The sequence below is a fragment of the Salvelinus alpinus genome, chromosome 9, assembly GCF_045679555.1.
Source record: "Salvelinus alpinus chromosome 9, SLU_Salpinus.1, whole genome shotgun sequence".
NCBI classification, from domain to species: domain Eukaryota; kingdom Metazoa; phylum Chordata; class Actinopteri; order Salmoniformes; family Salmonidae; genus Salvelinus; species Salvelinus alpinus.
The window spans coordinates 50,640,094-50,761,989 of NC_092094.1; the positions used below are offsets into that span (position 1 = coordinate 50,640,094).

At 43.5% G+C, this 121,896-nt stretch overlaps 2 protein-coding genes and 1 non-coding gene across 16 annotated transcripts; 1 reads left to right on the plus strand and 2 right to left on the minus strand.

The window, feature by feature from the left end:
- Window positions 1-5,242: 5,242 nt before the first annotated feature.
- LOC139530302 (la-related protein 1-like) lies at window positions 5,243-93,054 on the minus strand. Of its 14 annotated transcripts, none has more exons than XR_011666000.1 (21): window positions 92,347-93,054; window positions 73,223-73,293; window positions 70,202-70,267; window positions 68,245-68,325; window positions 65,754-65,928; window positions 59,305-59,439; window positions 46,331-46,465; window positions 42,444-42,606; window positions 41,755-41,899; window positions 33,146-33,323; window positions 27,270-27,466; window positions 22,922-23,329; window positions 21,150-21,273; window positions 20,656-20,861; window positions 20,277-20,383; window positions 19,668-19,825; window positions 19,095-19,239; window positions 15,764-15,873; window positions 15,394-15,521; window positions 12,025-12,152; window positions 5,243-8,578 (listed from the first exon to the last, which is right to left on the minus strand). XR_011666000.1 is itself a non-coding variant. In XM_071326577.1 (21 exons), the coding sequence occupies exons 1-20, from the start codon at window positions 92,741-92,743 to the stop codon at window positions 12,031-12,033; spliced, it is 3,255 nt and encodes a 1,084-aa protein (XP_071182678.1). In that variant the 5' UTR covers window positions 92,744-93,054; the 3' UTR covers window positions 5,243-8,578; window positions 12,025-12,030. The 14 variants fall into 14 exon arrangements, 13 of the variants coding, with proteins under 13 accessions (XP_071182678.1, XP_071182674.1, XP_071182671.1 ...); XM_071326577.1 differs by having other exon boundaries at window positions 15,390-15,521; XM_071326580.1 differs by having other exon boundaries at window positions 8,440-8,578; window positions 12,025-12,091; window positions 15,390-15,521.
- On the minus strand, window positions 27,148-27,238 carry LOC139531196 (small nucleolar RNA SNORA49). The gene has a single exon (XR_011666298.1). It is a non-coding gene; the product is annotated as a small nucleolar RNA SNORA49 (small nucleolar RNA).
- A 21,640-nt stretch (window positions 93,055-114,694) lies between the features above and the next one.
- Window positions 114,695-119,007, plus strand: LOC139530304 (15-hydroxyprostaglandin dehydrogenase [NAD(+)]). The gene is made up of 7 exons (XM_071326583.1): window positions 114,695-115,158; window positions 115,353-115,476; window positions 116,261-116,367; window positions 116,818-116,914; window positions 117,190-117,266; window positions 118,021-118,184; window positions 118,619-119,007. The coding sequence occupies exons 1-7, from the start codon at window positions 115,066-115,068 to the stop codon at window positions 118,767-118,769; spliced, it is 813 nt and encodes a 270-aa protein (XP_071182684.1). The 5' UTR covers window positions 114,695-115,065; the 3' UTR covers window positions 118,770-119,007.
- Window positions 119,008-121,896: the final 2,889 nt, after the last annotated feature.

The following is a 121,896-nucleotide window of genomic DNA, read 5'->3' on the forward strand; positions in this document are numbered from 1 at the left end:
ATAAGGGCTATTTGACCAAGAAGCAGAGTGATGGAGTGCTGCATCAGATGACCTGGCATCCACAATCACCCGACCTCAGCCCAATTGAGATGGTTTAGGACGAGTTGGACCGCAGAATGAATGAAAAGCAGCCAACAAGTGCTCAGCATTTGTGGGAACTCCTTCAAGACTTTTGGAAAAGCATTACTCATGAAGCTGGTTGAGAGAATGCCAAGAGTGTGCAAAGCTGTCATCAAGACCAATGGTGGCAAAATTAATTACTTAAAAATCATACAATGTGATTTTCTGGATTTTTGTTTTAGATTCCGTCTCTCACAGTTGAAGTGTACCTATGATAAAAATCACAGACCTCTACATGCTTTGTAAGTAGGAAATTATCCTGCGTGCCCTAAACAAGCACCTCAGGTCCTACAAATTCAGAATGCTCACGAACATCTGGGATGATTGGCTGGTGGTAGCGGAGTCAAGGAAGCAGGTGGTGTTACACACACCCATACTGAATTAAGAGAAGAGCTATTCAACTCCATCTCAACGCATTCCATTTCTTGAGTTAGGGAGGCCGGTTTCCAGCTTTGCTTGGCCAAATTTAGGCTGTGTCACATTTTTTCGCCAATGCCTGCACATACAGTGGGGCAAAAAAGTATTTAGTCAGCCACCAATTGTGCAAGTTCTCCCACTTAAAACAATGAGAGAGGCCTGTAATTTTCATCATAGGTACACTTCAACTATGACAGACAAAATTAGAATTATTTTTCCAGAAAATCACATTGTAGGATTTTTAATGAATTTATTTGCAAATTATGGTGGAAAATAAGTATTTGGTCACCTACAAACAAGCAAGATTTCTGGCTCTCACAGACCTGTAACTTCTTCTTTAAGAGGCTCCTCTGTCCTCCACTCGTTACCTGTATTAATGGCACCTGTTTGAACTTGTTATCAGTATAAAAGACACCTGTCCACAACCTCAAACAGTCACACTCCAAACTCCACTATGGCCAAGACCAAAGAGCTGTCAAAGGACACCAGAAACAAAATTGTAGACCTGCACCAGGCTGGGAAGACTGAATCTGCAATAGGTAAGCAGCTTGGTTTGAAGAAATCAACTGTGGGAGCAATTATTAGGAAATGGAAGACATACAAGACCACTGATAATCTCCCTCGATCTGGGGCTCCACGCAAGATCTCACCCCGTGGGGTCAAAATGATCACAAGAACGGTGAGCAAAAATCCCAGAACCACACGGGGGAACCTAGTGAATGACCTGCAGAGAGCTGGGACCAAAGTAACAAAGCCTACCATCAGTAACACACTACGCCGCCAGGGACTCAAATCCTGCAGTGCCAGACGTGTCCCCCTGCTTAAGCCAGTACATGTCCAGGCCCGTCTGAAGTTTGCTAGAGAGCATTTGGATGATCCAGAAGAAGATTGGGAGAATGTCATATGGTCAGATGAAACCAAAATATAACTTTTTGGTAAAAACTCAACTCGCCGTGTTTGGAGGACAAAGAATGCTGAGTTGCATCCAAAGAACACCATACCTACTGTGAAGCATGGGGGTGGAAACATCATGCTTTGGGGCTATTTTTCTGCAAAGGGACCAGGACGACTGATCCGTGTAAAGGAAAGAATGAATGGGGCCATGTATCGTGAGATTTTGAGTGAAAACCTCCTTCCATCAGCAAGGGCATTGAAGATGAAACGTGGCTGGGTCTTTCAGCATGACAATGATCCCAAACACACCGCCCGGGCAACGAAGGAGTGGCTTCGTAAGAAGCATTTCAAGGTCCTGGAGTGGCCTAGCCAGTCTCCAGATCTCAACCCCATAGAAAATCTTTGGAGGGAGTTGAAAGTCCGTGTTGCCCAGCAACAGCCCCAAAACATCACTGCTCTAGAGATCTGCATGGAGGAATGGGCCAAAATACCAGCAACAGTGTTTGAAAACCTTGTGAAGACTTACAGAAAATGTTTGACCTTTGTCATTGCCAACAAAGGGTATATAACAAAGTATTGAGATTTTGTTATTGACCAAATACTTATTTTCCACCATAATTTGCAAATTAATTCATAAAAAATCCTACAATGTGATTTTCTGGATTTGTTTTTCTCATTTTGTCTGTCATAGTTGAAGTGTACCTATGATGAAAATTACAGGCCTCTCTCATCTTTTTAAGTGGGAGAACTTGCACAATTGGTGGCTGACTAAATACTTTTTTGCCCCACTGTATTGGGGATGATGACTTCTATGATCGCCATGGTTCCCCTCGGGCTGTTGCGACCTTTGGTGGGTGATAGACACTCGCTTGGACGCATTGCGGCACCTAAACTGGTCACTCCGGGTGTTCCTGTCTTGCCTACAGGCTCTGGCTCGGTGGAGGGACCAGCAGCATGGGTCAAGTTATATCCTGCAAGGTGATCACGACAGACGCATCCCCCCGAGGGTGGTGTATGCTATGCGAGGGCAGCACAATTTGGGGTTTGGGTGCAGCTCAATGCTGGGAAGGGAGCGTCATTGATCCTTTGTGGCTCGTGGAAATCATTCACCTTTTGTCCCAGGCGCAAGGGCAAGACGGAGATTTGGAATCTGGCCCCTGAAAGGTCCATTCTGATGGCAAGGGGTTTACCTCTGAACATTATTGCTACTATACAGTCCACAAGGGCACCCTCCATAAGAGAGTTGTATTGATATACAGTTGAAGTCTGAAGTTTACATACACCTTAGCCAAATACATTTAAACTCAGTTTTTCACAATTCCTGACATTTAATCCTAGTAAAAAGTCCCTGTCTTAGGTCAGTTAGTATCACCACTTTATTTTAAGAATGTGAAATGTCAGAATAATAGTAGAGAGAATTATTTCTTTCAGATTTTATTTCTTTCATCACATTCCCAGTGGGTCAGAAGTTTACATACACTCAATTAGTATTTGGTAGCATTGCATTTAAATTGTTTAACTTGGGTCAAACGTTTCGGGTAGCCTTCCACAAGACTGATGTCTTGAGATGTTGCTTCAATACATCCACATAATTCTTCTCCCTCATGCATGCCATCTATTTTGTGAAGTGCACCAGTCCCTCCTGCAGCAAAGCACCCCCACAACATGATGCTGCCACCCCAGTGCTTCACGGTTGGGATGGTATTCTTCGGCTTGCAAGCCTCCCCCTTTTTCCTCCAAACATAACGATGGTCATTATGACCAAATAGTTATATTTTTGTTTCATCAGACCAGAGGACATTTCTCCAAAAAGTACGATCTTTGTCCCCATGTGCAGTTGCAAACCGTAGTCTGGCTTTTTTTTAATGGCGGTTTTGGAGCCGTGGCTTCTTCCTTGCTGAGTGGCCTTTCAGGTTATGTCGATATAGGACTCGTTTTACTGTGGATATATACTTTTGTACCTGTTTCCTCCAGCATCTTCACAAGGTGCTTTGCTGTTGTTCTGGGATTGATTTGCACTTTTCGCACCAAAGTACATTCATCTCTAGGAGACAGAACGCGTCTCCTTCCTAAGCGGTATGACGGCTGCGTGGTCCCATGGTGTTTATACTTATGTACTATTGTTTGTACAGATGAACGTGGTACCTTCAGGCGTTTGGAAATTGCTCCCAAGGATGAACCAGACTTGTGGAGGTCTACAATTCTTTTTCTGAAGTCTTGGCTGATTTCTTTTGATTTTCCCATGATGTCAAGCAAAGAGGCACTGAGTTTGAAGGTAGGCCTTGAAATACATCCACAGGTACACCTCCAATTGACTCAAATTATGTCAATTAGCCTATCAGAAGCTTCTAAAGCTATGACATCATTTTCTGGAATTTTCCAAACTGTTTAAAGGCAGTCAACTTAATGTATGTAAACTTCTGACCCACTGGAATTGTGATACAGTGAATTATAAGTGAAATAATCTGTATGTATACAATTGTTGGAAAAATTACTTGTGTCATGCACAAAGTAGCTGTCCTAACCGACTTGCCAAAACTATAGTTTGTTAACAAGAAATTTGTGGAGTAGTTGAAAAATAAGTTATGATTCCAACCTAAGTGTATGTAAACTTCCGACTTCAACTGTAAATAGCGGGTGTTTACAGCGTGTCATTTGGGGGAAGTATTAGTGCCACTCCAGGGTTTTTAAAAGGGTGTGCGCCGTCTCAGGCCAGTTTCTAAACCTATTGCACCCACTTGAGATTTGACTTTGGAAGTGCTGTGTGAGGCCCCATTTGAATCAACAGACACTGCAACAGACACTGTGGATCCTCTCCTACAAGATTGCACTGCTCGTGGCTTTGGTCTTGACTAAACGTGTTGGAGATCTCCACGCGTTACCCGTTCACCCCTCTTGTAGAAAGTTGGGTTGTAACATCACTCTAAGGTGACGTTGTGTCCTAATGCAGCCTTAGTCATGACTATGTCCTACAGGTCTCTAGCTCTACCCTTTTCGCCTCAGTTTGCATCTGAGGAATAGTGGAGGTTACATGCCTTGTGTCTGGTATGAGTGTTATGCATGTACATTGAGTGGACCAGGGGTTGCGCAATACCCAGATACCACAGGTTGGCTTGGAACTCTGGGGGGGTCTGCCGTGGGCCATTTCATTTGACGTTGGCTTGGGGCTATCCCCATAGTGTTGTACAAAGTTGACAAAGGGAACGTACAGTTATGACTACAACTACTTTTCCCTGAAGGAGGGAAACGAGGTACACCTCTTCGGCCACGTGCCGCCCAGTTCTGGGCTTGGTGAAGAGCGGTACTGGATTGAAGGAATGAATCCGTGACTCTGGTTTATCGCCTGTGGAAGGTGGGGCCGACAGTTAGGCACGGTGTTCATTGGCCTTGTCAGGCGTGATTCTAATGTTCTTCAGTAGAGGACGCTAGCTCCCGGTAGCTGTATTGTACCTAGTTTCCCTCCTTCAGGGAACAGTAGTTATAGTCATAACTGTACATTTGTAAATGTGTGGTATGGGGGTTGGAGCCTTGATGTAGGTAAACCACAACAGTGTCCAACTTTCAGCTGTTGCAGATGCACCTCCCCCCGACATCACTCGTAGACTTTCTTCTGCAGTCGGTTGTGTTAGCATTACTGCTCGAACATACCCAGTGAGTTGACAACCACCAATATACAAATGTAGCTTTCTTAATCAGACAGAAAAACAGTGGCAGTTTATCAAAATTAGCTGGTTAACTTAATAATCCTGCTTTCTGGAATACCCTACAGGGAAATAGACAAGAAAATAACAGAACGATGACAGAGTTGGTGTTGAAGTTTTTTTTGTCAATTTAATTTTTTATTTTTTTATATATATATAAGGAAAAGCACAATTACTACAAATAACACTAATAGCGAATCACAGCCTACAAAGCAGATATTATGGATATTAAATGCTATAATACAAGATCTCATTCAAGTATTTTACATTTGTTTTTATTCTTTTTCCCCCCCTCATGACAAGCCTAGGATATTGTAATGGTAATGAACTATTCCAAAAAAATGTGTAGTTCATATACAGCTATTTTTTATTTATATGGCTTTATGGAATTTTGTCCTTTTTTCAGTCCCCAGACAACACTGCCATTCATTACCTCTGATTATTGACAAAACCAAAGTGGGTTACGTCCTCCCTTCCCCTCTTTCTCTCCAGTGTCCGGCCCAGTCCATCTGACACTAGGGGGCGCCATGCCTGGTGTCCTGCTGAGTTCATTGGAGCAGTTCCACCCACAGGGTTTGATGCACTATGCTAACAATTAGACTGGACCCCAAAGGACAGGTCTTACCTGTCCTCTATCCTGGTCTAGGACGAGTGAGGGGGGGCACACAGAGGTGACATTCACTGGGGGTGCATTAGGAAAGTAATTTGTCTTTAATTCCTCGAATAAAAACATTCTTGAGCGATTCAATCAATCATATAAGCCCACTCAATTGACTCACAGCTCCCTTGAGTTAAACCCACAAGACAGGGAAAAAAAGCTACAAAGAAAGTTAATTCTTGTGAAACTCAACTTTTTCAACAATGACCGTTAATGAAAATGTCCAATTGTCTTCATGTTTGTTTTAAATTTTAACACAGCGGAAATCCTGGAATTGATATTTAACTAAAGAGGACCATTACACTTTACACTGATCAATAACTAGTTAGGGGAAATATTTTGACTTTGGCTCATGATATGATTTGTGGAAAGTTTGAATTGCCGTGGCGTGAACACACTAGTGCTTCACATCATGCAATTTGTAAATGGAAATCATAAAAAATATTTTAAATCCTGCAAATTAGCTCCGATTTGAAAATGAACTTGTTCTGGAAACGTGTGATTTGTTGTTGCATTGAATGTCAGTTGACGACCGAATGAAAATGTCCCTTTATTTGTACTATACTATGTTCCCATTTCTGAAAGTCCAGAGGTTTCAACAAATGCATAGCAATACAGAGACATACCCACAGCATAGCAATACAGAGACATACCCACAGCATAGCAATACTGAGACATACCCACAGCATAGCAATACAGAGACATACCCACAGCATAGCAATACTGAGACATACCCACAGCATAGCAATACTGAGACATACCCACAGCATAGCAATACTGAGACATACCCACAGCATAGCAATACTGAGACATACCCACAGCATAGCAATACAGAGACATACCCACAGCATAGCAATACAGAGACATACCCACAGCATAGCAATACAGAGACATACCCACAGCATAGCAATACTGAGACATACCCACAGCATAGCAATACAGAGACATACCCACAGCATAGCAATACAGAGACATACCCACAGCATAGCAATACAGAGACATACCCACAGCATAGCAATACAGAGACATACCCACAGCATAGCAATACAGAGACATACCCACAGCATAGCAATACAGAGACATACCCACAGCATAGCAATACTGAGACATACCCACAGCATAGCAATACTGAGACATACCCACAGCATAGCAATACTGAGACATACCCACAGCATAGCAATATACTGAGACATACCCACAGCATAGCAATACTGAGACATACCCACAGCATAGCAATACTGAGACATACCCACAGCATAGGTAGAAACACAGCAAATAAAAAAGCATTATAATTTCAGCCCATTTAAAATAAAAAATAAAAAGTATGTACACATGTAAGGCGAATATATAAACAATAAAACAAGTAGCCGGGAGGTGCAAGTTATCTTCTGTCCAATTCACATGAGTGAAGAAAAAAAAAAAATCACTCATCTGTTTGATATCATCAGTCCTCTGTCGGATAAAGATGTTATCCACACTAGATTACTATAGTTTATATCTGACCGCATGTAGCTGTTCATGGGAATAGAACAGGTGGGTTGGGTTCAGGGGTCAGAAGGGAGACTGTCTGTCCATTGGTCGTACTCCTCCAGATGGACAGAGTAGAGCCTCTGGGGAAAGACATACGAGGGTGTGTGTGTGGAAGCGGTGGTGGGTTGCAATGTTATAGGCCATGCTAAGCTGCAGACTGAAACCCTGCCTTGTTCAGCCCTGGGAAGCAGGCCATTACCCCCCAAACATAACCCACCGCACATCTCCCCAAAGCAACCACCGCAGCACACCAGATCTACTGATAAACCTTCCCGCTCTTTTTTTCTTCTTCAAGTAATCCGGATTGGTGATTCCAGAGCCACAAATTGCAAACACACTGAGGGGTGGGCAAAGGGGGAGGCTTTATGACACTTGGAAGACAGTGTAGCAGGTTGCGTTGAAAACGGTTTGGCAGGGAGGGAGTCACTGAGTGGCCACTACTGTAGGTGGTGACCAATGTTGCATATTTGCAATTATCAATGCTGTACAATCGACATTACGGTGGCGGGGCACAAGTAAAGCAGAAAAAACATTAAAATAAGGCAACTTTCAATGATCTTGTTCATTTTTCATCATTTGGTTTGGTGTTCTTTCATCTATTTTTTTCTCCCTCTATTTTCTCTCTCGCGCAAAACAAGTTAAATATGTATTTTTCAAAGCATCATTTTCTAATCCACCAACTAGATGGTGTCAAGTGGAAAAGGGGGTTGGTCCATCAATAGAAAGGAATCACAAGGTTCGCAGTTGCCATCAAACGTCCTCAGAAACCATGTCCATTCCCCACATTGTAACCACGGGAAAGAATATATGCCAAGGTTTGCAAAATAAAATACTTTGTCCACTCCTTCAATAGTCATTCAGTTTCGTCTCTAATAAGTCAAAACCCTGGGTGTTTCAAACTAAATAAATCAAAATGGAAGAGCCTCGATTTATTCAAATCACAAGCCGTTCGTCAGAAAGTCATTCTCTCATTCTTGCGGCGCAGAAAATATTTAATGACGTTGAGTTGATCCAAGTGGCTGAGGGTTGTCTGGGGTTACTTTGGTGGCTGGGCGTCTGATGCGGTTGCCGAGGCCTGGGCTGCGGGTCGCTGGCTCTGGCTGCTGATTTTGGCATCCTCCCTGGTGGGGCCCTGGGCGAACGGGGCTGGGCTGAAGCCACTTTGGCTGTGGGGGCGGCTGGGGCCCTGGGAGGGGTGGCGGTGGCGACCGTCTCCGCTGGATGAGTGTCTCTTGCGGCCTCCCTCCTCCATTGGGGGCTGCAATGAAGGAAAATGGTGAGGTGTGGGATTAACTGGGACTCTACAGACGTTCTAAAAGGGCAATTCAACGTTAACGGAATTACACCGAGTCAGATTTTTCACTTTAAAATCTATGCTAAACAAAAAACATTGATTTTAAAGTTTAACAAAGCAATAAACTCTATGCACAAGGACTACTTTGAACATTTCACAGAAACACATTTACTGGATGAACTGTGCAGATGCAGTGTGGTAACAGAATTGCGGTAAAATCTCCCTCAGTTTTCACGTGACCACATTTTTTCAAAACTTTGTTAAGTATCTGCTTCGAAATAAGATTCAAAAGATGTCTGCGGAAAGAATGGGGTGTCAGCTATGACATACAAATCAAAATGTACTTTTCACATGCTTCGTAAACAAGAGGTGTAGACTACCAGTGAAATCATTTCTTCCCAACAACGGAGAGAAAAATAATACCATGGCTATACACGGGGTACCAGTACCGACTCTGTGCAAGTGTACGAGGTAATTGACGTAGATACAGTGCATTCGGAAAGTATTCAGACCCGTTTGTTATGTTGCAGCATTATTCTTAAATGGATTAAATAAAAATCCTCAATCTACACAAAGTACCCTATAATGACATTTAAAAAAAAAAAAAAATTATTCAAAGTTAAAAAGCAGAAATACCTTCTTTACAAAAGTATTCAGGCCCTTTGCTCGAAATTGAGCTCAGGTGAATCCTGTTTCCATTCACAATCCTTGAGATGTTTCTCCTTGATTGGAGTCCACCTGTGGTAAATTCAATTGATTGGACATGATTTGGAAAGGCATACACCTGTCTATGTAAGGTCCCACAGTTGACAGTGCATGTCAGAGCAAAACCCAAGCCATGAGGTTGAAGGAATTGTCTGCAGAGTTCCGGGACAGGATTGTGTCGAGTCACAGATCTGGGGAAGGGCACACATTTTTTTGGGCAGCATTGAAGGTCCCCAAAAACACAGTAGCCTCCATCATTCTTAAATGTAAGAAGTTTAAAACCACCAAGCCTCTTCCTAGAGCTGGCTTCCTGGCCAAACTGAGCAATCGGGGGAGAAGGGCCTTGGTCAGGGAGGTGGCCAAGAACCCAATGGTCACTCTGACAGAGCTCCAGAGTTCCTCTGTGGAGACAGGAGAACTTTACAGAAGGACAACAATCTCTGCAGCACTCCACAAAATCAGGCCTTTCTGGTAGATTGGCCAGACAGAAGCCACTCCTCAGTAAAAAGGCACATGTCAGCCCGCTTGGAGTTTGCCAAAAGGTACCTAAAGGACTCTCAAAACATTAGAAAAAATATTCTGGTCTGATGAAATCAAGATTGAGCTCTTTGACCTGTATGCCAAGCATCACGACTGGAGGAAACCTGGCACCATCCAGCATGGTGGTGGCAGCATCATGCTGTGGGGATGTTTTTCAGCGACAGGGACTGGGATACTAGTCAGGATTGAGGCAAAGATGAACGGAGCAAATTACAGAGAGATCCTTGATGAAAACCTGCTCCAGAGCGCTCATGACCTCAGACCGGGGCGAAGGTTCACCTTCCAACAGGACAACGACCCTAAGTACACAGCCAAGACAATGCAGGAGAGAGGCTTCGGGACAAGTCTCTGAATGTTCTTGAGTGGCCCAGTCAGAGCCCGGACTTGAACCCAATTATACATCTCTGGTGAGACCTGAAAATAGCTGTGCAGCGACGCTCCCCATCCAACCTGACAGAGCTTGAGAGGATCTGCAGAGAAGAATGGGAGAAACTCCCCAAATACAAGTGTGCCAAGCTTGTAGTGTCATACCCAAGAATACTCGAGGCTGTAACCGCTGCCAAAGGTGCTTCAACAAAATACTAAGTAAAGGGTCTGAATACTTATGTAAATGTGAAGAAAAAAAAATTTGTGCAAAAATTTCTAAAACCCATTTTTTTCTTTGTCATTGAGGGGGGGGGGGAAATTTAATCAATTGAGGCTGTTTTAATGAATAAGGCTGTAACGTTAACAAAATGTGGAAAAAGTCAAGAGGTCTGAATACACTGTATGTACACTACTAGTCAAAAGTATTAGAACACCTACTCATTCAAGTTTTTGGGGGGTTCCATCCGCAGTGTCTGTGAGATGTGGTGTGGATGAACGGATGATCTCCGCAAGTATATTTCCCATCGTAAAGCATGGAGGAGGTGGTGTTATGGTGCTTTGCTGGTGACACTGTCAGTGATTTAATTAGAATTCAAAGCACACTTAACCAGCATGGCTAACACAGCATTCTGCACCGATATGCAATCCCATCTGGTTTGGGCTTAGTGGGACTATCATTTGTCTTTCAACAGGACAATGACCCAACACACCTCCAGGCTATGCAAGGGATATTTTACCAAGAAGGAGAGTGATGGAGTGCTGCATCAGATGACCTGGTCTCCACAATCCCCCGACCTCAACCAAATTGAGATGGTTTGGGATGAGTCGGACCGCAGAGTGAAGGAAAAGCAGCCAACAAGTGCTCAGCATATGTGGGAACTCCTTCAAGACTGTTGGAAAAGCATTCCAGGTGAAGCTGGTTGAGAGAATGCCAAGAGTGTGCAAAGCTGTCATCAAGGCAAAGGGTGGCTATTTGAAGAATCTCAAATATAAAATATATTTTGATTTGTGTAACACCTTTTTGGTTACTACATGATTCCATATGTGTTGTTTTGATGTTTTCACCATTATTCTACAATGTAGAATAAAATAAAACCCCTTGAATCAGTAGGTGTTCTAAAACCTTTGACTGGTAGTGTACATATGGGTAGGGGTAAAGTGACTAGGCAACAGGATAGATAATAAGCAGTAGCAGCAGCATATGTGATGAGTCAAGAGTTAGTGGAAAAGGGGGTCAATGCATATAGTTCGGGTAGCAATTTGGTCAACTATTTAGCAGTATTATGACACCTTGAATTTGAACATTTTTATTTTGGTTATTGAACTACAGTAGGTGAAGTGTATTTACATCCGGTAACAGAATTATGGTAACGGGTTTACATAACGGGTCCCTGATCTGTACTATACAAAAATGCAAATTATGGCAATGAATATCACTCTATTTGTGGTGATGTATCCTGAATAGGAACACAAAAAGGTAGAAATATGCAATATCCTTCTTTTGCATATTTGGTTATTCATCAATACACTGGCTGTTATTGTAATGAGCTCTGCCACTAAACAAGACCACATTTGGTTGGTCCGGACAAGGCCAAATCTTAAACAATCAGACATCTACGTTTCACAAATTTGGCCATATTAGTAAAGCACAGTAATGCACAGTAGATATATTCAGTACAAGACAGTACATTACTGTACTCTATGAACGTGTGCTGTACTTAACTCTACTTTTCTATACGGCTGTACTGCGCTCTACTGTACTGTCCAAACTTGTGAAACATCGATGTTTATGGACTGACCAAAATTCAACAACTTTTCAAAGTCAATGGACGTCCGGTGTCGGTGCTCAGTTGGTGAGGATGCTTGCTACAGTAAATGGAAACAGAGTAGGTGGTAGGTGTCATTGAGCCGCGAGAGCTGACATTAACTGGAGAGAGAGAAAGAGGAGAGAGAGGGAGGGGTTGTTCACAGTCTTGTTTTGACCAACACACGACAGAAAGAGAGAAACATAACAGTATGCGAGTAGAAGGGAGGACAATAGCAGGTGACCCAACTGTGGTTTGTGACTAGTAGGATTCCCAATTGTAGCTAATTCACTTGCAGTAATTCTGTTACAGATTTGGTAACAGAATAACGAGTTTTAATCACTTAATAATTCATACACTTGATGTCAGTAAAAACACTAACTAATTGTTAGGTCAACCTTTACTTGTTACTTCTGTGAACATTCATTATCCTCCCTCATGAGGGAGAGAAATGTGAAAATATCTTAAATATATATGTGGGTTTTTGGTAACGGAATTACAAGGCACAGGGCAATGTTTCCTAATCTTACAGAAGGCAAATCATTTATCCAAAACGAAATATAAGTGTTGAAATTACTTCAACATGATTGTGTCTTTGATCCCTTTTCCATTGGTTTGACCAGAATGCAAAGCCTTTGCTTATTCCACATTGTTAGGATGGAATATGGTTTAAAAAATGTATATATGCCTTCATTTCTCAATTATATAGACTCTTGGCTTTCATTTGACATGCTCCTATGAACTTCACATGTTGGTGCTCATGGGTCCTTTTACATGGAAATGCCCCTTACAGGTCGTTCTGTAACAAAGTCTGTCTCAAATGGCACCCTATTCCCTATATAGTGCACTACTTTGACCAGAGCCCTATGTGCCCTGCTCAAAAGTAGTGCACTATGTAAGGAACAGGGTGCCATTTGCGATGCAACCAAAGAGTACAGGGTGAACAGGGCAGGCCTGTTCTTTGTTAAAGGGATACTGAGAGAAGTGTGTATTTTTATTTCTCGGCGTGCAGTTTGGAGATTGAAGTTAGCATATTGTTAGCTTAGCTGAAAGTCGCCAGCTCCTCTCAAAAGCAGAGGTAAAAACCGTGTGGTTGGTCATTTACAGTCTTATAAAGCTGATGGTAATCAAATCAAATGTTATTTCGTCACATGCGCCGAATACAACAGGTATACAAATACAACCTTAGAGTGAAATGCTTACTTTACAAGCCCTTAACCAACAACGCAGTTCAAAGAAATAAGTGTTATATCGATGTTATAAAATTGTTAATTTCACTGATAATCATAACAAATGGAATTCTATCCACTTCCTCATTCTTTCCCCGTTATCGCATAAATATTTATAGAGGTCGCAACGTTTTCACCTGTCCCATTATGGCTTCTGAGCGCACGGGCAGCACCCTTGACAAATAACCCATGGGGGTGGCAGGTAGCCTGGCAGTTAGGATCGTTGGGCCAGTAACCGAAAGGTTGCTGGATCGAATCCCCGAGCCGACAAGGTGAAAATCTATTCTGCCCTTGAGCAAGGCAATTACACTTAATTGCTCCAGGGTCGCCCTCAATAATGGCTGAAATTCTCCAAAGGTGTCTCAGAGGGAGTGGGATTTGCCAAAAAATACGTTTCCATTTCACACCCAACACTTGTACAGTTTACCACCTTGTACATACATTGAAACAGGACTATATAAGCACCACCTAACTATTCTATTATTAAATACAACTTTGATATTAGGTATGTCTTAACGTTTAAACAGCAAAGAATACATCTAAAAATGACGTGAATTCACAATTCAGATATTTTCCTGCGTATGACCGCTAGGGGGCAATGCAGTTCAATCTACCGCTGACCTGGCTACCTACCAGACGGTCGTCACCATTTACTACAGCAACAAAGTCACGAAGCCTGCAAATTTCTACAATTGATCTTCTTAAAATGTGATTTTAAACCTAATGTTAACCTTACGCATAACCCTAAATGAAGACCAAAAACACATTTTTGTTTTCATGTGAATTTACGATATATCCAATTTGAACTTTGTGGCTGTGCTATCTAGTGGAAACACTACAACAATGGTAGTTAATGCCATTTTAGGTTCTCTGCTGTGTGCCTCGCCATGTTCTCAGTTGTCAGTAGTGACGGGACTTCATTGTAGGCCTACTTGCATAACAATCATTGTACTATTTCATGTCATCTTGTGGTCTGCTTCTAGACATGCCATTAGGGCAACATTGAAGCCGACATCCTCGACCATTGACAAATGGTGCATATCAACTGCAATCATTTCTATAAACAGCGCTGTGATTTTCCCACTCTATTCCTTATCGCAATGCTGCCAGCAACCGGTTGAGTCTCAAGGTGCCTCCCTTTCAGCATTGCACCTGTACTGTCACTGATGCTTATTTCCACCTCGCTAAGTTCACATTTCACAACCTTCTCATTTAACTTCTTAAAGTATTGGCGTACAGGACCTCGCTGCCGCCACTTCCCTGTCTCACTCTGCCATTTTTTGTCAACGGTAAATGAGGATGACGTGCGGAACGCTTTATATCCGTGGCAAATCATTTTAAAGATACCCATCTCCTCCTACTAACTTTGCAGCATCGTTGCATTAGGTGTTGGTTTAATTTAACATGTCCCCTTTATGATGATGATTGGGACCTGTTAGTGGTGGTTGTAATAACTGCACTGTGATTTTAGTTGTCAACAACAACAAAAAGTTAGGGATTTTTTTCTAAATCTTAATGGTCCCAATTTTGTTTAAACGTCACACCCCTACTCTAAACATCTCTATGCAACAGGGATTCTTTTAATGTTAACAAACCCACTTTCTCAGTACTTCCACCCTACAAAAGCTTGACGAAGCATGATAGCCCTCACGTAGCCAGCAGTGAAAAAGTTGTAGTAAAGGTGTCTAAACGTGTACTTTGACAGGTTTCACTAGTAGTAAAAAAATAGAAGAGAACATGTAACTGACAGGTTTCACGAGTAGTAAAAAGTAGAAGAGAACATGTAACTTTGACAGGTTTCACGAGTAGTAAAAAGTAGAAGAGAACATGTAACTGACAGGTTTCACTAGTAGTAAAAAGTAGAAGAGAACATGTAACTGACAGGTTTCACTAGTAGTAAAAAGTAGAAGAGAACATGTAACTTTGACAGGTTTCACTAGTAGTAAAAAGTAGAAGAGAACATGTAACTGACAGGTTTCACTAGTAGTAAAAAGTAGAAGAGAACATGTAACTTTGACAGGTTTCACTAGTAGTAAAAAGTAGAAGAGAACATGTAACTTTCTTTGACAGGTTTCACTAGTCGTAAAAAGTAGAAGAGAACATGTAACTTTCTTTGACAGGTTTCCCTACTTACATCGATTCTGAAATCCTCGAGACGCTTAAACTTGCTCAAGCACTCCTGCAGCTTGGGGTCGATCCCCATGTTCTTGTTTTTGGAGTATTTAAGAAATGCCCAAAACTTCTCAAGTCCATACAGCTGGCCTGTGGGAGATGGGGACACAGAGACAGGCAGGTGTTAGGGAGAAGTCTAAGCCTACGTCCCAAATAGCACCCTATTCCCTATCTAAGGCTCTGGTCAAAAGTAGTGCACTATATGGGGAATATGGTTCCATTTGGTACACAGAATGTACTCATTGTGGAGGAACAGTAGTAACCAAATCGAGAGTTACTGCGCTGTGTGAATGTGTATGGTTGAGGTTCCTTCCGTAGGTGATGCATCTCACCAGCTTCGTAGTCTTTCATGGTCTCCTCCTGGAAGTCCTTGAAAATGTTTGGCCTGAATTTCCTTTCCAGTCCGTAACTGTAGTACCTGAACAGGCACTCCAAACCGTACCTGCAATACAGACAACAGGTATTAATCAGCTGTGTGTGGTGATCGAGCAGACTAAACAAACACCCATTTACTAACACTGGTAGTGGTACTCGAATTTGGTACTGTAATTTTCTATTCACCCTGACTGTCTAGCTTTTATTTTGGTGATTGTTAGTTCTTAAAGATTATAAACTCAGCAAAAAAAAGATACATCCCTTTTCAGGACCATGTCTTTCAAAGATCATTCGTAAAAATCCAAATAACTTCACAGATTTTCATTGTAAATGGTTTGAACACTGTTTTCCATGCTTGTTGAATGAACCATAAACAATTAATGAACATGCACCTGTGGAACGGTCGTTAAGACACTAACAGCTTACAGACGGTAGGCAATTAAGGTCACAGTTATGAAAACTTAGGACACTAAAAAGGCCTGCTCATCTTCGTGAACATGCCTTAGGCATGCTGCAAGGAGGCATGAGGACTGCAGATGTGGCCGGGGCAATAAATTGCAATGTCCGTACTGTGAGACGCCTAAGACAGCGCTACAGAGAGACAGGACGGAAAGCTGATTGTCCTCGCAGTGGCAGACCACGTGTAACACCTGCACAGGATCGGTACATCCGAATATCACACCAGAGGGACAGGTACAGGATGGCAACAACAACTGCCCGAGTTACACCAGGAATGCACAATCCCTCCATCAGTGCTCAGACTGTCCGCAATAGGCTGAGAGAGGCTGGACTGAGGGCTTGTAGGCCTGTTGTAAGGCAGGTCCTCACCAGACAACACCGGCAACAATGTTGCCTATGGGCACAAACCCACCGTCGCTGGACCAGACAGGACTGGTAAAAAGTGCTCTTCACTGACGAGTCGCAGTTTTGTCTCACCAGAGGTGATGGTCGGATTCGCATTTATCGTTGAAGGAATGAGCGTTGCACCGAGGACTGTACTCTGGAGCGGGATCGATTTGGAGGTGGAGGGTCGTCATGGTCTGGGGCGGTGTGTCACAGCATCATCGGACTGAGCTTGTCGTCATTGCAGGTAATCTCAACGCTGTGCGTTACAGGGAAGACATCCTCCTTCCTCATGTGGTAACCTTCCTGCAGGCTCATCCTGACATGACCCTCCAGCATGACAATGCCACTAGCCATACTGCTCGTTCTGTGCGTGATTTCCTGCAAGACAGGAATGTCAGTGACCTGCCATGGCCAGCGAAGAGCCCGGATCTCAATCCCATTGAGCACGTCTGGGACCTGTTGAATCGGAGGGTGAGGGCTAGGGCCATCCCCCCTAAAATGTCTGAGAACTTGCAGGTGCCTTGGTGGAAGAGGGGGGGTAACATCTCACAGAAAGAACTGGAAATCTGGTGCAGTCCATGAGGAGCTGCACTGCAGTACTTAATGCAGCACACCAGATACTGACTGTTACTTTTTATTTTGACCCCCGCTTTGTTCAGGGACACAATATTCCATTTCTGTTAGCCACATGTCTGTGGAACTTGTTCAGTTGTTGAATCTTGTTATGTTCATACAAATATTTACATGTTAAGTTTACTGAAAATAAATGCAGTTGACAGTGAGAAGACTTTTCTTTTTTTGCTGAGTCTATTATGAAAAAAATACACTGAACAAAAATATAAATGCACCGATTTTACTGAGTTACAATTAAATAAGGAAATCAGTCAATTGAAATACATTCATTAGGCCCTGATCTATGGATTTCACATGACTGGGAATACAGATATGCACCTGTTGGTCACAGATACCTTAAAAAAAAAGATGGGGGCATGGATACATATTTATTTTTTATTTTTTTAAGTCAGTATCTGGTGTGACCACCATTTGCCTAATGCAGCACGACACATTTCCTTTGCATAGAGTTGATCAGGCTGTTAATTGTGGCCTGTGGAATGTTGTCCCACTCTTCAATGGCTGTGCATAGTTGCTGGATATTGTCGGGAACTGGAACATGCTGTCGTACATGTCGGTCCAGAGCATCCCAAACATGCTCAATGGGTGATCTTGTCACGGTATCTCTGTGCATTAAAATTATCAATAAAATGTCATTGTTTTCGTCTGCCCATACCATAACCCCACCACCACCATGGGGCACTCTGTTCACAACGTTGACATCAGGAAACTGCTCACCCACACGACACCATACACACTGCCTGCCGGTAGAGTTGAAACCGGGATTCATCCGGGAAGAGCACACTTCTCCAGCAAGCCAGTGGCCATCGAAGGTGAGCATTTTCCCACTGAAGTCGGTTATGATGCCCAACTGCAGTCTGGTCAAGACCCCGGTGAGTTTGACGAGCACGCAGATAAGCTTGGACAGAAATTCTTTGGTAGTGCAAACCCAAAGTTTCATCAGCTGTCCGAGTGGCAGGTCTCAGACGATCCCGCAGGTGAAGAAGCCAGCTGTGGTTGAGGCTGGTTGGACGTACTGCCAAATTCTCGAAAACATTGGAGGTGGCTTATAGTAGAGAAATGAACATTAAAGTCTCCGGCAACAGCTGTGGTGAACATTCCTGCAGTCAGCATGCCAATAGCACGCTCCCTCAAAACTTGAGACATCTATGGCAATGTGTTGTGTGACAAAACTGCACATTTTAGAGTGACCTTTTGTTTTATTGATCATGCTGTTTAAATCAGCTTTTCGATATGCCACACCTTTCAGATGGATGGATTATCTTGACAAAGGAGAAACGCTCACTAAACAGGGATGTACACAACATTTGAGAGAAATAATGTTTTGGGCATATGGAAAATGTCTGGGTTCTTTTATTTCAGCTCATGAAAAATGGGACCAACACTTTACATGTTGCCTTTATATTGTAGTTCAGTAGGTCCATTATCTTTTCTACATACTTTATATCTGGTTTTAGTTGTTTAAGCTTACACAAAAAGGTTTTTTCTTTTTTCAGAAAAATTATTTTGTACACCGTTTAGACGGCCCCCCAAAAAAAGCTTAGGCGGACCACCCAAGAATTTCATTTGCAGAAAAATCCCTGTGTTTGATTTAGTCAGGTGTGTTAGAGCAGGGCTTGAACAAGTGTCTGCCCCTGTTACCTCCCCTTCCCAAACACAATTTTAGGCCCAAATAATTTTAAGGGTCAAGAGCCTTCACATATTGCGCTCTCCTTGCCCAACACGCAATTTTAGGCTCTTTACAATCAAAGTTCTGTGTATAATTGGTAGATTGGTAAGTATTAAGCAAAGAATGAAATGAAGCATTACCTGTATCCCTCCTTGCCGTCCTCCACCACCAGCTGTCTGAACTCCTCGTACATCTTCCTGTTGAAGTGATCCCTCAGGAAGAACGACCAGAAACGGAACAGCGTGTTCATCTCCTGAGATTGGCCGATGCCCAACCGCTTGCGTTCTGTGATTAGTGGGGTGGAGGGGTGAAGGGTCAGACAGACACTGTGTCCCAAATGCCACCCTAGTCCCTATATTTTCAAAAGTAGTGCACTATGTAGGCAATTTGACCATTTGGGATGCACCCTGTGTGACAAAGCAAGCAACAGCTATTGTTTCTATACGCAGTGTTCCTAACTATTTACACACAAGTATAATGTGACGTGTGTGACTTCACTTTCTAGTCTCTGAATAGGAGAGAGTAAACAATGGAAGAGGTATAGGTATATGGCTCTCAAAGGCTCTATGGAATCTACTGTGTAAGCGCGTGAATGAGTGACCGCGCCTGCGCGTGAATGAGTGACCACAATTAATGAATATGTCTGTGTGAATGAATGAATATATCTGTGTGTGATCTTTGTTCAGGGAAAAATATATGGTATCTATGAGTACCGTTTAGGCAGCGTCGACGGTACTTGTGATAAACGTGTTGCGTGAAGCCGTTCTCCTTGAGCAACTCGTGGGAGGGGTGCTGGAAATTGGGGAGCGACTGGGGGGTGCAGCCAATTCCCCCCAACGCAGGTGTACCCTCTGAGGGGCTGGCATTGGAGCTGGAGAGAGAGGGAAGAGGAGTTATTAAACGCACATACAAACACCACTGACAAATTAAGCCTGTATGAAATGGGTGTAAGTCAGCATTTTTCAAACTCTGTCTTGGGGACCCCAAGGTGTGCACATTTTGGTTTTTGCCCCAGTACTACACAGCAGATTCAAATAACCAACTCATCATTGGGATGTGATTGTTTGAGTCAGCTGTGTAGTGCTGGGGGGGAGAAGATGAAAACATGTACCCCTTGGGGTCCCCAGGACCGAGTTTGGGAAACGCTGGTGTAAGTACAGCATTGGTAAGTACATGGACCAATGTGTAAGTGATAAACAATTCTGTACGACTTCAACAATTCTTATTGCACTGGAATGTTCTAAAGAAGACATAAAAATACTTTTGTAGTAATATGAACAAGTGCACACGTTAGCAACAGGAGATGAGGGGACTTGACTCACCTGACGGAGGCGGTGCGAGATCGGTGCTCCCGCGAGTCCATCACCCAGCCAACGTGGCACTCCATGGGGGGGTTGGAGCTGTGCCTGGTCTTCCTTTTCCTGGGGGTCTGGAGACAGAGGGGGATAGAGAGAGGACAGTTGACCAAACAGTACCCACAGCAGTCAAGACGCCCAGACCCAAATCCACCCCTAGTCGGAGGTTTCAGATGTAAATGAAAGACACTTCACAAATTAAATGTATTAGCATAAATAGAGGAGCAGTGTGGCGCCTGACAGATGTCAGATATGTCAAAATCAATAACCAATAGAGAACTGTACCCTGGTAGATCTACGGGATGTGGGTAAGTCTAAGCAAAAATGTCCGAAACAAAATTGTTACCTTGGCGTCGACGGGCCGGCTCTCCTTCACAACAGGGTAGAAACGGGGCGTCATGGCGGGGTCCTTCCGGTGCGGGGTGCGAGGCGTGCGGGGTGTCCGGGCACTGCGGTAGTTGGGCGAGTCAGGTACAGTAGTCGGGAGGGAGCGTGCTATTGTGGAAGGCTCAGGGGCACCGAACAGTTTGTTCGCCAAGGCGTCTACGGGAACTGAGAGATGAGTCACGTGTTCATATGGGTCATTTCTGTATCACAGCTTCAATATGCACATGAATAAGACTTACGTGGAGGTATTCCTATAGCTTGTCGGCGTTGTAAAGCCATAGAAACACCAATTTATTCAATGTATTATTCTGCTCTCTATATCTGGTGTTATTTCCCCAATGTTGGTTCAGTAGAGTGGTTGTGTTTGGCATGTGATTAAGCCATAGCTGTGTGACCCCACCCGTCTTAGTAAGAGGTCTGCGTCTCATCCGCTCATGTGTCTGTGGTACTCACTCTGCTGGGGCTTTGGGGGTCCAGGGGGCACCTCCTGGTTGGGGTCGACGGGGGGCTCTGGGGTCAGGCAGTCAAACTCCTCTCGGCTGATCAGGTGAACCTTTTTGAAGTTCTCCACCTCTTGCTGCAGAGACAACCACATGACAGGGAGGCTCAGTGAAACAGCGGTGGTAAACTCAATGGGCTGGTTCGTTTCAGGGAGGCAGATCTAGTCCTAGAATAAAAAAGCATGTACAATGGAGATTTTCCATGGAAAGTGCTTCTTAGTGAAAAGGTCTTCACGGGTCCTGGTTGACACGATATACCCGAGACCCAACCAAAATTCTAACTTGTCCCTCGGGACCGGGTCCTGTTTGATTGTCATCGGGTCTATGTAACTACAGCGGTTAGACCCGAATGGACCTGACCACAGCTCTGCATAGCTTAAAGCATATTTATTTTCGACTAATAAGGTGCATTTATTTACTTATAGATGGCCCAATCTAGACCCGGATCCGTTAGGGTTCAGGTCGGGTCTATGGTGTTGTCCTCTGGGCCATTCGGGTTTGGATCTGATTGTCCTCGGGTCCGTTCGGTCGCCATTTACATTTTTACGATCGGGTCAGGTCCAATTGTCCTTGGGTCCATTTAGATCCAGAGACCTCTACTTAGTCCAGGACTAGCCTTTATTTGTGTCCGATAAATCGTGCCAATATCAATCAGACCAGGTGATGAACATTCAAAAGCAAAACACTTGATCATGTGATCATTTACACCGCCTCATTGCATGTCCAAAAAACTGTTTTTATTCCAAGAGACAAACAAAAGATGGGGGGGGGGGGGGAGTAGGAAATAGGCTGTAATCAACAATGATCTGTGTAGCGTAATGTACCTTCATCAAAGTTTGGCAACGGTCAGACACGCACCAACATGGCATGGTGACCAAGAATACTACTAGGCTATATTAACTTGGAAGTTCGATGAAGGCTCTATTTCAAACTGGGGCTTTGTCAACAGTAACAACCTCCAAACACAACACAGAACCCTCTACTTTACTCAGACAAAACTGGTATAAAAATAACAAAATTATAGGAACTAAACTAGAACTTGACTTCTACACACTGAGCTTTTGTCGCAAATGGCACCCTATTGCCTATATAGTGCATTACTTTTGAACAGGGCCCATACATTTCTGGTAGTGCAGTAAATAGGGTACCATTTTGGATGCAACCTAGGAAACAAGACTTACTTTTCAAGCGCGAGCCATCTCTGACCTAGTTACCTCTGAAGACATCTGAAGAGCCATTTTCCCCCTTGAAACCCACTCCACAGAGCCCTTAGCTAGGCAGACGCAGCCCAGATAGGGTTTATTTATTAACACACCACTGGATGGGGGGGGGGGGGGGGGGGGCACGTAAACGGCACAAAGTGCCCTGCCACAATGGGAGCGGGGACAAAAACTGCCCACTTAAGTTATATCAGTGATACGCGGTTGTTCATAACCGATTGGTTTATTATTGTTCTCCATTTGTTGTTGTTTTTTTTAATCTCTGAATAGTGACTGTCACAACAAGAGTATTTTGTTTAAATGGTTTCCGGGCCTGGTGGAAACTAGGCACATGCCTCATTTAACTAGAGAATCTGGAATTACTTAGGCTGTCCCCAAATAGTTAGTTACTACCTATTGGAAATTCTGATATCCATCCTCACAGTCCTCAAATTAACGCACCAATTCTAGATAAGAGTGCTTGCTACCTGACTACAGAGTTAAATTCAAAGTGAAAGGGACTGACCTTGATGGTGGCGTACTCGGGTTCGTAGTTGTCATCCCACAGGCCCGCTTCGTAGTAGTACAGGCCGTCGTTGATCACCTTCACCAGCTCATTGGTCAGCTTGGAGCGCGACGTGTGGTGGCCCGTGCGGTCACCCCCTGGGTGCTTGCGCAGATAGGGCGGCGTCTGTGTCACAATGAGGATCTTGTTGACGTCGTTGTCGGCGATCTCGCAGTCCGAGTCCTCATCGGACCAGTCGGTAAATGTGTTCCTGCGGCCATCCATCTGCTCCATCTCCTCGTCAAACATGAAGTCCAGCTCCTCGGGCTCATCCTGCTCCTCCTTGGCTGAGGCGGCGGAGGGGACCAGGCTGAGGCCGGCCTTGGGCACCGGGGAGAGAGCGTCTTCGTTCTGCTGCAACGAAGGGGTCTACCGTCAGTCAACGTCCATGGGAGGAGGCGTGGAGAGATGGATGGGTGCCAAGGTGGAGAGGGAGACAAGGAAGTAGAGAAAGGGCAATGTAGAGGTATGGAGCAGGCAGACAGTCATACTGTATACAGGCAGGGACACCATGAAGATGGTGCTGGTGAGAGGATGAATAGATAACACCACGGGCAGGGGGAATGGACTGGTGATGAACAGCAACATATTGAACATACCCCAAATGGCAACCTATTCCCTATGTAGTGCACTACTTTGAACAAACGCTTTGGTCTATGCCTACTACCTGGCAAAATTAGATCATGATTACTTGCATCAATCCAGTGGCGCTTTGTTTAGCAAACTGCAATCGCATGTGCACTACAAAAACACCCTAATCAAACAAATCCCTGGCTGGTGAGCACTTGAATTAAAGGGTATCTACACCAAAAAATATAAATTTCTTAGATTTTTCCCAGACCTCAAAAGTGGTCACCTGATTTAGGTTTAGGCATTGCTGTGGACTTAAAGCTGCACTATTCAGAAATTGTTCTGCCATTTTCTGGTTGCAAAAGTTCTAATAAATTTCAGACTCTACAATTATTATATTGTAGAGATTCATAGTACCATCTAAACCACTGTGAAAGATATTTTCCAAAACCAAAAATATTGTATTTTCAGCTGTTTGAAGCTGGTGTACAAACCGAAACTTAAGAACAGGAAGCATAGAAATAGCGCACACAAAACTGCTTCTTAGACTTGTTTTCAATGAGAATGACAGATCTATAAACACACCTTTCCATGTGAATTTGATGTCATCAAAAAAGTTACATATTGCAGCTTTAAAACATTACATTTTGTTGTTTTTCTATTAAAAAAGGTGTAATTTTGAGAACAATCCCCCACACATAGGGGTGCAAAGGTTCCGAAACGTTCCGGTAAATTTCCAAAATTTTTCCATGCGAAGTTAAAGCCAGGGAATTTTGATTAAATTATTTTTAAAAGGTTAGCTTATAACAGTGAACCTTTTTTTGTGGGATACACAAGGCAATTCTAGGTCTTGTGGCATATTTTGGTTAAACTATCCCCAATTCAATGGAATTGCAACCATCTGCATGCACAGTGCATTCTTCCATCACATGTACAGCTGATTCTCAAGATCTTGCACACTAATGAGATGCTATTGAGCCCACACTACTACACCGTTTGGGCCAAGGACTACATGCTTTCTGGTAAGTTTTGGTTACAATACTGGGTGGGGTGAAAATATTTTATATGACATACATAATTTTTTGTTATCTAGTAAATAGTTGCCAACAGCAAAGTGTGTTAAAACAATTTCTGCTAGTTAGTTTTTGCTTGTTTGAGCCTGCTAACTGAGGAGTGTTAATTCACCTGTTTCTATACATGCTTCATTTTAAAACATCTATCTTACAAAGGAGTTGTTTAATCTAAATGCTTAACTATTTATCTGTACATGGAATTGTATTTGTTTGTTTTTTTTTACAATTTTTTTCCTAATCTTTACAGGAAAATGCCACGGGCACTATTTGATGTGTGGATACATTTCACTGCAGCAAATGTAGAAGGAAAAGCTGTGTACATTTGCAAATACAGTGCCAAATCATGTGAAGAATGCAACAGAGATGCAGAATCATCTTGGCCAAGTGCGTAAAGTTCCCTCAGCTCTCACAACAAGCAACCTCTGACAAAAGTCCCTCTAATTCTATTCGAGGTGAAAATGATGAATTAGACACCTTATCGATAGCAACAGCTCATGGTCCTCCTGGAATCAGACGCTTTTTTGACTCAATGGAGGAACGTAGTCAGAGAAATGCTGAATGAATGTCTTGCTCGAGCTGTGTATGCAACTGTGTATGCAACCTCTGATGCTCACAGGCAATGTGTATTGGAAGAGATTTCTGAATGTTCTTCGCCCAGCATACACCCCTCCAACCAGACATGCTTTATCTACTCATTTGCTGGATGCAGAGTTCAACAGAGTTCAAGTGAAGGTCAAGCAAATCAAAGAGAAAGACTATTGCAATCATCTCTGATGGGTGGTAGAATGTTCGTGGGCAAGGAATAATTCTCCACCCCTCAACCAGTATTCTACAAGAGGACAGACAACGTTCTCTACATTGCAGATGAGCTGAAGGAGGTCAATGACCTTGGACCACAGAAGGTATTTGCACTGGTGACAGACAATGTTGCGAACATGAAGGCTGCTTGGTCTAAAGTGGAGTCCTACCCTCACATCACACCCATTGGCTGTGCTGCTCATGCATTGAATCTGCTCCTCAAGGACATCATGGCACTGAAAACAATGGATACACTCTACAAGAGAGCCAAGGAAATGGTTAGGTACGTGAAGGGTCATCAAGTTATAGCAGCAAAGTGAGAAGAATAAGAGCACCACATTGAAGCTGCCCAGCAACACCCATTGGGGTGGTGTTGTCATCATGTTTGACAGTTTCCTGGAAGGGAAGGAGTCTCTCCAAGAAATGGCCATATCACAGTCTGCCGATATGGACAGCCCCATCAAGAGAATCCTCCTGGATGATGTATTTTGGGAGAGAGTGTTAAGCAGCCTGAAACTCCTGAAACCTATAGCAGTAGCCATTGCACGGATTGAGGGAGACAATAACATCCTGTCTGATTTTCAGACTGCTTGCAGATGTAAGAGAAGAAATCCATACTGCCCTGCCCACTTCACTGTTGCTCCAAGCAGAGGAAACTGCAGTTCTGAAATATATCAAAAAGCATGAGACTTCTGCCTGAAGCCCATACACGCCGCAGCATACATGTTGGACCCCAAGTATGCTGGCAAGAGCATCCTGTCTGGTGCAGAGATCAACAAGGCCTATGGTGTCATCACTACCGTGTCTCGCCACCTTGGGCTGGATGAAGGCAAGGTTCTTGGCAGTCTGGCGAAGTACACTTACAAGCAAGGGATTTGGGATGGAGATGCAATATGGCAGTCGTGCCAACATATCTCATCAGCCACCTGGTGGAAGAGACTTTGTGGATCTGAGGCTCTTTCCCCTGTTGCCTTCATCATCCTCCAAATCCCACCAACATCAGCCTCCTCAGAGCGCAATTGATCCTTGTTTGGGAACACACACACCAAAGCACGCAACAGGCTGACCAATACAAGGGTTGAAAAATTGGTGGCCATCTGGGCAAATTTGAGGCTTTTTGAGCCTGACAACGAGCCATCCTCAACAAGGTTGGAAAGTGATAGTGAAGATGAGGCCTCAGAGTCTGATGTTCAAGAGGTGGACATTGAGGAGGTCCAGGGAGAAGACATGGAAGCCTGAGAAGAAGACAACCAAAGCTTTAGTTTCTTGATGTATGTTGAAAACGTTTTTGGGAGATGCGATGGATCATGGGGGATCATTATATATTCCCTTTTGTTGTTCAGCAAAATCATCCCATGTGAAGAATCAACTAATTTAATTAAAGTTCAATTTGTAACTAAATTGTTTTATGTCGATTGGAAGGATTTAATTATTTGCAATTTGTCTACTTACGATAAGGTAAAAGGTTTCTGTTTCCATATGATAAATATATCCAATGCAAAAAAACTACATTTAAAATGGTATTAACATTAATTACCATATATTCCCGTTAATTCCAACGTAAAAAATACAAACGCTTGAAAAACAAAACAGAGAAAATGGAATTTGGGAAAAACATAAGTGAATTAGGCAACAACAACAAAAATGACAGATTTTATATGGCCCTAATCAAATAGAACCGACATTCATCTTTGTTATAGAGTTTTTTTTTTTTTTTTTTTTTTTTTACAGTTATCATGTAGGATAATGGTCTGAGGTGAAAGCCATTACGCTGTATCCTCTTTCATTGCCAGACCACTCAACTGGACATAGAGTGACTGGATTAAGGGAGAGGGAGGCCAATAGACAATCAGGTCAACTCCACTCACCTTGGTTCTGGCCGGGGAGGGCTTGGGTCTCTTCTTCACCTCGATCCAGGACTCGGAGTCCAGGTCGGGCAGGCTGGCCGACAGTCCCTTGGGCATGCTCTTCAGGTTGGACACGTCCTGCTCCACCTTGGGCTGCATGGAGGCCCTGGACATGCCCCTGGTGGGCGTGGAGGACCGGGGAGACCCTGGAGCAGACTCTGTCGATTAGATTGACTCTATAGGTGAGCACGAGACTAGACAAGCCTACAGAGTGGACTAGTGAGAGTAAGCTCACTCTATATCAGCTACCTTTCAATAGTTGTGTCTCAAATGGCACCCTATTTCGTTTATAGTGTGCGCTTGGGATGCAGTCATAGCTACCACTCATACCCCTTGAACTACCTACCAGTACTACCTGATTAAATAAGTGTTTTCGAATCATTGTCTATTAGACACAAAGCAGGAGAGCACTTGACTGAATCAGTGTACTCACAGAGAAGCAGTAAGAAATAAGCCCATTTAACCAATGGTTTTACACCTCACAGTTTTACACTGTATACCTCGGTCCTTAGGGAACAAGTGTCTGGGTTCTGCTCCAACTGAGCCAACGTACGGAAGCATTTAGCCTTCACCTGAGCGTTGTGATGATGTCAGTGGATAGCGAGAAACTAGCGCGTAGATGGTGACTGTGGCTGGCGGAGTACAGGGATCTTTCTGCGATTGAAATCATTCCTTGAGCATAAAAAAATTCACTGAATAACAGTAACGAGTAAAAACAACAAGGTTATGTGCAGGGCTACGAGGTAGTTGAGGTAGCTACAGTGCATTCGGAAAGTATTCAGACCCCTTCACTTTTTTCACGTTACAGCCTTATTCTAAAATTGATTAAATAGTTTCTCACCCCCCCCCTCTTCAATCTACACACAATACCCCATAATGACAAAGCAAAAACAGGTTTAGATTATTTTGCAAATGTATTCAAATAAAAAAAACTGAAATACCACATTAACCTAAGTATTCAAATCGTTTACTCTGTACTTTGTTGAAGCACCTTTGGCAGCGATTAGAGCATCGAGTCTTCTTGGGTATGACACTACAAGTGCGGCACACCTGTATTAGATAAGTTTCTCACATTCTTCTCTGCAGGTTTAGGTTCAAGTCCGACCTCTGGCTGGGCCACTCAAGGACATTCAGAGACTTGTCCCGAAGCCACTCCTGTGTTGTCTTGGCTGTATGCTTAGGGTTGTTGTCCTGTTGGAAGATGAACCATCACCCCAATCTGAAGTCATGAGCGCTCCGGAGCAGGTTTTCATCAAGGATTTGTCTGTACTTTGCTCTGTTCATCTTTCCCTCAATGTCGCCTAGTCTCTCCGTCCCTGCCACTGAAAAACATCCCCACAGCATGATGCTGCCACCACCATGCTTCACCGTAGGGATGGTGATGAGCGGTGCCTGGTTTCCACCAGACGTGGCACTTGGCATTCAGACCAAAGAGTTCAATCTTGGTTTCATCAAAACAGAGAATCTTGATTCTCATGGTCAGAGTCCTTTAGGTGCCTTTTGGCAAACTCCAAGCGGGCTGTCATGTGCCTTTTACTGAGTGGTGGCTTCCGTCTGGCCACTCCAACATAAAGGCCCAATTGGTGGAGTGCTACAGAGATGGTTGACCTTCTGGAAGCTTCTCCCATCTCCAAAGAGGAACTCTGGAGCTCTGTCACGAGTAACCATCAGGTTCACTATTTGTTCAACACTTTTTTGGTTACAACATGATTCCATATGTGTAATTTCATAGTTTATATTCTACTATTATTCTACAATGTAGAAAATAGTAAAAAATAATGAAAAATCCTTGAATGAGTAGGTGTTAAAACTTTGACCGGTAGTGTAGACAGGTGAGTGCCTTTCCAAATCATGTCCAATCAATTGAATTTACCACAGGTGGACTCCAATCAAGTTGTAGAAACATCAAGGATGATCAATGATAAGAGGATACACCTGAGCTCAATTTTGAGTCTCATGGCAAAGGGTCTGAATACTTATGCAAATAAGGTACCTGTTTTTTTATGTTTAAAACATTTGCACACAAAAAAAGAAAACATTTGTTCTCGCTTTGTCATTATGGGGTATTGTGTGTAGATTGATGAGAAAAATATATAACATTTTAGAATAAGGCTGTAACGTAACAAAAAGTGGAAAAAGTCAAGGGGTCAGAACACTTTCCCAAGATTTCCCTTTACTGTAACTAAGGGGCCTAGATCGAACCATGAAAACAGCCCCAGGCCATTATTCCTCCTCCACCAAACTTTACAGTTAGCATTATGCATTCAGGCAGGTAGCGTTCTCCTGGCATCCGCAAAACCCAGATTTGTTTTGTCGGACTGCTAGATGGTGAAGCGTGATTCATCACTCCAGAGAACGCATTTCCACTGCTAGAGTCCAATGACGGCAAGCTTAATGCCACTCCAGCCTACACTTGACATTGCACATGGTGATCTTAGGCTTGTGTGCGGCTGCTCGGCCATGAAAACCCATTTCATGAAGCTTCTGACGAACGGTTCTTGTGCGGACGTTGCTTCCAGAGACAGTTTGAAACTTGGTAGTGAGTGTTGCAACTGAGGACAGACGATCTTTACACCCTACAGCACTCAACGGTCCCGTTCTGTGAGCTTGTGTGGCCTACCACTTCGCGGCTGATCCGTTGTTGCTCCTAGACGTTTCCACTTCACAATAACAGCACTTACAGTTGACCGGGGCAGCTCTAGCAGGGCAGACATGTTACGAACTGACTTGATGGAAACTTGGCATCCTATGATGGTGCCACATTGAAAGTCAATGAGCTCTTCAGTGAGGCCATTCTACCGCCAACATTTGTCTATGGAGATTGCATGGCTGTGTACTCGATTTTGTACACCTGTCAGCAATGGGTGTGCCTGAAATGATGAATCCACTAATTTGAAGGGGTGTCCACATACTTTTGTATATATAGTGTGTGTGTGTGTGTTGGGGTGTCAGTGTAAGTATGTGTGTGTGGGTAGAGTTTAGAGGGTGTGGAAAGAGTCAGCGCAAGACAGTTAGTTAAAAGGGTAAATGCAGGTATTCCGGGTAGCAATTTGATTAGCTATTTAGCAGCCTTGTTTAGCAGTCTTATGGCTTGGGGGTAGAAGCTGTTCAGGGTCCTGTTGGTTCCAGACTGGTACTGCTTGCCGTGCGGTAGCATCGAGAAAAGTCCATGGCTTGGGTGGCTGGAGTCTGACAATATTTTGGGCCTTCCTCAGACACCCCCTGGTATAGATGTCCTGGATGGCAGGGTGCTCGACCCCAGTGATGTACTGGGCCATACTCACCACCCTCTGTAGCGCCTTGGGACGGGTGCCTTGCAGTTGCCGTACCAAGCGGTGATGCAGCCAGTCAAGACACTATCAAATGGTGTAGTTGAAGAACTTTGAGGATCTGAGAGCCCCCATGCCTAATCTTTCCAGCCTCCTGATCGTCCAAAAAGTTCACATTTTGACTAATTCTTCCAGGAGTCTTGATGATCATCCGGGTGCTTTTTGGCAAAACTTAAGTCAACTTTTTTGGACGACATGGGTCCCCGTTATGTCTGGTGAAAACCAAATACTGCATCCCACAGTAAGAACATCGTAACAACGGTCAAGCGTGGTGGTGGTAGTAGTGTGACGGATTGGGGATGCTTCGCTGCCTCAGGACAAGGATGACTTGCCGTCATTGAAGGAACCATGAATTCTGTTCTGTATTAGAACGTTTTAACGGAGAATGTCAGGCAATTCGTACGCGACTTGAAGCACAGCTGGGTCATGCTGCAAGACAAAGATCCAGAACGCACAAGCAAGTCTACATGAGAATGGCTGAAAACAAACAAATGTAAAGTTCTGGAATGGCTTAGTCAAAGTCGAGACCCGATTGAGATGTGGCAGGATCTGAAACGAGCAGTTCGTGCTCGAAAACCGACAAACGTTGCTGAGTTAAAGCAGTTCTGCATGGAAGAGTGGGATGTTAAGAGACTGATCAACAACTACAGGAAGCATTTGGTTGCAGTCATTGCAGCTAAAGGTGCCACAACCAGTTATTGAGTGTAAGGGGTAATTACTTTTTCACGCAGGGGCGTTGGGCGTTGCATACGTTTGTTAACTACAGTGCTTTCAGAAAGTATTCACTTTCTTTTTACACATTTTGCCGTGTTCCAGCCTGAATTTAAGAGCTGTCAAATTCATATTTTGTGTCACTGGACTACACACAACACCCCATAATGTCAGTGGAATTGTGTTTTTTTTTTTTTTTTTTTTTTACTAATGAATGAAAAATGAAAAGCTGAAATTTCTTAAAACGGGTTGAATACTTATTGACAAGGCCAGCCTGAATAAGTTCAGGAGTAAAAATGTGCTTAACAAGTTACATGGACTCTGTGAGCAATAATGGTGTATAACATTATTTTTGAATGACTACCTCATCTCTGTACCCCACACATACAGATAATTGTAAAGGTCCCTCAGTGGAGCAGTGAATTTCAAACACAGATTCAACCACAAAGACCAGGGATGTTTTCGAACGCCTCGCAAATAAGTGTACCTATTTGGTAGATGGGTACAAAAAAGCAGACATTGAATATCCCTTTGAGCAAGGTGAAGTTATTAATTACACTTTGGTGTATCATTTTGATGGTGTATGCAGTCACTACAAAGTTACAGGCGTCCTTCCTAACTCAGTTGCCGGAAAGGAAAGAAAGCGCCTCAGGGTTCTCACCCTGAGGTCAATGTTGACTTTAAAACAGTTAGAGTTTAATGGCTGTGATAGGAGAAAACTAAGGATGGATCAGCAACATTGTAGTTACTCCACAACACTAACCTAAATGACAGAGTGAAAAGAAGGACGCCTGTACATAATTATATTTCTTACAAAACATGCATACTGTTTTCAATAAGGCACTTAAGGTAAGCTGCAAAAAATGTGGGAAAGAAATTTACTTCATGCCCTGAACACCCCTTAGTGTTATGTTTGGGGCAAATCCAACACAGCACATCACTGAGTACCACTCTTCATATTTCCAAGCATGGTTGCGGCTGCATCATGTTGGGGGTATGCTTGTCATCGGCAAGGACTAGGGAGTGTTTTGGGGGAAAAAAGAAAAGCAATAAAGCGAAGCACAGGCCAAATCCTAGAGGAAAACCTGGTTTAGTCTGCTTTCCAAAAGACAAAGGGAAACAAATTTCACCTTTCAGCAGGAAAATAACCTAAAACACAAGGCCAAATATACATTGGAGTTGCTAATTGAGTTACAGTTTTGACTTAAATCAACTACCAATGATCAACTTGACAGAGCTGGAAGAATTAATAAAATGTGCAAATATTGTACAATCCAGGTTTGCAAAGCTCTTAGGGACTTACCTAGAAAGACTGACAGCTGAAATCGCTGCCATAGGTGAGTCTAACATGTATTGACTCAGGGGTGTGAATACTTATGTGAATGAGACATTTCTGTATATAATTTTCAATAAAACTTGTTCACTTTGTCATTATGGTGTATTGTGTGTAGATGGGTGAGAAAGAAAATGTATTTAATCATTATAGAATTCAAGCTGTAAAGGCACTATAAATAAATAAAATAAGTATCAACATTTTGTGTTATTTGCTCACTCGGTTTTACTTTACTAAATTTTAGGTTTTGGTTGAAGATCTGATTACATTCAGTGTCAGAAATATGCAAAAACAGAGAAAATTAGAAATAGGGCAACAACTTTCACGGCAGTGTACCGTTTTGATAGTGAGAGGCGAAATAGATGGTTGAATGTATAGCCACCTTTTTTTGATAGAGACTTAGCTATGCAGATTCACTATCAGTTGTATAGTGTGAGGCTGGCTAGGGGGTATAGCTACTATACCTGTCTGCTTAGTGGGCATCTGCCGGGGCACGAACTCGGGGCAGTGGATGAGCTGGGTCAGGTCCACCTGGTTGTGGTCCGGTCCCATGGACAGGCCAGGAAGTGGCCACTTCTCCGGCTCCACCTTCCGACGGATCTTCATGTCAATGATTTCCACCTCTTTGCTGTCCTTCAAAGACTACGGGTAGATTTTAAAAAGTGTTGAGGGTATGAAACACAATGAAATGGTATGCATCTACATGCAACTGTCAAAATAAAGAAAACACTTGTGTAAATGAGGTATATAAAGTATATTGAAAGCAGGTGGTTCCACACAGGTGTTGTTCCAGAGATCATTAAGCAATTAACATCCCATCATCAAATAAAGCTTTATTTACAGTGCCTTTGGAAAGTATTGAGACCCTTTGACTTTTTCCACATTTTGTTACGTTACAGCCTTATTATAAAATTGATCTAACACACAATACGCCATAATGACAAAGCAAAAATACGTCTGAATACATTTTTGCAAATGTATTACATAAACTGAAATGTCACATTTACATAAGTATTCAGACCCTTTACTCAGTACTTTGTGGAAGCAGTCTTCTTGGGTATATCTTCTTGGGTACGATGCTACAAGCTTGGCACATCTGTATTTGGGGAGTTTCTCCCATTCTTCTCCACACATCCTCTCAAGTTCTGTCATGTTGGATGGGGAGCGTTACTGCACAGCTATTTTCAGGTCTCTCCAGAGATGTTCGATCAGGTTCAAGTCTGGGATCTGGTTGGGCCACTCAAGGACATTCAGAGACTTGTCCTGAAGCCTCTCCTGCGTTGTCTTGGCTGTGTGATTAGGGTTGTTGTCCTGTTGGAAGGTGAACCTTTGCCCCAGTCTGAGGTCCTGAGCGCTCTGTACAGGTTTTCATCAAGGATCTCGCTGTGATTTGCTCCGTTCATCTTTCCTCTCGATCCTGACTAATCTCCCAGTCCCTGCCACTGAAAAACATCCCCACAGCATGATGCTGCCACCACCATGCTTCACCCTAGGGATGGTGCCAGGTTTCCTCCACACATGACGGTTGGAATTCAGGCCAAAGAGTTCAATCTTGGGTTCATCAGACCAGAGAATTTTGTTTCTCATGGTAGAGTCCTTTAGGTGCCTTTTGACAAACTCCAAGCAGGCTGTCTTGTGCCTTTTACTGAGTGGCTTCTGTCTGGCCACTCTACCAGAAAGGCCTGAACTCTGGAGCTCTGTCAAGAGTGACCATCGGGTTTGTGGCCACCTCTCTGGCCAAGGCCACTCTCCCCCAATTGCTCAGTTTGGCCGAGCAGCCAGCTCTAGGAAGAGCCTTGGTGGTTCAAAACTTTTTCCATTTAAGAGCGATGGAGGCCACTGTGTTCTTTGGGACCTTCAAGGCTGCAGATATTTTTTGGTACCTTTTCCCAGATCTGTGCTTCTCCACAATCCTGACTCGGAGCTTTACGTACAATTCCTTCGACATCTTGGCTTGGTTTTTGCTCTGACATGCACTGTCAACTTTGGGACCTTATTTAGACAGGTGAGTGCCTTTCCAAATCATCTCCAATCAATTGAATTTACCACAGACGGACTCCAATCAAGTATAAACATCAAGGATGATCAATGGAAACAGGATGCACCGGAGTTCAATTTCGAGTCTCAAAGCAAAAGGGTCTGAATACTTATGTAAATAAGGTAATTCTGTTAATAATTTTTAATAGATTTGCAACAAAAAAAAAAAACAAAAAAAAAGGGGTTCGCTTCATCATTATGGAGTATTGCGTGTAGATTGCTGAGGAAATGTTTTTATTTAATCCATGTTAGAATAAGGCAGTCACGTAAGAAAATGTGGATAAGGTCAAAGGGTCTGAATACTTTCCGAAGGCACTGTATACAGCACATTTCAGACATGGATGCAACAATGTGCTTCACAGGAAAAAACTAACAAAAATTTAAAAAACTGAAATATTTACTACAGAGGATATATATATTTTTAATCACCACAATAAAATCAGACTAAAAAGCACCCTAAGGAAAAGCAGTGCTAAAAAGGTGTGTTTTAAGATCTCTTAATTAAGTCCACCGTTTCAGCCCCCCTCAGGTTCTCGGGCAGGCTATTCCAGAGGCTGGGGGCATAGTAACTAAAGGCTGCCTCCATGCCTCTTGGTCCTAGGCTTTGGGATAGTAAAAAGGCGAGTGGCAGAGGACTTGAGGGACCTACTGGGTACATAAATAAATAGCATGTCTGACACAATTGTGGATTGATTTAAAAACCAATAGAATATTATTTAAATTAATTCTAAAACTCACAGGCAGCCAGTGCAGCCAGACTTTAAAACCGGTATAATGTGTGCTCTATGTCTGGTCTTGGTCAGTACTTGTGCTGCAGCATTCTGTATGTTTTGCAGTTGACCAATGGCTTTCTTGGGTAGACCAGACAGGAGAGCATTACAGAAGTCAAGCCTGCTTGTAATAAAAGCATGGATGAGTCTCTCGATCAGCTTGAGCGAGAAACGGCAGCACCCTGGCAATGTTCCTCGGGTGGTAAAAAGCTATGTTGGTCACATTCCTAACGTGTGATTCAAAACGGAATTCAGAATCTAAAATTACACCTACGTTTTTTTATCTTTATTACCCGTGAATTCAAATGTGAGGCCAGATTCTCTCTCTATGCTTTGGCTCCAACAGTAACTCGGTTTGTCTTGATTCAGCAAGAGGAAGTTGTGAGCCATCACAGTATTTAAATCACCAATACAGTCTAACAATTTATCCATTGAGCTAAAATCCTCTGGTGACACAGAAATGTAAAAAAGTTGTGTATCGCCTGTGTAGCAGTGAAAATTAAATTCTGTGCTGTCTGATAACGCTGCCAAGGGGTACTGTATATAAACTGAACAGTACCGGACCCAAAATCAAACCTTGTGGAACGCCACATGTGGTATGTATTTTCTGAGTTATGTTCACCTAGGGTGATGACAAACTCTTGACCGGTTAAGTGGGTCCTAAACCAATTTAGAACTGGACCGGAGAGGCTAACCCACCTCTCCAGTCTGTCCAGAAGGACATCATGGTCAACAGTGTCGAATGCAGCACTTAAATCCGAGAGTACAAGGACAGAGACCTGATTGGCATCTGTGTTGGCTCCAAGATCATTTATCAGGTTAACCAAGACTGTCTCTGTGCTGCTAAGATTACTGTTCTTCAGAAGGGGTTTCACCATAGCAGTTTTTAGTGCAGTGGGGAAAGTGCCTGTGAACAGGGAGTGATTAACAATAGCTTGCACTTCTTCAGATATGCAATTAAAAACTACTTTCAAGAAGGTGGTGGGGATAGGATCGAGAATGCTGGCTTACATTTGTGATATCAATTTCCTGAGAATGTCTGTGTCAACCAGGGAAAATATAAATCCATATGCCTTTGCATAGTAGGCTAGGGCACAAAATGCTCATCAGGTTTTGCTTGACTGATAGCCAGCCTAATGATTGTTATCTGCCGCAAAGACATCACATTTAGATAACGCAACATCAACAAGAGGATATGTCAATAGAAACCTCCTTTGTAATAACCAGGTCCAGAGTATGGCCGAGGTTATGGGTGGGCCCAGAAAACATGTTGGATAAAGTCCATAGAGCTCAAAAGATTCATAAATGCATTGGCCTCAGAGTCAGTCTGTCAACATTAATATATCTCAAGGACAAGAGACAAAAGTTCAGAGAAATGAGTAAAGAAAGTGGGGCAGTGCTTTGGTGGCCTATACAGGTTTATAGCCAGCACTGGTGGCTGATATTTTAAAAAGTATAGCATGATGCTCAAGAGATCTCAAGCCGACAAACAAATTGTCCTCACAGTTGAGAGCATTAGTAAAAATAGAGTATGAAAAGATGTTGTCGGGGCAGAGGCTTTAATAAGAGCAACACTATAATCTGGAAGACAGTCATGTTTCAGTGAGAAACATGAAAAACAAAAATGGGTCATTCACGAGAAATCACTAGTAAAACCTAACATTAAAAAAATCGCCATATTCAAATGAGTGTGGGCCACTCAGCCCGAGGCAACGAAAGGAATAACCAAATTATTAACGTTGAAAATCAGGTTCTCTGGCAGACGCCAATCTATCATAATGGTAGAAGACATTTTGTATAAACTCACTAGAAGACACAGTTAGCGGAAGGAACATCAATTCAGTTACTCACAATAACCATAGTGACATTTCTAAGTGAGTTGACATGCTTTCCAAGTCCTGTGTTGCTTATAGTGAGGACTGGAGAACTACCAGACTCTGTCCATTAGTCTCTAAAACAATGGAAATAATTCTGGAACCGCTGCGGTTAGGGTGAATCCCGTCTCTTTTAGAAAGTGCTGGTTGCACCCACAGCCAATCAAAGTTCACACAGAAGAGACATTCCTGTCTTTGCAAAGTTTCATCAGATTCTCGTTTAGGGCAACGAGTCGGCTGAAAACTTTCCGGACCCCTTCGATAGCACGGGAGGGGGCCAGAGATAATTATTCACTTCCCTGTGCTCGCGAGAACTTAGTCCTCCCTAAGTTCCTCAGATCGCCTAAAGCGGAGGTCATTAAAACATATTTGAGTGATGATGGTGTCAATATTGGAGTAGTTTGTCAGAACCTTGGGCAGGAGGGAGTTGATATCATGATACAGGCTCCTGGTCGTTCCACAGAATGTAGCAAAATCTCGCAATCGAGCTGCCCACAATGATGGTGCTCGTGATGGAATCTGATCGGGAAGGAAGCGGGGGAGTGGGATGGGACTGCCTCAGGCAGGGCGGATGGAGGCTTCAAGTCAGGCTAACTTCACTCTTAGCACCAGCAGATGGCATCGGAAACCCCAGAAAGGTGGAGGATGGCACGAGACCGTTCTGTCTTCAGTCAGCGACCTGCTGAACTGTGTGGGGGTGGGTGACACAGGGCGGCCACAGGTTTTTGGTATACACCCAGGATCCATGCTGACTCCCGTGGCTGTTAGGTCCGTCTCAAGTGGGGAGAAGCTGTTTGATAGCTGGATCAGATCTTCTCAGATAGATGAAGGGTGGCCAGACTGCCTTCCCGATCTCCTACGCCTTGTGAGTGTCCAGTCTCCCATGGGCCGCGGAGTTGAGCTGAACATCTGTCTGTTGGATTGGGACAGGTCAACGCCGCCCGACTCATCAACAGCTTTGCTATAGGAGGCATTTAAAACAGATCCGGTTTTCCTAGACCAAAGCAAGGTCGTGTACTTAGAAAGCAGGTCATCCTTTTCTCGCAGCCGAGCTTGCAGCCGGAGGTTCTCTTCCCTAAGCTGCTTGATGGTGGTGCATTAAGGGCAGAAGAATCCCTCTCCATTTCTCAGTTTAGGGTCATGTATAAAAATGCCCAGTTACCAATTATTTTGGCTACCATGGCTAAAAGAAGAAATCTCAGTGACTTTCAAAGAGGGGTGTCAAAGGAGCATATGGGGTTTAAAGTGTATGTGGCAGGTAGCCTTGCGGTTAAGAGCATTGCCTTTCGACAATACCCCACAATGACAAAGCGAAAACAGGTTTTAGTAAATTTCCAAATCTAGAAAAAATTTAAAAAGTATCTTATTTACATAAGTATTCAGAGAATTAGCTATGACACTCGAAATTGAGCTCAGATGCATCCTGTTTCCATTGATCATCCCTGAAATGTTTCTATAACTTGATTAGTCCGCCTGTGGTAAATTCCATGGATTGCACATGATTTGGATAAGCACGCACCTGTCTAAATAAGGTCCCACAGTTGACAGTGCACCCAAGAGCAAAAACCAAGCCATGAGGTTGAAGGAATTGTTTGTAGAGCTCTGAGACATGAATGTGTTGAGGCACAAATCTGGGAAGGGTACCAAAAAATGTCTGCAGTATTGAAGGTCCAAGAACACAGTGGTCTCCATCATTCTTAAATGGAGCAAGTTTAGAATCAACAAGACTCTTCCTAGAGCTGGCTGCCTGGCCAAACTGAGAAATCGGGGGAGACGGGCCTTGGTCTGGGAGGTGACCAAGAACCCAATGGTCACTGACATAGCTCCAGAGTTCCTCTGTGGAGATGGGAGAACTTTCCAGAAGGACAACCATCTCTGCAGCACTCCACCAATCAAGCCTTTCTGGGAGTGGCCAGACGGAAGCCACTCCTCAGTAAAAGGCACAAGACAGCCCGCTAAGAGTTGCCAAACGGCACCTAAAGGACTCTCAGACCATGAGAAACAAGATTCTCTGGTCTGATGAACCCAAGATTGAACTCTTTGGCCTGAATGCCAAGCGTCACATCTGGAGGAAACCTGGGACCATCCCTACGGTGAAGAATGGTAGCAGCATCATGCTGTGGAGATGTTTTTCAGCGGCAGGGACTGGGAGACTAGTCAGGATCAAGGGAAAGATGAACGGAGCAAAGTAGAGCGAGATCCTTGATGACCTGCTCCAGAGTGCTCAGGACCTCAGACTGGGGCAAAGGTTCACCTTCCAACAGGACAACGATTCTAAGCACACAGCCAGGACAATGCAGGAGTGGCTTTAGGACAAGTCTCAATGTCCTTGAGTGGACCAGCCAGAGCCCGGACTTGAACCCAATCGAACATCTCTGGAGAGACATGAAAATAGCTCCCCAAATACATGTGTGCCAAGCTTGTAGCATCATACACAAGACTCAAGTCTGTAATTGCTGCCAAAGGTGCTTCAAAAAAGCACTGAGTAAAGGGTCTGATTACTTATGTAAATGTGATATTTTTTGCATTATCATTATGGGGTATTGTGTGTAGATTGATGAGGAAAAAATACAATTGAATCAATTTAAGAATATGGCTGTAACATAGCAAAATGTAGAAAAGTCAAGGTCTGAACTTTCCTAATGCACTATACAGTACCAGTCAAAAGTTTGGACACCTACTCATTCCAGGGACTTATTTCCAGGGATAGACCTATTTGGTAAAAGACCAAGTCCATATTATGGCAAGAACAGCTCAAATAAGCAAAGAGAAATGACAGTCCATCATTACTTTAAGACATGAAGGTCAGTCAATACGGAACATTAAGAACTTTTAAAGTTTCTTCAAGTGCAGTCGCAAAAACCATCAAGCGCTATGATGAAACTGGCTCTCATGCGGGCCGCCACAGGAAAGGAAGACCCAGAGTTACCTCTGCTGCAGAAGTTCATTAGAGTTACCAGCCTCAGAAATCAAGGCTGGTGACTGTTGGTGATTTATTTAGAATTCAAGGCACACTTAACCAGCATGGCTACCACAGCATTCTGCAGCGATATCCCATCAAAGGTTTGTGCTTAGTGAGCACAGCAGCGCCTCTTCAACCTCAGGAGGCTGAAGAAATTCGGCTTGTCACCAAAAGCACTCACAAACTTCTACAGATGCACAATCGAGAGCATCCTGTCGGGCTGTATCACCGCCTGGTACGGCAACTGCTCCGCCCACAACCGTAAGGCTCTCCAGAGGGTAGTGAGGTCTGCACAACGCATCACCGGGGGCAAACTACCTGCCCTCCAGGACACCTACACCACCCGATGTCACAGGAAGGCCATAAAGATCATCAAGGACAACAACCACCCGAGCCACTGCCTGTTCACCCCGCTATCATCCAGAAGGCGAGGTCAGTACAGGTGCATCAAAGCAGGGACCGAGAGACTGAAAAACAGCTTCTATCTCAAGGCCATCAGACTGTTAAACAGCGACCACTAACATTTAGTGGCCGCTGCCAACATAGACTCAACTCCAGCCACTTTAATAATGGGAATTTATGGAAATGTATGTAAAAATGTATCACTAGCCACTTTAAACAATGCCACTTAATATAATGTTTACATACCCATCTCATATGTATATACTGTACTCTATATCATCTACTGCATCTTGCCATCTTAATGTAATACATGTATCACTAGCCACTTTAAACTATGCCACTTTGTTTATATACCCTACATTATTCATCTCATATGTATATACTGTACTCTATACCATCTACTGCATCTTGCCTATGCCGTTCTGTACCATCACTCATTCATATATCTTTATGTACATATTCTTTATCCCTTTACACTTGTGTGTATAAGGTAGTAGTTGTGGAATAGTTAGGTTAGATTACTTGTTGGTTATTACTGCATTGTCGGAACTAGAAGCACAAGCATTTCGCTACACTCGCATTAACATCTGCTAACCATGTGTATGTGACAAATAAAATTTGATTTGATTTGAATGGCTGGTGGGCGGCTGCTCGGCCATGGAAAACCATTTCATTTCTTCAGTAAGGCCATTCTACTGCCAATGTTTGTCTGTCTATGAAGATTGCATGTCTGTGTGATCGATTGGATACAACTGTCAGGAACGGGTGTGGCTGATATAGCCAAATAACCACATTTTAAAGGGGTGTCCACATACTTTTGTAGATTGACAGATATTAAACATCAACGTTTAAAGGGAGATCAGTTCTATTTAGTACGGTCTGCAGAAACTGGTTTTTACAAGTCAAAGCTCAATGAAAAGCCATGAATTACCTACAAAGTATACAGCTGATGAGGCATAGAAACGTATTTAGTTATGGGACTAAAGCCACCTGGCTCTATAAACATGTAAATAAGGAACAGAGTGTACCTCTATAATGAGGTTGACGTCAGTGGTGAGGGCCTGCACCCTGTGGAAGCTGGCAATCAGGCCAAGTGACAGGAAGCCTTCCAGGTCCATCTTCCTGCGCAGGAAGAAATCCCGCTCCAGGTTGTCATGGCTGAAGTAGTACTCACTACGGAGAGTTCAAAAACAAGGAGGATCAAGGTACTCTTCCTATAATTAAAATGCCTTTATTATGAAGGCATGTTCAATAGAATAAAAACTTTCAGCAAAGCCCTTGTCAGGGAATACAATGATAAAATGTGTGAAAAGTTGAATACAATGACATGTGGGAAAAGTTGAGACTAAATATTTGCCTATGTTCTCAGTTTCGTTTGAGTTGGAGATAAACTCAATTTCAATTGTCATCAGTTGTTTAGGAGATGGAATTTGATAATGGAAATAGTATAAGCCACGTTGATTCAGATTCCATGTTATATTCTGGGGCCACCCATATGAGAAAGTATGCATGCATGTTTAAGTCGGTTTGGATAAAAGTGTCTGCTAAATGGCATATATATTATATTACACTATTCCAAGGCTGAACAACAGTCACCACCTGCTTCCTCTTGAAACATTGACCTATAAAGCGTAGTAGCCAATGGTAGAACTTATGAAGCGTAGTAACCAATGGCAGTACATTTAAAGCAAAGTAACCAACGGTAGGTAGTACTCACATCTGCCTTTTGACATAGTCCTTGAGCAGCCCCTGGTCCACTGTGTACAGGTCATTGCTGCTCATGTTGTCGTAGTAATAGGTCACTGGAGCACCAAACTTCTGTCCGTAGGCGCCGTCCTTCCCGTTGTAGGCCTTGTAGCCATAATGGTAGTCAGAGTGACCTGGTGGGAGTCACGGCAGTAGTAAACCATTACAGGGCCACTGTCACAAGCCTACTACAAGTGATCAGCAAGGCTACAGAGCTACAAGACTTCACAACAGCAGGGAGACATTTGCAGCACAGCTGTTGAATCCCGGGAAGGCGCGCAATGATTTACCAAATCGGAGCTGGCTAAGATTTAAAATTTGATGTCCCTCGGGGGGGAAATTCTTTGACTTCTGAAAGTAACACTGTGTTCCTGAGGAGAGGGAAGAATCTGAAAACTCAAAACAGGTGGATCTCGGCCAAGTGAGAAGGAGAAGAACGGCAGGTTTCATCACAACAGGGGGTGGGTGGAGGGGGGGGGGGGGGTGTCACCTTTGCACCTCTCCCCCTGTTCCACCCCCTTTCCCCTCAAATGAAGAGTGGCAGTGTTTCCCTGTCGGAGGCAGACTCCCATGGCCCGTTAGAGGTGAGAGAGGAGAGGCTGGTTGCCAAAACCAACAGGCCCAGGCTAGGGATGTAGAATTTTTGAATATCCGAACGGACGTCAGCATTCGAATACTTGTGTGAGTACTACTGCGTCTCCCTCTCAATTCAAGGGGTTTTATGGGCATGGGAAACATAAGTTAACATTGCCAAAGCAAGTGAGGTAGAAAATATACAAAAGTGAAATGAACAATAAACATTGCACTCACAGAAGTTCCTCTCTCCCTCCGTCTGCTCGCTCCCATCTCACACCGGCCCCTCCACAGCTGCAGCAATAGAGCGCCACCCTATCTCCCTCCCATCTCACACCGGCCCCTCCACAGCTTCAGCAATAGAGCGCCACCCTCTCTCCCTCCCATCTCACACCGGCCCCTCCACAGCTGCAGCAATAGAGCCCCACCCTCTCTCCCTCCCATCTCACACCGGCCCCTCCACAGCTGCAGCAATAGAGCCCCACCCTCTCTCCCATCTCACACCGGCCCCTCCACAGCTGCAGCAATAGAGCCCCACCCTCTCATCTCACACCGGCCGCTCCACAGCTGCAGCAATAGAGCCCCACCCTCTCTCCCTCGCGCAGCAGTGCTCGGGTCAAAAACTTAAGCTAATAAAACCCCACGTGGATTTTGAATACGCAACACATTTATGATACTACTCCAATAGTGAAATTATTTCAAACTCTAATCCCAAGCACCATGTCTAACCCCACTGCCCTGAGGGATCACAGGTGTTGACACGTCCTAACAATTATTAAATTGCTTTGTTTATACTGTTCCCTTAGTGAGGCCGGATCAGGGTCCCACAAGACCAAGGCAAAGCCAGCAGACAGATCATTCCACCATTGGGCTGGGCTTCAAGACATGTGGCGAAGCTCCATTCAACAGTGTTGTTCTACAGAGGATCGAATGCGCTCGATCCATCCAGCTGATAGCCCTCCATGTAACAATTCATGATTTTCCACTAAGGGGATTTTGAAAATTTAACCAGTTCATTGACTGACAGCACTTTAACAAAAACTAAAGAATTCATAAACAGATTTTTTCTTGCACAATATAGGTTCAGCATACACACTTACCCAATTAGATGCCTTTAAGAGTGCCTTTTATAGGCCAATGAAATGTTTTATCCCAAAAACAAAACTGTCAGAGAAAGATTACCATTACAAATCAATGGTGTGGGAAAGTGTTTTACATGAGTACTGAATAATTGAGGAAAAACGAAAATAGTTTGAGAAATGTATTCAGGAGAAATCTGGTTTAATTTATCTAATAAACTTTAACATTCAACATAGAAACGCATTAAAAAAGGACGTACAGAAAATTGTTACTAACGGAGAAACCCTTGTTTCACCTAAGGATATATAATAGTAGAATATATATATCTTTTAAGTGTTTCCAAGTGTTTCCAACTTTAAAGAATTTTATGACAGCTTCTTACCTAAGAATCATGTGAAACTATCGACGATACAATTTTTTTTTTTTTTTTTTTTTTTAAACTTAGAGAACGAACTATGGTTAACAAATGACTCCTGTCAGACAGAAAACCCCAGGCCTTGATGGCACTCCATCAAAGTATAGGTATATCAAACATTTTATGACTCGATGGAAGATCTACTAGCAATCTTTAATTATTCATATACACTACCATTCAAAAGTTTGGGGTCACTTAGAAATGTCCTTGTTTTTAAAAGAAAAGCACATTTGTCAATTAAAATAACATCAAATTGATCAGAAACACAGTGTAGACATTGATGTTGTAAATTACTATTGTAGCTGGAAACTTCAGATTATTAATGGAATACCTACATTGGCGTACATAGGCCCATTACGAGCAACCATCACTCCTGTGTTCCAATGGATTTGCTAACACAACGTGCCAAGTTAATTATTTTAAAAGGCTAACTGATCAATAGAAAACCCTTTTGCAATTATGTTAGCACAGCTGAAAACTGTTGTTCTTAATAAAGAAGCAATAAACCTGGCAAGTGGATCACTTGGCTTGTGTACTTTCTCTAGTTACTACTAGACTCCACATCACCGCTGGGCGAAGCTACAGCTCTTCTGTTATGAACATATTAAGCAAACACTTTTTTTTATTTTACTGTTGCTAGTATTCTTTACTGTAGCCCATGCCATTTAATAAACTGTAGTATCAATCCACAATCGACTAGGACGAGAACTCTGCGCCCCAATTCAGATTGGAGTTTATGAAAAAGCAAAGATTGTCAATAACCTACAGAAGTTAAGATAACCACATGCAGTATTAAGCCGTGGAAAGCCTTGATTGGCCAGTGAATGGCCAAGCCCTCGCCACACCTACAATTGAGTTATTAATCGAAACCCAGCCCTTTCGTGCCACCACCAAAAATGTTGCTCATAGCTGCCTCTGTGAAAATAGCAAAAAAATACTTCGGACCTATAGCGCTACACCAGCGAAGGTGTAAGTTTGTTAAAATAAAGCACTGAATTGGACCCCTCAAATGGAGTTTGAAATCTTTAGGGTAATGTGTTACTTTCTACAGTCTACTCCTGAAAAATGCTATAGCTTAGGACATTCCTTGTATTCAATCATTAAGATCTTAGATTTCATTGAGATCTAGGTTATCATGTAGGTAAAAATACATGAGAACAAAGACAGGTGAATTGCACTGAACAGTTCAGTAGATGTGAGTCGACTGTATCCAACTAAACTGAATACAAATATAAACACAGCATGTAAAGTGTCAGCCCCATGTTTCATGAGCTGAAATAAAACATCCCAGAAATGTTCCATACACACAAAAAGCTCATCTCATTTTGTGCAAAAATGTGTTAAGCTGAACAGCATCATTATTACACAGATGCACCTTGTGCTTGGGACAATAAAATGCCACTTTAAAATGAGCGGTTTTGTCACACAACACAATGCCACAGAGCGCGCTGACTGCAGGAATGTCCACCAGAGCTGTTAGAGAATTTTATGTTAATTTCGCTACCATAAAACTGTCTCCAATGTCGTTTTAGAGATTTTGGCAGTACATCCAAGCGGGCCTCCAAGGCCCACCCATGGCTGCACCCCTGCCCAGTCATGTGAAATCCATAGATTAGGGCCTTTATTTCTGTTGACTAACTTCCTTAAATGAACTGCACCTCAGTAAAATCTTTACAATTGTTGCATGTTGCGTTTATAATTTTGTTCAGTATAGTTACAATATGATGACTTTGACCATTTACATGGTAATGCATTTTTGGGGGGAGATTTTACATGTTTTTTTAGCTTACCTCTGGAGCCTCTGCCTCGTCCCCGGCCCCTGCCACGACCCCGGAACCCGGCACGGAAGGGAGCACCCTCGCTCCTCACACTGGACACCTCATGGTCGTTACTCCATTCACGCTCGGACTTCCCTCTGTACCAGTCTGAGAACATAAAATATAATACAAAAGTATATGTGATTTCGGCTATTTCAGCCACACATTGCTAAAAGGTGTATAAAATCAAAGACAAAGCCATGCAATCTCCATAGACAAACATTGGCAGTAGAATAACCTTTACTGAAAAGCTCAGTGCCTTTCAACATGGCACCGTCATAGGATGCCACCTTCCCAACAAGTCAGTGTCAAATTTCGGACATGCCCCGGTCAACTGTCAGTGCTGTTATTGTGAAGTGGAAACGTCTAGGAGCAACAACGGCTCAGCAGCAAAGTGGTAGGCCACAAAAGCTCACAGAACGGGACCACCGAGTGCTGAAGCAAGTAAAAATATTATGTCCTCGGTTGCAACACTCACTACAGAGTTCCAAACTGCCTGTTTGTGGCATGCTGGAGGTCATTTTGCAGGGCTCTGGCAGTGCTCCTCCTTGCACAAAGGCGGAGGTAGCGGTCCTGCTGCTGGGTTGTTGCCCTCCTACGGCCTCCTCCACGTCTCCTGATGTACTGGCCTGTCTCCTGGTAGCGCCTCCATGCTCTGTACACTACGCTGACAGACACAGCAAACTTTCTTGCCACAGCTCGCATTGATGTGCCATCCTGGATGAGCTGCACTACCTGAGCCACTTGTGTGGGTTGTAGACTCCGTCTCATGCTACCACTAGAGTGAAAGCACCGCCAGCATTCAAAAGTGACCAAAACATCAGCCAGGAAGCATAGGAACTGAGAAGTGGTCTGTGGTCACCACCTGCAGAACCACTCCTTTATTGGGGGTGTCTTGCTAATTGCCTATAATTTCCACCTTTTGTCTATTCCATTTGCACAACAGCATGTGAAATTTATTGTCAATCAGTGTTGCTTCCTAAGTGGACAGTTTGATTTCACAGAAGTGTGATTGACTTGGAGTTACATTGTGTTTAAGTGTTCCCTTTATTTTTTTGAGCAGTGTATATATATATATATATATATATATATATATATATATATATATATATATATATATATATATGGCTGAGAGGGTATACCGTATTTTACTATAGACTGGTATTGATACATGGACCGGTTTGGGCTTTTACTTTACCTAACGGTATTTCAATGTTTGATTCGGTGGCCCCTTGGTAACACTTTACTTGACACCGAGCGTCATAACACGGCAATAACCATGTCAAAATGTCAATCTGTCACATGGTCATAACACATTGCGTTATTTTATGGCTACATAAGGTGTCAAAAAGCCTTACACACAAGGCAAAACACAGCTATTACAGCAGCCTACGTGTCAACAGTACATTTTATATAACATAAACGTTCCCGAAATTGAACACATTCAATTATCATTGTAACTGCTCATACATTGATGTCAGACGTGCACCTACCCCAATGCTCTGTTGCTGATGACTGGGATGAATGCAGGAGCAGAGTGCAGGAGCAGGACAAGACACCCTCTTTTTGACTGATGACTGATATAAGGGCATGTATGTGATAGGCCTATCTGGCTTATATGATTATGATGGTCATAATGCTTCTTCACAGTGTCATGAAGTGTATTCAAGTTATTAAAAACACGATTTAAAAAACATGACTAAATCATTCATTAAAACAAAGGAATTGAAAAATGAACTTTCAAATGAAAGGAAACTCGGCTGAATAAAATGTGGGTTTTGACACTTATGTAACCAGCCATAAAATAACAATATGTCACAACAGGCGCAAATATAAGTCATGACAGTGTTATGACCATATTATGACAGGTTATGACAAGTTGTCAGCTGTTATGACATGGTTATGACTCATGGGTGTCTGTTTGCTACTTGAGTCCTTTCTTCCCCTCCTTCCACACACACCAAGCCCCATCACTCAAGGAGAGCAGTTTTTGCCGTTCACTTGCAGTGACAGTATGCATGGTCAATGCTGCCGATGTAGGTGACAACAATACTGCTTTCCACGTTGCTTCTTCAAATAACAGCTAGTTTGTCTTCCCTTAGCAAGTTGTGGCTAATAAATAAATTGTTACCCGCTAATGCTAAATCTCTAGCTAGCTAAATGTACATCGTCAGAGCGAACGAAGCTACAGTGCCTTCAGAAAGTATTCAGACCCCTTGACTTTTTCCACATTTTGCTGTGTTACAGCCTGAATTTAAAATGCATTACTTTGAGATGTTGTCGTCACTGGCCTACACACCATACCCCATAATGGCAGAGTATAAATACATGAAGATTATTATTATTATTTTTAAATTATTTAGCAAATGAATTAAATGAAAAGCTGAAATGTCTTGAGTCAATAAGTATTCAACCCCTTTGTTAATAAGTTCAGGAATAAATACTTTCCTAACAAGTCACATAATAAGTTGCATGGACTCACTGTGTGCAATAGAGTTTAACATGATTTGTTAATGACTACCTCATCTCTGTACCCCACACAGCAGTGAATTTCAAACACAGATTCAACCTCAAAGACCCGGAGGTTTTCCAATGCCTTGCCAAGAAGGGCACCGATTGGTAGATGGGTAAAGCAAGACAAAGCAGACATTGAATATCCGTTTGAGCATGGTGAAGTTGTTAATTACACTTTGATGGTGAATAAATACACCCAGTCACTACAAAGATACAGGCATCCTAACTCAGTTGCCAGAGAAGAAGGAAACCACTCAGGGAATTCAACATGAGGCCGATAGTGACTTTAAAACAGTTAGTTTAATGGCTGTGATAGAACGAATGGATCAACTACTTTGATGTTACGCCACAATACTAACCTGATTGATATAGTGAAAAGGAAGCCTGTACGTAACGAAAACATGCATCCTGTTTGCAACAAGGCACTAAAGTAATACTGCAAAAAATGTGGCAAAGTAATTAACTTTTTGTACTGAATAAAGTGCTATGTTTGGGGCAAATCCAACACATTACTGTGTTCCACTCTCCATATTTTCAAACATAGTGGTGGCTGCATACTGTTGTGGATATGCTTGTAATCATTAAGGAGTTTTTCAGGATGATAAAAAAAAGAAAAACACAGAATGGAGCTAATCACAGGCAAAATCCTAGAGGAAAACCTGGTTAAGTCTGCTTTCCACCAGAAACAGATTAATTCACCTTTCAGCAGGACAATAACCTAAAACACAAGGCCAAATCTACACAGGAATTGCTTACCAAGAAAACAGTGAAAGTTCCTGAGTGGCTGAGTTACAGTTTTGACATAAATCTGCTTGAAAATCTATGGCAAGACTTGAAAATGGTTGTCGAGCAATGATCACCAACCAATTTGACAGAGCTTGAAGAATTTTGAAAAGAATGGACAAATATTGTACAATCCAGGTGTGGAAAGCTCTTAGAGACTTACCCAGAAAGACCCACAGCTGTAATCGCTGCCAAAGGGGATTCTAACGTGTATTGACTCAGCGTGTGAATACTTATATAAATATGCTATAAAAAGTCACTCAAATAAAATAAAAACATGTTTTCCCTTTATTATTATGGGGTATTGTGTGTAGATGAGTGAGGGAAAAAAGCAACTTAATCCATTTTGAATGCAGGCTGTAACACAACAGTATGTGGAATAAGTCAAGGAGTACGACTACATTCTGAAGGCACTGTAGATAATACAGCCCAATACCAGTGCAGAGGGATATACTATAAAGCAGGATCAATGCCAGCTAGCCAGCTCACCTCCCTAAATATTATTACATAACTGAATTTTTTGGAATGATCAGCTTGAAAACGGGAATGATCTAGTTCACTCAACAAAATCTCATATCTAAATATAGCATTCTAAAGAAGCAGAAAATGTCTGGTTATTTCTGGTTGTTTATCAAAGTTAGCTGGCTAACTCATTGATCCCGTTTTATAGTATACCCCGCTGGTGTAGGCCTAGATCAGCATGTTTGTGCAACGGTATATTCTAAAATCAGAGAGGAATAGGCATAGGATGAATATTTTATCTACATCAAAGCTACAATAAAATAACATTTAATGTAACATCTAATTAGGGTCCACTGGGAAAACACTGACCAACACCTTGGGTCCTAAACTGTCACAATAACCCCTCCATGGCTTTTTCATGTCAAACAACATTGTATTCAAAGTACCCACTATATTCCATCTTTTGGTTGACGTTTGATTGAACAGTATAAAACAAAATGGTCTAAGACACATTAAAAAAAAAATTGGGGGATGTATGTGTTGCCACCCTAGGGTCATGACCTACAGTAACTTATAAAGCACATTTAGAATGCTTATTATTCAACAACCTAAAATATCTCATTATATATGACATAACGTTTATATACAGGTAACTGCAAAAATAAAGGATACGCGAGTAAATGAGGGATACAAAGTATATTGAAAGCAGGTGCTTCCACACAGGTGGGGTTCAAGTTAATTAAGCGTTGTCCAGTTGACCATTATTTAGTCTACCATGGCTAGAAGAGAACTCAGCTACTTTAAACGCGGGGTCTCAAAGGAGCATAGGGGGTTTAAAGGGTGTGTGTGTGTGTTGGTCGATAAAAAAAAATGAAAAAACGATAACATATTACCGATCCAAATTGTCTGGGAGCGGGGGGAAAATCCATTGCAAAATAATGCTTTTTATTGATAGAATTGAGCACATTGACTGGTATTTCTAACTTCAAAACGCAAATATACTTCACAGGCTAACAAATCATCAAGATGCTTGGAAATTAGTGTCGGGTGTATGCGTTTCCATTTTTACTCACGCAAAAGACATGAGATCCTCATAAGGGACATCAGCTAAGTGTACCGACTGGGCAAAATTAGCAAAGCTAGTGTTGATTATCCCAATTTCCAGTGTGCCCGCCGAGAGGGGCTTCATTCTACAAAACAGAGCAAAGACCGTGCCTTCTTGATGACAAAGTAACGAGGCTGATGCGCATCGCAAGCTGCTCCAGGGAGTTGGGTAGTTTTGACTTCCAAACAGCAGCAGCTCACTTTGAGCAGGCTAAGGTGTGCCGCAAACACAAGTAAATTAGAGATAAATGTGTTAGTCAGGCCTGGTCCTAGCAGTTCTTCTGCCACCCTAAGCAAGATCAACATATGCCGCCCGTGTCATGTACAGTGTAAAGATTTGAAATGGCTTGATAGACTAGAGTAGCGTAATGTGTAGGCTATCATGCGCAATTGGTGAATTTCAGTTGAACTTATTCAGTAGCACTATTCACATTGGAGTTAAATGTTGTCATCACTAGTCAGCCAACTGTCTATAGTAGGAAACAGTTGTATCAATAAGCCATGTATATCACAACAGACGAGTCATGGACCCACGAAAGTTAAAATGACAAACATTAACATCACCCAGTAGAACTGTAAAAAGATTGAGATATAATTTCAGCTTTGAAAACAAGTGCTTTCATAAATGCATGGCGTGGGCCTCTTCACAGGAGCATTGTAAAATAAGCTCTCTCTCAACGAACCAGCCACAACTAATTGAGTTTATTTACATACTGATTTTGATTGTCCAACATCAGTTTTAAACTTTCTTAATTTTGTGGGCCCCTAGAGTGGTCTCTTTCCACTCATATGGTGCTGAATCGCAGCGGGAATGGGGAGTGGGGCAGGCCGGCCCTGGTGTTCATGTCACTGAGGGAGTGCTTAGGTTTAGAGGGTCTACACCAGAAGTTAATGGCTATCTGTAGGAGGAAAGTATATGGTGGGGGCAATTATGGTTGGAATGTAGAGTGTAGGGAAAGCGATCACGTGGCAGGCATTGATAAGGGGGGAGAGCCATGGATTAGTGATGGGGGGGGGGGGTCGAGATCAGGTCAGGTCACGTTAAGGGAGAAATAAGTTCACAGGCTCGTATCAGGCCCGTATCACTGCCTAGCAGTAAGGATAAACTCAGCAAAAGGTCTGCTCACTGTCAACTGCGTTAATTTTCAGTAAACTTAACATGTAAATATTTGTATTAATATAACAAGATTCAACAACTGAGACAAACTGAACAGGTTCCACAGACATGTGACTAACAGAAATGGAATAATGTGTTCCCTAACAAAGGGGGGGGTCAAAATCAAAAGTAACAGTCAGTATCTGGTGTGGCCACCAGCTGCATTAAGTACTGCAGTGCATCTCCTCCTCATGGACTGCACCAGATTTACCAGTTCTTGCTGTCAGATGTTGCCCTACTCTTCCACCAAGGCACCTGCAAGTTCCCGGACATTTCTGGGGGGGAATGGCCCAAGCCCTCACCCTCCGATCCAACAGGTCCCAATTGGACTGAGATCGGGTCTCTTCACTGGCCATGGCAGAACACTGACATTCCTGTCTTGCAGGAAATCACACAGAACGAGCAGTATGGCTGGTGGCATTGTCATGCTGAAAGGTCATGTCAGGATGAGCCTGCAGGAAGGGCAGCACATGTACCCTTCCCTGTAACGCACAGTGTTGAGATTGCCAGAAATGACAACAAGCTCAGTCCGATGATGCTGTGACACACCGCCCCAGACCATGACGGACCATCCACCTCCAAATCGATCCCGCTCCAGAGTACAGGCCATGGTGTAACGCTCATTCCTTCGATGATAAACTCAAATTCGACCATCACCCCTGGTGAGACAAAACCGCTACTCGTCAGTGAAGAGCACTTTTTGCCAGTCCTGTCTGGTCCAGCGACGGTGAGTTTGTGCCCATATGCAACGTTGTTGCCGGTGATGTCTGGTGAGGACCTGCCTTACAACAGGCCTACAAGCCCTCAGTCCAGCCTCTCTTAGCCTATTGTGGACAGTGTGAGCACTGATAGAGGGATTGTGCGTTCCTCAGACAGTTGTTGTCGCCATCCTGTACCTGTCTGCAGGTGTGATGTTCTGATGTACCGATCCTGTGCAGGTGTTGTTACACGTGGTCTGCCACTGCGAGGATGATCAGTTGTCCATCTTGTCTCCCTGTAGCGTTGTCTTAGGCGTCTCACAGTACGGACATTGCAATTTATTGCCCCGGCCACATCTGCAGTCCTCATGCCTCCTTGCAGCATGCCTAAGGTATGTTCACACAGATGAGCAGGGACCCTGGGTATCTTTCTTTTGGTGTTTTTCAGAGTCAGTAGAAAGGCCTCTTTAGTGTCCTAAGTTTTCATAACTGTGACCATAATTGCCTAATATTTGTAAGCTGTTAGTGTCTTAAAACCTGTTGAGGACCAGGGGGTGCTATTTTCACTTTTGGTGAAAATCGTATGATTTTTAAACGGCCTCGTACTCAATTCTTGCTCGTACAATATGCATATTATTATTACTATTGGATAGAAAACAGTCTCTAGTTTCTAAAAACGTTTGAATTATTTCTCTAAGTGAAACAGAACTCCTTTTACAGACCATTTCCTAACCGGAAGTGAGATTTCCAAAAGCGAACTCTCTCTTCAAGAGCTTGTCTATAAAAGGGCATGTCACTTATGACTGTAGAAACACGTCATACGCCTTCGCCTGGGTGTCATGCGGAAGTGAGAGAAGAAGTCACTTGATTATCTCGATCAGGGACTGAACACAACCTCTTGGACTGAGACGTGCGCACTTTTTTTTTCTTCCCTGGGCGCGAAGTAGGATCTGTACTCGGCTCATGGAAGAACCTTTTTAAAGGTGAATATGATCTCTGGCTTCGATTTTCTTTGATACATGTCACAATATCATCCTAAAGTATGTTTTTTCAATATAGTTTAATTATATTATTGAAATTTATTCTGGACTTTAGACGTGATGCGACGCAAGAATTGGTTCAAGAATGAGAGGTTAGCATCGCACGGCAAGTGTGCTTGCTAATTTAAGAGGGAAATTGTTCGTTCTGGATCGAAATAAAGACGTTTCTGAACAAAGGACCCCTTGGAGAACATTCTGATGGAAGATCCACAAAGATAAGGACCCAATTTGGGATGCTTTTTCATATATCTGTCGAACTGTGCTAACGCTACCGTTTGACTAGAATCAATGTTGCTGTGTGCTAGCTATTGTAGTAAGCTAATATAACGATATATTGTGTTTTCGCTGTAAAACACTTCAACAATCGGAAATATTGTCTGTATTCACAAGATATTTGTCTTTCATTAGCTATCCACCATATATTTTTCTGAAATGTTTTATGATGTGTAATTAGTAGTTGACATTGGTGTCTGTATTTTCTCTGGCTACTCCCGTGCGATTTCTGACTGTAGCTATGATGGTAGCAGTAATGTAAAACTGATTTATAGCTAAAATATGCACATTTTTTGAACAAAACATAGATTTATTGTGTAACATGTTATAGGACTGTCATCTGAGGTAGTTTTTTCTAGGTTATTTAGGTTGGTTCTAGGTTAGTTAGGTTGGCTTGTGCATGCTACCTGCATGCTACCGTTGCTGTGAAAAACTGTCTGTCTGTCTTTTGTATTTGGTGGTGAGCTAACATAAATATATGTGGTGTTTTCTCTGTAAAACATTTTAAAAATCGGACATGTTGGCTGAATTCACAAGATGTTTATCTTTCAAATGCTGTATTGGACTTGTTAATGTGTGAAAGTTAAATATTTCAAGGCCAGGGGTGCCGCTAGCGGCCAGGGGTGCCCTGGCCTAAACAGGTTAAAACCTTTTGTCAATAGGGGGGCGCTATTTTCACTTTGTAAAAAATCGTTCCCAAATTAAACTGCCTCGTATTATTACTATTGGATAGAAAACACTCTAGTTTCTAAAACCGTTTGAATTATATCTGTGAGTAAAACAGAACTAATTTTGCAGCAAACTTCCTGTTAAACTGTTAGGAAGTGAAAAATCTGAAATCGAGGCTCTGTTCCAGGGCCATCCTATTAATTTGCCTGAAATCTATGGATCTACATGCACTTCATACGCCTTCCACTAGATGTCAGTGAGAGGTGGAATGGGGTGTATAGCTTGATCTGAGGTCAAACGAGAGCTCTTGGAATGACATGACCCCAAGTTTCCTTTGTTCAGCAAGGCGCGGGAAGGACCCCTGGATTGCGTTCTGAAAAGCTTTCGGTAAAGACGTTAGATATCTCCGGCTCTGATTTTATTTGATATATGTGTTAAAAACATCATAAAGTAGTTATTTTACACCGAGTTATATCAGTTTATTGCGTTTTTCGGCATTTTCTTTTCTGTGCGTTATGTGAAGTTGGGCACCTTTGTGCCACATGGCTAGCTTTGGTTGCTAATTCGTCAGGAGAAGACGACATTCTACAACCAAACAACGATTATTCTGGACAAAGGACAACTTGTACAACATTCTGATGGAAGCACATCAAAAGTAGGAACCATTTATGATGTTATTTCGTATTTCTGTTGAAAATGTTCAGTAATATTTTCCGCCCTGATTTTGGGCGCTGTCTCGCTATAACGTAAGCTGTATGTCGTACTAAAGTAATTTTAAAAAATCTAACACAGCGGTTGCATTAAGAACTAGTGTATCTTTCATTTGCTGTCCAACATGTATTTTTTAGTAAAGTTTATGATAAGTTATTTGGTCAGATTAGGTGAGTGTCAGAAATATATCCGGACATTCTGTGAAAAAGTTGCTACGTTTTCACAATGTATAACCACGGATTTCAGCTCTAAATATGCACATTTTCGAACAAACCATATATGTATTGTGTAATATGATGTTATAGGACTGTCATCTGATGAAGATTGTGAAGGTTAGTGAATAAATTGATATCTTTTGCTGGTTTTTTCGCTATCGCTACCTTTGCGTTGAATGAATGCGGTTGTGTGGTTGGCTATTGTAGTAAGCTAATATAATGCTATATTGTGTTTTCGCTGTAAAACACTTAAAAAATCTGAAATATTGGCTGGATTCACAAGATGTTTGTCTTTCATTTGCTGTACACCATGTATTTTTCATAAATGTTTTATGATGAGTATTTAGGTATTTCACGTTGGTCTCTGTAGTTATTCTAGCTGCTTTGGTGAGATTTGTGATGGTGGCTGCAATGTAAAACTGATTTATACCTGAAATATGCACATTTTTCGAACAAAACATAGGCTATACAATACATCTGTTATAAGACTGTCATCTGATGAAGTTGTTTCTTGGTTAGTGACTATTTATATCTTTATTTGGTCGAATTTGTGATAGCTACCTATGCGGTAAAAAAAATGTTGAAAATATGCGGTTGAGTCTTTTGCTATCGTGGTTAGCTAATAGAAATACATATTGTGTTTTCGCTGTAAAACATTTTAAAAATCGGAAATGATGGCTGGATTCACAAGATGTTTATCTTTCATTTGGTGTCTTGGACTTGTGATTTCATGAAAATTATATGATATCCCTGTCGCGTTAGGCTAGGCTATGCTAGTCAGCTTTTTTGATGGGGGGATCCCGGATCCGGGTTTGTGACTCGTGAGAAGTTAACGACCGTTCCAGAGGTGCATGTTCATTAATTATTGTTTATTGAACAAGCATGGGAAACGGTGTTTAACTTCTTTGGGACTGGGGGGGCAGTTTGGAGTAGCTTGGATGAATAAGGTGCCCAGAGTAAACAGAGTAAACCTGCTACTCAGGCCCAGAAGCTAGAATATGCATATAACTAGTAGATTTGGATAGAAAACACTCTGAAGTTTCTAAAACTGTTTGAATGATGTCTGTGAGTATAACAGAACTCATATGGCAGGCAAAAACCTGAGAAAAGAATCTAACCAGGAAGTGGGAAATCTGAGGTTTGTAGGTTTTCAAGTCTTTGCCTATCCAATATACAGTGTAAATGGTGCACTTCTTAAGGCTTCCACTAGATGTCAACAGTCTTTAGAACCTTGTTTCAGGCTTCTACTATGAAGGGGGAGCAAATAAGAGCTGTTTGAACAAGGTGTCTGGCAGAATGCCATGAGCCAAGTCAGGCGCGCGGCCATGAGAGCGAGCTCTATTCCTTTTCATTTCTAAAGACAAAGGAATTGTCCGGTTGGAATATTAATAAGATTTATGATAAAAACATCCCAAAGATTGATTCTATACTTCGGTTGACATGTTTCTACGAATGTTAATGGAACTTTTGACTTTGTCTGGACCTAGTGCCTGTGCATCGTCCATTTGGATTACTGGACTAAACGCGCAAACAAAAAGGAGGTATTTGGACATAAATGGACTTTATCGAAAGAAAAAATAAATTTATTGTGGAACTGGGATTCCTGGGAGTGCACTCCGATGAAGATCAAAGGTAAGTGAATATTTATAATGCCATTTCTGAGTTTTGTGACACCTCTGCTTGGTTGAAAAATGGCTGTATGTTTTTCTGTGGCTAGGTGCTGACCCAACATAATTGCATGGTGTGCTATTACCGTAAAAAAAAAAATAATAATTATCTGACACAGCGGTTGCATTAAGGAGAAGTGTATCTATAATCGTATGTATAACATTTGTATCTTAGATCAATGTTTATGATGAGTATTTCTGTAATTTGATGTGGCTCTCTGCACTATCACCGGATGTTTGTTTGAGACCATGCATTTCTGAACATAACGCACCAATTTCAAATGAGGTTTTTGGACATAAAGATTAACTTTATCGAACAAAACACACATTTGTCGTTTAACATGGAGTCCTGGGAGTGCCATCCGGTGAAGATCAAAGGTTAGTGATTCATTTTAACGCTATTTCTGTATTTTGTGACACCTTTCCTTCTTTGGAAATGGCTGTATAGTTTTCTGTGACTAGGCGCTGATCTAACATAATCGTAAGGTGTGCTTTCGCCGTAAAGTATTTTTGAAATCAGACACTGTGGCTGGATTAACAAGAAGTTTATCTTTAAAATGGTGTATAATACTTGTATGTTTGAGGAATTTTAATTATGAGATTTCTGTTTGGATTTGGCGCCCTGTAATTTCACTGGCTGTTGGCGAGAGATATCCCAGAGAGGTTAAACCCTTTATAATGAAGATTTGTGACGTTATTTTGAGTTTTACAAATCATCTTTGAAAGACAGGGTCCTGAAAAGGGACGTTTCTTTTTTTGCTGAGTTTACAATGTTTGTACAGATGTGTAGGAGGAGACTCAGCCTAGGAGGAAGGGTTAAATATTAGTGCTTGTGTGAAAAGGCTTTTGTCTAATGCAGCTGTATTGATCCTCTGGGAAGAATAATCTTGGTTAAGCTTTCATAGTGTCCGTCGAGATATTACTCGGACCATTAGATCCTAACACTGCGTAGGCGATTTGCTCTTCAAGGACAAAATGTTTAATTTTTTTAATGATATCCATTAATGATTTTTACCAGGGACGAAGACCCACGGGCAATGTTTTGCTTTTCAATAAAACCTGTTATGTTGGTATAAGAAACGTTTTACTTCATTTTATTACAACTTTATTACTTTTCTGTTAAGATTAATTCAAATAATCTAAAATGTGATTCTGAGCACCGTGGGTGGAATCCCTAATGTGTAACGGGAAATTAAAATCTTTCTGGTGCAACATTTTTCTAACAGAAACCCTGGTGTGTGTGTGTGTGTGTGTGTGTGTGTGTGTGTGTGTGTGTGTGTGTGTGTGTGTGTGTGTGTGTGTGTGTGTCAGTCACCAGATCTCAGCCAAATTGCACACTTAAGGGAGATTCTGGAGCGGCGCCTGAGACGACGTTTTCCACCACCATCAAAAACCCATTTATAGAATTTCTCATGGAAGTATGGCATTGCATCCCTCCAATATAGTTACAGAAACTTGTAGAACCTATGCCAAAGCGCATTGAAGCTGTTCGGGCGGCTTGTGGTGGCCAACGCCCTAGTAAGACACTATGTTGGTGTTTCCTTTATTTTGGCAGCTACCTGTAAATCCCCTATGGGCACAGGTCAAAAGTAGTGCACTATATAGGGCATAGGCTGCCATAAGAGGTCAGGTTGGCGATGGGAGATGTCACTCACCTCTGAGGTCGTTCTTCCTGTTGGGGGGCATCCTGGGCACCTCGTTCTGACGGGTGTTGTTCCTTGAGGCTGAGCGCTCTCTGGGCCCCTCGGACTTCACCTCGATCATCAGCGGCACCCACTTATGCTTGTTTCCTACACACACACACACTACTGTTAGAGGGGCGCCCGTCTGTCACATTTCCACAATGTTATTTTGTTGTGTTTTTTTGTTGTCCAAGAGTCCCTGTCTGTAGTGAAATGCAGGCAGGCAGGCAGGCAGGCAGGCAGGCAGAGTATGAAACTAGTCGATGTGTGTAAGGGGAATGGACAGAGAAGCACTGAACAAGCTGCACTAACTTATCGTGCTAGACCAATTAAAGTTTTTAAAAGTTACACGGCTGGGATTGTGAATGGGAATTCTAATCCAATTGAGTGGTGAGAAAAAACATCCAAAAGAAACACATCACGTTTTACTTGGTTGATATATAAACCCACCCCAAAAAGCTATTCAGCCTAATATGTGGTTCCCCATGCTGGCCAGGAGGCTGTGTCAGTGGTCTGTTAGTGGAGTGTGTGCATAGTTTCAAAGCACTAGAAGTCGTTTTTTGGGGCATCTGCACATTACTATATTTCTAAATACTTTAACTTCACTACATCCCGATAGAAAATGACGTACTTTTTTACTCCATACATTTTACCCGACACCCAAAAGTACTCGGCACATTTTGAATGCTTAGCAGAGAGAGCGAGACAGCAAGAGAGAAATAGCGAAAGAGTGAAAGCGAGAGCCAGCAAGGAAAAGTGACCGAGAATGCGAGAGCAAGAGAAAGCGAGAGCGAAACAGAGAGCAAGCGAGAAAGTGAGATAGCAGGCGCATGAGAGAAAGATCGTGAGAGCGAAAAAGAGTGCGAGAGCGAAAGAAAGAGCGAGAAAGAAAGCGAAGAAAAAAAGAGCGAGAGAAAAAAAAAAGAGCAAGAGAAAGCGCAAGAAAGGGAGAGAGAGAGAGAAAGCGAGAGTGAGAGAATAGAGGGAGGGAAAAAGAGCAAAAGAGCCAGAAAGAGTGATAGAAAGGCAGCGAAAGAGAGAGAGAGAGAAAAGGGAGAAAGAAAGAGGAAGAAAGAAAGCGCGACAGGAAAAAAAGAGCGAGAGCGCAAGAGAAGGAGAGCGAGAGAAAGAGCGAGCGAGCTGGAAAAAGGCATTGGAAGTCTCATTCTGAAGGTCAAAAAACACTTGCTGGCAGGCTGGTGGAATTTCAACCCTTTATTGCTGCCAACACATCTCCCTGCCTGCATGGCCTCCTACTCATTCTCTCGCTGTGCATTGAAGTTTCAAAGGAGTGTGGGTTAGGCTCAGTGTAGTAGTCACTACTAGGGCTGTGGCGGTCACAAAATTGTGTCAGCCGGTGATTGTCAAGCAAATAACTGGTCGGTCTCACGGTAATTGACCGTTAATTAACAAACACTTAGCATCTCCTGGCTCCCACGCATAGCCTACAAGCCACTGATGCAGACCTTTGGAACATCTACATTTTAAAAAGTTGACTAAATCCATGTAATATAGCCTACATCTTCACAATAAACCCATTATTTATTTTAGACAGGACTAAAGAAACATGATATGAAGAAAACGTGGTCTATTTCAGCAGAATAGCATACTCTGTTGTCCTTATGTTAGGTCCTGATCTGGCTATGCCATATGACTGTGGGCTACACTAGTTCATTTAGCAGACAAGATTTGCTTAGAATTCTGTGGCATTATTTGATATTATTTTACAGTATGAAGAATACAATTGAACAAAGCTGAATAAAATAGCTTTTATCCAAATGATTTGATTGAGTGCGCACATAAGGGTATTCTGTGTTGAGCGGTTAAAGTAATAGGTACTCCTATATGCTTAAATTTAGAGTTAATGTAACTTTAGTTGATCTACAAACGTTGGGCTATATGTTTTGATTTTTAATAGATTGTAATGCTGCATGATGCGACTAATGATTTTTAAAAAGTTGCTTGAAAAGCATGAGTTCTGCTTTGTTTTTTGCACAGGCTGTACACACTTCATCAGTCTCTCATTCACAATTGAAAAAGCACTTCCCAGTGGCATCCCCTTTCTGCTGCCGTAATGCACCCTAAAACAATCCATGACTTTTGCGGCCCTTCACCCCAAGTGCTACGAAACACCTCTCACTCACATGGCTCTCCATCACGTGATCGGGTCTTTCTCACAGGCTACCGTTGAAGACCGACACTTTGGGGACGCATCTGCACGCGTCCTTATCCAATTCCGAGGGGCATATTGGAGATATTGGAAGAACTGTCCACAATTACTTTGTCAGCCAACAAGATGAGTAAGCCTAACGAACAACCAAAGCACTAGCCTATGTCAATATGCTATCCCCCATTGTACAAAAGTTGACCTTTTCTATGCGAGAAATAAGTATTCCAAACAGGCTGGGACAATTGTGGGATGCAACTGATCCCAAATTAATGCAACCACTAACATAAAAAAAAACTTTTAAGCAATGAGGCTGATACAACATATCAAAACATTTAGCTTAAAATAAACTATTAGGCGATTTCTTCACGTTATAAGCGCATCAATGCACGCACGGCTATAATGTTCCATTAAGGGGAAGACACCATTATCAAAAGCGACCACAAATGCATGGTGTGTGTGTGTGTGTGTGTGTGAAACAAGCATAAGTGGGTGCAGCAGATGATCGAGGTGAAGTCCGAGGGGCCCAGAGAGCGCTCAGCCTCAAGGAACAACACCCGTCAGAACGAGGTGCCCAGGATGCCCCCCAACAGGAAGAACGACCTCAGAGGTGAGTGACATCTCCCATCGCCAACCTGACCTCTTATGGCAGCCTATGCCCTATATAGTGCACTACTTTTGACCTGTGCCCATAGGGGATTTACAGGTAGCTGCCAAAATAAAGGAAACACCAACATAGTGTCTTACTAGGGCGTTGGCCACCACAAGCCGCCCGAACAGCTTCAATGCGCTTTGGCATAGGTTCTACAAGTTTCTGTAACTATATTGGAGGGATGCAATGCCATTCTTCATTGAGAAATTCTATAAATGGGTTTTTGTTGATGGTGGTGGAAAACGCCGTCTCAGGCGCCGCTCCAGAATCTCCCTTAAGTGTTCAATTTGGCTGAGATCTGGTGACTGACAGACACACACCAGGGTTTCTGTTAAAAAACGTTGCACCAGAAAGATTTACATTTCCCGTAACACATTAGGGATTCCATCCATGGTGCTCAGAATCACATTTTAGACGATTTGAATAAATCTTAACAGAAAAGTAATAAAGTTGTAATAAAATAAAGTAGAATGTTTTTTACACCAACATAAAAAGGTTTTATTGAAAAGCAAAACATTGCCCTTGGGTCTTCGTCCCTGGTATAAATCATTAATGAATATCATAAAAATAAAAAATAAACATTTGTCCTGGAAGAACAAATCGCCTACGCAGTGTTAGGTTCTAATGGTCAGAGTAAAAACTCGATGGACACTTGCACACACTGTATATAGACTTTCTTTTTTTTCTATTGTGTTATTGACTGTACGGTTGTTTAGTCCATGTGTAACTAAGTAGTTGTTTCTGTCGCACTGCTTTGCTTTAACTTGGCCAGGTCGCAGTTGTAAATGAGAACTTGTTCTCAACTAGCCTACCTGGTTAAATAAAAGGTGAAATTAAAAACATCTAACAACAAAAACTGGTAAATCTGGTGCAGTCCATGAGGAGGAGATGCACTGCAGTACTTCATGCAGCTGGTGGCCACACATGATACTGACTGTTACTTTTGATTTTGACCCCCCCTTTGTTCAGGGACACATTATTCAATTTCTGATAGTCACATGCCTGTGGAACTTGTTCAGTTCATGTCTCAGTTGTTGAACCTTGTTATGTTCATACAAATATTTATACAAGATGATGATCATGATCATGCACTGGTCTCGATACAGGGGCAAAAATACATCATCTATGCACTTAAATAGCAAATGGAGGACGCTTTTCCTGTGGTCCTTTTCATGCCAGCCAGGTAGGCTATACTCCTGTTGTAAAGATAAGCAATGTGCTTAATATCAGGAAAGTTGAGAACTAAATATAGTAGGCCCAGCCTATAGAAAGCTGAAGGGATCATACTATTTTTAATAGAGGCCAGGCCATCCCTCTTTTCTTATGCAATTGCGGAAAAATGCAACATTAGCTGATGGGCTATCATGAAGTGATTGATTAGATTATCGATTACATTTGCATTGATGTCAGAGTGATTAGAGGGACAATAGAGTGCTGAGTACCCGGCAGTTAGCAAGTTTGGTAGGCTACTAATGACCAGCAGCAGCATCAGAGCTTGGTGAAGCCTAATTACCGTGACTAAATGGTCACATGGAATATGACTGCCTTCATTACTCGTGACCGCCGGTGTGGCGGTAATACGGTCACCGAAACAGCCCTAGTCACTACAAAGCTAGACTGGGTCCTGCCCTATACAAAAAAATAAGAGGATAAATTATAAAAATGTCCTCATGTGAGAAAGTATCTTCCCACATTATTAAGGCCTATAGCATGTGTCCACTAGGGTCAAATTAAACATGGACGCCTACTCCAAAAACAGTTCAACTGTTAATATAATGACTGTAAAAAGTAGGCTGTGTGCTATAGTTTCTTGTGTTTCCACACAAACATTTATTCTGTGTAAAATCCTTAAGGTCGGAAGACCTGCTGCACACAGCTAATACGGCCTTCCTTCTCTCTTAGCCCGGTACAAACTTCAAGTGGAACTCCACCACGTTGTAGCCTCTTATGCACTACCTCCAGCACCATACCAGCATCTTCATATGTGACCAACCGGCTCGATCTTATGCAACAAAATTTGAGATTATGTTTTTTTACATTGGATAAAGACTCGTAACTAGAAAAAGACTCAACTACTACAGTTGAGGAACAATGGGAAAGTAATTCTGCTTTGAAAGTTGATAAACTTGTAACCCCACTTTTGAGAAAATGGCACCCTCTTAGGCCATGAGCTAAACACTGAGTACGGTCGTGTAAAAAACAACAACGATTAAGGCTGAAGTCTGGTTTATATTACAACTATCAAAATCTCTGTATGCAGTTGTCGACCATTATTACAGGGAAATAAACTCGGAGCGAGAGAAAAATAGATTATTTACAAGTTAATGGCAAGCTAATAACAGAAAATAGCTTACGCTTGTGAGTGTGACAAAATAAAAGCAGGGCATTTTAGAACTTGGACACTGTCCTTGATGGCCTAACGTTATATCCTAATTTGACTTCGGTACAGGTCATGTTCTTCACATTACTGTCTCTGGTAAACACACACTATATCAAATCAAATCTACGTTTATTTGTCACATGCACAGGATACATAAGGTGTAAACGGTACAGTGAAATGGTTACTTGCATAGTGGAGTCTTTTGTTTAGACATGTAGCTAGCTAACTAGATAAACAATGAACCATAATCCCAACTCAAAATATTACTACCCTGCATGAATCTACAAATGCTAACCAACTAAGTTCAATGTTAGTTTGCTAACATTAGGCTATAACTAACAATGCAAATGGTTCTGAGATACAAATAATATTACTAACAGATCATACACGTAAGGTTAGCTAGCGAGGCAGCCAATATTACCTAGCTAGCTAACAGTACGCTTTAACCTGCAATGAAAACAACTTCCTGATAAAATTAGATAAGTATAATATCTGAAAATGTAGCTCGCTAGACTCTCTTATCTGTATACATGGATGAACGCTTCTCCCTCTGTCACAGACACCATGGTTGCCCTAAATTTGAAGATGTAATCCAGGGACAGGTGTTTTACAATAGCCGTCTGTGATCTCTTTTCAACTCCCTCAGCATTCACAACCAAATGCCAGAATTTTCTCCAACTCCTTAGCCATCATATTCTGCTTCCACCGGGCATTCCAATGATTTCAATACTCTGTCCTCCAGAAAGTGGAGAGCCATCTTCCAAAAAAAATCTGCGTTAGAAAGGATTACCTACACATACAATGCAGCTCATTATAGACAGAAGCGTGCTACATGGCAGACCAATCCATCTCTCGGCATTTCCAGCCCATCCATTATCTCAGCCCATCCATTATCTCAGCCAATCATGGCTAGTGGGAAGGTTCCTGACTTTTTCCGTGGCTAAACCAACTACGCTCGTAATTTAACCATTTTATTCGTATTTACAGATGGCATACAAGTTTGTTATTAAGGCACATGAAACTTCACATGTTCCAGAAGGCCTTAAGCAAAAAACGCATTTTGATATAAAAAAAATTAAGTTTACGTTTAATTGGCTCTCCTGTGAAGTAGTGATATGGGACATAGTTTCCTGAAACGAGTCACTTGTAGGAAAGTGCAGTTTTTTCACACTTTGTCATTAAAAAGATAAAAAGAAAAGGTCAATCCAAGTAAAGGAACGCACCTTTCTTCTTCTGTCCGTTCTTCTGAGAGTCCTCGTCACTGTTCTTCTGAGAGTCCTCGTCGCCGTTCTTCTCCTCTCCAGAGTCGTCCGACTTCGCATTCTGGTTCTCCTTGCTCTCGTCGTTGGTGTCGCGCTTCTCCTTCAACTCTTTCTTCACCACAGGCTTCTTGGGGGCCTGGGGGGGGGGGGGGGGGGGGTAGGTTAGTTAACACAGGGTACACTATCACAGCAGGTTTACCACCCAGGTTTAGGAGGATCACTTAGTGTGGCACCATATTGGCACCATATTCTTTATATGGGCACTGGTCAAAAGTAATGTGCTAAATAGGGAATATGGTACAAACACTAAGGCTGCTGATCACTGGTCACACTCACCGACAGTGCACTCGGGCGAGACTGACCGGCAGTGCACTCGGGCGAGACTGACCTGCAGTGCACTCGGGCGAGACTGACCTGCAGTGCACTCGGGCGAGACTGACCTGCAGTGCACTCGGGCGAGACTGACCTGCAGTGCACTCGGGCGAGACTGACCTACAGTGCACTCGGGCGAGACTGACCTACAGTGCACTCGGGCGAGACTGACCTACAGTGCACTCGGGCGAGACTGACCTACAGTGCACTCGGGCGAGACTGACCTACAGTGCACTCGGGCGAGACTGACCTACAGTGCACTCGGGCGAGACTGACCTACAGTGCACTCGGGCGAGACTGACCTACAGTGCACTCGGGCGAGACTGACCTACAGTGCACTCGGGCGAGACTGACCTACAGTGCACTCGGGCGAGACTGACCTACAGTGCACTCGGGCGAGACTGACCTACAGTGCACTCGGGCGAGACTGACCTACAGTGCACTCGGGCGAGACTGACCTACAGTGCACTCGGGCGAGACTGACCTACAGTGCACTCGGGCGAGACTGACCTACAGTGCACTCGGGCGAGACTGACCTACAGTGCACTCGGGCGAGACTGACCTACAGTGCACTCGGGCGAGACTGACCTACAGTGCACTCGGGCGAGACTGACCTACAGTGCACTCGGGCGAGACTGACCTACAGTGCACTCGGGCGAGACTGACCTACAGTGCACTCGGGCGAGACTGACCTGGCTACTGGAGTTGCACATAAGCCATCATCATTTGGGGCAAATCCTAACTTTCATTTAAGTCAAATTTTCACTTTGTCATGCTTTGATGTCAAAGGGAGACCAAGTGAAAATCTGACAGAGGTGGAAGTTAGGAGTCCCACTGTGGTGCTCTTAAGGTGCAACTCAATTGTGCATGGGAAAGGAAACCAACTAAGCACAGAAATCCCATTCTATTCATTATTGCTGTCACTCATGGACACAACCAGTCCGGGGGTTAAGACTAGTGACTGGTGAGTGACATGGGCCATATAGATGGCCAGACTATTTAATTAAAGGTTGTGCTCCAAATAGCACCCTATCCCCTATATAATGCACTCGTTTTGACCAGGGCCCATAGGGTTCATCATTGAAGTCATTGGTGGTATGAAGTGGACAAGATCCAGGCAGGATGCACACACAGAGAGCTGCCTACAGACAGTTGCAGATCCTGTGTGTACAATCATTTTTGCTCGTCATGCAGCGTGTGACTTGGTCAAATCAAATGCAAGTTCAGTTCACTTGATGTTTGAGCTCACTCCCTCAGCTAACACTTCCACATTCATCTAGATAACTCCTCTTCTAGGGCACTTTTTGCAAAGCGTTCACTTGAAGGGTTAGTTTTGCAAGAACGGGTTAGTCGTTTTCTAGCTTCACACACTTTTACTACGCTCACTTAAATATGCGGTGGGATGTTTATTTATTTTTTATTTTTTTACTTGTCACAAATGAAGTAATCCACACAAAAAAAACTGTCCACTATTTAGCAAGGACAGCCCTAACGACGCACTGCACTAGAGTGTTACTTGGACATCCATTCAAATGTGACCGAAAACTAAATCGCTATACAAACCCACACACTCAAATAGACGATGAGCTGTACACTTCCTGCATTTGAACTGGATCCAGAATAGCTGTTCACATTAAGCACAAATGAGTAACTACCGGAAAACCAATAGCCTAAATAGGAAGTTAACGGCCATTGAGGAGTGAACACCTAATATAAAGCCAATTTCACCCCGGCAGCAGGCCCTTCCACCATTATGCTCCTGCTGGACAGCCACAGACAGCTGGTTGCACAGACTCACATTACGACAACTACTTGACTAAACCATGTTCATGGTGAGTCACCATTGATTGGTAGTACGACCCAGGAGTAGGCTTAGTCAGAGTCTGTGCAACAGTCTCCCCATATTATTATTAATTCCCCAGCAAGCTTTAGGATTGGTTAACATCACTCCAGGTAACAGGCCATACCACTAAACTCCTGCTGAGTAAGTATCCTGTGTTTTCATTCAGGTTATATGGAGCCAGGAGGCCGGAAACTCCAAGTCCAGGCTGCTCCGGGTCCCTGTGGAGGGTGAACTTACTGGGGATCTCCGTGTGAAGCCCACTTCTCTGACCTGCCTGACAGGCATGGGGCAGGACACAGTCCGATTCACAACCTCCATCTGAGCAGATGGGACAGAAGGGAGGCTTTTTAGGACAAAAGGGCGCAATCTTAATCACAGGATTGCGTCATGAAGGAAAATAAAATGTTTGCCATTTCAACAATGGCACACACACACACGACAATGGCAGATGATGATGATGACGTGTGTGTTCAATGCCTTGTAATGGGAGTGTGTATTGAAAAAGGTATGGAATCAGTCATTGTTATGAGATTGTGTTGGTGGCGAAAAAGTGTTAACGAAATGTGCTCTGAATCATTCTACAGAATTTGCTGTCATTCACTGGGCAGGATTTTAAACACCATTTTCATTCTGTGGACAGGAAGGATACTCAGAAGATTCTAAAGAAGATCGGTGTCTGGGAAGGGTTGTTGTGATAGTTGAGGTGTGGCACCCAAACTCAGGCCCTCCACTCATAACACCAGGGACACAGTAAACTACATTCACAAACCTAAACACTACGAAAACAACATTTAACCAACACCTTCACAGCCCTAGTACCTTTCTGGGGAAAAACAGCAACCTATTTTAAAACGTAAAGTAAAAAAATGTCAATACCAAATTCTCAGTTACAACATTGTCGAGTAACTGACTGATTTAGTTGTGTTTGAAAAGTTTGGTTGCCGACAGCTCCCGGAATAGCAGGAGAGGTTCGGAGGTGGCAGTGGGACTTATTGTGGGGATCCCTAAAAGGACATCCCTTATAGGGACCCGTCCAGGCCTGGTTATTCCTGGCCGAAACCTACATCTCCTCAGGCCTGGTTATTCCTGGCCGAAACCTACATCTCCTCAGGCCTGGTTATTCCTGGCCGAAACCTACATCTCCTCAGGCCTGGTTATTCCTGGCCGAAACCTACATCTCCTCAGGCCTGGTTATTCCTGGCCGAAACCTACATCTCCTCAGGCCTGGTTATTCCTGGCCGAAACCTACATCTCAGGTCTGTGCTCGCTTGGCAGAACGTGGGCAGCAGCCCCTCACCTCGTCAAAAAAATAAAAAAATAACATTTAAAATGGCTCTGCCAGTTACAATCACCCAAATCCCCGCGATCAGAAATAGCCTGCGGGATTATGCTACTGTAAGAGGCCACAAATGAAGTGTTCTGTCCGTGGGACCAACCGACCCATCGCCTCGGGAAATGGAGGACGGGATGGATGGATGCATCAAGTGCACTGCTAGATGCAGAGTCCATAGAGCCGAGTTGGGCTTTTAAGTCCCTATACCCGTCTCAGGTGTGTATTTAAGTCTACAGTGCTGAGCCGTGGCGCTCATGTTTGGACTCTCAAGATGATCTCAGGTAGGGTTATTCCCCCTCAGATGGAGGAAGGGGGATTTTTCTACCTGCAGGGCTGTAGCGAAGTATTTTCTCACACCGTGTAGGGAATAGGGTGCCATTTGGGACCTAAACTAACACTCCTATCTAAAGTAGATATACCGTGTGCTAACTAAGGCTAAGCAGAAAGACCTCAAAGACAAAGAGCAAGTTGAGTCTCTCGTCTGAGCACACTACAATTACACCCAGATCAGTGTCATGAACAGAGGGGAAAAGAGAGCCAACTTTATTTACATCTCATCATGACTCCACTCTGTGTTGTTCTTCAAACACCCCCGCCTGGCCTGCACACCCTGTTGTTTTCCTACTAATGAGACACTAGAAAAAGTCTCCTGTTCAAAGAGGTATTATTAATTGATAAGTGAGGGGGACTGGTTAAGCCTGCAGAGGTCATGAAGGGACTTCTGCATAAACAAGAGCTGTGTGTTCACTACCACTGCAAACAGCACTGTGCCCTACTCAACTGGCCACTGGGGGGATGGTGGTGTGTGTGTGTGTGTGTGTGTGTGTGTGTCAGTAGTATTACCTCCGGGCACTGACTTACCTGTGTTTCTTTAGTTGCAATCTCCCCTGGGGTTGGCCACTTCATAGCATCACCAAAATCTCCAACCTAAAAATAATATCAAGGGAATTTAACAGACTCTTCAGCACTTCTGTCACAAATGGCACCTTATTCCATACATAGTGACCTACTTTTGACTAGGGCCCATAGGGTGCCGTATATAGGAAATAGGGTGCCATTTGGAATGCAAACATGTCTTTATGCTCATCACATTAAAGCGTCACCATATCAACAAGGTGTGGCCCAATACAAACAATCCTCATTTACAACATAAAAATCAAAAACAAATTGCAGTGCATTCGGAAAGTATTCAGAACCTTTGACTCTTCCACATTTTGTGAATCTACACACAATGCCCATAATGACAAAGCAAAAACAGGTTTTTAGAAAGAATTTTTTTTTTTGAAATAGTCAGACCCTTTACTCAGTACTTTGTTGAAGCACCTATGGCGGCAATTACAGCCTTGAGTATGATGCTACAAGCTTGGCACACCTGTATTTGGAGAGTTCCTCCCATTCTTCTCTGCAGATCCTCTCAAGTTCTGTCAGGTTGGATGGGGAGCGTTGCTGCACAGCTATTTTCATGTCTTTCCAGAGATGTTCGATCGGGTTCAAGTCCGGGCTCTGGCTGGGCCACTCAAGGACATTCAGAAACTTGTTCCAAAGCCACTCCTGCTTTGTCTTGGCTGTGTGCTCAGGGTCGTTGTCCTGTTGGAAGGTGAACCTTCACCCCAGTCTGAGGTCCTGAGCGCTCTGGAGCAGGTTTTCATCAAGGATCTCTCTGTACTTTGCTCTGTTCATCTTTCCCCTGATCCTGACTAGTCTCCCAAACATCCCCACAGCATGATGCTGCCACCACCATGCTTCACCGTAGGGATGGTGCCTGGTTTCCTCCAGACGTGACGCTTGGCATCTTGGTTTCATCAGACCAGAGAATCTTGTTTCTCATGGTCTGAGAGTCATTTAGGTGCCTTTTGGCAAACTCCAAGCAGGCGGTCATGTGCTGTTCTTGGGGACAATGCTGCAAAACAATGTTGGTACCCTTCCCCAGATCTGTGCTTCAACACAATCCTGTCTCGGAGATCTATGGACAATTCCTTCGACCTCATGGCTTGGGTTTTGCTGACATGCACTGTCAACTGTGGGACCTTATTTAGACAGGTGTGCGCCTTTCCAAATCATGTCCAATCAATTTAATTTACCACAGGTGGACTCCAATGAAGTTGTAAAAACATCTCAAGGATGATCAATGGAAACAGGATGGACCGGAGCTCAATTTCGAGACTAATAGCAAAGGTTCTGAGTACTTATGTAAATAAGGTATGTTTTTTATTTTTAATACATTTGCAAAAATGTCTAAACCCGTTTTTGCTTTGTCATTATAGGGTATTGTGTGTAGATTGATGAGGATTTTTGCTGTAACGTAACAAAATGTGGAAAAAGTCAAGAGGTATGAATACTTTTAGAATGCACTGTCTAATGGCAAAAATGTGTTTGGAGGTACCTTTCCAGCTAATAGGTTGCCCTCACAAAAGAGGTGTTTAACCTCAATGGGTCTTACCTGGTTAATGGTTAAATAAAATAGGCTGGCAAGAGTTCACATATTCACTTGATGATAAGACAAGTGACCTTTTTTTTTTGCTAACGTATGATAGGGGTCCCTTGGTCGCCGGTTTGCCTGGGAGGTGGTCTTTGGGCAAGAAAAGGTTGAAGACAGGGGTTCCCAAACTTTGTCACTCGGGGGGGCCCCCTTCCAGCATTGGGGAACATCCCGCACCATGTCTATTTCCATTGGCACAATCACTGTTCATGACACAAACTGTTCACACCCCTCTTGTTGGTGGAGAGAATTTTGCAGGTTTAAAGATTAATTCCTGCAATTCTAAAAAAAAATTGGCATGGCGCAAAGAAAATGTTGCAGTTATAAAGCAAATTTTCTTGCAATTGAATACATTTTGCCATGTCTAATGTGACATGAGTGACAAAAAAGTACAACATCTACGGGCTAAAAAAACGAAATTAAAAAACACTCGCTGACATGGGCAAGTTGATCTGGACATTTCTGACAAGTTATAAATATCTCTCAAACATGCTGACCACACTGCCCGAGTCACGTGAGCGAAAGTTGCAAAATAAATGTACACATACATGTTATTCAAATCATTGCACCCACACTGCTCGCGCACGTTGTGTAGCCAGCCATGTTCTATTTAAGATGGGAGAGGCAAGTACTGCCTCTCCTATCTCCTCATTGGTTTTTAGGAGCATATACCCACAAGGGTGATTGAAAGATGAACTGAGGTCCACACTCCACTCCAGTCGGTTGTGGTAATGCACCTTAAAGTTGGTTGCCAACCCCCATATAGAGTCCAAAGAAGAAGCCTGAAGGAGGAGAGATTACTAGAAACTAACTCGGTTTACCCTTTTATCTGTGGATTAACTGTCGGAGTAGAGGACCTTGTGCATTTCAGGTAAAATAACAACCCAATGTTTATATCCCAGGACAAATTAGCTAGCAACAGCAAGCTAGCTAGCTAAATTGCCAAATATGTTTCATGCTTTTCGACCAGTCCCCAAATGAATATAGTTGGTTCAGAGTTTTGATATTTCAACCTGCGTGTCCTGATGGCGTCCGGTGTGGGTGGACAAAACCAACATGAGCATTCAGCATGTTAGGTCTACAATGACTAACATGACAAGAGGAACTGATGATGCACTGCCCAATTTCCAAAAGGCACCTTGTGCATTCTACTACAACTTTCAAGAGTACATTTAAAGCAGGACTGAGTTCCTTTAAAAAAAACACCCCATAGTTTGGGAACCACTGCTTTAGAGTGTTTATACACCTTATCTGACAGACTCCATGTACCACCACTTGCATACCAGGAAGCATGGACTGTTTCTAAGCATAGCTTTCAGGTGTACACACACACACACACACACACACACACACACAGGCACACACTTCACACACAATTTGGGCCAATAGGAGGAGAACGTTACCCTTTCTCCTCTCCGAGGCCGGGGGTTTGGGGCCTTCACCACCTTGGCTGGGCCTGTTGTGGGTGGCGGCTCTGTGGAAACAAGAAATACAGTGGACATCAACAGTCTGCTACAGCCATCAACGAAAAAACTACAGTCATGGAACCATGTAGTCACATTTGTCTCCTTTCAGTTCCACTAGCAGAACAGACAAGGAATATGTTATTGGGTCCGTGAGGGACTGTCCGTGAGGATCGCACAGCGGTGTCCCAAATGGCACCCCATACCCAATATAGTGCACTACCTTTTCATATTTTTTAATACTTATTTTGTGCACAAACGCAACATTAACGTACATCTCAGCTGTTTGTTGCATCTATCTCATTTTTCATTCATGAGTACGTTACGTAGCTGACAAACCTCAGTCTTCCAAAGTTCTCCATTAGGGCGTTGGTCAAACGTAGTGCACCATATAGGGAGTATGGTGCCATTTGGGACTCATTCCACAGTCAACTCCTTATATGGGCCCAAGCAATGGCATGGGACGGTCTGAAGTATATGTGCCCTGTGAAACTGCACAAGTTCTGAGCTAGTATTAAGAAAGCACTGTGCTACGTTGAACTGGGACTGGTGGCGAACTGACTGCACTTGACCGTTCACTAGGGGTGTAATTCGTACCGAACCGTTAGGTACAGGGACCTCGATTCTGTCCGCACTGTGAACCCGAATAAATACATAAAAGATGTACAACAACAACAAAAATGACCAGGCCTATAGGCTATGCCTACACTGCGTTGTCGGGCTTTTGAGTAAACCTGAGCTGAAAAAACATGTCAGGCTATTACGTTGAAACTAGAGCATTAAGAGCACCTAATACTGGAGTTGCACATCGTATAAGTGCCTAAATAATGTACTTTTATTGATTAGACAAAGTGTATAATGTCACACCATCTGTGACAATCAATGTCAGTCCATGTCCACAGAGTCCACGTAGAATACCATGCCATCACTGCTGTCAACTCATTTCCAAGATGGCGGATGTGAAATTCACAAGTCAATTTGACCAAAATTCTCCTTTAAAGTTTTTTTTCCCCCACAAACTTTTCTAGTCTTCATAAACAAAAATATTTTCATAAACATCCTCACACACACAATTATATACACCCCACTCTTGCACATGCAGTGTTTCTTTGAAGCATCATTTTGATGAGCGTATTTTCAGTTCTTCCTGAGCAGTCCAAATTTGAGCATAGCCCATTCAGTGGTCAAGTTCAGGTTGCTAGCTAGTAATGTTGTTTGTTATCAAAACAAAAAAATAGCGGCTTGTGAGTAGTTTAAAAATGGCCCGAGACATGGCAACCAATCCACTGCGAAAATAAATAAAACATAGCTCCAGTAATATTGGGCACAACTTCCACATGATTTTGGCGAGAAATACCCCAGGTGTTCCACAGTCAAAGCTATTGGCTGTCAAAGAACTTCAACGCAATGGTCCACTGCCCTTGTCTGTCATAACGCATATTTTGCTTTCAGAACGTATTGGGATTTGGGGGATGGGATAGTTCTATGTTCATTGACATGTGCTTACAACGTATTCTCCTCAACACTATTTATTAGGTGGGGTAAGGTGCCAAAAGCCACATCCACAGCTGATGACACCTATAATTTCCTATTGCAAGAACTTGTGCCAGCAAGACAGCCTAACTATAAAGACTTATGAAGTAGAGCTACACCACACACACACAAGCTAGCCCTGCGGTGCTCTCGCTCTCCCTGGATTTTTTTCAAATGACAGCTGCCCGCCAAAACCGGTCTGTGTGGCCTGTCAGATTTGCCTCAGCAGCGATGCTATGAAGCCATCAAAAATGCTAAACTATACTTTTTCTTACAAAAAAAAAAAAAAGAGAACCAACCAAACAAAATTGCTGTACAATAATTTCAGACAATGAGAATTTACTCGCTCAAAAAAATTTCCAAGGGCAAGGCTTCTTTCACTATAGCTGAAAAACTGGTCATAGCCAAGAGGTTAAGCCTATCTGCTGCTACAAAAATCTGCATAATCCCACTTTACAATGACACTGTCACGCACAGAAACAAGGATATAGCCGATGATATTGAATCACAGGTTTTAGACAGAGCCTGCGCATCAAATTGGTTTACAATCCAATTAGATGAGACAACTGACATGCCCGCGTTTTGTATACATTCTCTTCATATGAATAATTTATTTGGTGCAGAGATTTGCCTCAGAAAACAACTGCAAGGGACATTTTCTTTGTTCTGAACGAGTACATAACGAGACCTGGATTACGATGGGACCGTTGTATCTGGATCTGTAACGACGAGACTGCTGCTCAACCTATCCATGCAGGGCCGAGCAAGTGACATTTTCCAAGCACACTATAAAATTGCCGCTTTCAAGAAAAAGCTTGGTGTCTGGAGAGACCGAGTGGGTAGAGGCATTTTCGATATGTTCCCCATATTCTCAACTCTGGTTGACAAGATGTAGACATGGATCACACATTTCTATTGTTTTGGTCATTTACAGAAAGCCCAGAGAGAGACACTGCCCATGAAGACTGCACAGACAAACCACGAAAGTAGCCAAGTAAATACATAATTCATTATTTTAGAGTAAAGTCAAAATCAATGAACAGTTTCTTATTTTATATAGAAAAAAGCGATTGTCTATTTTTTACCAACGCGGTGCCGAGAACAAGAAGGCCATGCCTTGCTGGTCCCTGGCACAAAAAAAAGTTTGAGAATGGCTGAACTAGGCTACAGATTTCAGGCAAGAGCCTCCTTGCCGCAACAAGGCAGTCTCATCCTGTAAAGGTGTATGTACTCAAATATAAAAAAGATTATACATTAACTTTCCAAGATAAAATTCCCCAATTCTCAAACTCCTGCTTAAAATAGGTTATCAGCAATGCTGATTGTGAACTCAAGGTGTTTTCCAGTATGACCTTCAGAAAGATAACGCTGAAACACAAAAAAAAATGAAAACAGCCAGAGCATGATCAATGACACAGCCTGAGGTTGGGCGAAGGACAGTAAAATGATCCTGCTGTAATGCAGTTACCCATACTGTCAGAGGCATTGAAAAGCTTGAAAATGTACAATCCCCCTCAACTGTTTTCTAAACATGGACCAAACTCTGGGATTGGTGTTTAGTGGTTAACACTCAGGAACATTCACTGTGTTCTTGGTAAGGAACTCCAGCGTAGATTTAGCCTTGTGTTTTTGGTTATTTTTCTGCTGAAAAATTCTGGTGGATTCATCTCCTAGTGTCTGGTGGAAAGCAGACAACCACGTTTTCCTCTAGGATTTTGCATGTGCATAGCTTCATTCTGTTTATTTTTTATCCTGAAAAACTCCTTTCTTTAACGATTACAAGCATACACATAACATGATGCAGCCACCACTATGCTTGAACATTTGGAGAGAGTATTCAGTAACGTATTGGATTTGCCCCAAACATAAGTTCGCATTCAGGACAATTTTTCTTTGCAGTATTACTTTAGTGCCTTGTTGCAATCAGGATGCACGTTTTGGAAATGTTTATTCTGTACAGGCTTCCTTTTCACTCTGTCAATTAGGTTAGTATTGTGGAGTCACTACAATGCTGCTGATCCATCCTTAGTTCTCTTATCACAGCCATTAAACTCTCTGTTTTAAAGTCGCCATTGGCCTCAGGGTGATAACCCTGAGTGGTTTCCTTCCTCTCCGGCAACTGAGTTAGGAAGGACGCCTGTATCTTTGAAGTGACTGGGTGTATTGATACAACATCCAAAGTGTAATTAATAACTTCACCATGCACAAAGGGATATTCGATGTCTGATTTTCTTAAAACATTTTTTTATCTACCAATAGGTGGCCTTCTTGGCAAGGCATTGGAAAACCTTCCTGGTCTTTGTGGTTGAATTTGTGTTTGAAATTCACTGCTCGACTGAGGGACCATAGATAATTGTGGGGTACAGAGATGTGGTTGTCATAGATTTTTTTATAATGTTAAACACTATTATTGCACACAGTGAGTCCATGCAACTTATATGACTTGTTAAGCACATTTTTACACCTGACCTTATTTAGACATGCCATAACAAAAGGGGTTGAATACTTACTGACTCAAGACATTTCATATTTACATTTATAATTTTTTTATTTTTAACAATACCATTATGACATGGGGTATTGTGTTTTTTTCTATTCATTCATACATTTTTTATTAGTATTTTTTTTATTTTTTTATTTAACTAGGCAAGTCAGTTAAGAACAAATTCTTATTTACAACGGCCTACCCCGGCCAAACCCAGACGATGCAGGGCCAATTGCGCGCCGCCCTATGTGACTCCCATTCACAGCCGGATGTGATGCAGCCTGAATTCGAACCAGGGACTGCAGTGACGCCTCTTGCACTGAGATGCAGTGCATTAGACCGCTGCGCCACTTGTGTGTAGGCCAGTGACAAAAAAATGTCAATTTATAAATGCAGGCTGTAACAGAATGTGGAAAAAGTTAAGGGGTGTGAATACTTTCTGAAGGTAATGTACCGAATTTCAGGGGACTAGGTCACAGTTTGCATTTTCAGTTGCTTGTTTTAGCGCCACCATGTGGCCAATTGGCATGAGATCGCATGAAAGGGTGTGGCCCATGGCCTTTTACCATCTTGCAAAGTTGCACCCTCCTGGGCCTTAAATGCATATTTCCGTGAGATGTTAACTAAATTGACAGAGGAACCTAAATAATAATAGCCTACAAATACAATAGGGTTTCACCCAGATTTGCTGGCTAGAACCCCTAATCAAAATCTGACTGTGTGGTTACGGCTTCAAGGGAAGTATAGCAACATGCTCAGACGTATGACAGCAAGGAGAAGTGATCTGTTCCACCACTCCAGCTTCTGTGTGTTCAGCCCAGCAGCAAGCCGCTATGGTCCAGCCTCCACCTATGAGGAATCGTCAACAGGGTCTTTTCTCCATAGAAAACTATACTATAAGTCCAAAAATATACAAAAATATTTGTAATGGTAAAACGTTTGTGTAAACTAAGACTAAAACCAGATAAACAAGATAATGGAGATAAATGGACCTATATACACTAAGTGGCTAGTTTTTTTATGTACATTTTACATTTGCATTTGAGTGATTTAGAAGACGCCCTTATCCAGAGCGATTTACAGTGGTGAGTGCATACATACATTTTCACGTGCCCACTGCAGACAATTTTTCTCAGTTTTAGCTGATAGGAGTGGAAACCAAAGTGGTCGTCTGCTGCAATAAACCCCATCTGTGACGAGGACCGACAAGTTGTATGTTCCGAGATGCCGTGCTGCACCGTTATTTGACCGCTTGTGACCCGCCAGTTAGCTTGCACAATTCTTGCCATTCTCCTTTGAACTCTCTCATCGAGCTGTTTTCGCCACACTGGACTGCCAGACTGGATGTTTTGTTTGTCGCACCATTCTCAGTTAACCCTAGGCACTGTCGTGCGTGAAAAAGCCCAGGACGCTGGCCGTTTGAGACATTAGAACAAAGTCGTTTAGGTCACTCGTTTTGCCCATTCTAAATGTTCAAACGAACACTAACTGAATGCCTCAATGCCTGTCTGCCTGCTTCATACAGCAAGCCACAGCCACTGTCTGTAGGAGCGAACCCATTTTCATGAACTGGCCACTGAGTGTATTTTTTAAATAAGATCCTCTTTGAGAACTAACAATCACCAAAATAAAGGCAAGACAGTCAGGGAGAATCTGACATACAAAATATTATAGGTTGGAGGTATTTTGTCATTGCACTGATTGTTATGTTTGAGTCCCTCATAGCATAAGAACACGGCAAAATGTGTAGAATTTCAGGAAACTAGCTTAAACTGCCACACCAACCATCTAAATCACGAAAAACCCTGGTCAACCTCGTGGGCTGCAGCTCTATGACAGCTCCTGGGAATCGCAGCACTCTGACCAGCCGCGGCCTTCCTGCCACCCCGTACCTTTCTACCCTCTCTCAATCATCATCTCCCTCTACGTCTCCCTCTCACTCCCATCCTGCAGTCAGATCAGAGCCAAGTCTGCAGCTTGTCGTGTACACAGACAGCCAGAGGCAAAGATTAGCATTAGCCAACTGTATTGGCCGCTCCCACCAGTATCCCGCTATCCAACTCGTGTCAGTCACTCCCTACTCCCTTCCCGCCAAACCTCTTCAGGTGGAGACAGCTTCATTCTCAGGGGAATAACCTGAAATCAGCAACAAAAATATCCCGCGGGATATGGGGGCTATGAATAAGCATTGTTCCACGTAAGCACCAAGGTCTTAAACACTGTACCAGGGGGCAATATTAAATCAATCCCCGATAATGAGCGGAGAGCCACCAGACAGAGAGAACTGAATAGGGCCGCTGCCAACCCATATGCTTAGCTAGCTAGCCGCGTGGCCACCAAGACACGTTGTACCTTTTGCAATGCACTCCATGGTGCAGCTAGCCAACGTAAGAAATGCAACCAAGACATGAGCACAGCAAGCAACCTAGAAATGGGATATCTGTCAGAGCTTAATTAGAGCATGTGAGACGTGCTTACTAAATTCTCAACACTACCAACAGCATCAGACATGAAAGACACCAAAGAAACATCAGCACTTATTCTGACAGAAGCTGCACAAGAACCGGGCTCGGGGGGAAGATAACGAATCAACTGAAATAGAAAGCAGTCTGTAGCGGTCGGCATCTAAGGCATTTCAACACACAGTAGGTGTCCTAGATTAGATCTAAGGAGCAGAGCTGCTGCAACACCATGACGACGGAGGTCAGCGAGAACCAAACACGCAAGGAAAAGACAGCAGCGGCCATACACACTCCCTCCCTCTCTCTCGCACACACATCTCGAAGACACTCACTAGCGTCACATGATCAGTAGGGTGACATCACCACCAACTGAGTAACAGGCTCAAACACTGGAGTGCTGGCTGAGCAGGAAAGAGGTCACTGTGCCTCTGCCTGAGGCGACAGCAACACACACCCTAGGCATAGGCCAGCACTCCCATCTGAAGAACAGTGTGCTTTCACTGGGATGTGTCCGTGTCGCTGAGCCCAAAACAGACGCAACTCTTTAAAGGGATATCGCAAGATTCTGGAACTCGTGGATACCATGTTTATGTCTCTGCGTGCAGTATGAAGGAAGTTAGGTCATTTCGCGAGCCAATGCTATCTAGCATTAGCGCAAAGGCTGGAAGTCTACAGGTACAGTAGTGCAGGGCTCTCCCCAAAGAATATAATAGAGGCGCTGCATGACCATGTGGACTGGCTGCTTTGACCTCTTTCTCCCCTCTCTCTCCAGATGAAATCTCGCGTCTTGTGACGGCCGGCCGCCCAACAACCTGCCCGCTTGACCCTATCCCCTCCTCTCTTCTCCAGACCATTTCCGGAGACCTTCTCCCTTACCTCACCTCGCTCATCAACTCATCCTTGACCGCTGGCTACGTCCCTTCCGTCTTCAAGAGAGCGAGAGTTGCACCCCTTCTGAAAAAACCTACACTCGATCCCTCCGATGTCAACAACTACAGACCAGTATCCCTTCTTTCTTTTCTCTCCAAAACTCTTGAACGTGCCGTCCTTGGCCAGCTCTCCTGCTATCTCTCTCAGAATGACCTTCTTGATCCAAATAAGTCAGGTTTCAAGACTAGTCATTCAACTGAGACTGCTCTTCTCTGTGTCACGGAGGCGCTCCGCACTGCTAAAGCTAACTCTCTCTCCTCTGCTCTCATCCTTCTAGACCTATCGGCTGCCTTTGATACTGTGAACCATCAGATCCTCCTCTCCACCCTCTCCGAGCTGGGCATCTCCGGCGCGGCCCACGCTTGGATTGCGTCCTACCTGACAGGTCTCTCCTACCAGGTGGCGTGGCGAGAATCTGTCTCCGCACCACGTGCTCTCACCACTGGTGTCCCCCAGGGCTCTGTTCTAGGCCCTCTCCTATTCTCGCTATACACCAAGTCACTTGGCTCTGTCATATCCTCACATGGCCTCTCCTATCATTGCTATGCAGACGACACACAATTAATCTTCTCCTTTCCCCCCTCTGATAACCAGGTGGCGAATCGCAACTCTGCATGTCTGGCAGACATATCAGTGTGGATGACGGATCACCACCTCAAGCTGAACCTCGGCAAGACGGAGCTGCTCTTCCTCCCGGGGAAGGACTGCCCGTTCCATGATCTCGCCATCACGGTTGACAACTCCATTGTGTCCTCCTCCCAGAGCGCTAAGAACCTTGGCGTGATCCTGGACAACACCCTGTCGTTCTCAACTCACATCAAGGCGGTGACCCGTTCCTGTAGGTTCATGCTCTACAACATTCGCAGAGTACGACCCTGCCTCACACAGGAAGCGGCGCAGGTCCTAATCCAGGCACTTGTCATCTCCCGTCTGGATTACTGCAACTCGCTGTTGGCTGGGCTCCCTGCCTGTGCCATTAAACCCCTACAACTCATCCAGAACGCCGCAGCCCGTCTGGTGTTCAACCTTCCCAAGTTCTCTCACGTCACCCCGCTCCTCCGCTCTCTCCACTGGCTTCCAGTTGAAGCTCGCATCCGCTACAAGACCATGGTGCTTGCCTACGGAGCTGTGAGGGGAACGGCACCTCCGTACCTTCAGGCTCTGATCAGGCCCTACACCCAAACAAGGGCACTGCGTTCATCCACCTCTGGCCTGCTCGCCTCCCTACCTCTGAGGAAGTACAGTTCCCGCTCAGCCCAGTCAAAACTGTTCGCTGCTCTGGCACCCCAATGGTGGAACAAACTCCCTCACGACGCCAGGTCAGCGGAGTCAATCACCACCTTCCGGAGACACCTGAAACCCCACCTCTTTAAGGAATACCTAGGATAGGATAAAGTAATCCTCCTAACCCCCCCCTCCCCCTTAAAATAGTTAGATGCACTATTGTAAAGTGGTTGTTCCACTGGATATCATAAGGTGAATGCACCAATTTGTAAGTCGCTCTGGATAAGAGCGTCTGCTAAATGACTTAAATGTAAATGTAAATGTAAGAAAAAGCATCCCTTTAAAGATCAAAAGTGTACAGCTGAGGAACCTGGGTAGACGGGCTGATAGAAACAGCTGAGAGACCTGGGTAGACGGGCTGATATAAACAGCTGAGAGACCTGGGTAGACGGGCTGATATAAACAGCTGAGAGACCTGGGTAGACGGGCTGATATAAACAGCTGAGAGACCTGGGTAGACGGGCTGATATAAACAGCTGAGAGACCTGGGTAGACGGGCTGATATAAACAGCTGAGAGACCTGGGTAGACGGGCTGATATAAACAGCTGAGACACCTGGGTAGACGGGCTGATATAAACAGCTGAGAGACCTTGGTAGACGGGCTGATATAAACAGCTGAGAGACCTGGGTAGACGGGCTGATATAAACAGCTGAGAGACCTGGGTAGACGGGCTGATATAAACAGCTGAGAGACCTGGGTAGACGGGCTGATATAAACAGCTGAGAGACCTGGGTAGACGGGCTGATATAAACAGCTGAGAGACCTGGGTAGACGGGCTGATATAAACAGCTGAGAGACCTGGGTAGACGGGCTGATATAAACAGCTGAGAGACCTGGGTAGACGGGCTGATATAAACAGCTGAGAGACCTGGGTAGACGGGCTGATATAAACAGCTGAGAGACCTGGGTAGACGGGCTGATATAAACAGCTGAGAGAGAGGAAGGGAGGACTTCACTACCCAGAGTTTCGCTTTATGGTATAGTAAGCAAGTACCTCAGTAAACCAAAAAGTAGCTTTCTAAACTAATGATTAGAGCTGCATAGTGCATACCACCGTCCGGTCAAGGGGACCAGACCATTATGCTTTGGGAGAAAAATATAAATTGACGTGAAAGAATTGCCTATTCCACCACAAACCTAGACGGAGCTAATGTCTTCCCCATCACTGAGAAGAACCCCTTCAAAGCTGTGCTGCTGGGTTTAAAACAAACCGCTGTTACAGCATATAGCAAACACTTCGTGGCAAAAATAAAAAGCCAAAAGAAGAGGATCACAGTTGTAACTTTATTGCAGCCTACAGTCTAGGGATGGGCATGACATTCTTTTATTGTTCGAGGCCTCGCCTGATTGTTTTTCAGTACTCACACTGGAAACACAGGCCCACACTGGAAAAATAAGTGCACGTTTATCTATACGCCCACAGTGCGCAACAATGCCTAATTTATCATAACTATTACAGATAACAAATCCTAATTGCCTCATATACAAAAGGTATGTGGACACCCCTTCAATTTAGTGGATTTGGCCATTTCAGACACACGCGTTGCTGAAAGATGTATAAATCGAGCACACAGCCATGCAATCTCCATAGACAAACTTTGGCAGTAGAATGACCTTACTGAAGAGCTCAGTGACTTTCAACGTGGCACGGTCATAGGATGCCACCTTTCCAAGAAGTCAGTTGGTAAAATTTCGGCACTGCTAGAGGTTCCCCGGTCAACTGTAAGCCCTGTTATTGTGAAGTGAAAATGTCTAGGAACAACAACAGCTCAGCAGCGAAGTGGTAGGCCACAAAAGCTCACAGAACGAGACTGCCGGGTGTTGAAGTGTGTAAAAATCATCTGTCCTTGGTTGGAACATTTGCTACAGAGTTACAAACTGACTCTGCAAGCAACGTCAGCATAAGAACTGTTCATCAGGAGCTTCATTAAATCAGTGTCCATGGTCGAGCAGCCGCACACAAGCCTAAGATCACCATGCGCAATGCCAAGGATCGGCTGGAGTGGTGTAAAGCTTGCCGCCATTGGACTCTGGAGCAGTGGAAACGCGTTCTCTGGAGTGATGAATCACCCATCACCATGTGACAATCCGACGGACGAATCTGGGTTTGGCGGATGCCGGTAGAATGCTACCTGCCCAAATGCAGTGCCAACTGTAAAGTTTGGTGGAGGAGAAAGAATGGTCTGGGGCTGTTTTTCAAGGTTCGGGCTAGGCCCCTTAGTTCCAGTGAAGGGAAATCTTAACGCTACAGCATACAATGACATCCGAGACGATTCTGTGCTTGCAACTTAGTAGCAACAGTTTGAAGGAGGGCCCTTCCCTGTTTCAGTAAGACAACACCACTGTGAGGCCCCTACAGAAATTATTTGTCAAGATCAGTGTGGAAGAACTTGACTGGCCTGCACAGAGCCCTGACCTCAACCCCATTGGGATGAATTCCAACACCGACTGCAAGCCGGGTCTTATCGCCCAACATCAGTGCCCGACCTCAATAATGTGCATGGCTGAATGGAAGCAAGTCCCCTCAGCAATGTTCCAACATCTAGTGGAAAGCCTTCCCAAAAGAGTGGAGGCTGATATAGCAGCAAAGGGGGGGGGGGGGGGGGACCCAACTCCATATTAAGGCCCATGATCTAGGAATGCGATGTTCGACGAGCAGGTGTCCACATACTTTTGGCCTCGTGTATATTTAGTTTATTTAAAAAATCAAGCGCCATTTAAGATGAATTTATTGAAATCGTAATATTAACTGGTTATATTATATAGTGGAACACAATCTTCAAAAATGTAGTAAGATCAGCCGTGGTGCTTGCTTGCAACAGCATAGCCTTGTTGTTTTCATTCTTAAAAGTCTAAGCTGACATATGGAATTGTTTTAAGATGGTCTACTATGGTTCATTTAGCCATTTCCTTTTTAATTGTAGGTATCAAAAAAATCATTTGGCTTTTACTACTATAGCCCAGACAAGCACATTGAATAACACTTTCATAAAAGGCAAAAAATAGTCAAAAAAATGTATCATGGGAAACAAGGTTTTGAAGTGTTTGTTCTATATCTAGGAGATATGACAAGGCTCAGGAAATATATATTTTTTACACATATTTAACCCCTTTTTTGGGTAGGCACAAAACTACCTTCATACTGCCATTCATTTTTTTTAACCGGTACCGATTACCTTCAGGAGTCCCCTGACACGTGTTGGGGTCGTAGAGACAAACAGAACCCGTCAATGTTTAGGGGGGTTATAGCCTAGGCCAGGTATTCCCAAAATGGGGTACGCGTACCCCTGCCGTCGGGGGTACTCCAAATAAAAATGTGAATCACATTTTTATTTTTTAAGAAAAATTCAAACAGTACATTTAGATTTTCCAACGGGGCTATACATTTGGGTAGGTTTTTCCCCCCACGCCTGAGTAGCCTCGTTTCACAGCCAAAAATAAAATTAAACCATGTCGTGTTCAGCGAAATAACAACGTCAAATACAGGTAGCCTAGTCAAATAATTAACATCCAATCACATTAACCGTTACTATCTCGCGGGAAACCTTCACTCTTGTGCAGACATTTAGAAACATGACAATGTGAAAGATAAGCCACTCGACTTTCGAGTATTAAGACATGTATAAAAGCAACAGATACCATTAATAAGGCGGGGCCAGAAGCGTCTTATATGGTGAGCTACCGAGTAGCTAGGACAGGCAAGCCCCATACCATTGTTGAAGACTTAATTCTTCCTGCTGCCGCAGATATGGCTGGGACAACGCTGGGAGAAAAGGCCCAAAAAAACTACACAGACAATGCCTTCATCAAACACTGTTTCATGAAGCATCAGTGACATGGCAGGAGATGTTTTGAAACAATTACTGCTTGGCATACAAGCCAGTGAATTCTATGCGTTACAGCTGGATGAGTCAGGCGTGGCGGGCCTGGCACAGCTCCTGGTATATGTCCGTTACATTTATGGGTAATCAATTAAGGAAGATATCCTCTTCCGCAAACCAGGACAACATGAGAGGATATTTTTAAAGTACTGGACAGTTTTGTGACATCAAATGGACTTTGTGGTCAAGATGTGTTGGTATCTGTACTGATGGCGCAGTACTGGGAGACATAGTGGAAGAGTGGAAACGCGCGTGCAAGCAGTTGCTCCCGACGCCACTTGGGTACACTGCAGCATCCACCGAGAAGCTCTTGCTACCAAGGATATGCCAGCTTGAAAGACGTTTTGTGTAAGAGGGGCCTTGCTTTATGTTAAAGCAAGGCCCCTGAACTCTTGTGTATTCAATGTGCGGGACAAAATTGAGGCTATGATTAAGAAGTTGGTGCTCTTTTCTGTCTGCATTAACAAGAACAACACACAGGTCTTTCCACATTGTATGATATTTTGTGTGCAAATGAACTCAAGTTTACGGACAATGTCAAATGCGATATAGCGAAGCACGTGAGCGAGCTAGGTGCGCAATTGCGCAGGTATTTTCCCAAAACTGACAATAAACAAATGGATTAGTTATCCCTTCATGCCCTGCCTCCTGTCCACTTACCGATATCTGAACATAACAGAAATTGCAACAAGCGGTTCTGTGAAAATTTAATTTAAATCAGAAGCCACTGCCAGATTTCTGGATTGGGCTGCCCTTAGAGTTTCTTGCCTTGGCAAATCGCACTGTTAAGACACTGATGCCCTTTGCAACCACGTACCTATGTGAAAGTGGATTCTCGGCCCTCACTAGCATGAAAACTAAATACAGGCACAGACTGTGTGGAAAATGATTTAAGACAGACTCTCTCCAATACAACCCAACATTGCAGAGTTATGTGCATCCTTTCAAGCACACCCTTCTCATTAACCTGTGGTGAGTTATTCACCATTTTTGATGAACAAATAAGGTTTTATATGTAAGATTGCTAAATAAACAACAAAATTATGAATTATTATTATTTGTGCCCTGGTCCTATAAGAGCTCTTTGTCACTTCCCACAAAGTGATGGTACGCAGCTGGAGGCTGAATGTTTGAAGGGGTACGGGACTATAAAAAGTTTGGGAACCACTGGCCTAGGCTAACCAATTCAAAATGGCACTAGCAGTTCGTAAAGTAGGGTCTTCACTAGTTACCACAGCCACAAAGTTAAACCCTGCTTATTACTAACATTTATCTTACTAACATTTATCTTGTTCAAATCAGATTTTAAACCGAACCATTACCCCTAACCATACTGCTAACCTTATGTTTAATACTAAAAGCAAATATTTGTTGTTTTCATCATTTTGACATTGTGGCTGTGGTAACTAGTGACACCTGCAAAGTAGCCTAAGCTGAAAATAGACGGGACGCAATTATTCCAAAACTGCAGGTCGTGGTCACACATATTCCCTACTTCATTCAAGCAGTCTATTTTGAATTTGTAATAAAACTGTGATCATTTGGCAAGGAATGTAGCTTGGGTATCCCATCAGTTAGATACTGTAATGAAACATGCAGCGAGCAGTTCTCGAACGCTCGACCTAGCCCGAAGTCCAGCGCGCCATCGACTGTGCTGCAAAAGCATGCTCGAGCGGCAGAGTCGATATCCGCGCTTATAAACAAAGGGTCATTACAATATCAAATCAAAGTTTATTTGTCACGTGCGCCGAATACAACAGGTGTAGACATTACAGTGAAATGCTTACTTACAGGCTCTAACCAATAGTGCGAAAAAAAGGTGTGTGTGTGTGTGTACGTAAAGAAATAAAACAACAGTAAAAAGACATTTGAAAATAAGAGTAGCAAGGCTATATACAGACACCAGTTAGTCAGGCTTATTGAGGTAGTATGTACATGTAGGTATGGTTAAAGTGACTATGCATATATGATGAACAGAGAGTAGCAGTAGCGTAAAAAGAGGGGGTGGTGGGTGGCGGGACACAATGCAGATAGCCCGGTTAGCCAATGTGCGGGAGCACTGGTTGGTCGACCCAATTGAGGTAGTATGTACATGAATGTATAGTTAAAGTAACTATGCATATATGATAAACAGAGTGTAGCAGCAGCGTTGGGGGGGGGGGGGGGGGGGGGGGGGTAAAAGGAGTCTTATGGCTTGGGGGTAAAAACTGTTGGAAAGCCTTTTTGTCCTAGACTTGGCACTCCGGTACCGCTTGCAATGTGGTAGTAGAGAGAACAGTCTATGACGGAGGTGGCTGAGGTCTTTGACAATTTTTAGGGCCTTCCTCTGACACAGCCTGGTATAGAGGTCCTGGATACTCGTGCTATAGAGGTCCTTTTTACTCGTGCTTGTGGAAATCTGTTGCAGCTCAAGTCGACTACAAAATCCATAATATAACGCTCTCCCTGTGGGCTGGCTTGCTAGCTAGCAAATGCAACTACACAGAATAAAGTAGCTAGTTAGTGTAGTTTGTTTAGGCAATTTTACAGCTATCAATTAGAGGTCGACCGATTAATCGGAATGGCCGATTAATTAGGGCCGATTTCAAGTTTTCATAGCAATCGGTAATCGGCATTTTGGACACCGATCATGGCCGATTACACTGCACTCCACGAGGAGACTGCGTGACAGGCTGACTACCTGTTATGCGAGTGCAGCAACCACCCATGTGGTGAGGGTAGGAAACACCATCTCCACCCCGCTGATCTTCAACATTGGGTCCCCACAAGGGTGCGTTCTCAGCCCTCTCCTGTACTCCCTGTTCACCCACGACTGCGTGGCCATGCACGCCTCCAACTCAATGAAGTTTGCAGACGACACTACAGTGGTAGGCTTGATTACCAACAATGACGAGACGGCCTACAGGGAGGAGGTGAGGGCCCTCGGAGTGTGGTGTCAGGAAAATAACCTCACACTCAACGTCAACAAAACAAAAGAGATGATCGTGGACTTCAGGAAACAGCAGAGGGAGCAGCCCCCTATCTACATTGGCGGGACAGTAGTGGAGAGGGTGGAAAGTTAAGTTCCTCGGCGTACACATCACGGACAAACTGAAATGGTCCACCCACACAGACAGCGTGGTGAAGAAGGCGCAGTAGCGCCTCTTCAACCTCAGGAGGCTGAAGAAAATCGGCTTGTCACCAAAAACACACACAAACTTTAACAATCGAGAGCATCCTGTCGGGCTGTATCACCACCTGGTACGGCAGCTACTCCGCCCATAACCGTAAGGTTCTCCAGAGGGTAGTGAGGTCTGCACAACGCATCACCGGTGGCAAACTACCTGCCCTCCAGGACACCTACACCACCCATATGTCACAGGAAGGCCAAAAAGAGGACAAGGACAACAACCACCCGAGTCACTCCCTGTTCATCCCGCTATCATCCAGAAGGCGAGGTCAGTACAGGTTAGAGGTCGACCGATTTATCGGAATGGCCGATTAATCAGGACCGATTTCAAGTTTTCATAACAATCGGATATCGGCAATTTTGGATGCCGATTTTGCCGATTATTTTATATATTTTTTTACACCTTTATTTAATCTTTATTTAACTAAGCAAGTCAGTTAAGAACACATTCTTATTTTCAATGACGGCCTAGGAACGGTGGGTTAACTGCCTCGTTCAGGGGCAGAACGACAGATTTTACCTTGTCAGCTCAGGGATTCAATCTTGCGGTTAACTAGTCCAACGCTCTAACCACCTGCCTCACGAGGAGCCCACCTGTTACGCGAATGCAGTAAGAAGCCACGGTAAGTTGCTAGCTAGCATTAAACTTAATCAATCATAATCACTAGTTATAACTACACATGGTTGATGATATTATAGTTCATCTAGCGTGTCCTGCGTTGCATATAATCGATGCAGTGCGCATTCGCGAAAAAGGACTGTCGTTGCTCCAACGTGTACCTAACCATAAACATCAATGCCTTTCTTAAAATCAATACACAGAAGTATATATTCTTAAACCTGCATATTTAGCTAAGAGAAATCCAGGTTAGCAGGCAATATTAACCAGGTGAAATTGTGTCACTTCTCTTGCGTTCATTGCACGCAGAGTCAGGGTATATGTACAAAATAACTCGAATCAACCTGTACCCCAGCACATTGACTTGGTACCCGGTACCCCCTGTATATAGCCTCGTTATTTTTATTGTGTTACTTTTAATTTTACTATTTTTACTTTAGTTTATTTAGTAAATATTTTCTTAACTCTTTCTTGAACTGCATTGTTGGTTAAGGGCTTGTCAGTAAGCATTTCACGGTAAGGTCTACCTACACCTGTTGAATTCGATGCATGTGAAATCAAATTTGATATACGGAAATCAGTCAATTTAAATTAATTAATTGGGCCCTAATCTATGGATTTCACATGACTGGGAATACAGATATGCATCTGTTGGTCACATCTTAAAAATAAATAAAAAAGTAGGGGCGTGGATCAGAAAACAGTATCTGGCATGACCACCATTTGTGCAGAAATTCTTTGGTTGTGCAAACCCAGTTTCATCAGCTGTCCGGGTGACTGGTCTCAGACTATTCGGCAGGCGAAAAATCTGGATGTGGAGGTCCTGAGCTGGCGTGGTTATACGTGGTCTGCGGTTGTGAGGCCGGCTGGAAGTACTGCTAAATTCCCTAAAATGACTTTGGCTTATGGTAGAGAAATTAACATTAAATTCTCTGGCAACAGCTCTGGTGGATATTCCTGCAGTCAGCATGCCAATTGCACACTCCCTGAAATCTCAAGATATCTGTGGCACTGTGTTGTGTGACAAAACGGCACATTTTAGAGTGGCCTTTTATTGTCCCCAGCACAAATTGCACCTGTGTAATGATCATCCTGTTTACATGCTGTTAGTGAGCATTTCTCATTTTAAGATAAACAATCCACCTGACTTGTGGCATATCAAGAAGCTGATTCAATATGTGCACAACGTTTGAGATAAAGAATATTTTGGTGTGTATGTTACATTTCTGGGATATTTCATTTCAGCTTTTTAAACATGAGATCAACACTTTACATGTGACGTTTATATTTTTGGTCAGTGTAATAAAACTAGGGTCTCATTTATTCTTTATCAGAAGGATATGATAGAACGTATTAGGGGAAAGGTCCACAACAAACGAATTGGGTTGTCTACATCCAAGCTGATAGCTCATTTGCTATGCTAGCTACCTAACTAACTTACTGGCTAACATCAAGCTAGCATGTGATCATGTGGCGGCTGTTGATATGATGAATCAATACAATTCAAGAGCCAGCTACCTGCCCCCAATAGGTTATTCATAACACAAAACTTGCCGTGTTGTACGACAGATATCGATGAAATTGTTAGAAATGCGCCCTAAACATACATTTTAAATAAAAGTATTGTTCCTGGCCATTTGGTGGATGAACACGTGACGTTCCGTAACAAACAAACATTCGTTTTCATTCCGTTAGATAAAACTAAGCAAATATTTTCCAACGCTGCATAGGTGTCAAGCTACCTGACATAAGTGTAGTGTTAAATAACGTGATTTAGGTTCTGTCAGCTTTACCCAACTAGCTAGCTAGAGCCTGAAGATCAGCTAACTACCGTTAGCTAGGCCCAGCTGCTAACGTTGTTGTTAGTCAACACTCACTTCCAGCGTGGTAGGCTAATCTTTCTCAAATTAAAACAGGAGCTTCAAACGTCCATTGGCAGCATGTCACTGTAAACAGTGCTTCACAATTATCGGCAAAAAAAAGTAGTAGCTACCATAAGTTACCTAGCGTTGAATCGTAAAAGTTAAAGCGCCGTGCCACCTATGACAATGCTACGGTATTAATGTGCCTTGCTGATTCAGTTCAGACATCGTGTTGTTGCTAACATCGTCTATACAGCCATGATAGCTAGCCACGAAACTGTAATGGGAAAGCGATGGTCAACCCAAGTCACTTCATCCGCAGCTGGCACAACAATAAAGACATGAAATAAGAAAAGCTCATTTGCACAGGCGATGTCAGGAGTGTAATGATAACGTCAGTTTTTAAATATCACAACATGTGAAACCTCGCTGGGTTCAGCCTGTAACGTACCCTAGTGAGGCCTGACACTGTCAAAAAAAACTATTCTAGCCATCTGCTTCATTTATCTTATTGCATTTGTAGAACAGGTGTCCTCAGTCAGAGACGACAGAGTACGATGTTTTGAACGTAAACTCAAATTATATCGTGGAAGAAGCTTTACAATCCACTCTATTACAGAAATAGTTTGAGGCCTTACTCTATATAGTTAACTATCTAGAGCTGTATACTAGATGGGAGCTTGCAATGCAGCATTATCCTGTGAGGAACTCCCTACTAATCATAGATCTGACAGTAACAGATCACGCTTGGCCTTCAAGTGGTTCAGGTGAATGCACCCTAAACCCAGGCAGTACTAGTGGCAACACGAACATTTTTGTTATGGGAAGAATACAAACCATGATGTGATTGTCCATTCTGGCTGACCACGGTCACCGCATTCTTTTTCTTAGTCCATGGGTTCACCTTGGGCGGGGGTGCTTCAGCAAACTCATTTTTACTGCATTTCACACAGTCTTCCGTTTGATCAATCGTGTGCTTCTCTTGATCCAGGATTTCTTTCTCTTGATTGTTACTCTCTTCTTTTGCCTGTTTAGAGCGTAGCTCCTTCGTTGCAATCCCACACTGTTCCGAGTTGTTTGTTTTCATATTGCTACCCTCGTCGGCAACACATGTCTGCTTCACACCCTTTTCAGGACAGTCCTCTCCATGCTGTATCATCTTGCTCGCATGCCCATTCTCCTCTGGTTTAATAAGAGGATTGTTGGGTAGGAGAGCCTCTACCTGAGTAGCCATTTCTCCTTTTCCTCACGATACCACCAATTCGCCTACTACTCAAAAAAGAAAATGTAAAGTATTCCTCGAATGAACTAGTTTCTCCACTCCACCCCTAGACTAAATAGCATTCAGTCTAAGACGCAGAGTGGTTTGCGTTGAATTAAAACATTTAAAAAGCGCCCGAGAGCCTCTTTTAAATTACAAGCTAAACTTCACCACTAGCAGCAATATGGATGATCAGCACCACGCGATAGAAGGTTGCGCGCACGTACGCTCGGGGGGCGTGACCACGCAAAGATGTGCACGCAACAGGGTTCTTCTTCTTCTTTGGTATAATGGCGTCCGCAACAATTATATGTACATTCCGCCACCGTACAGGTGGATAATAAGGACCCAAAAAGAGAAAAAAGCATCGTTACCACAAAATCCATGGGCCTTGCAGAGCAAGGGAAACAACTACTTCAAGGTCTCAGAGCGAGTGACGTCACCAATTGAAATGCTATTGGCGTGCACCCCGCTAACTAGCTAGCCATTTCACACCATTTACACTCATTCCCCTTTGACCTCCTCCTTTTCCACAGCAACCAGTGATCCGGGTCACGGCACCAATGTAACAGTGTTGCTTTCGTCCCTCTCCTCGCTCCTACCTGGGCTCGAACCAGGGACCCTCTGCACACATCAACAACTGCCTCCCAAGAGGCATCGTTACCTATCGCTCCACAAAAGCCGCTGCCCTTGCAGAGCAAGGAAAACAACTACTTCAAGGTCTCGGAGCGCGTGACATCACCGATTGAAACGCTATTAGCGCGAACTCCGCTAACTAGCCAGCCACTCCACACATGTTACACTTCTGCCTTTGAGTCTTGGAGGCCCAAAAACTTCTCGGCTGCAGATATAATGATGTCCAGCTTCTTGGACTTCTTGGACACTTGACAACTGTGGCTACAATTAACAACTGTGGCTATAAATGCTACAAATTCCACTTTTTTCACAATAAGTGTATCCAGATCACTTGATTGAAGTATAGCATTTGCAACTGGTTGTGGTGCATCCACCGCCAAATCTTCTTCAGAACTGTGGCCTCTTGCCCTTTCAACGCTCTTCACCGCCTCCACATAGGAGATTTGCTGTACAGCCCTGATCCTTGACACCTCAACCCCTTTCACCCTAACAGGGCACTCGGGTAATTCAGAAATATGATCCCCACCACAGTTGCAACATTTTACATTCACAGACTCTTCAATAATATATTCCTTCCGTCTGCAAACACTTCACACATGGCCAAACTTTTTAAACTTCATGCATTGCATCAGATTTTACACAAACGCTCTTACGGCGTATTTTATATACAATGCCTTTGGAAAGTATTCAGACCCCTTGACTTTTTCCACATTTTGTTAGGTTACAGCCTTAATCTGCCTTAATCTGAAATGTTCCCTCATCAATCAACACCCCATACCCCATAATGGCAAAGCAAAAACAGGTTTTTCACATTTTTGCTTATCTGTGAAAAATACAAACTGAAATATTACATTTACATAAGTATTCAGACCCTTTTCTCAGTACTTTGTTGAAGCTGTTGATTGATTACAGCCTTCTTGGGTATGACGCTACAAGCTTGGCACACCTGTACTTAGGGAGTTTCTCCCACTCTTCTCTGCAGATCCTCTCATGCTATGTCAGGTTGGATGAGGAACGTTGCTGCACAGCTATTTTCAAGTCTCTCCAGAGATGTTCGATCAAGTTTAAGTCCGGGCTCTGGCTGGGCCACTCAAGGACATTAAGAGACTTGTCCCAAAGCCACTCCTGCATTGTCTTGGCTGTGTGCTTAGGGTCGTTGTCCTGTTGGAAGGTGAACCTTCGCACCAGTCTGAGGTCCTGAGAGCTCTGGAGCAGGTTTTCATCAAGGATCTCTCTGTACTTTTGCTCCGTTCCTCTTTGCCTCGATTCTGACTAGTCTACGAGTCCCTGCACGCTGAAAAACATCCCCACAGCATGATTCTGCCACCACCATACTTCACCATAGGGATGGTGCCAGATTTCCTCCAGACGTGACGCTTGGCATTCAGGCCAAAGATTTCAAGCTTCCGTCTGGCCACTCTACCATAAAGATCTGATTGGTAGAGTGCTGCAGAGATGGTTGTCCTTCTGGAAGGTTCTCCCATCTCCACAGAGGAACTCTAGAGCTCTGTCAGACTAACCATCAGCTTCTTGGTCACCTCCCTGACCAAGGCCCTTCTCCCCTGATTGCTCAGCTTGGCCGGGCGGCCAGCTCTAGGAAGAGCCTTGGTGGTTCCAAACTTCACACATTTAAGAATGATTGAGGCCACTGTGATCTTGCGGACCTTCAATGCTGCAGAAATGTTTTGGAACCCTTCCCCAGTTATGTGCCTCAACACAATCCTGTCTTGGTGCTCTACGGACAATTCCTTTGACCTCATGGCTTGGGTTTGCTCTGACATGCACTTTCAAATGTGGGACCATATATAGACAGGTGTGTGCCTTTCCAAATCATGTCCAATCAATTGAATTTACCACAGGTGAACTCCAATCAAGGAGAAACATCTCAAGGATGATCAATGGAAACAGGATGTACCTGAGCTCAATTTCGAGTCCATAGCAAAGGGTTCGAATACTTATGTAAGTAAGGTATTTCTATTTTTATTTGTAATAAATTCTCAACATTTTCAAAAAAAATGTTTTTGTTTTGTCATTACAGGGTATTGTGTGTAGAATGCTGAGGAAATGTGTTTATTTAATCAATTTCAGAATAAGGCTGTAACGTAACAAAATTTGGAAAAAGTCAAGGGGTTTGAATACTTTCCGAATGCACTGTATCCCAACTTTACATAGGGTGGCAAATACTCATCAAACATCAATAGTACAGATCAACTTTGCTCCTTTTTCCAATTCTCCATATGGGTCAAGGGACGTGCACTACTCCTGGATTTTTTTCCTAAGATATTGATAATTTTTTGGGGCGGCAGGTCGCCTAGTGTTTAGAGCGTTGGGCCAGTAACCAAAAGGTTGCTAGATCGAATCCCCGAGCGGACAAGGTAAAAATCTGGCGATCTGCCCCTGAACAAGGCAGTTAACCCACCCTTCCTAGGCCGTCATTGTAAATAAGAATTTGTTCTTAATTGACTTGCCAATTTAAATAAAGGTTAAATATAAAAATCAATGTCCAGCGGGACGCCAGAAATAACACCTTTTACCGGTGCCATGCTCCAAAAATCACATCTGCTCACTGCATGTGTCGATATTTTCACAAGCCACAATCCACGCTCCTTCTGCTCTTTAGATACACACGATATCAACACCATACCACTCCTGATTACTTTGACTGCATCCACTTTTCCCAACGCCTTCTCCACCATCCTCGTGACCTCAAAAGGGTTTCCCAAATAAACATCTTTATCAAAAAAATGTACTCCAACAAGGAACGATTCATCAGACTCATTTTAGCCAATTTTGTTCCATTCTTGGACTTCACTGTTGTCCACTCATCTTTCTCTTTTGGGCTCCCGAGTTGTGCAGCGGTCTAAGGCACTGTATCTCAGTGATAGAGGTGTCACTACAGACCCTGTTTCAATTCCAGGCAGTATCACAACTGGCCGTGATTGGGAGTCCCATAGGGCGGCGGACAATTGGCCCAGCGTCGTTAGAGTTTGGCAATTGGCACCTGAATGGTGGCAGTCTCTCAGTTTCTGCTAAGTGTACAGTATTCACAGATGTAACAGATAAAAAGCACTCCGTCTCAAATCACATCACATGCAACTGCATCTCCCAACCAGCTGAATTAGTGTGTAGGGATTCTGACAAGTTTCCCCTCTGTGCTGCAGTTATACAAGATTTCACATATCGGGCTGAACATAGAAAAACGTGTTTTGAAGAGGTTTAATGAAAATGAGCCATTACTGAGCCAAAATGAAAATGTTGCTATAATATGTTAGAAATCATCTTATCTTATCACGTTTCAGGTATGACCCAGATGCAGACAGTGTCGAAGAAACAAAACGTACACAGGGGATAATGGTGAAGATGGGCAACACCTGGAGGGGACTGGAGACAAGCACAAAGACAGGTGAAACAGATCAGGGTGTGACAGTACCCCCCCCCCCCCCCCCCCCCCCCCCCCCCCTAGGGGCGCCACCTGGCGTCCTACCTGGTTGACCGGGGTGCCGGCGTTGGAAATCCGCAATGTGGCCTGAGTCCAGGATGTCCCTGGCGGGGACCCAGCACCTCTCCTCCGGGCCATAACCCTCCCAGTCAACCAGGTACTGGAAACCCCTGCCCCGGGGTCGAACCTTCAGGAGACGCCTCACCGTGTACGCCGGTTGGCCGTCGCAGAGACGGGGGAGGGGGGTGGGCCTGGAAACAGGAGACAAAGGACTGTGAGTCATGGGTTTAACTTTGAACACATGAAAGGTGGGATGTATACGAAGGGTACGGGACAACAAAAGACAAACAGCAGAGGGGCTAATGACTTTGGAGATGGGAAACAGACCGATAAACTGGGGGGTGAGTTTGCGGGATTCCACCCGGAGGGGCAGATCCTGGGTGGACAGCCATACCTTCTGCCCGAGACGATACCGGGGGGGCGGTGGCGATCCGCTTTTCGTCGATACCTGGAGGTGGTCTTGAGGAGGGCCGACCGGGCCCGTGGCAGAGCAGGGAAGAGTGTTGCGGGCGTATTCAACCCACAAAAGCTGCTGGCTCCAGGTGGTGGGGTTGGCGGAGACCAGCCAGCGCAAAGTAGTCTCAAGGTCCTGGTTTGCTTGCTCCGACTGGCCGTTGGACTGGTGGTGGAACCCGGAGGACAGGCTGGCCAATGACCCAATGAGGGTCCAGCACCTCTTCCAGAAACCCGGGACGAGAACTGAGTACCCCGGTCGGAGACCATGTCAACGGGCAGTCCATGGATCCGGAAGACGTGCTGCACCATGAGCTGGGCCGTCTCCTTGGCAGAGGGTAGCTTGGGGAGAGGAATGAATTGGGCGGCTTTGGAAAAGGGGATAATGGGGAAGATGGGCGACACCTGGAGGGGATGGAGACAAGCACAAAGAGAGGTGAAACAGATCAGGGTGTGACATATCTCTGTAGCCCAGGGGTATTCAACCAGGGGATGTTTTTTATGAATATCACTAGCAACAACAGAATAAACTGATTTTGAATTACATACCTACAGTAGAAAAGAGGAGAAATTCTTACTTCTAATGATCTGAACTTTATTTCTCAACTCCTAATATTGAGCAAATTACACTCATTGGAGCTAATTACAGTCACTGGAGCATTTGACAAAGGCTTTGAAAAAGCACCCGCGAGTACCAGTCGTGGCAAGTGACACTGGCTGCTGGTAAGCTTTCTTGACTTGGACATTAATTTTTGCCAACACATGGCTAACGTAATAACAAACCAAAAAATATCTTCCAAATCTATTCATTGTAAAATAATGATTACCTCTTGCTATTATCATTCACCTGATGATAAGACAAGATGTGAACAAAAATATTTTTGCTAATGTGGGATTGGGGTCCCTGGGTTGCCGGTTTGCTTGGGAGGGGGTCCCCGAGCAAGAAAAGGTTGAGGACCCCCGCTGTAGCCTACTAAATAGACTTAACAATGTATTTTGTGCACAAGCAAGAGCTAAATGCTTAAACACTTGATATGTGGTTCCCATTATAACAATATAATTTCTTGGCCCATGACACCTGTAATTATGTCACTTGTCTCATAGCTAGAGCTTTGAGATTACTATGGTTGTTTTATTATCAACACTGCCATTACATAGCATACCGGTATATCATTTCTGTGTCATTTCTGATTATTTACTTACCTTGAAATGAGCAATAAATCATCTGTGTGTGTCTCAACTGAGTTGTACTTTGTTTGACACGTGGTCCAAGAACAGAACGAGAGAGTGAGATTTGAGAGTGTGAGCAAAACACAAAGAGAGCCAGAGATATGGAGAGAGAGATAAAGTGTTCCCCTGGAGAAATGCTCAGATCCACGCGCTGAGAACACCTCATTGGGCTACAACTGTCCTTCCTATCCTCATACCTGCTCTGTGGGAAGAGCCTTCAACACTACTCTGAGGCAGCCAGACAATCTTGGAGGGTGGAGGCCAAGCTTTTCTTTCAGTGCAGCCTTACGTTTTTATAACAGACTCCTGGGTCCATCTCAGAGGTAGGAGTGCTGGTTTAGGAGCTTCCCATTATGATCCAACTACAAGTCCAAACTGATCCTGAATACACGCCCAGGAGACACTATGGCCCAGTCCCAAACAGCTCCCTCACCCCTACCCAATGCCCATGTTGCAGACCTTTCATGGTCTGGAAAGGAATTAGCAGCAGAGCAGCACAATAAGGCAGAAACTCCATCCAGCCAATCATAAGGCAAGGTGGAGCTATTACCATGCTATTACAATGTAGCTGATACCTGACAAAGTATAGATCTGCGAGGGGGAATCAAGAAAGAAGGCCGGATGTATATTGATAGGGTCTAAGATTTGGATTAGCAACCTCACTCCCCAGGTTGAAATGTCTTCACTCGCTCTTTTCAAATGGCTAGCTTCACAAATGATCCCTGGTTTGAGCCCAGTGAGGAACAGGGAAGGAATCTATACTTTTAAGTAGTCATCGTGATGGCTGTTACACCTATAGTATGTTGACCCACCACCTACGCTGCATGCTAATGGTGGACATGACCTGCAAACAGTACAAAACCCACGTAAGATCCAAGGGGCGTCCTGTTGAAAATACATATAGTGAAATGTCATATTTGTGCTGCCCACATGATAAACAAACCAGCAGCACAGGTGGCAGCAGGCAGGCAGGCAGGGTGACAAAATAACCAGATTTCAGCCCATCCTGACTACTGTTCCTGTAACTATCTACCCACAACAACACAGCTGACAGACAATGTCTGTCTTTCCCTGGGAAACCTGATCATTTTGCCCATGTAGGGATTAACCAGGCAGGGTCAATGTTGAAGGGAGTAAGCTTACATGTTTGTCTCTGTGGAATATATCAGTAGAAAGCTGCTGACATGGTTCTCAACAGTAACACCGTTTTTGTTTAAACCCACTGGAGTCGATGTGGTGCGGTTTTAACCAATCAGCATTCAGGATTAGACCCACCCGTTGTATAATTTGCTCTAGGATGCTCACGAGCCTTACCAGACTCATCTGAAGGTCCCCGTTACCAGTTAAGAAATATTATGGAAGTATATATGGAGGTAGTTTACTGACAAAAATAAGGGTTTCAATACATATAAAATAGAAATAGCTTCCTGATCTTTTTTATAACTTTCAGATATAGGACAGACACTTCAGAACAAACTTCCTTTAGATTTTTGGGGGGGACTATCTGTTGTTCCGTGTAGTGAATATGTTGTTCAATGCATTTGTATGGGCTAGTAGCAGTAAGGCCAAATTCAATGTTTAATCATGTTACGGCAGATTTCCTCCACTTCGTCTGAAGAGGAGGTGTAGGGATCGGACCAAAACGCAGAGTGGAAAGTGTCCATGTTTTATTAACCAATACTGAACACTACACGAAACAAAATAACAAAAGAGAAACTAACCGATAAACAGTCCCGTGTGGCACAACTACGGACACGGAAAACAAACACCCACAAACCACACGTGAAACCCCGGCTGCCTAAGTATGATTCTAAATCAGGGACAACGATTGACAGCTGCCTCTGATTGAGAATCATACCAGGCCGAACACAAAAAACCCAACATAGAAAACACACATAGACAACCCACCCCAACTCACGCCCTGACCATACTAACTAAATACAAAATAAGGGAAAATAAGGTCAGGAACGTGACATAACCCCCCCCCTTAAGGTGCGAACTCCGGGCGCACCACCTAAAACTCTAGGGGAGGGTCTGCGTGGGCGTCTGTCCGCGGTGGCGGCTCTGGCGTGGGACGTGGACCCCACTTCAAAAATGTTTTTGTCCGCCTCCTTAATCGCCCCCGTGGCCTTTTATGAGCGGCGATCCTCGCCGCCAACCTTGGCCTGGGGACCCTAGCCATGGGTCCCAAATGCACGGGGAATTCCGGCAGCGCCGGACAGGCGGGAGACTCCGGCAGCGCTGGAGTGAAGGACGCCTCCGGCAGCTCCAGAGTGAAGAGCGATTTAGGCATCGCCTGGCTGACTGCAGGCTCTGGCGGATCCTGGCTGGCTGGCTCTGGCAGCTCCTGGCTGGCTGGCGGCTCTGGCAGATCCTGGCTGACTGGCGGCTCTGGCAGATCCTGGCTGACTGGCGGCTCTGTCAGATCCTGGCTGACTGGCGGCTCTGGCAGATCCTGGCTGACTGGCGGCTCTGGCAGATCCTGGCTGACTGGCTCTGGCAGCTCCTGGCTGACTGGCAGCTCCTGGCTGACTGGCAGCTCCTGGCTGACTGGCTCTGGCACGTCCTGTCTGGCGGACGGCTCTGGCTGCTCCTGTCTGGCGGACGGCTCTCGCTGCTCCTGTCTGGCGGACGGCTCTGGCTGCTCCTGTCTGGCGGACGGCTCTCGCTGCTCCTGTCTGGCGGACGGCTCTGGCTGCTCCTGTCTGGCGGACGGCTCTGGCTGCTCCTGTCTGGCGGACGGCTCTGGCTGCTCCTGTCTGGCGGACGGCTCTGGCTGCTCCTGTCTGGCGGACGGCTCTGGCTGCTCCTGTCTGGCGGACGGCTCGGGACAGACGGACAGCTCTGACGGCTCGGGACAGACGGACAGCTCTGACGGCTCGGGACAAACGGACAGCTCTGACGGATCGGGACAGACGGGCAGCTCTGACGGATCGGGACAGACGGGCAGCTCTGACGGCTCGGGACAGACGGGTGGCTCAGATGACGCTGGGCAGGCAGGCAGCTCAGACAGCGCTGGGCAGGCAGGCAGTTCAGGCAGCGCTGGGCAGGCAGGCAGCTCAGGCAGCGCTGGGCAGGCAGGCAGTTCAGGCAGCGCTGGGCAGGCAGGTACACCTGTAGGGAGGAGACGGAGAGACAGCCTTGTGCGGGGGGCTGCCACCGGAGGACTGGTACGTGGAGGTGGCACCGGATATACCGGACCGTGAAGGAGGACACGCGCTCTTGAGCACCGAGCCTGCCCAACCTTACCAGGTTGAATGGTCCCCGTAGCCCTGCCAGTGCGGCGAGGTGGAATAACCCGCACTGGGCTATGCTGGCGAACCGGGGACACCATTTGTAAGGCTGGTGCCATGTACGCCGGCCCGAGGAGACGCACTGGAGACCAGATGCGTTGGGCCGGCTTCATGACACCCGGCTCGATGCCCAACCTAGCCCTGCCAGTGCGGCGAGGTGGAATAGCCCGCACTGGGCTAAGCACACGTACTGGGCTAAGCACGCGTACTGGGCTAAGCACGCGTACTGGGGACACCGTGCGCTCCACCGCATAACACGGTGTCTGACCAGTACGACGCCCTCTCACTCCACGGTAAGCACGGGGAGTTGGCTCAGGTCTCCTACCCGGCTTTGCCACACTCCGCGTGTGCCCCCCCCCCAAGAAATGTTTGGGTCTGACTCTCGGGCTCCCAACCGCGTCACCGCGCTGCCTCCTCATACCAGCGCCTCTCTGCCTTCGCTGCCTCCAACTCTGCCTTGGGACGGCGATATTCCCCTGGCTGAGCCCAGGATCTCTTCCCAAGTCCAGGAGTCCTGGGTTTTTGGCCGCTGCTGCTGTTGCTGCCCTTTTCCACTCTGCTTGGTCCTTTGGTGGTGGGTGTTTCTGTTACGGCAGATTTCCTCCTCTTCGTCTGAAGAGGATCGGACCAAAACGCAGAGTGGAAAGTGTCCATGTTTTATTAACCAATACTGAACACTACACGAAACAAAATAACAAAAGAGAAACTAACCGGTAAACAGTCCTGTGTGGCACAACTACGGACACGGAAAACAAACACCCACAAACCACACGTGAAACCCCGGCTGCCTAAGTATGATTCTCAATCAGGGACAACGATTGACAGCTGCCTCTGATTGAGAATCATACCAGGCCGAACACAAAAAACCCAACATAGAAAACACACATAGACAACCCACCCCAACTCACGCCCTGACCATACTAACTAAATACAAAATAAGGGAAAATAAGGTCAGGAACGTGACAAATCAAATATTTGTTTTATATATTGCTTGATACTTCAAGAGGTCTTAAAATTCAAAATCAAATAGCTTTATGATCCTTGGTATGACCGAATTAAAACAATTCCATATGTTAGCTTAGTACCCTGGGTACTAAGGAACTATACTGAACAAAAATATAAATGCAACATGTAAAGTGAGCTGAAATATAACATCCCAGAAATTTGTCATCAGAGCTGTCATCAAGCCTAAGGGTGGCTATTTGAAGAATTTCAAATATAAAATATATTTTGATTTGTTTACTTTTTTGGTTACTACATGATTCCATATGTGTTATTCATAGTTTTGATGTCTTCACTATTATTCTACAATGTAGAAAATAGTAAAACAATTGAGAAAAACTTTTGACCGGTAGTGTATACATGAACTATGGAAACGTAGTATTTTGATGCTAGAACAGGGTGAGATAAATATGATGAGATAAAATTCAATAAATATCATATTGTTTGGCACATTATCTACGATATTCATTGCCAACTTTAATTACACCTTTCATTTCAGAGAATAAAAAGTCTAAAACCCAGTCTCCTTGGATCTCCAAAACATGTTTGTAGGAAAAAAGCATATCAACACAATCTCTTTTTGCCTGCCAACAACCCACCACTCCACACAGACTCACAAATGCTCGACCATAGCACCAAGCTAAACCAACACACTATGAACACACACCTTCTAACCACAAACACACACACACACACAACCGCACACACTCTCTCTCTCTCCCCACCCTGTGGTGGCTTCTTGTTGTAAGCACAGTGATATTCTGACCAACTGCAGAATCCTATTCTTTACAGCCGATGACATCAGTGACATGTAAAGCTCTCTGGCATTGTCCAGTCTATTGGAGCTCTTTAGTAATTTAATCGTCAGTTAAATGGCCATGGGCTACAGGGATAAAAACTAAAGTCAGCAACTGGTCAGCAAATCACAATTGAAAGCTTTAAATAGGGGAATTGCTCCGTAAGCAATGCATGCTGGGGGCATTGTGGAGCTGCTGCTCAGGCAGAGGGGAGGCAACTAGGAGAGATGTAATGGTTTGAATATATTTAATACAGTCCCATTATGGGATCTGTAAATATTACATCTGTTCTAAACTAGACAGAGAGAGAGAGAAAAAAATACTCTAGAATTACACACAAATAAAATACCTTATAACGTAATCCATTTGTAAACAGCTTTTAGGCTGGGTTTCTGTACAGCACTTTGTGACATCAGCTGATGTAAGAAGGGCTTTATAAATACATTTGATTGATTGATTGAACTGGGGAATATAAGTGGATTTAATTCAGAGTCACCTGAATGATCTTAGCGGACCAAGCTCCAAGCTAATGCAAACAGAGCGTAGGCTGTCGAATCAAATGCCACAGTGTGTAAAATCTGAAATGTGATTGACTGGAGATATACTAGTAAACCCCTGAATGTGATTCATATCTAGATGTAAGCTCAGCTTGATCTTTTCAACTAGGCTTTCAGTATGGAGCACTACTACCATATTATACTTTTGTGATATAGCCCTGAGTTTTTCCTGGCCACGTTACCCGACCAGGGAAAAGTCCGGGTCCTGTAGTTATAAGCTATAAATAAGTAGGCCCTGGAGTTTGTCCCGGTCAGATCAGGTGGTCAGGAAAAATTCAGGCCCTACTTTTTTATAGGATCCCTTGGTTAGCTATGAGGGCAAACGGTCCGTAGCAGCCCAGCGAAAGGGGTCAGGAGCAGGCCAGAGAGAATAGACAGAGAGAGACAGTGATACTGTCACCCAGTGTGCCCATACTGTCTGAATGAGAAGCATCTGAAACAATTACAATGGGTATGTGAAAGTGCTACTTGCTGGGCAGGGGTGGAGTGGACGGATTCAGTGTACTCAGCAAAACTGATGCTTGTTATTGATACTCATACATACAGTTTGTGTAATAGTTATTGATAATATTACTTCTAAAGGTATGATATTTGAAGAAGAACACATGAGAGTATTTTCCAATTGGTTATGGAAAAAGTTTCCCTTTATACAAAAAGCTCTGGAATTGATGAAATTTTGAAGGAAATTAGATGTTAAATAAATAATAAAACCCAGGTGATATTTAGGACCAGAGTATTTCATGAATAGTAATTGTGTCGATATATTGAACAATATCAACTGACCTATCACTAACTAAGTTTACATGCGCACGGTATTCCGGATAGTAGCTCATATCCCGTTTAAGATCTTATTCTGGATAAGCTGTTTACACGCACCTTTGATATCCCACTCATGAGTATCCCTGTGTCCATGAATAAACAGAATATGCCTAATTTATGCCTAATTTAAATTAATATGGGTTAAATGGAATAGTAACTGAAATATGGACACTTACTGTAGGCCTATGCACTCTCATATGTAGCGCAATATAATATTAACTCCTGCATAATTATGCATTTCTTGCAGTAAAATTATACAACAAATGTCCATTTTGTCTCGGGAACAGGTGTGGAGAAATATGACCTTTTTCTTTCAGCATCTCTTTAGAAAATGTGAATGCGTGTGTCACGTTCCTGACCTGTTTTCTGTTGTTTTGTATGTGTGTGATGGTCAGGGCGTGAGTTTTGGGTGGGCAGTCTATGTTTTCTGTTTCTATGTTGGTTTTGGGTTGCCTGGTATGGCTCTTAATTAGAGGCAGGTGTTTTGCGTTTTCCTCTAATTGAGAGTCATATTAAGGTAGGTTGTTCTCACTGTTTGTTTGTGGGTGATTGTCTCCTGTGTCAGTGTCTGTATGTTACGCCACACGGGACTGTTCCGGTTTTTGTTTGTTTGTTTGTTTGTTTGTTTGTTTGTTCGTTTTATGTAGTCTGTTTTCCTGGTTCATGCGTTCTTCACGTTGTATGTAAGTTCGTGTCCAGGTCTGTCTACATTCGTTTATTTGTTTTGTAATTATTCAAGTGTTTGTCGTGTTTTTCCGTTTTGTCTATTAAATCAATATGTATTCACAACCCGCTGCATTTTGGTCAAATCACTACTCCTCCTCTTCGTATGAAGGGGAGGAGGAACACCGTTACAGCGTGTGTAATGTGTTATCTTTGACACTGTTATGCAAGCAGACCGTATTTCAACCACATCTCAAATATGCACCCAAGATGAACTGAAGTCTTATCGAAAACGCGTTTCATCGCGTTCTCAGTTTTTTATTTTCTTGAACACATTTTGCACAGGACCAATCTTTCCACTGTTTTAGAGTTATTGTGTTTTCTCCCTGATCCCTAAACTAAACAGACAACTTTACCGGTGTTAACTAGATTACTAGCGCATTCATTCTATCGATCGGTTGTTTGCTAAACCAGCTGGTGCTATCTCAGTCTCCCAGGAAGGCAATGGGCCGTTTCACTACAAAATGTAGGATCTTCATTTGATCACTCTTTTGTTGCTGAGAATTGTCCTGTCTTTTAAAAAGGTTTCTAACGTGTATAATTTACACTTAGAAAATTCAGACTTGATTTGCCCTAAAGAAAAATGTATCAACCCCTACAAAAATGTCCATTCATAATTTTCCACATAATGATTCACATTTTTTTTTAATTTCCTGCAGTAGCAAACTGGCTCAAATTAAGATCCTACATCTGTATTACCACCACTTCCACTCAGTCCCTCAAGCTGCACTGTGTTTGTGGAAATCCTGTTTAATTAAACCCATCATAAAATAATTCACAATAATGTAACTGGCAAATTGTACATCCTTTCACATTTGCATAACATAACTGTATTGGAAAAATCATGAATGGATTTTACTTAGCTGACATGTTATCATAAGTAGGCCAATGATGGAGTGTTATTATTTAAAAAAGATTCAAAGGCATGCACAGTCTTGTCAAGTATGCTTACTAAAACCCTTCTGGCAACAGTCCTATTAAATCCCCTTGGGTAGAGAGGGAACCTAATATTCAGGTTTCTCCTATTTTGGAAATAGAAGGGTGCACACACACACACAAACACACACACAGCATGAACTTTAGATCCTAGGTAAGATTGAGCAGTAATTCTGATACCTTGATGAATAAGGAGTACTGTATAGCCAGGCCTACATTTGGCTATTCAGTGGAGTTGATGTGTTTTGGTTTTGAATATAACTAGCTCCTCTGGTGGGGAGGTCGGGTTATGAACAGTAAACTCACAGTGTGCTGTGGGATGCTCCTGTAATCAGGTACCCTGGTGAGTGAGGGAGTATAGGCCTACATTTACTGTGGAGTTACAGTGGAGTTGATGTGTTTTGGTTTTGAATATAACCAGTTATTCTGATGGGAAGTTCATGAATAGTGAACTCCCAGTGTGCTGTCTGTCTGTGGGATGTTCCTGTAATCAACCCCTCCCAGTGAGTGGAGGAACAGCTATCAGGGTAGGGTGTGCCATACGTGACAGAAACTGATAGTTCTGCTACCCCCCTCCCTCCTATCGTCCCTCACAGAAAGATGACCAAGAGAACACACACAGATAGTGACTACAGTCGATAGACAACTAGTTCTCACAGTCTCACGTCAGAATTAGACATTCATCCATGTTTCTCAAATTTCAAATTTCGGAGTTCTTCCAAATGTAAAAGTTTGAAGTGTTTAAGGTTAAGTTTAGGCATTAACTTCACATTTCTAAGGTTAGGGTTAAAGTTAGGAATTAACTCTGAGTGGTTAAGGTAAAGGTTAAGGGTTGGGATAGGCTTAAAACAAGAATAACTTTCTATTGCTGTGGCCAGTTTCCACATCATCTCCCGACGTCCTCAGAATTGTATTTTTATTTATTTATTTAACCTTTATTTAACTAGGCCGAAATGGATGGATGTTGAATACTGACTTGTATCATGAGTGACCTGGCTGAGACTCTATTAATCATGCATTGAGCTTTTGACATATGCTTATATTGTTTTATGCATTTCTTTTTGTTTTTTATGCTTATTTTTTTCAAAAGTTGTGGTATTTAACTATGGAAGAAGTAATATTTCATTTTGAAATAATTGTTATAGTGTGCTGAGAACATTTGATTGATTTGATTGATTGAATTGTATAGACACTTTTAATTATTGTCCTTATTTTTCACAATAGTGTCTGTTGGCAACATAACAATTATGTTTTTTTTAAATCGTGTAACCTTTTCATGATGAGCATGTCTAAAGACTGTGCTTGCTTGTTGAAACACAACCAATATATAAAATTGACAGTTCCAATACAGAATGACAGAGGACTGCAGATGTATTTACATAGTTCACTTGGCTTCCTTTTTTATAACCTTTCCTACATCAATACTGATCTCAAAAGTCTTGATGGGTGAGAGCTCCTACCAGAGCTCTTTAAGGAAAAGGGAGGAAGTAAAAGAAGCATTGACAGACTATTATGACACATGATTATTTACTCCCATCTAGTGGTCAAATATGCAACTACAGTATTATGTTTCTGTAAGGGTAGGTACTGTAAAGGGAGGAATGTATTGCTGTAGGTTGGACTGTGGAGAGAAAGAAGATCAAGATTTGTGAATTTCAAAATAATATATAGAAATATACATACCTAGGATCTCAAAACAAAATAACTTGCAGACTTGTTTTTGTGCTGCTGTGCGTTTTGTTGCCAACCTTACTTTGCTACCTGACAACTTTACGTTTTTATATTTTTTGTTTTTCCCTCACTCAATTTTTTCACTCTGTACGTTTAATCTGGACATGGTTCGTCAGGACTTCCAACAGCCGAAGCTAAGTAGTAACATTAACATGATGCCTTCTAATTGCAGTCGCTGTACTCATAGTATACAGGAGAACGATCGCCTTACGGCGAGGATAGCTGTGCTGCAAGCCCAGCTTCAGATGCAATCGTTAGGCAAGGGTAATTTTAGTGTAGGAAAGGATGAAACAGCGTCTGTGCCACCAGTAAGTACAGATAGTAACGTTAGTATAAATCCCCTCGCACAGTCCCTGCAGCCGGACAACTTTTTCATGGCTTCTGGAAGGAAATGCTGTAGGAATGCTCAACCGGTGTAGCTCATTCAGCCGACAGAAACGTTCAACCGGTTCTCCCCATTAAACAGTGAGTCGGAGTCAGAGGCCGAGCCTTCTCTGGTCTCTACTCCTCCCATTACGGGGTCTGAGACGCCGAAGGCTCCCACCATTAACTCTGACAAATTGAAAACCCTAGTCACTGGCGACTCCATTAACCGCAGTATTAGACTTAAAACGAATCATCCAGCGATCATACACTGTTTACCAGGGGGCAGGGCTACCGACGTTAAGGCTAATCTGAAGATGGTGCTGGCTAAAGCTAAAACTGGCGAGTGTATAGAGATATTGTTATCCACGTCGGCACCAACGATGTTAGGATGAAACAGTCAGAGGTCACCAAGCGCAACATAGCTTCAGCATGTAAATCAGCTAGAAAGATGTGACGGCGTCGAGTAATTGTCTCTGGCCCCCTCCCAGTTACGGGGAGTGATGAGCTCTACAGCAGAGTCTCACAACTCAATCGCTGGTTGAAAACTGTTTTCTGCCCCTCCCAAAAGATAGAATTTGTAGATAATTGGCCTTCTTTCTGGGACTCACCCACAAACAGGACCAAGCCTGGCCTGTTGAGGAGTGACGGACTCAATCCTAGCTGGAGGGGTGCTCTCATCTTATCTACGAACATAGCTCTAACTCCCTTAGCTCCACAATGAAATAGGGTGCAGGCCAGGCAGCAGGCTGTTAGCCAGCCTGCCAGCTTAGTGGAGTCTGCCACTAGCACAGTCAGTGTAGTCAGCTCAGCTATCCCCATTGAGACCGTGTCAGTGCCTCGACCTAGGTTGGGCAAAACTAAACATGGCGGTGTTCGCCTTAGCAATCTCACTAGAATAAAGACCTCCTCCATTCCTGCCATTATTGAAAGAGATCGTGATACCTCACATCTCAAAATAGGGCTACTTAATGTTAGATCCCTCACTTCAAAGGCAGTTATAGTCAATTAACTAATCACTGATCATAATCTTGATGTGATTGGCCTGACTGAAACATGGCTTAAGCCTGATGAATTTACTGTGTTAAATGAGGCCTCACCTCCTGGTTACACTAGTGACCATATACCCCGTGCATCCCGCAAAGGCGGAGGTGTTGCTAACATTTACGATAGCAAATTTCAATTTACCAACAAAAAAAACGACGTTTTCGTCTTTTGAGCTTCTAGTCATGAAATCTATGCAGCCTACTCAATCCCTTTTTATAGCTACTGTTTACAGGCCTCCTGGGCCATATACAGCGTTCCTCACTGTGTTCCCTGAATTCCTATCGGACCTTGTAGTCAGAGCAGATAATATTATATTTTTGGTGATTTTAATATTCACATGGAAAAGGACACAGACCCACTCCAAAAGGCTTTCGGAGCCATCATCGACTCAGTGGGTTTTGTCCAACATGTCTCTGGACCTACTCACTGCCACAGTCATACTCTGGACCTAGTTTTGTCCCATGGAATAAATGTTGTGGATCTGAATGTTTTTCCTCATAACCCTGGACAATCGGACCACCATTTTATTACGTTTGCAATCGCAACAAATAATTTGCTCAGACCCCAACCAAGGAGCATCAAAAGTTGTGCTATAAATTCTCAGACAACCCAAAGATTCCTTGATGCCCTTCCAGACTCCCTCTGCCTACCCAAGGATGTCAGAGGACAAAAATCAGTTAATCACCTAACTGAGGAACTCAGTTAACCTTGCGCAATACCCTAGATGCAGTTGCACCCCTAAAAACTAAAAACATTTCTCATAAGAAACTAGCTCCCTGGTATACAGAAAATACCCGAGCTCTGAAGCAAGCTTCCAGAAAATTGGAACGAAAATGGCGCCACACCAAACTGGAAGTCTTCCGACTAGCTTGGAAAGACAGTACCATGCAGTATCGAAGAGCCCTCACTGCTGCTCGATCATCCTATTTTTCCAAATTAATTGAGGAAAATTAGAACAATCCTAAATTTATTTTTGATACTGTCGCAAAGCTAACTAAAAACCAGCATTCCCCAAGAGAGGATGGCTTTCACTTCAGCAGTAATAAATTCATGAACTTCTTTGAGGAAAAGATCATGATCAATAGAAAGCAAATTACGGACTCCTCTTTAAATCTGCGTATTCCTCCAAAGCTCAGCTGTCCTGAGTCTGCACAACTCTGCCAGGACCTAGGATCAAGGGAGACACTCAAGTGTTTTAGTACTATATCTCTTGACACAATGATGAAAATAATCATGGCCTCTAAACCCTCAAATCTGCAAACTGGACCTTATTCCAACTAAACTACTGAAAGAGCTGCTTCCTGTGCTTGGCCCTCCTATGTTGAACATAATAAACGTCTCTCTATCCACCGGATGTGTACCAAACTCACTAAAAGTGGCAGTAATAAAGCCTCTTTTGAAAAAGCCAAACCTTGACCCAGAAAATATAATAAACTATTGGCGTATATCGAATCTTCCATTCCTCCCTAAAATTTTTGAAAAAGCTGTTGCGCACTGCCTTCCTGAAGACAAACAATGTATACAAAATGCTTCAGTCTGGTTTTAGACCCCATCATAGCACTGAGACTGCACTTGTGAAGGTGGTAAATTACCTTTTAATGGCGTCAGACCGAGGCTCTGCATCTGTCCTCGTGCTCCTAGACCTTAGTGCTGCTTTTGATACCATCGATCACCACATTCTTTTGGAGAGATTGGAAACCCAAATTGGTCTACACGACAAGTTCTGGCCTGGTTTAGATCTTATCTGTCGGAAAGATATCAATTTGTCTCTGTGAATGGTTTGTCCTCTGACAAATCAACTGTAAATTTCAGTGTTCCTCAAGGTTCCGTTTTAGGACCACTATTGTTTTCACTATATATTTTACCTCTTGGGGATGTCATTCGAAAACATAACTGCTATGCAGTTATGAAATGTACACACAGCTGTACATTTCAATGAAACATGGTGAAGCCCCAAAATTGCCCTCGCTAGAAGCCTGTGTTTCAGACATAAGGAAGTGGATGGCTGCAAACTTTCTACTTTTCTTAATTTTAATTTTACCCCCTTTTTCGTGGTATCCAATTGTTAGTAGTTACTATCTTGTCTCATCGCTACAACTCCCATACGGGCTCGGGAGAGACGAAGGTCGAAAGCCATGCGTCCTCCGAAACACAACCCAACCAAGCCAAGCCACTGCTTCTTAACACAGCGCGCATCCAACCCGGAAGCCAGCCACACCAATGTGTTGGAGGAAACACCATGCACCTGGCAACCTTGGTTAGCATGCACTGCGCCCGGCACGCCACAGGAGTCGCTGGTGCGCGATGAGACAAGGATATCCCTACCGGCCAAACCCTCCCTAACCCGGACGACGCTAGGCCAATTGTGCATCGCCCCACGGACCTCCCGGTCGCGGCCGGCTGCGACAGAGCCTGGGCGCGAACCCAGAGTCTCAGCTAGTGCTGCGATGCAGTGCGCGAGACCACTGCGCCACCCGGGAGGCCCCCAAACTTTCTACTTTTAAACTCGGACAAAACAGAGATGCTTGTTCTAGGTCCCAAGAAACAAAGAGATATTCTGTTGAATCTGACAATTAATCTTGATGGTTGTACAGTCGTCTCAAATAAAACTGTGAAGGACCTCGGCGTTACTCTGGACCCTGATCTCTCTTTTAACGAACATATCAAGACTGTTTCAAGGACAGCTTTTTTCCATCTACGTAACATTGCAAAAATCAGAAACCTTCTGTACAAAAATGATGCAGAAAAATGAATCCATGCTTTTGTTACTTCTAGGTTAGACTACTGCAATGCTCTACTTTCCGGCTACCCGGATAAAGCACTAAATAAACTTCAGTTTATGCTAAATACGGCTGCTAGAATCCTGACTAGAACCAAAAAATGTGATCATATTACTCCAGTGCTAGCCTCCCTACACTGGCTTCCTGTTAAGATAAGGGCTGATTTCAAGGTTTTACTGCTAACCTACAAAGCATTGCATGGGTTTGCTCCTACCAATCTTTCCGATTTGGTCCTGCCGTACATACCTACACGTACGCTACGGTCACAAGACGCAGGCCTCCTAATTGTCCCTAGAATCTCTAAGCAAACAGCTGGAGGCAGGGCTTTCTCCTATAGAGCTCCATTTTTATGGAATGGTCTGCCTACCCATGTAAGAGACGCAGACTTGGTCTCAACCTTTAAGTCTTTACTGAAGACTCATTTCTTCAGTAGGTCATATGATTGAGTGTAGTCTGGCCCAGGAGTGTGAAGGTGAACGGAAAGGCTCTGGAGCAACGAACTGCCCTTGCTGTCTCTGCCTGGCCGGTTCCCCTCTCCACTGGGATTCTCTGCCTATAACCCTATTACAGGTGCTGCATCACTGGCTTACTGGTGCTCTTCCATGACGTCCCTAGGAGGGGTGCGTCACTTGAGTGGGTTGAGTCGCTGACGTGGTCTTCCTGTCTGGGTTGGCGCACCCCTTGGGTTGTGCCGTGGCGGAGATCTTTGTGGGCTATACTCGGCCTTGTTTCAGGATGGTAAGTTGGTGGTTGAAGATATCCCTCTAGTGGTGTGGGGGCTGTGCTTTGGCAAAGTGGGTGGGGTTATATCCTTCCTGTTTGGCCCTGTCTGGGGTATCATCGGATGGGGCCACAGTGTCTCCTGACCCCTCCTGTCTCAGCCTCCAGTATTTATGCTGCAATAGTTTATGTGTCGGGGGGCTAGGGTCAGTCTGTTATATCTGGAGTATTTCTCCTGTCTTATCCGGTGTCCTGTGTGAATTTAAGTATGCTCTCTCTAATTCTTTCTTTCTCTCTCTCTCTGAGGACCTGAGCCCTAGGACCGTGCCTCAGGACTACCTGGCATGATGACTCCTTGCTGTCCCCAGTCCACCTGACCGTGCTGCTGCCCCAGTTTCAACTGTTCTGCCTGCGGCTATGGAACCCTGACCTGTTCACAGGACGTGCTACCTGTCCCAGACCTGCTGTTTTCAACTCTCTAGAGACAGCAGGAGCGGTAGAGGTACTCTCAATGATCGGCTATGAAAAGCCAACTGACATTTACTCCTGAGGTGCTGACTTGTTGCACCCTCGACAACTACTGTGATTATTATTTGACCATGCTGGTCATTTATGAACATTTGAACATCTTGGCCATGTTCTGTTATAATCTCCACCCGGCACAGCCAGAAGAGGACTGGCCACCCCTCATAGCCTGGTTCCTCTCTAGGTTTCTTCCTAGGTTTTGGCCTTTCTAGGGAGTTTTTCCTAGCCACCGTGCTTCTACACCTGCATTGCTTGCTGTTTGGGGTTTTAGGTTTAGGCTGGGTTTCTGTACAGCACTTTGATATATCAGCTGATGTAAGAAGGGCTATATAAATACATTTGATTTGATTTGATTTATGACTCCAGTATACAGTATTTTCTTCATTCCATAATGATTCAGACTATAACAGCTATTTTCAGTCTGTTTAAAAAGTTTTGCATAAAATAGGTAATACAGCCAATTATGCTAATATTATTAGCTAAAGGTTTTTAGTAAGACATAACTAAGGGTCCAAGGACAGCGCCCCCCAAAATTGTAGCCTGAAGGCACAGAGTTTCTAAACTCAGAGGCGCAACATCGCGAAACAGACCAAAAATTTCAGGCCGGAGTTTGGGGTAAGAGAAATGCTATTTCTTTACTTAGTTATTAATTTTCTCGAAATCTAAAGGCACAACCTAGATTCGAGCCAATGTCTTAAGTAGTTGAACATGTTATTACTCCAACCTCGTGAAAGTGACAAACTGACACGTTTTCATTTTCGTCAAAAAACTACTTTATTAAGTCGGAGTGCCTTCGATTTGACGGCTCACACATGCGCAGTTCGGCACGAGACGGCCGTTAGACCCAATGACGTGTTTCTACGCATGACCTTTGCTAGCCAACTGAGCCATGACATCGCCTACGTGATCGGGGATATTTATTGCAGAAGCAGTTTTAGCCTATCTTCATACTGTACTGTCTTTGCTGAAGGTGTACCACCGTTCTACAATGCGCGTGCGCTATTCTTCAAATAACGATCCGACGTCATTGAAGGATTTTGATTGCCAAATCAGGTCGCTTCTGACATGGACTCAGCACTGAGTTTAGAACATTTCTCCGCGACTTCAAAAGTGTAGTTCTTGTGTGAGTTTGAAGAAGTTTGTTACCGCGTCTTCTCTGCTTATTAGGCTACCTTGTTTCAGTGATGGCGTTACATGGCAAAGTGGCTTTAGTGACTGGTGCGGCAGAAGGTTTGGGAAAAGGTTTCTCAGAAATTCTTTTGCAAGAAGGAGCAAAGGTAAGAGTGCGCGTCAGTGTTGTCATCAATGAAACTGGTTTGTTTTTCACTGTCAGAATACATGCTACAATATGCGTTACGTTTTGTAAATGATTTCTAATATTAAAAGAAAAAAACGTAATCAAAATAGATTTATTCGATGTTACACGATTTTCTTTAGTAAAAGTAATATATTGGTTGTCCTGTGTGTTTAGGTAGCCCTGTTGGATATAAATGAGTCAGGGGGGAAGGATTTGAAGGCGGCCTTTGATAAAGAATATGGACCAGACAGAACACTGTTTCTTACCTGCACCGTTGAATCTGAGGAACAACTAAAAGGTAGTGATTTCCGATAATGTTGATGAACAAAGATAAATATTAGGCTACAATTATCGACTTGCCACAACTGAAGTTTCCTCTGGGGAAAATACAATTATTCCAATCTATACATCTTGTTGGAATATGCTTGAGGAACTTTGAGCAGCAATTGGGTTTTACTTTCCAACACACTACAGAAGTGAGAAGTATAAGCCTACAGCCAGGCTGAACGTGTGGATCGCCTTCTATGCTGCATTCTTGTGTGCTTTTTTAGGCACACTAATTCCTCAAGGAGCAGAACAGTTGTTTATGTAATGTATGGACTATTTACCCTCAAATCAACAGAGTGGTTCCAATGTATTACTACGTAGATTCAAAAAGAAGCTGATACAGTATCTTTGTCAACGCAAAGTTCTGACAGTAATACCGGGAAGGACTTCCCTTCACTAAAGGGTGCGTTTGTAAATTCGCTCTGGCTATCTACTCCGATTTCATTCTCGTTGGAGAGCGTAGAACAACTGATGAATTTACAATCGCTCAAAACCCGTTGAATATGGCCGGTGTCAGTAAACGTCTGAAAAAAGCGTAATTAAATAGTTTTCAGCAGCACAGTTACAGTCACCAACGCTTGGAATTTCCGGACAATCTAACAACGCTCTGAATTTAAGAACGCCCTGAGCGCACTCTGTCACTCCAGATTGAATTTACTAACACACCCAAAATAACAAGTGAGAAGTAACTCCCTCGCACCTTTTTCTTCACTTTGCAGCTCATGGTGACATTTCTATGTATATTCTGTTGACAGATGCCTTTGAGAAAACGGTAGAGACGTTTGGGGGCTTAGACATCGTCTGCAACAACGCTGGTATCATCGATGAGACGAACTGGGAGAAATGTGTGTCTATAAACCTCGTAAGATTAAGTATTTTTTTCTGTTGCACTAGTACGGAGTTTATTCTGAGTCTTTAGGGAAGCTGTTGCCAAAAACAATTTTGGTTGTTAGCTGAGCAGTCGGGAAAAAAGCGTCGAATATTTTGCCTATGAAGTGCTCGTATATAAGATTATACGTGACAGAACTTGTCTTGTCTGTGTAAGATACACACCATACATATAGAAAACACATTTATGAAAAGTATGTTAAGTGGTTGGTATGAATATGTATTGTCATTGCTCTTCTGTTTATAGGACTATGATTGTTTTATGGCAGTTCTTTTCTTATTTTTCATATTTTATGACTTTTCCATTTTTATGTCTTGTTTTTATTTTGGGAATACTCTCTTAAATGTTCAGATTGTTTCCATTCCATAATGTTAAGCACATTTGGCTGCTGTACTGTTATGATCATCCTGTGCTGCCCTACAGAATGGAGTGGTGAGAGGCACGTATCTGGCTCTCCAGCACATGAAAAAGCAGAACAGAGGGCAGGGAGGGGTCATCATCAACGTAGCGTCTATGGCAGGTGCAGTGTCCATTTTATGTACTTCCACGTCAGTTACGTTCCACTTCAGTTATTATAGTGACAATTCAAGAGTTCCTTGGCTGACTCCCGATACCCAAATGGCACTCGATTCACTATCATTTTGGAACATTAAGTGCACAACTTTTGACTAGAGTCCTATGGGCCCTGGTCAAAAGTAGTGCACTAAATAGGGAATAGTGTGCCGTTTGGGATGCATCCCTTGTGTCTTCTGTTTTGACATCTAACTGAAATGATATTTCTCTGCCTTTCCATAGGTCTGGGTCCTCTGCTGACTGCTCCCATCTACACAGCCACCAAACACGGGGTGGTGGGGTTCAGTCGGGCTATGGCGGTATGTCCCTCTTAGAATCAGGAAATGGTGTGCTCCACTCGGTCTTTAGCAGCTGCAGAGGTCAAACAAACAGATGTTTTGACAACAGCCTTCATCATTCTCTCCACCCAGGGGTGAGACACTGATCATAGGGTTCTAAAGGCAGGAGGATTGGGAAAAGCAAATGGCCAGGAGTTTCTACAGTAATAGGTTCTACCAAGGGCCTTGAGTTTTTCCTTGCCAGGCCACATGGTCAGGAAAAACTCAGGGTTCTAGGCATGGGGGCATAGACAATTTCTCAGTGTGACTTCACATGCTTATTTTGATGATGCACTGTGTGAAGTCAATTGATTCCAAAGAGCCAGAGTATGTAGATTATTAGACTAACGCGCACAATTAGGATTTGTCCCAAATGTGGCGTCCCTATGGGCCCTGGTCAAAAGTAGTGCACAATAGGATGCACCACAGGTTTGATTTAGATCCTTCAGAGCACTTAAGTATCTTTGAGTAAAAGCAGACATCAGATCAGAAAGACGATTGCTTATATCTCTGCAGCACATACAACCAGGGTGACAAAAATGACATCTACTTTTCCTGCTATCTGCTGCATTTGCATTGTAACTGTGAGAGAACGTGGTAGCAGGACATTTGATCATTTGCACAGGAAAACCACAACGAAAATAATAGCTGAACGTTAGTTCCTCATGCTCAATTTCGGTTCCCTGCGTCAGTGGACAGTAAACGGGGACTGATGCTTGTGTGTGTTTTCTGACAGGATGTCTCCTGTTTGTGTGACTACGGGGTGCGAATTAATGTCCTCTGCCCTGCATTCGTCCAAACCGCCATCCTCTCCTCCCTGAGTTCAGAGGCGACTGCGGGACAGTTCGCAGGTCTGAGGGGAGTGGCAGAGAAACTACTGGAGAAGTTTGGTGTGCTTGAGTGAGTCTATCCTCCCCAGCCCCTTTCATTAGATGGGCAGTGTTCGGTTCGTTACCCCCACCCCATGTAGCCTACTACAGCACAGAAGCACACACACTTACAATGAACACTAACACATTTAGAGCAGTGAACAAACTACCTACTAAACTCCAGTGTTGTGGTGATTTACACAATGACAGTATGCTACAAAATCGCATCCCACAAACAAATAGACGTTAATACCTTGCATGGTTTGTAAGACAGTCAACTGATAACAATCCAGAATATTGCTCCATACCATCCAGAGAATTCACTAGTAACAACAGGGGCTTGTCAGTGTTGCAACCTGTAGGCAGGTTTGTGTACTCCATGCTCACTGCTAGGTAGGGAAGAGCAGAGCGGGTTGATCTGTTTTACAGTATGCTAAGGGCGTGTTGTCACATGTTTCGTTTCAGAGTCTCCGAGGTAGCCAAGAACTTCTTGAAGCTGGTGACGGATGAGAGTCGAAACGGAGAGGCCCTTTTGGTACAGAAGGAGGGAGCTTCATATGTAACGTTTCTCCAAGTGACTTCCCAGCTGCCCAGTATCCTTGCCCCATCTCTGTAGCAGAATCCCGCCCCCAGCTAGCTGGTATGTCTGCAGTCTAACACAAGGCCTGGACCTGTGTGTTCTGGTGTTCTGGACCTGTTGCTTGTATGAAATAACTATTGTGTAAACAACATGATTGTATTATCACCTCCCACTATATAAGGGACATGTAACCATTTACTCTTTGAGTTCTTCCCTGTGAAATCAGAGATCTCATTCTCGCAGCTGCATGATTAAAGATTTTTCTATTATAGAATTACAGTTTTTTTTGATTGCTTAAGCACGATTTTCAAAACAGGGCCCGTGTTTTCAAAACACTACACACAATTAGCACAACCACACACCCAATTAGCAAAACACTACAGATCCTTTGCAAAATTAAACACTCTTGTAAAAACTATACACTTCTTTTTAAAAACCACACTTTGTTACCATATGAAACACACACGTTTCACATTACTATACTCTGTTTGCACGAGTTACACTCTGCTGTGATAAACCTAAAACACTGTTAGCACGTCTACTTCCCTATGATTAGAGTAGGCTACTATCAACAAAGTACAAATATAATGTAAATTCACCAAACACTACACAAGACCAATGTTGCAGACTGAAGAAACTCATTTATTTCTCAACACGCCCAAAATATTGACATGGAGATTCATAATACTGTAACCAAACGTCACTTTACGTATTGTAAGTTCAAAAAATAATAATAATAAATAACTAGACATTGTCTCTTCGCCTAGCTGGATCTGGCCAGAGAATTTCATCAACATCGCAGGCAATGTTGTCATTAGCAAGACACCTTGGAAAGAAACGTCTTGAATGACGAATCCATCCTTGCATTGCTGCTACCTCCATCTGGTCACAGGCCTCCTCCATGGCTTGGATGAGGGGTACCTCAGCCTGGAGACGGAGATCATATACCTTCCACCGCCATGCCGAGAAAAACTATTCCATAGGGTTGAGGAATGGAGAGTATGGTGGAAGATATAGGACGGTGAAATGTGGATGTTGCTGAAACCAGTTCTGAACCAGAGCAGAGCGGTGGAAAGACACATTGTCCCAGACAACAATGTATTGCATATGATCGATTTGATTTGCTGCTGTTATGTTGTGCAATTGGTCCAACAATGTAAGTAAGCTGTGTTGTAAGGGCCCATATGGGCATGGCGGTGGAGGACCCCATTCTGTGTAATGGCTGCACAGAGTGTTATATTACCCCCACGTTGCCCTGGGACATTGACTATAGCCCTGTGGCCAATGATGTTTCTTCCCCTCCTTCGTGTTCTCGTCAGGTTGAACCCAGCCTCATCTACGTAAATGAACTCATGCTGGATCTCCTCTCCATCCATTCGTAAAACTCTCTGAAAAACAGTCAGGCAAAATTGTGTAGTTCAGTGTAGATCTAGTATACATATTACAGTACAGTAAAAGATTATGAGACAGTATGCAAGATCACACTGCTAAAGTGAATACATACCTCTGCATAATCATGCCGCAGTCGTTTCACCCTTTCGGAATTGCGCTCGAAAGGCACTCGATAATTTTGCTTCATTTGAATATGTTTTTTTTTTTTAGGATGCGTGCCAGTGTTGATATTGAGACCTGATGGATATCGTTGAAAATGGCGTGGTTATTGACAATGTTAGCTTGGAGCTGCTTGAGTGTTATAGTAAACATGGTTTTGGCCAACAATGCTATCTCCCTCTCTTGCTGTTCTGTGAACATAGGAGGCCTTCCCCCTTGTCGTCACTGACCCTCAATCCTATGTAGAAAAAAAAAAACAGTATACAATAGTACAGTAATTTCACAGGAAAAGGTAACAGAAGTGCTGATAGTGCATGGAATACAGTACTGTAAGCAGTTACTGAAACCGTGCAGATGTTTTTGATATGATGATATTTTTACAATACCTATTTTCCAGTCAAAATGTTCTCATCACACTTGCCACTGTATATCGGCTTAGATTTGGCTGTACTCGCAGTCCAGCCTCCCTCAACGTCAGGCCGTGGTTGACAACGTGGTCAACCAGTGTTGCGCGGATCTCATTTGTCAGATTCGGTCCTCTTTGAGCACCTTCTTGTCTTCCTCTTCTTCCCCTTCCTCGTCCTCCTCCTCGTTCTCCTCGTCGTCCTCGTCCTCCTCCTCGTCTTACTCTTTCTCTGACTCTTTCCATTGTGCTTGAAGACCAATGAACTCACCTGCTGCTTTTTATAGTGCTTATACACCTGATTGGTGTGTCTACAATTAAGCAAACGAGTGTTTGCACACCTGATGACTGTGTTGAACCAATTGGTTGGACGGTGTGGTAATTTGACAGTCAGTGCTTTGGTATTGCAAGGACGTGACTTCATGATAGATTTTTGTGTGTAATGTATGTTAAGTGTGTTTAGTGTTTTGCAAATCACTGTGTGTAGAGTTTTGCAACAAGTGTGAGGTTGACAATGTGCTTATAGTTGTGCAAATATGGGCTGATGTTTTGCTTCTTGAGTGTAAGGTTTTGCTAATAGTGTACTACTTTTAATTTTAGTGTGTAAGCAATCCAAAAAAACTGTAAATGGTCTCTGCCTTAATCTTTCGATTGAGTTTTCCATAACCTTTGGTGCCATGACCCAGATGAGAGTGACCTGACTTCTTCCATCCGTTACGCTCATTTGGTCCGAGACATCCCTCTGGCCACAAAAGCCCCAAGCATCCCGGAGTCGCCTCCTCACTTTTGACATTGAGACAGGTGTTTTGCAGGTACTATTTAATGATGCTGCCAGTTGAGGACTTATGAAGCGTCTGTTTCTCAAACTAGACACTCTAATGTACTTGTCCTCTTGCTCAGTTGTTCACTGGGGCCTCCCACTCTTTCTATTCTGGTTAGAGCCAGTTTGCGCTGTTCTGTGACGGGAGTAGTACACCGCGTTGTACCAGATCTTCAGTTTCTTGGCAATTTCTCATATGGAATAACCTTCATTTCTCAGAACAAGAATAGACTGATGAGTTTCAGAAGAAAGTAATTTGTTTCTGGCCATTTTGAGCCTGTAAACGAACCCACAAATGCTGATGCTCCAGATACTCAACTAGTCTAAAGAAGGCCAGTTTTATTGCTTCTTTAATCAGAACAACAGTTTTCAGCTTTGCTAACATAATT

Excerpts from the sequence above, each read along its gene's own strand:
- LOC139530302 (XM_071326569.1), bottom strand. The coding sequence starts at position 92,743 with ATGGCTACTCAGGTAGAGGCTCTCCTACCCAACAATCCTCTTATTAAA. Across the intron at positions 46,466-59,304 it reads CAGGAAGAACGACCTCAGAG|ACTGGTACAGAGGGAAGTCC; the intron begins GTGAGTGACATC and ends TTATGTTCTCAG. Across the intron at positions 15,522-15,763 it reads CATGAAAGACTACGAAGCTG|GCCAGCTGTATGGACTTGAG; the intron begins GTGAGATGCATC and ends CATCTCCCACAG.
- LOC139530304 (XM_071326583.1), top strand. The coding sequence starts at position 115,066 with ATGGCGTTACATGGCAAAGTGGCTTTAGTGACTGGTGCGGCAGAAGGT. Across the intron at positions 115,477-116,260 it reads ATCTGAGGAACAACTAAAAG|ATGCCTTTGAGAAAACGGTA; the intron begins GTAGTGATTTCC and ends TTCTGTTGACAG. Across the intron at positions 117,267-118,020 it reads GGTTCAGTCGGGCTATGGCG|GATGTCTCCTGTTTGTGTGA; the intron begins GTATGTCCCTCT and ends GTTTTCTGACAG.